At 46.6% G+C, this 144,179-nt stretch overlaps 1 protein-coding gene across 2 annotated transcripts; it reads right to left on the minus strand.

Annotated features, from left to right (window-relative positions):
- Positions 1–5,487: 5,487 nt before the first annotated feature.
- LOC139275723 (uncharacterized) lies at positions 5,488–84,281 on the minus strand. 2 transcript variants are annotated; one of them, XM_070892906.1, is made up of 4 exons: positions 84,204–84,281; positions 36,274–36,296; positions 9,562–9,587; positions 5,488–6,632 (listed from the first exon to the last, which is right to left on the minus strand). In XM_070892906.1, exons 1-4 carry the CDS (start codon positions 84,230–84,232, stop codon positions 6,456–6,458), a joined length of 255 nt encoding a protein of 84 aa, XP_070749007.1. In that variant the 5' UTR covers positions 84,233–84,281; the 3' UTR covers positions 5,488–6,455. The 2 variants fall into 2 exon arrangements, with proteins under 2 accessions (XP_070749007.1, XP_070749006.1); XM_070892905.1 differs by lacking the exons at positions 36,274–36,296; positions 84,204–84,281 and adding an exon at positions 34,307–34,414.
- Between the last annotated feature and the right edge of the window lie 59,898 nt (positions 84,282–144,179).

A 144,179-nucleotide genomic window follows, 5' to 3' on the forward strand; every position in this document is an offset into this window, starting at 1 on the left:
AGGAGGTTGAGAGGAGATCCCATCGAGGTGTACAAAATATTGAGGGGTCTGGACATATTGGATAGTAAGGGTCTATTTCCATTGGTGGAGGGGTCTATTATAAGGGGGCATAGTTTTAAGGTGGTTGGTGGAAGATTTAGAGGGAATTTGAGGGGGACTTCTTTACACAGAAGGTTGTGGGGATCTGGAACTCGCTGCCTGGAAAAGTGGTGGATGCAGAAACCCTCACCATTTTTAAGAGATAGTTGGATGGGCACTTAAAGTGCAATAACCTGCAGGGTTACGGACCTAGAGCTGGTAATTGTTATTAGACTGGATGACCTTTTGTTGGACGGTGCAGATATAATGGTAAGTACTGCAGGGAATAGAATACGGCCAGGATGATCTCCTGGACTAGTTTTCGATCACCTGGATAGGTCGGAGAGGAATTTTCCCAGATTTTTTCTCCTTAAATTGGCCTGGGTTTTTATCTGTTTTTTTTTGTCTCCCAGGAGATCACATGGCTCCGGTTGGGGTGGAGTGTAAAGGTTTTCAGTATAAGGGGTGTTGCAGTGGTGTGGGGAGAACTGGTTGGGCTGGGAGCTCTTTGCCTTTCCGTCATTGTTCATGGGTTTGTATGTAATCTTTAGGGCTGCTGACCAAAGGCCATGCAGCTCTTTGTCGGCCGGCGCAGACACAATGGACCGAAATGGCCTCCTTCTGCGCTGTAAATTTCTATGTTTCTATGTTTTGTCTCTTGTGAATAGTGGTGATCATTTGTCAAATCTATTCACCTGGTGCTATTGTGACAGAAGAACATAAGTGATGGAGGAACACTGAGAGAATATCTTATTTATTGAAGTAGACTTTATTTAGATAATATGGGCTCAGTATAATCATTGCAAATAAATAGTTGTTTAAATTAGTTGTGAGATTTAGGGCAATTTAATTCAACTATCTTTTACTTATTTTATTTTTGTAGTTTAAGCTTCCATGAATGTTTCTGTTGTATAGTAAATTAACTTTGCGAAGTTTGTCATATGATGTCTTGTATACCTGTTTGATCCTATTCACATTCTTTAGTCAAGTCATTAAGTTCTGCTGGCCTCCGATGTACCTACCTGCGCTGATTTCTTAACTCTCTGCAAGGGTTTTCACAAGCGGCCACATACGCTGGCCTAAGTAGATTCGGAGTAACTATTAACTGGCCAAAGTGGCCAAAACTGGCATAGGTTGCTGGTAACGCCCCCTTTTGAGAAAAACTAAACTAAAAAAATCGTAACTAACTCACTTACACTGGCGCAAATTGAATGTGCAAAATGGGGATTTTTAAGATACTCCAGAAAAATCAAGTTGCTCCAAAAAAACCGGAGCAACTCCTGGCCATTTTTGAGTCCATAGGCACTAGAGAAGAGCTGGAGGAAAACAGATAGGGGGAGTGTGGGATAAGGAGGTTAGAAAATGCCCTATAAAGATATACATTATTCAAACATGCTAGCTACTATAGAGTTCTGAGGGATGATTTTCTTCTGTGCACCTGGGGAACACTCCGTAAAGGAGATCAAAATAGGGAAGAGCTGCATGACTCTGTCTCGCAGCCCAAAACTAGGCACTAGATGCCACTAGAAGCAACAGAATTGCAATCTCATAGCCCAACACAGCCTTCATTCTTAATCAAACTGGGAGATGAACCCTGCTTCAATAGGGAGTGTAGAAGGACATATCAGGGAACTGTACCAGACATATCTTAGAAGGAGACATCAGCCTAGTTCAGCTCTAACACAAGATTACCTGCATGCTACACACAAAAAAACAGCTGGTTAGAAATAAAATGATCCCCCAACCAATGCATCAGAGCAAAACTCTGCAACCCTAACACATCATTGAGAACGGTAGTGGATAATCAGGAAACAAATGGGGCGGGGGGGGCGGGGGCAGGCGGAGACCTCCATAAACATTCCCATATTTAACAATTGCAGAGCCCAGCAGGTGAGCACAAGAGACAAGGCTGAAGTGTTTGCAATTGTTTTCAGACAAAAGTACCAACTGGACAGTCCAACTTGGCCTCCTACCTAGTTTCACAGATATCATGGCCTAGAATTTGCAGTCAGAAGCGAAGCAATGGCTGTTGATCTTGAAGAAAGCTGCCCATAAAGATCAAGCGATCTCTGTGGCAAAAACTTTAGAGTTCTCGACGTTAATTTGATTTTAGCGCTGTCTGTAAGGGAACTCCAGTGTCCAGCAGGAATGATATTAATGATATGAAGAATTCTCACAGACACCAAACCAGGAGATTAAAAGCAGCTTTTATCATTTGCTTTAAATTTTTTTTTTTACAGAGAGCACAATAAAGATTGTGACATACACATGGGGTTAAGGTAGAAGCTAAAATGTTATAAACAAACTTAAAAAAATATATATATTTTATTATTTTAGAAATCTAGTAATTTTTATCATAATTGAAAAATTTGACATTCCACAAATATAAAATTAGTTTTTCAGGGCCAGAATTGTTCAGCAGTAGTTATTACTCAGAATGACATTAAAAACCCAGTTACACCATATTGAACAAGACTTAGGGGTCGAAATTTATACCGCCACCCGTTACCGGGCGTGGGAGGCGGCTAACGGGTGGCAAAGGGCTACCTTCGACGCTAATTGCCGTCCACGTTCCGGCTGAAATTGAGTCAACTCTTTGGCAGAGGCGCCATGAGGCAACGCTGTGCTGGCTAATGCCACCTGTGAGGTGATGTCATCCAGCGTGCAATGCCTCTTTGATGCCTCTGTCGCGATATTTGCTTAGTAAGGCTGCTGTACCGGCTGGCGACCATACAGACAGGAAAAAGTGGTGATTAAACAGTGAAACCCGGGTGGAATCGACTGAGAGCAAGGTAAGTTTTTTTTCTTTATTTATTTCTTCATTTTTTCACTAATTGTAACATTGGCGAAGTTTGTGTGTGGGTTGGAGAAGTCTGAGGTTTTTTTCTTTCTTCCCGTTTCTTCCCATTTTCCAGCTAGCATGGCGGCAGGCTCCCAATGCAAAATTCAATAGGCCTCCTGAGCTCCCGCCCAAGGATGAGTGTGCAAAGCCACCTTTTAGCACTTTTCTCTCATCTTTGGGCGTAAAAACTGAATTTAGCAGTTTGAACCTGCACCTAACGCCTGGCGGTAAGATCAGCACTCAGGCAGTGACACCGCCTCACAAATGGCGGTACTGAATTTCGACTTCTTAACTTTTTGTGGGGTTTTTAACAGCGATATTAGAGTGGAAAAGGGGGAAGTTTTCTTCAGTTTAAATGATTTCACTGATTGCCAGCTATGGGGAATTCCACAGCGCAGCCTGTGGTAGAGCAGGAAATGACTGACTGCAACTTCAGGATTTCCGTGTTTATCTGCACATGTGCTAAATCCTGACGTTGCAATCAGTTTCAGAGGGATAATGACGGGTCCATATTTGTACTTGTAACAGAAGTAACTCTGGTGCAGCTCACTGTGGCTGCTGCTGACCAGAAAACATGAAAGCGGTTGGCATATTGCAAGTTGTCTTGGGTAGGTCTTTCTACCATACTGAAGGCAAATGTCAGTCATGTAGTTGAACCTGAGAGGTTGTTTCCCCTGGCTGGAGAACTAGGGGCATTGTCTCAGGATAAGGGGTCGGCCATTTAAGATTGAGATGAGGAGCAATTCCTTCACTCAGAGGGTTGTGAATCTTTGGACTTCTCGACCCCAAAGGACTATGGATGCTGAGTCATTAAGTATATTCAAGGCTGAGATAGTTAGATTTTTGGATTCTGGGGAATCAAGGTGTCACGTATTCAACTGTCATTGTAACACATGTATAAGCTGACCTAAGTTGTTTACCTTGAGAACACTGACCACAGGGGGCGAACTTGTGGGAGACACTCCTAACCTGGACTTTCTGGTATAAAAGGGGAAACTCCACCCACCGTCTGCCTCTTGAGGTCTTGGTAATAAAGGTAACTGGTCACAGAGTGATCTTTTCTCAAGTATGGGCCTCGTGTGCATTTATACTGTATAGTAAGGACATATTACAAGGGATATGGAGATCGGGCGGGAAAGTAGAGTTGAGGTCGAGAGGCTGTATGGCCTGCTCCTGGCTCCTAATTCTTATGTTCTTAAGAAGAAACTCTTACGACTTGGGATAACAGGAGCAGGAATGTGTCACCTGAAGATCAGGGGGTATGTGCATGTGTTTATATATTCAGCATTTAGTGCTTACCTTGGTTAGTTTGCAGAGAGGAAAGCAGTTTCTGCTGAAACTGCAACTCCAACTGTCGGAATCACTGTGTGTTCATGCTGTGCCCAAGAAGATGGTGACCATGCACTAGCACATTTTATGGTGAATATAAGAAAAATGTTTAAAAATACATTTTCAAAAACTATCTTCAGTCAGAAGGATGTGAAATGACAGGGAGTAAGAGCTGCATAAATTAGAAGGAACTACCATCCATGTAGAGTGGCATTTTCTTTTCCACTTTCTCCCTCGTCTCCTGAAGCTTCAGCATCATGCTGAGGTACAGTTTCATAGGCATTGGTCACTCTCTAATATATAGTCAAAATGTTGATTTTGCATCCATAAGCCAAGGCAGTGAATGTTGGAAGTACTGCACTACACAGCACATTTATTCACTGAGCCTTCAGGCAAGCCTGTAGAGTACAATATCGACTACATTAAAACATACTTAGCTAAAGAATATCTGCCTATATAAAAGTAACACATTTTCAAAAGCCTTCCATAAATTATCTATGTCATATTCTGTTAATGCTGTTAACTGATTTTTGTGGGGAGCCGTGCTCAAAAGCAGCATGAGTCAGGAATTGCTGCCACTTGGTTGCACTCCTTTCTTTAACCCACATTCCCTCAGGGTGTGGCCGAGACGAAGGGAATGCCATTAAAATAAAGTGCCCTATATGTTCAGAGCGGGCTTTCAAAAATGTTCCGCACAGCCACGTAAACTAGATATTGGAATAGTTTTATTTAACTTTGAAACCAGTTGATTTTATTTACAATTAGGTGTGAAGAATGGATCTTGGGTCGAAGGGCCTTTATCCAATCTACTGCAGCAAGTAAGACTATATGTCCGATAGAGCAGCAGACACTACAAAGTAAATTCACCAATTCTGCCCTTCCAGCAGGGAGCCATGCTCAAAAGGAATGTGAGTTCAGAATGAAGTGTGCAGGGAATAGAAGATGTAGTCTGTTATGATAAACACAGAAAGAAAAACATGATAGATAGGTTACAGTTACATCATTCTTTTATATTAGCTTAAAAATACTTCTAATTCAGTAATTAAAACATGAGAAGTCTGTGACTTAAAAAAATACATATCTCTGCATATTCAGTGTTTACGCACCCGCACATTAAACTCCCAACAATTGTTTCTGGTTTAAAAAGTTATTTCATGAACATTATCTCTCTGTATTTAGAGACTAGGATATCACTAGAAATCTGTGGTACAATTGTTTTAGAGAACTGCTCATGTTATTTTTAAATTTCAAACTTGAATGAAGGGCAACAGTTACTTTCTTCTTTAAAATGAGGAATACTTGAATCCTAATAAATTGTAGGAGGTGAAATCAGTTTTGGGTGGTGATGCAAAACGGGTGGCAGTGAATCGGCCCCTCGTTTTACACCTTGCTTCAATACTTCAATAGAAGAGAAAATCGGCTATCGCCCATTGTCTTCTACTCCCCCAGACCGATTTCACCCTCAGAATTTCCTGGCCAAGAACTATTATACTTAAGTCAGGATTTCTATAAACTTCAGGCAAAAAAAAAATCACTTTTACAAATCTTTGCATCTTACCCCATTTGAATCAAAATAAAAGCAGAGAACATTGAGGCAAACAAAGGTTTCACACTAAATTGTCTCCAGGTGAAATGCAGCTGGGGATGACTACATTTGGTGTGTTAAGCATTAAAAAGCAGATGATTGGATATATACTTGAAACAGGAATTCTATACAATATGAATAACTAGGAAGTGAATATATTGTCAAATAACTTTGGATCACTTATGCTTCTATCTGAAGTCCACTGTAAAAATTAAATTTGTTTTCAACATCCTAGATCCCTCCCAGTTTGGTTCAATTAAATATCATCTGGAATCAACTAACATGTCAGAATAGTGAACTTATTGTGTTGAATTATGTCTGCTTGCCATCAGAAATGGGAGGCAGAGGTGAGCGGGGGAAGAATGGGGAGCACTACTCCTCCCCTAAAATGCAACAATTGCAGTTCAAATCAACAAGAAAACAGCAGGAACAATTCTCATTTTTAACTCTTCCTCTCCCAACAAACCGTAACAATAAAACAATGTTTATATACCAATAATGGTAAAGTCACTACGCAGCATCTGTAGTTTCTATAAACACCAGCATAGCTGAGCAGACTGCACCATTAGTATACAGCTGATAAGCTGTAACTCTATGGGACTGTTTCTTTTTTACAATCCATTAGTTGGGTATCACTTCCTCATACTCTTGAGTGTCTTGTTCTGAAGTGGTGGTTTCTTGCTTGCAATTGTAGTTAATCACTGCATATTCACAAGTGTTATCACTCCTCGTATGCTCTTCATTAGAAGCACTTGGGTTAGTGTGGTCTATTGTGGCATACAAGATTTCTTCATTTTTCTGCAGTATAAAGATAACAAAAATGAATACTGTATGCAGTACATCACCACAGCCATAAAACCTGGGTATTTATTGGACACTTTTACCAGTGAATTTCAAGTGCAAGTTTGAATGTGGTTTTCCACATTTAAATCAGCCCTGTTGATCTGTTATCAGCTCTCAAGAGTCACTGCAATATTTTTCAGCATTCTCACCGACAGTATAAAACAGCTGATCCCAAGTGGACTTAGCATACACACAGTTACAAATCTAATCATTTTGCCTGTGTCAAAATAATTATAATTATTCTGCTCCTTCCCTTTGCAGCAACCTTGTGGGATGGAGAGTGACTCAACATAGCATCCAGGCAGAACCAAGGCAATTCTGCTTAATAAAAGCTGAAACAACTAAAAGTATGAGTGAAAGTGGATAAAGTCACAAAAAGACCAATAGCATTAATAAATAGAGGCATGATAAATTGGTTCACACATTTAGAGCAGTTTTGGGTGCCCCATTATAGAAAAGGTTAGATTCAGCAGGTCGACAGCAGAGATGGGAATCTGAGTAAAGAGGGCAGACTTTAGAGAGACAGTCTGTTTCTACAGAGAAAGAAAGCTAAGAAGAGATTTAGAAGAGGGTTTTAAAATTATGAAGGGTCAGTGACAAGTGGTTATCAATTTAAATTTAGTACTAAGACTGAGGAGAAGATTAATAAACATTCTTTACACAGATGGTTGTTGCAGTGTGGAATGCTTTGTCACAGGGAGGAGATAGGATAGAAACCATTGCATCTTTTGTGGAGAAATTGGATCAATATTTAAAGCAGTGGAAGATACAGGGGCTATGGACAGCAGGGAAATGGAATTAGTTTGTATTTGCTCTAACAAAGAGTCAACATAGGCACAATGGGCTGAATGGCCGCCTTCTATCTTGTGAACTTCTATGCTTCTGTCACAAAAACATTTTGCTGCTTCATGGAATATTGCCAGTGCATTAATCAAAGTGCCATTTAACAAAAGAATGGAACCTATAATTTTAAAGTTTAATTACAATATGTATCCAAGTAAATGTTTTTTTATTGCAATTGACAAAAAATTATAGTTTTACCACAGGAATGAAAAGGCTGCAACATTTGTGCTGCATAACACAGGTTATCCTGGCTAAAGTCCATCTGTAATGCTGGCTCGCTTACTTGCGAGGTATTGAATGTTTGTGCAGAATAAGCAAGTTATGCCTATATGGTGGTGCTTTATGCTAATCAGAGGAATTGCTCAGACAGTGTCTCATGGAAAACCATTAAGGGATTAATATAGTCCTTTACTGCTTGTGCATTAGTTTGTTGGGCTGCTTATTAAATAAAGTCACCACACTGGCAGCAGTTAGCTATTTTTTATTGAGAAGGCATTTGTACTATACATATTATTTTTGTTTCTCTTCTTTAGATCTCCCTATCTCAGATCATAACCTCCCATGCTCCCAAGCCTCCACCAATGCTGCTTTGCAGCCAGTAAATAGGGGATGGAGATAATTTGATTAGCACAATCCCAATGGAGATCAGTTTGCCTTTGCTTGACATCGCCCCATAGCAACAATATTGAGACTAAATACTCAATTTGCAGTAGGAGGGGGTGCACACATACACAATTTACTTCATGGCATAGGCTTTTAACCCCCCCTCACCACCACTCCTCAGCAAGCTAAAATACAGTGGTATTGAATTGTAGATTCATATTAGTCTCACTCTAGTGGCATATTTCTGCTCCTTTTATATCATGACATTTGTACAATCAGTAACTTCCTGTTTAGATGTAGTCCTTTAAATCTTTCTTCAGAGGAATTTACTTGACTGTGAGCAAAACATTTATGTGGAGCAGGGTGGCATGGTTGCCAAATGAATAAAATACATCTTTAATTATAATTTACTAAGTTCTAAGATAAAAGTACAACATTTAATCGTTTATTAAGAAACACACATGAGCAAGGAAGCAAGGTGAGCAGTGCACATAAAATAATCTATCGCTGTCACTATTTTACGACCTGGGTCTTGGGACTGGCTGATGTATATTCTAAATTTAAATGCTGCATTATTTTATGACATCAATAGAAAGCTATTATGTACAATTCTAGAATAAAATAATCTCATGAGAAGATCATGATCAAATTTCTTTAATTTTATTAGCTGCTGGTTGCTGAATATATTAAACATATCCAAATATAGCCTGATTTCCTGTCCATGTAAACACCTACATCACCAGAGAAGATGAAGATAAAAGTAAAATAAAAATCAATCATTTTATACTCAACTACCAGTTTACTGGTGGAATTTATCCTGACGAATATTTTGGAAGAATCTATTTACTTTGCTAGTTTGTTTTTCATTTTGATATTTTTATTAATGCTAATTGTATTTGTCAGAAACATTATGAAGTGGTTTTGTGTTTACCTGTTTTACTCTCCCTCCTTGAGTCAATTGAAGAACCACTGTCTTCATGAAAAAGCATTTGGCAAAACTTAATGTAAAATACTGCAGATACTGGAAATCTGAAATAAAACCCGAAAATGCTTGGACCTCTCAGCAGGTCAGGCAGCATCTGCAGAAAGAGGAAGGGTTCAGGTTGATGACCTTTCGTCAGAACACCCTACCTTCCTTTTTCCACAGATGTTGCCTCACCTGCTGGGTGTTTCCAGCATTTCCTGTTTTTATTTGGCTTATGGATGGAATCTTGCAATTATATAAGGTGCAAGAAATGCAATGGCGTGTTATGACATGGTCTGCTTCATTGAATCATACATTCCCAAGCAAATGAAATTGTTCATCAAGCTCTTTCACAAAGACAGTACCTGTTTAATCAACTGCACTTGAAGTGAAAAGGAATTGCATGCTGTAAATATGAGTCGACAAAAGAATTATAAATGGTAAAAAAGCACACAAAAATATGTTGATACTTACTTTTGGTTTGTTATCCTCCTGTTTACCTAGAATTGATAATATGTTTTATTAAACCACTGAACATTCATTTGCTTATGAAAAATATAAACACAAAATAACTACTGATAAAAATCAAAAACAGGTAGGCTAATGGCAAGCAAAGGCAATGCATGAAAGCCACAATATTCTACTGTGAATCACACTAGCTTTATTTAATTAAAAACATAGGAGTTGAAATTAATTATCACTCCGTAAGGGGCCGGTAACAGTGGGGAAATGTGAGACTTAGCACCAGGCGCTGAAGTCTCGACCCTCACAAATAATTTGGGTTACCACCGGGGAAGTGGAGTGCTAAATCAAGCGCCCCATGTGCTTCCTCGGCCGCTAACGGGGCGTAAGCATCAGCAGCGCTGCACACTGGGCTGTGCAGCCTTGCCATGTCCGAGGGGCTCTTCCCTCACTTAAAGGGCAGGTCCCACGCTGCCGACTCTGCAGAAGAAAAAGGGACCTACCTGGACCACCATGGAGCGGGGGCGCTGCGTGAAAAGCCTGGCACTCAGGCAGAGTGCTGGGCTGAGCGATCATGGCCAGGAACCCACGAAGAAACAGGATGAGGAGCGGCAACGTGAAGGCAAGGTTTTAAAAAAAAAAATTTCACTCGCCCACCTCGCCTTTAATTTTTGCCCTGGAAGTGACGGACTGCCTGAGACATGCCTCCTGCAGCTGACAGTGCTTTGGCCCAAGCTGCTGCATGGGGCAAAAGTGAATTTCGGGGCCGGGGTGCTAACGGGGCGATTCGCATGGTGGTGACGCCACGATCTCCAGGCACAGGAGTTCGGCGCGAAACCATAGTGCCACCACTAAACGCCCGCCCAACATGGCGTGAGTCGTTGCCTGCGCTGTGCCCAGGCAGTAAGGCATTTGCCTCTGCTAACGGGAAGTTCAAATGCACCAAATTTCTTATCCGTAATGTTTGAAAACAAAAAAAATGCATCATGCCACATAGAATTATTTTTATAACTTTAAATAGATTGAGCTGAGACGTAAACACCAAATTAGAGATATTGGAGGTCATTTTAAAGCCCTCAAAATGGGTGGGTTTGGTCTGGGTGGGAGGTTACAAGGCTAAAAATCTGAAACAGAAACCCAACCCACCTATTTCCGGTTTTAACTGAGGCGGGATGAAGGGCGGGTGGCCAATCCAATCTCAGGAGGTGGGGTGGGTCATTTAACTATTTTAATGATGCTGTCTGTCTTCATTTTAACAGTGATTTTATTTTCAACTACAGTCGGCCGGGTTTCCCAGGCCTCGGGAAACCCCACAGGTAAAAGGAAGTGAGAAGGGCTGAATCCATGAGGTAAGTGCCTTTATAGCTCTGCTTGTGGGCCAGGAGGAACGGGAGTGTTTCCTCCAGGCCCAACAAGCTTACCTGTGAACCTCCCCCCACCTTGATCTTTCAGCTCGCCACTCCCTACCCCACCCCCACAACGGGACACCACCACCATCATCTGCTGTCGCCACCCCATGATCGCAGCCCCACCACCACCACCTGTTCGCCCCTACCCGTGAACAGATAGTCCCCCCCCCTCACCATCTGCCCCACCCCACAATCAGACTCCCACATCCCAGATCATCACCATCCCCCACCTCCCCCCCCCCCACGATCTCTCCCACCCCCCACTAGACCTACCAGCTCTCAGCTCTGCTGCGGCCTTGTGCTGTCGGCTTTCCAGCCGACAGGCAGCCAGTCTGTCAATAAGGCTGGCTGTGGGTGGGAAACCTACAGAAAAAAGTTAGAAGACATCCTGCAGTTAAAAACTACAGGATGTTCGGGAAACCTGTACTTCCAGGTTTCCCGTGCCTAACTTCACAACCCCCCTCCCACCCTGCATGGAAAGTGCCTTAGAGGTAAGATCGGGGCCATCATGTCAACAGTTTGCCAGAAATGTTTGCTTATTCATAATTCTAAAGTCTGTTCTTCCATTAATAGGGCAGGTTAGATCATTTTCTTAATTTTCACTTTCATTTAGATGGTCACACCAACCCTCCCACATTCAGTGGGAATACTCGTACAAGATTCTGACCTCCTGCCCTCCAGCCTCGAGACCATGATCACATGGGTCTATGCCAATAAAATCCAAGAATTCACATGGACAGCAAGAGATAGCTATGGAGATAGGGCTCCCTCACTATTCATAGCAGTGGTGAAAGCTCTTGGCTAAAACTGCAGACACCAAAACTACCGCCTGAGCACCATCTACCGAAATATACATATAAGTTTTGCATCCAGCAAGTATCGCATTTTGAAGTGTCACACATGGAAGATACATGCGTCATGTTTGCATCTGTTCAGTTCAAATAGATTCATAAAACAAATCACTAGTTAACAGGTTAAAAACCTACCAGAAAATAAGCAACATCTTAAAATAAAGTTTTTTTTTTGTTTAATGACAACTTCCTGAGCTTTTGTTTGCTGTATGATCTCGAGATGTTCTTATTTAAGCACATCAGATTTCTGTTCTATTAGACTACATGGTCTGAAAGGGTCAGGCCAGATTAAACACAGCTTTGCTTTAGCAGCAGATACCTTCCTGAAGGCAGTCACTTTACTATCAGAATGCAAATATTTTGTTGCTTGCATAATATTGCATTGTGAACCACATGGTATAAATCTCTGTGATTATAAAAGACTGTATACTCTAAATTATTGTAAATGACATCATGGGAGATCTATTGGAAAAGACACTCTAGGAGGGGAAAGAACACCAAACAGAATTTAAAATGCAGAGTGACTTAAATAACATTTTGGATTTATTAGTGACTGCCTCATTATGTTCATTTCACTTTAGATCAGTTCTGAATTGCTATGGATACATAAGAACATAAGAAGATAAGAAATAGGAGCAAGATTAGGCCACCTGGCCCCTCGAGCCTGCAACGCCATTTAATAAGATCATGGCTGATCATACACTGCACAAAACCATCCATAATTGTGTTTTAATTGGCAATTCCAATTAAAGCAGTGGTTTAGGGAAGGGAAAAATATTACATTGATGTATGAAGGTTCTTCTGAGGTTAGGCAAGAGTACATAAGAACATAAGAACATAAGAATTAGGAACAGGAGTAGGCCATCTAGCCCCTCGAGCCTGCTCCGCCATTCAACAAGACCATGGCTGATCTGGCCGTGGACTCAGCTCCACTTACCCGCCCGCTCCCCATAACCCTTAATTCCATTATTGGTTAAAAATCTATCTATCTGTGACTTGAATACATTCAATGAGCTAGCCTCAACTGCTTCCTTGGGTAGAGAATTCCACAGATTCACAACCCTCTGGGAGAAGAAATTCCTTCTCAACTCGGTTTTAAATTGGCTTCCCCGTATTTTGAGGCTGTGCCCCCTAGTTCTAGTCTCCTCGACCAGTATAAACAACCTCTCTGCCTCTATCTTGTCTATCCCTTTCATTATTTTAAATGTTTCTATAAGATCACCCCTCATCCTTCTGAACTCCAACGAGTAAAGACCCAGTCTACTCAATCTATCATCATAAGGTAACCCCCTCATCTCCGGAATCAGCCTAGTGAATCGTCTCTGTACCCCCTCCAAAGCTAGTATATCCTTCCTTAAGTAAGGTGACCAAAACGGCACACAGTACTCCAGGTGCGGCCTCACCAATACCCTATACAGTTGCAGCAGGACCTCCCTGCTTTTGTACTCCATCCCTTTCGCAATGAAGGCCAACATTCCATTCGCCTTCCTGATTACCTGCTGCACCTGTAAACTAACTTTTTGGGATTCATGCACAAGGACCCCCAGGTCCCTCTGCACCACAGCATGTTGTAATTTCTCCCCATTCAAATAATATCCCTTTTACTGTGTTTTTCCCAAGGTGGATGACCTCACACTTTCCGACATTGTATTTCATCTGCCAAACCTTAGCCCATTCGCTTAACCTATCTAAATCTCTTTGCAGCCTCTCTGTGTCCTCTACACAACCCGCTTTCCCACTAATCTTTGTGTCATCTGCAAATTTTGTTACACTACACTCTGTCCCCTCTTCCAGGTCATCTATGTATATTGTAAACAGTTGTGGTCCCAGCACCGATCCCTGTGGCACATCACTAACCACCGATTTCCAACCCGAAAAAGGACCCATTTATCCCGACTCTCTGCTTTCTGTTAGCCAGCCAATTCTCTATCCATGCTAATACATTTCCTCTGACTCCGTGTACCTCTATCTTCTGCAGTAACCTTTTGTGTGGCACCTTATTGAATGCCTTTTGGAAATCTAAATACACCACATCCATCGGTACACCTCTATCCACCATGCTCGTTATATCCTCAAAGAATTCCAGTAAATTAGTTAAACATGATTTCCCCTTCATGAATCCATGCTGCGTCTGCTTGATTGCACTATTCCTATCTAGATGTCCCGCTATTTCTTCCTTAATGATAGTTTCAAGCATTTTCCCCACTACAGATGTTAAACTAACCGGCCTATAGTTACCTGCCTTTTGTCTGCCCCCTTTTTTAAACAGTAGAGGGAGCTTTAATCTTTACCTAACCCATACTATCCCTGACCCAGAAGTCCTTAATGCTGGCACTTTCTGCCAAAAGTGGATAAATGTCACGGGCATATAGAATTCTAAGGGATTCATGCATGTCCACTAGGCTGCAGAGGTGACCATTTAAGTAATCAAAATTCAACATGGGATATACTGAAACATATACAAAAATTGTTGCAACCTTTACAACAGCATTTTATAAGCCCATTCAGCCTTTAGAAAGGCTGCAGGGGGTAAACAGTGGGAGGGCAAAATTGCTCCTTTTTATAGCCCCATTAGTGCCTCTGGGAGGCGCTAATGGGGCACAATAGCATTTTCACCTTGAGGAGGGGGCACTACCTTCTCTGGGGAAATTGCCCCAGAGGTTTGGATGGCGCTATCCTGGCAGTGTTGGCTGTCATCGCCGTGTGTGCCACCCCCTCACCATCCTTTGTGCCCCGTGGCGGAAAGTGCCCAGCAGCCCACAAGGCTGGCATGGGCGGGCTCCCCTTAAAGGTGAGGTCTTTACCGCCCTGGGCTGCCATCTTTATTTGGGTGCCGGGCTGCTGGCCCGATCAACGGCATCCCTGGTGGCCCAGTGGTGGCCAGCAAAAGGCCTGCAGAGTGTGCAGCAACCCTGTCCTTTAATTGAAGGGGAGGAATGTTGTATCGCATTAGCGCTACGCGGAGTAGCGGTGGCTTTCTCTGCGCGGCACTGGACTCAGCGCTGCAATGCCACCCTGGGAGCACCCCTCAAATTGCTGCACTTAATTTGAGGGGCGCACGGCCCAATTCCCCGTAGATGATGGGACTTCCTGTACCCGGCCCGGAAGTCCTGGTCCCGGAAGGTTACCGCCCCCAATTGGGGCTCAGGGCAATTTCAGGACCTAAATATGGAGGCAGGAACTGAAATTTTTGAGCAGTGATGGAACAGTGAAACACCGAGTTTGATGGCTGAAGTGGAAGTGTTGCTGCATGACGTGGGGGAAAGGAGTGTTTGTCAGTCCACGTCACCCTTCCCAGAATATAGCAGTGCAGAATATCTGGCAGGAAGTGACAACATTTCACACATAAAATTTGTGCAGCAAAACTTGCCAGCGTGGTCACTTATTGATATGCAGGACAGGTTGCAGGGTAACCACATAGTTGGCATCAGTGACCCCTCTACTTTGGGAAATACAGCAGTTATATTGGGCAGCCATGTGATGCTGCTGTTGCTGTTCATTGAGAGTGCTAGCCTTGCTGACCATTTACTGGTTGGATACATGTGTGTGCAACACACTGGCAGATATTATGGGTAACCACCATGCTAGCCTGGAAGGCGACAGAGATAAAATGTTGAAGGCGTGGCATTGATGTCCACTAGCAGTGTTGTCCCTATGATGCAAGTTGGTTGAAGGTGCTCTTACAGAAGATGCCACAGGTCAGCAACTGGCACCATACTAATCCAGAGCTTGTGGAGCCAACTCCTCATGGTCATTGCCAAATAAGTGTGCCAGGGCTTGCAGATACAGTTAGTGACATAATCGCATGTCCAGTTCTCTTTACTACTAATCTTCCAAGCACATCTCATTCATCTTGTAGAATTTCAACCCTTACATCTGGATATAAAAGTGGTCAGAGGGTCTATTAAGGAGGAGGAACTGAGGGAAATCTTTATTAGTCGGGAAATTGTGTTGGGGAAATTGATGGGATTGAAGGCCGATAAATCCCCAGGGCCTGATGGACTGCATCCCAGAGTACTTAAGGAGGTGGCCTTGGAAATAGCGGATGCATTGACAGTCATTTTCCAACATTCCATTGACTCTGGATCAGTTCCTATCGAGTGGAGGGTAGCCAATGTAACCCCACTTTTTAAAAAAGGAGGGAGAGAGAAAGCAGGGAATTATAGACCGGTCAGCCTGACCTCAGTAGTGGGTAAAATGATGGAATCAATTATTAAGGATGTCATAGCAGCGCATTTGGAAAATGGTGACATGATAGGTCCAAGTCAGCATGGATTTGTGAAGGGGAGATCATGCTTGACAAATCTTCTGGAATTTTTTGAGGATGTTTCCAATAAAGTGGACAAAGGAGTACCAGTTGATGTGGTATATTTGGACTTTCAGAAGGCTTTCGACAAGGTCCCACACAGGAGATTAATGTGCAAAGTTAAAGCACATGGGATTGGGGGTAGTGTGCTGACGTGGATTGAGAACTGGTTGTCAGACAGGAAGCAAAGAGTAGGAGTAAATGGGTACTTTTCGGAATGGCAGGCAGTGACTAGTGGGGTACCGCAAGGTTCTGTGCTGGGGCCCCAGATGTTTACATTGTACATTAATGATTTAGATGAGGGGATTAAATGTAGTATCTCCAAATTTGCGGATGACACTAAGTTGGGTGGCAGTGTGAGCTGCGAGGAGGATGCTATGAGGCTACAGAGTGACTTGGATAGGTTAGGTGAGTGGACAAATGCGTGGCAGGTGAAGTATAATGTGGATAAAAGTGAGGTTATCCACTTTGGTGGTAAAAACAGAGAGACAGACTATTATCTGAATGGTGACAGATTAGGAAAAGGGAAGGTGCAACGAGACCTGGGTGTCATGGTACATCAGTCATTGAAGGTTGGCATGCAGGTACAGCAGGCGGTTAAGAAAGCAAATGGCATGTTGGCCTTCATAGCGAGGGGATTTGAGTACAGGGGCAGGGAGGTGTTGCTACAGTTGTACAGGGCCTTGGTGAGGCCACACCTGGAGTATTGTGTACAGTTTTGGTCTCCTAACTTGAGGAAGGACATTCTTGCTATTGAGGGAGTGCAGCGAAGATTCACCAGACTGATTCCCGGGATGGTGGGACTGACCTATCAAGAAAGACTGGATCAACTGGGCTTGTATTCACTGGAGTTCAGAAGAGTGAGAGGGGACCTCATAGAAACGTTTAAAATTCTGATGGGTTTGACAGGTTGGATGCAGGAAGAATGTTCCCAATGTTGGGGAAGTCCAGAACCAGGGGTCACAGTCTAAGGATAAGGGGTAAGCCATTTAGGACCGAGATAAGGAGAAACTTCTTCACCCAGAGAGTGGTGAACCTGTGGAATTCTCTACCACAGGAAGTCGTTGAGGCCAATTCACTAAATATATTCAAAAGGGTGTTAGATGAAGTCCTTACTACTCGGGGGATCAAGGGGTATGGCGTGAAAGCAGGAAGTGGGTACTGAAGTTTCATGTTCAGCCATGAACTCATTGAATGGCGGTGCAGGCTAGAAGGGCTGAATGGCCTGCTCCTGCACCTATTTTCTATGTTTCTATGTTTCTAAATCTTGTGCTTCAAAACCAACCCTAGTATTAATTTAAGCTTGATTTAGATGCCTGAGCTCCCATAAAGCTTACATTGTAAGACTCCTTGTTCATGTTCTCCTTTTTCAGCTCGTGATGTTCTGCTGATATCTTCCCAGTGAATTAGCAGGTGATATTTGACTATTTTAGTGTCCATATATGCATTATATACTGTTATGAGAATGAAAATACAACTCTCCAATATTTTATTAAAAAACATGAAAAATATACCAAAAATTAACATAAGTACTAAAATGTACAATAAAACTGGAAAGTAAATAAAGGCTAAAAGACCTTGGACCCTTAAAATGCTCCAAAACTTTACGAACCTTCCCTTTGTACACTTCAGACAGGCAAGCAGGAGCACCCAGCTCAACTCCAACCCACATAAATGGGATATCATATTAGGCTTCATTTCAATGCATTACAATATTTAGAAGGAGCTATGTCTAATTGAAAAGGAGCCTGCTTTAGACCAGTCTAAAAGATCTACCAGAAAATTACACTTCTGACTGAGGTTGCACAGATTTGTCTATATGAATTTAAGACAGGTTTCATGTGCACCCGTTTGTTTACAATCCTGTGTTCTAATCTGGGACACGAGAAGTATATACGCTGGTTCGTTCACACTCTGAGTGGCCTCAACTTCCCTTCATGAATTAATGTTGACATTCTCCCCAGCCAAAAGCAGAGATGCTAGTGGTTGGTGAGACAAAGGAGGTGAAATTTGGTGCATTTGCGGTGCTAAGTTTTATCTGTTTGACATTTAGTGCCCGGCGAGAAGGGCTGCAAAATTGTGGGAAATTGGGTGCTTTTCCCTCAGAAATGCAGGGAGGCGATATCTGAGGTGCTAATAGCCACAGTGGGGCACTATTACCGGGGCTGCACCCAATTTCAGCTGACCTCGATGGGGGAGGTATTCACACAAAGGGCGATGGCCATGAACCCGGACATGATAGGTCTAATGTCAAGGGTGCCAGAGAGCCTGTCGGAAGTGGTAAGATGCGTGGAGCCTATCATTGCCAGTGTGCAGACGATGGTGGACTCCCAGACAGACTGTGGATCCAGACCTCATGACGCACGTCACAGACGCTTTGGCAGCCTCCATTACGGCACAGATGGAAGCAACACCACATCTTGGTGCTGCAATAGAGTCAATGGTTGCTTGCATGGAAGCTCAGACTGCTCTCATGCAGTCTCAGCTTAATGCCACACAACATCTTAGTGATGTCATGCCATCTCAGCCGCATGCCACGCAAGTTGACTGGGGATCGCAAGGTGTCGCAGCAGCCCAGCAATCTGTGCTCCAGCAGATTGGAGGGGGATGCTGAGGTGTTGCTCCGGGGAGTGGCGTGGGTCAGTGGAGTAGGAACCTGCTGTCGTCTCTCAGGTTGACAGCATTCGTGATCCCACCACTGCCACTCCACCATTGCACTTGTCCGTGCTGGTCACCCAGCCAGCCAGACTGCCGCCGCCCAACCTGAGGTGGTGCAATCTGCAGCCGGGCCTTCCAGGCCCAGAGCTGGTTGAAGGTGTAGTCATCTGTAGTCTTTGGCCCTGACACAGTAGCCTTCCACCAGCAATGCTGCAGCCGTAGGGGACACACGGCGGAGGAATAGAAGAATAGAGGGACAATAAAGGGGCTATAAGGAAATGCACAAGGGTGATGAATAAATACAGAGTTATACATTTTATTGGTGTTTGATAAATGGTGATTGGAATGTTTAATGTTTGCTGGTGTCTCTCAATTCAGTGTTGGGGCTTTGGTATGCAGGAGCAAATTGATGTGGTGATGGGAACATCCACAGGAACCGGGAAGTGGGATGGAAATCAGTGGAAACGAGCTCTGCTGTGACAGTCAGACCTCGCGCTGGAGTTGCTGCCTCCTCCATTGTGGCTGTGCTGCTCCTCCTTGTCTTCCTTCTGTTGCTCCTCCTCCTTCTCTTCCTGATCCTCCTCCTAGTCCTCCTCCTCCTCCTGAGGCGGTGCAGCTATGCCTGGTGGCAATGGCTGAGCCCTCATGATAGCCAGCATGCAGCAGGTGACGACGAATATGGACACCTGTTAAGGCGAGTATTGGAGGACTCCTCCTGAGTGGTCAAGGCAGCGGTGTACTCAATGATGTTCCTGGTGGCGGAATGGCTCTTATTGTACGAGTGCTGGGCAGGAGTGGTGGGGTTGCAGGGGGGAGTCATGAGCCAGGTGGCTAGCGGATAGCCCTTGTCTCAGAGCAGCTTCATTTGGGGGCTGGAACAGAACTGGCACATTGGTCTGGCGCAGGATGAAGGCAGCGTGGCTGCTGCCAGGATAGCGGGCATTCACGGTCATTATTCTGCATGTGTGTTCGCACACGAACTGGACATTCAGCAAGTGGTAGCCTTTGTGGTTACGGAAGGTCTCAGGATTGTGATGTGGTGCCCTCAAAGCGACGTGGGTGCAGTCAATGGCACCCTGCACCATGAGGAAGCTACTATCCTGGCAAAGCCATATGCACGCTCATGCTGCTTCTCTCTGCTCAGGAAGGAAGTGAGGTTGCTCCTCCTTCTGTACAGAGCATCTGTGACCTCACGGATGGAGCAATGGATGGCAAACTAGGAGCTGTTCAAGATATCTCCTGTTGCAGCCTGGAAAGATCCATTGGCGAAGAAATTGAGAGCGATGCTGACCTTTACTGCCACTGAGAGAGCCGCCTTCATAGAAACATAGAAACATAGAAAATAGGTGCAGGAGTAGGCCATTCGGCCCTTCTAGCCTGCACCGCCATTCAATGAGTTCATGGCTGAACATTCAACTTCAGTACCCCATTCCTGCTTTCTCGCCATACCCCTTGATCCCCCTAGTAGTAAGGACCTCATCTAACTCCTTTTTGAATATATTTAGTGAATTGGCCTCAACAACTTTCTGTGGTAGAGAATTCCACAGGTTCACCACTCTCTGGGTGAAGAAGTTCCTCCTCATCTCGGTCCTAAATGGCTTACCCCTTATCCTTAGACTGTGACCTCTGGTTCTGGACTTCCCCAACATTGGGAACATTCTTCCTGCATCTAACTTGTCTAACCCCATCAGAATTTTAAATGTTTCTATGAGGTCCCCTCTCATTCTTCTGAACTCCAGTGAATACAAGCCCAGTTGATCCAGTCTTTCTTGATAGGTCAGTCCCGCCATCCCGGGAATCAGTCTGGTGAACCTTCGCTGCACTCCCTCAATAGCAAGAATGTCCTTCCTCAGGTTAGGAGACCAAAACTGTACACAATACTCCAGGTGTGGCCTCACCAATGTCCTGTACAACTGTAGCAACACCTCCCTGCCCCTGTACTCAAATCCCCTTGCTATGAAGGCCAACATGCCATTTGCTTTCTTAACCGCCTGCTGTACCTGCATGCCAACCTTCAATGACTGATGTACCATGACACCCAGGTCTCTTTGCACCTCCCCTTTTCCTAATCTGTCACCATTCAGATAATAGTCTGCCTCTCTGTTTTTACCACCAAAGTGGATAACCTCACATTTATCCACATTATACTTCATCTGCCATGCATTTGCCCACTCACCTAACCTATCCAAGTCGCTCTGCAGCCTCATAGCATCCTCCTCGCAGCTCACACTGCCACCCAATTTAGTGTCATCCGCAAATTTGGAGATACTACATTTAATCCCCTCGTCTAAATCATTAATGTACAGTGTAAACAGCTGGGGCCCCAGCACAGAACCTTGCGGTCCCCCACTAGTCACTGCCTGCCATTCTGAAAAGTACCCATTTACTCCTACTCTTTGCTTCCTGTCTGACAAACAGTTCTCAATCCATGTCAGCACACTACCCCCAATCCCATGTGCTCTAACTTTGCACATCAATCTCTTGTGTGGGACCTTGTCGAACGCCTTCTGAAAGTCCAAATATACCACATCAACTGGTTCTCCCTTGTCCACTCTACTGGAAACATCCCAAAAAATTCTAGAAGATTTGTCAAGCATGATTTCCCTTTCACAAATCCATGCTGACTTGGACCTATCATGTCACCTCTTTCCAAATGCACTGCTATGACATCCTTAATAATTGATTCCATCATTTTACCTACTACCGATGTCAGGCTGACCGGTCTATAATTCCCTGTTTTCTCTCTCCCTCCTTTTTTAAAAAGTGGGGTTACATTGGCTACCCTCCACTCTATAGGAACTGATCCAGAGTCAATGGAATGTTGGAAAATGACTCTCAATGCATCCACTATTTCCAAGGCCACCTCCTTAAGTACTCTGGGATGCAGTCCATCAGGCCCTGGGGATTTATCAGCCTTCAATCCCATCAATTTCCCCAACACAATTTCCCGGCTAATAAGGATTTCCCTCAGTTCCTCCTCCTTACTAGACCCCACGACCCCTTTTATAACCAGAAGGTTGTTTGTGTCCTCCTTCGTGAATACCGAACCAAAGTACTTGTTCAATTGGTCCGCCATTTCTTTGTTCCCCGTTATGACTTCCCCTGATTCTGACTGATTCATCCTAGTCTGAGGTTTGAGGTCTGGTTGGAGAAGACTGTGTTCACGTCCTTCCTCAAATGCAGCCTTCACATACACTGCTCCTCAGTGAAATTGATGTAGGAGAACTGCTGCTGGAATCCCTGGGGTGAGTATGGTCTCCTGTTGCTAGCCCTGTGGCGCCTTCTTCCTCGGGCAACATGTTGATGTGGTTCTCCCTGTACTGCTGCCCCTGGTTCTCCCTGTACTGCTGCCCCTGGTTCTCCCTGTACTGCTGCCCTGGTTCTCCCTGTACTGCTGCCCCTACTTCTCCCTGTGCTGCTGCCCCTGGTTCTCCCTGTGCTGCTGCCCCTGGATCTCCCTGTGCTGCTGCCCCTGGTTCTCCCTGTACTGCTGCCCTGGTTCTCCCTGTGCTGCTGCCCCTGCTTCTCCCTGTGCTGCTGCCCCTGGTTCTCCCTGTGCTGCTGCCCCTGGTTCTCCCTGTGCTGCTGCCCCTGGTTCTCCCTGTACTGCTGCCCCTGGTTCTCCCTGTACTGCTGCCCCTGGTTCTCCCTGTACTGCTGCCCCTGCTTCTCCCTGTGCTGCTGCCCCTGGTTCTCCCTGTGCTGCTGCCCCTGCTTCTCCCTGTGCTGCTGCCCCTGGTTCTCCCTGTGCTGCTGCCCCTGGTTCTCCCTGTGCTGCTGCCCCTGGTTCTCCCTGTGCTGCTGCCCCTGGTTCTCCCTGTACTGCTGCCCCTGGTTCTTCCTGTACTGCTGCCCCTGCTTCTCCCTGTACTGCTGCCCCTGCTTCTCCCTGTGCTGCTGCCCCTGGTTCTCCCTGTACTGCTGCCCTGGTTCTCCCTGTGCTGCTGCCCTTGGTTCTCCCTGTACTGCTGCCCCTGGTTCTCCCTGTACTGCTGCCCCTGGTTCTCCCTCTGCTACTGCCTGTGGTTGTATGTGCCTGTCCCTTTCTCCCTTTCCCTCTCCCTCTGCCTCTCCTTGTGGCATGCTCCATGGGCCTCTCAATGGGCCTCTCCCTCTGGTGCTCCTTCTCTTTGTCGTAGCCTTTCTCTCTTCCTCTCCCCCTCCCTCAATGAAAAAATATTCAACGTTGAAAGTGCCTTGAGTGATACAAGGGATGAGTTAGGAGGCAGAAGATTCTTTGAGCTAAAAATTGCTGCTATCGGTCCACCTGCCACTCTGCCTAACTGTTGGAAAGCAGAAAAAAGTAATGAGTTGAGGCAGGGGCGGAGACGGGCGATGTTAGTAGGTGATCTTGGTGGTAGAGCAGATATGCTCAAATAGGACGCAGAAGTCTGGTTCAGCCTCAGACAGTGGCTAGGGAGAGGCATGGTTTCAGTGGCTAGGGAACGGAGTTTGTGGCAGGGACCAAAGACAATGACTTCGGTCTTCCCGACATTTGGTTGGAGGAATTTTCTGCTCATCCAGTACTGGGTGTTGGACAAACAGCATGACAAATCAGAGACAGTGAAGGAGTCGAGAGAGGTGGTGGTGAAGTAGAGCTGTGCATCATCAGAGTACATGTGGAACCTGATGATGTGTTTTTGGATGATGTCACCAAAGGGCAGCATGTAGATGAGAAATAGGAGGGGAGCAAGGATAGATCTTTGGGGGAATCCAGAGATAACTGATGTGGGAGTGGACAGAGAAGATAATGCAGGTGATTCTCTGGCTGCAACTGGATAGATAAGAATGGAACCAGGCGAGTGCAGTCCCACCCTGCTAGACGATGGAGGAGAGGCGTTGGAGGTGGATGATGTGTTCAACCATATTAAAGGCTGCAGACAGGTTGAGGAGGATGAGGAGGGATAGTTTAACACAGTCACAGACACATTTGTGATTTTGATAAGCGCCATATCAGTGCTGTGGCAGGGGTGTAAACCTGATAGGTATTTTCAAAGCATTTTGAAATGGAATGTCATGATCCACTAGCAATTTTAAAATGTATTAGATGGTGTCACTACAGCCCTGATAACAATTGTGAAACATTACTGCAAGGAAAGCAGTGTGAGGCCTTGTAATTGTAGTATTAAGCATAGTCTTTCCTAGAAAGTTCAATTCCTCTAGTCATTTCCTGCAGATTTGTTTTACTAAAATTTTAAATTAACCGCATTACTTGCCCTGATTAACATATCTCAAATTTCAAGCAATTGTTCATGAAGATGTCACGTGGCTTTATCTTCAATAATTGTTTAAATCAGATCAAATTACACACATTGGGCTTAATTTTGGCCAAAGCTGTTTTTTGGCATATTGCCAGAGTAACGACAGTTTTTCGAGGTCAGAACTAAAATAAATGTGCCAAGTTTCCCCGCTCTATTTTCCAAAATTGGTGCCGCGCAGCCTGTCTGTAACCTCGGGGGTGGAATCTACTGTCTGCACCGAAAAAATTATGTTGCCCCTTCTGCGCATGCACAAAAACGTGATTTTGACGTGATTCCTATGGGCGCGCATGCGCAGTACAGCTCTCGGTCTGCAATCGGCCATTTTTAAAGAGCCAATTGTGTGTGTGAGAACTTTGAGTGCTGTGTGAGAACTTTAATTATCATTGGAAAAATTGGAACTGCAATACAAGATGCAATGCAGCACAAGGACCAAGAATTTCTTACAGGATGAAGTGGAGGCACTAGTTACTGTGATTGAGGGCAGATGGCAGGAACTGGATACCAGCAGAGGTCACATAAAAGTTCCACCTATAGAAGTGAAGAAACGCTGGAACCAACTTGCAGAAAGTTACTGTGCAATGGTGACCCACCCCAAGGTCTGGAGGTCAATGCAAAAAGAAGTGGCAGGACTCTGGTCAAGTAGTTAGTGTAAGTAATATTTTCATTTTTTTAATGGAATTGCAATTGTAAATGTGACCATCTGTATATGTCCCACCCAGCAGAAAGACACCCTCTCTAAAAAGTTATATTTTCAGCTTTGCAGAGGAAAGTGGCACACAACAAATGAGAAAGAACTCGAACAGGAGGAGGCCCCGCAAATATGCACCCACTAACACCCTTAGAAGAGAGTCGCTGCTTTGTTAGATCCTGCCTGGAGAAAAGCAACCACCACTGCACAAGCTGGGCCCACACTTGCAGGAAAGGGTAAGTCCTGCAAATTCCACAGTCTGGCTTTCCTAAATGTTAAGTACTACGCGAGCTAGCCATGTTTCAGTTCATGGGATGTCTCCCTCAGCTACACTTCGGTTGATGCAATGTGCTATCATTCATTGTGGTTCTTCAAATCAGTCTGCTGCCTGTGCTGTGTGAGCCTACTCATGCCACCCACCCTGCCCCCTCCTCTGCTGCTAACCATTTGTCTGTTCTGTTATATTTTGCAGAAATTGAGACCAATCCTGACAATGCAGAAGAATCAGACGAGGATGAGCTTAAAGAGAAGAACATCTTCCAATCCCACCTTCCAGACCATGGGGGCAAGCGGGAGGGGATGGATGAAGAACCCACTGTTGTACTCACTTTGGAGGAGCTGCAGGTGCCACACAATGAGGTGCCTGCCCCTTCTGTGACTAGTGGTTTGAGTGTAAGTGGGACATTCCATGGTTTCCCGCTGTCCGAGGCTGGGGGACACACCCAGGGCCCCACCGTCCGAGGCTGCGGGTCCCAGTAGGGTGCAGTGAGGCACACCCAGGGCCCCATCGTCCGAGGCCGTGGGTCCCAGTGGGATGCAGTGAAGCACACCCAGGGCCCCACCGTCCAAGGCTGCAGGTCCCAGTGCGATGCAGCAAGGCACACCCAGGGTGAGGAGGGGAAGGAGTGCTCGACAGCGCTCTCCTGAGGTGCAGTTCTACCAGATGTGGTTCAGATGATGATAATGAGTGCGGAGAGCATAGACATTACAGGATCACTGCTGCATCAGTGGGGTGGGTGATGAGGTATCGGGACTGTCAAGAGAAATAACAACACTCTCACGAGAAATGGGAACACTGTCCGGGGACATGAGGGAGGGAACATCTCAGTCAGCTGAAACAATGTCGGTGCACATGAGGGAGGGAATGCCGCAGGTAGCTGATACGCTGTCAGTGAACATGAGGGAGGGAAAGTTGCATGTAGTTGACACAGTGTTGCTCAACATGAGGGAGGGCATGTCACAGGCAGCTGAGACACTGTCGGCGAACATGAGGGAGGGAATGTTGGAGGTAGTTGCTGCAATAAGGGAACACGCCCAGATCCTGGGCCCATTGACAGAATCAACTGCCACTCCTACTCCAATCCCCAGACCCAGTCTCTGAAGAAGCCCAAGCCGGGCCTCTCACATTAACGCCTGTAACCTTCACTTCAACTGACAAAGCAGTCCTCCTGATGCTTCTTGGTTGCAGGTCTGCTTTTACGAACTCACAGACCTCAGTTACAACTTATTTGCGAAAACGCAGCCTTCTGACACAGTCTGCATCACTCAGGTGCAGGTACGAAGGTCTGTCTGGATATACCCAATGTGGGTAAGGCCTCCTGCCCATTACCCTACGGGCTCGGAGGTTCCTCATGCGATGACATTGAATCAATTGTCTCCTCCGCAGCACCATTGTGCAAAAGGCTTGCACAAGTTATGGCATTGTCAGTATTGCCCCCATGCTTAAATTTTACCTTCCACAGCCCCCCACCTCCCCCCCTCCCCCCAGGCATCTTTTGCAGCCGAGCTCCGAGCCCGTGTCCAGGCGCCAGACAGATTCTGCCGGCCGACGCTCCGACCCTCCAGCCCTGTGTGCAGGTGTTCGGCAATGTCAGTTGAAAAAATGGCTTGTCAGTTGAAAAAATGTGAAAACTTACAGAATTCATCTAACTTCCATTTACTGCATTATAAGGTAAAAAAATTTAATCTTTATTATGCATATTTAAGTCTTCTTGACTCCCTCCAAAACTTCACTGGCTGAAAAACAATGCCATCTTTCTGCGGGAACTTTTCAATGTGCGCTGCTTTTTCGTAACTCAGCAGAAGGTTTTTCGGGGGTGGTCACATATGTTGACCTAGGAGAAATGTTTTTGGACAAACTTCCATAATTGACAAAAACTGGTGCAAACATCAAATTACCTCCCCATGATGCAAAAAAAACTAACCTAAAAAATTCGTAACTAACTGAGTTACGTGGCGCACGTTCCTTGGGGAAACTTAAACTTAACTTGTGCCAAAAAAGGTGGCGCGCGCCAAAAAAAAATCACAAATCACTGGGGAAAATTGAGTCCATTACTACAATGAGTGAGATAGTGACTTGCACTGTACACATGAACTGAGACAATAATCTGCTGATTTTTTAAAAAGTTATTTTGTAAACAATCCTATCAGTTGATGGTAGAATTACTGGCCCAAAGTTTCCGGCCGCGCCGAAAACGGCGCACCTCCGAGCTGCACGTCTGTTCTTCGCGCCTAAAAGTGCGCAAGAAAAAATGTGTCACATTCTCCGGCTCCTCGGAGCTCGATCTGTGCTTGGCGCGGCGCGCTCTTCACAGCGGGGGGACGAGCCAAACACTCGCGTCGATTCTATAAGTAGTGGGGGGTGGGTCCAATTTAAATCAGCCAACGTGGTGCCGGCAACCCTGCGCGTGCCTCGGCCATTTTTAAAAGGACTGGAGAAAAAGTGAAGATTTGTCTCTTGGACCCCTGGAAAGGCTTGTAATTTAATTTTTGTGATATTTTTGTGTGTGATGGAGTGCTTTTAGCAGCACTGTTGAATAAATCACCTGCTGAAATCAGTGAGTTCAGCTTTTCACTGCTAAACTTGCAGAACCGGTGCTGCATTGGTGCATGCAAATTAAGGACTATATGTTTTGAGAAATAAGAGTGCCAATTCAACTTTGCAATGGATCAACGTCCACCAAGAACAAAGAATTTCTTGCATGAGGAAGTGGAGATATTAGTCAACGTAATTGAGCAGAGATGGCAGGAGCTAGATACCAGCAACAGAGGTCGCATAAAAGTGCCACCAAAAGAAATGAAGAAACGCTGGAACCAAGTTGCAGAAGATTACTGCGCAGTGGTGCATACCAGGAGATCTGGAAGTCAGTGTAAAAAGAAATGGCACGACCTTGGTCAAGTAGTTAGTGTAAGTAATATTTCCCATTTTTAATTTAATCGTAATTGTAACCTGGCTATCTGTATGTCCCACCTTGCAGACTGACACACTCTGTAAAAAGTTATATTTTACTCTTTGCAGAAGAAATTGGCCCACAACAAAAGGGAGGCAACTCGGACAGGAGGAGGCGTGCCCAATCTGCATCCACTGACACCCTTGGAACAAAGGGTAGCTGCTATGATGAGTCGTACATGAAGAAAAGCAATCGGTACAGCACAAGCTGGGCCCGCACGCGAGGAAGAGGGTAAGTCCTGAAAATGCATCATAGCCCTTTAAATTAACCTGCTGCCTAACCTGCTATGTGTGAGAGTACTCATGCCACCCATCCGGCCCCCTCCCTTGCTGTTAAGCATTTGGCTGTTCTGATGTATTTTGCAGGACATGATGTTGATGATGACGATGATGATGACGATAACGATGCTGCTGCTGCCAACCCTGAGGATCCTGAGGGTACAGAACAAGAACCAGTACAACCAGCTGCGGACGATCCAGACTGGATGATGGCAGTGATGACTGAAATGTCTGCAGGGGAGAGCTTCCAATTTAATGTTTATGAGCCCCCATCAAGGGGCATCAGAGTTTCAACCCCTAGAATAGGTCTTGGTTCCACCTTCTATGGTTTCGCTTCCGATGTTGCGGGTCCCAGTGGTGCTGCTGGTATAATGCAGCATTCTACAGTCAGTGCACTACCGTCCGAGCCTGCGCCTCCCACTCGCATAGGTTCTGGTTCCACCTACTATGGTTTTGATTCCGACGCTTCGGGTCCCAGTGTTGCTGCTGATATCATGGAGCAGTTTACACCCCTTCGTCCAACATCCTAGCCCACGGCTCGCACTGGAGTGCTGTGGTCTGGAACACCGAGCGTCCTACCGTTCCAGTCCGAGCCTCTCCCTCTAGTTCTGCCGTCTGCAACACAGAGCATCCCACCATTCCAGCCCGAGCCTCTCCCTCCAGTTCAGCCGTCTGGAACACAGAACGTCCCATAGTCCCAGCCCGCGCCTCCCTGTGTAGTGGTGCCACAAGGCAGACCCAGGCAGAGGAGAAGGAGATTGGAGACATGCTCTCCTGAGATGCAGCGTGCAACAGATGCGACTCAGGTTGTGGCATTGGGTATGGAGACCAATGAGCTTACCCGATCACTCATCGGTGGCGTCAGTGCAGTATGTGAAGAGTTGACGGTCCTGACGGGAGAAATAGCAGTAATGACACGGAAACTTAAGGAGAGAATGTCCGAGGGAGTGCAATTGACGGCACAGGCCGTCAGGGAGGGCATGCAAATGTCGGCACTGGCCGTCAGGGAGGGCCTGGTTGAGGTAGCTGCTGCTATAAGGGCACACAGCCCAGCCAATCAAATGACATCCCCATGAGGAAGTGAACATTCACTGAGATATGGATGAGACATGGTTGCAGCCTTTCTTTGCTGCTTTTGTTCTTGTTCTTGATGTAGCTGTAGTAGCGTTTTTCAAATTGAAATTGTTTTGTAAGTTTTGTAACTTTACAACTTATAAGGGATCTTATGGTTTTTCAGTGATCTTATAGTGTAAATGCTCTCACATTTTTTTGTATCTTTTGTATCTCCGACCTCGTGCTTCGGCATCAGGCACTTGCATGCTTTCCAGATCATCGCCATCATCCACATCCTGGTCTTCCGTAATACTATCATCATGCACTGGACCCTCACGTAGGTCTTCTGGTTCCACTACCAGCTCCTGCTGCCTCATGATGGCTAAGTTATGGAGCATGCAGCACACAACAGTGAAGTGACCGACAATCTGAGGAGAGTATAGCAACTGTCCTCCGGAATGGTCCAGGCATCGGAATCGCTGTTTCAATATGCCAATGGTCCTCTCAATGATGCTGCGCGTCGCAATGTGCGCCATGTTGTATTGACGGTCAGCTTCTGTCCGTGTCACGCGTAGCGGCGTCATGAGCCAGGTGGTCAGGCCGTACCCTTTGTCTCCCAGTAGCCAGCTCTGCACTTCTGGCTGCTGCTCAAACATGTCAGATATAACGCTATCGCGTAGGATGAACGCATCGTGGGTGCTGCCAGGGTATCTCGCATCGACTGACATGATGCGCTGCTTGTCGTCACACACGAGCTGCACATTGATAGAGTGGAAACCTTTCCTATTTCGGTACTGCTCAGAATCCTCCACAGGTGCTCGCAAGGCTATGTGGGTACAATCAATGCAGCCCTGTACCTTTGGGAAGCCGGCAATCCTGAAGAAGCCCACAGCCCTCTCATGGATCGCTTGTGCGGTCATTGGGAAATTGATTAAGTCATTCCTTCGCGCATACAGTGCAGCCGTAACCTGCTAAATGCACGCATGTATTGCACGTTGAGAGATGGCACACACATCTCCAGTTGTAGCCTGAAACGATCCCGAGGTATAGAAAGAAAGTGCAGCTGTTACCTTCACTGCAACAGACAGGGCAGTTGGCGTTCTGCTTCTGGGCTGCAAATCTGCTCTCACCATATCACAGATCTCAGTGACAACTTCTCTGCGAAAACGCAGCCTTTTCACACAATCAGCCTCACTCATGTCCAGGTACGAGCGCCTGACTCGATATTGTCGACGTGGGTAAGGTCTCCTGCCCATCAACCTACGGGCTACGACGTTCCTGATGCGGTGAGCTCTAATCAATTCTCTCCTATGCAATGAATTGATGGCGAACCATTGCATAATACGTGGTGTTGACAATGCAACACCCATTCTGCAAATTTAAATATAAAACTGTCGATGTGGCTGCCTCTCCCTGTCCAAATGGCCTCAGTCCCCCTCACAGCTCGAAGGCTGCTGCTGTATCTTCGGCTGCTGTCGAGCCACTGACGCCGCCCCTAAAGCGTGGCCGAATGGCCTCAAGCACCATAAAGAGCTGCGTGTGTCCGGTGTTGATTCTTCGGCTGCCGGCCAGCCACTGACGCCGCTGATATCCCATGGCCGAATGGCCTCACGTTGGTCCGGTGTTGATCCTTCGGCTGCCGGCCAGCCACTAAGAGAATGAAGGCCTGCCTGCAGCACAGCAGCTCAGCACGAAGGCTGCTTGCTGCCGCTGTTGGGGCTGCTGTCGAGACACTGAAGCCACACCCCTGCCTGTCTCCAACATGAAAGGCCTGCCTGAAGCACAGCAGCTCGAAGGCTGCTGCTGTTTCACACAGGTAGGAACATGGTTTATTTAATCTTTTCTTTGCTTATAAATTTTTATTCAGGTTGGATTTATTTGTATAATATTTGTATAAGTATAACTAAGGATTGATTGTAGAATTTAATGACTTCCCTTCCCCCCCCCCTCCCCCCACCACCTCGTTCCCGACGCCTAATTTGTAACCTACGCCTGATTTTTTAAAGTGTAGACAAGGTTTTTTCGAGCGTACAAAAATCTTCACTTACTCCATTCTAAGTTAGTTTGGAGTAAGTTTTCACTGCCTAAACTTTGAAAACAGGCATAAGTGGCCGGACACGCCCCCTTTTGAAAATAAAATTCTGTTCCAAAGTGAAACTGTTCTAACTGACTAGAACTGGAGGAAACTAAATGTCGAGAATTCAAATTTCTAAGATACTCCATTCTAAACCAGTTGCTCCAAAAAAACAGGAGCAACTCAGGCCGAAACTTGGCCCCACTGAGTTCTCGCACATGGTGATCAAGTGTCAAATTTCCTTCCATTTGGTCAGAACATTGTGGGCAGTTAGAATCATAGAACCATAGAATTGTGCAGCACAGAAGTGGGCCACTCGGACCATCGTGCCAGCTCTTTGGTAAAGCTATCCAATTAATCATCCCACTCTCCTGCTCTTTTCCCATAACCCTGTCATTTTTTTCTCTGCAAGTATTTATACAATTTTTTTTTGAATGTTCCTATTGAATCTGCTTCTACCACTCCTCTAGTTACCAACCCTTCTGCCACTGGACACAGTTTGGGGCCGAAATTGCCCACTGCCCGAAACGGGGCGCAGCTAACGATTTTTAAGTGTTCCGTCCGCCCCAATGCATGGGGCAGACAATCCGGTGAATTTCAGCAATTTGATTCTTGTTTCCAAGCAGAGCGGCGTTGGTGTCGGGAGAGGGGCGGAGGTGCAGGTGGGTCGGAGCGGCTCATCGTCTGCCCACGGTCAGTAAGGCATCTCTGCTCCATTACCACCTCTTAGAGGTGGTAATGGAGTTTATGGAGTGGGGAAATTTCGGCCCCTTTCTCTTTATTTACTCTATCAAAACCATTCATGGCTTTGAACATCTCTATCAAATCTCCTCTTAACCTTCTCTGCTCCAAGGAAAACAACCCAAAAAGTTAGTTTGCAGGTGCAGCAGGTAATCAGGAAGGCGAATGGAATGTTGGCCTTCATTGCGAGAGGGATGGAGTACAAAAGCAGGGAGGTCCTGCTGCAACTGTACAGGGTATTGGTGAGGCTGCACCTGGAGTACTGCGTGCAGTTTTGGTCACCTTACTTAAGGAAGGATATACTAGCTTTGGAGTGGGTACAGAGACGATTCACTAGGCTAATTCCAGAGATGAGGGGGTTACCTTATGATGATAGATTGAGCAGACTGGGTCTTTACTCGTTGGAGTTCAGAAGGATGAGGGGTGATCTTATAGAAACATTTAAAATAATGAAAGGGAAAGACAAGATAGAGGCAGAGAGATTGTTTTCACTGGTCGGGGAGACTAGAACTAGGGGGCACAGCCTCAAAATATAGGGGAAGCCAATTTAAAACCGAGTTGAGAAGGAATTTCTTCTCCCAGAGGGTTGTGAATCTGTGGAATTATCTGCCCAAGGAAGCAGTTCAGGCTAGCTCATTGAATGTATTCAAATCACAGATAGATAGATTTTTAACCAACAAGGGAATTAAGGGTTACGGGGAGCGGGCGGGTAAGTGGAGCTGAGTCCACGGCCAGATCAGCCATGATCTTGTTGAATGGCGGTGCAGGCTCGAGGGGCTAGATGGCCTACTCCTGTTCCTAATTCTTATGTTCTTATGTTCTTATAACCCCAGCTTCTCCAGTCTCTTCACAAAACTGAAGTCGCTTATCCCTGGTATCATTCTAATAAAACTCTTCTGCATCCTCTCTGAGGCCTTGATACCCTTCCTAAAATGTGGTGCACAAAATTTAACACAATACTCCAGTTGAGGTCTAACTAGTTTTTATAAAGGTTTAGCATAACTTCCTTGCTTTTGTACTCTATGCCTCTGTTAATAAAAAGGCATGTGGGATCCTTGACTTTAGCAGCTTTCTCAACTTGTCCTACCACCTTCAAAGATTAGTGTACATACACACCCAGGTCTCTCTGTTCCTGCACCCCTTTCATATTGTACCATTTAGTTCATATTTGTCTCCAATCATTCTTCCTACCAAAATGTATCACTTCACACTTCTCTGCATTAAGTTTCATTTGCCATGTGTCTCTCCAGTCTGTCTATGTCCTCCTGAAGTCTGTTACTTACTTCTCATTGTTTACTATATTTCTGAGTTTCGTGTCACCTGCAAACTTTGAAATTATGCCCTGTATACCTAATTTATTAATAAATATCAAAAAGAGCAGTGGTCCCAATACTGATCCCTGGGGAACATCACTGTATTCTTTCCTACAGTCTGAAAAACAACCGTTTACCACTATTCTTTGCTTTCTGTCCCTTAGACAATTTCGTAACCACACTGCCACTGTCCATCTAATCCCATGGGTTTTAATTTTGCTAACAAGTCCATTATGTGGTATGTTGTCAAATGCCTCGCAGAAGTCCATATACACAACATCAAACATACAACTCTCATCAACTCTCTCTGTTACTTCATCAAAGAACTTGATCAAGTTAGTCATACATGATTTGCCTTTAATAAATCCATGCTGATTTTCATTTATTAGCTCATACTCTTCCAAATACCAATTAATTTTGTTCCGAATTATTGTCTCTAAAAGTTTTCCCACCATCAATGTTAGGCTAACTGGCCTGTAGTTGCTGGGTTTATGCCTTACCACTTTTTTTAAACAGGGATCTAACATTTGCAATCCTCCAGTTCTCTGGCACCAAGCCCATATCCACAGAGGACTGAAAGATTGTGGCCAGAGCTTCTGCAATTTCCACCCTTATGTCCCTCAGTAACCTTGGATGCATCCCATTTGGAATGGGTGACTTTTCTAATTTTCTACTTTGAGGACTGCCAACCTTTTAAGTACATAAGGGGAAAAATTCATGTGGTTTGTGCCACACGTAAGCGCCGCAAAATGGTGCTAAAATGGCGTTGACAGCTGTAACGGCAGCTGATGCCGGTTCCAGCACCACACACCATATCAGTCTTACCAATAGTGCTGCCGGTAAACTCACTCACCAGGGACCTCACCATCATGGAGATAGTGACGTCAGCACAAACCTGTTTTCGCCCGGAATGGCGGGGGGGGGGGGCGGAGGGCTACCAGCTCCCGCAAAATTGTGACATCGCCGTGTGCAGCAATCCCGTAGTGCCCCATGGCGTCTCCTTTCAGTCCCATGGTGGAAATTGTCCATCGACCTGCGAGTGGTATCAGCACCAGCTTCGGGGTCATGAACCGGGTCAACATCCGCTTGCGGGGTGGAATTTAAAGGGGAGGTACGCTGCGCGCGCGTTGCCATTGTCTTATTTTGGCCAACTCACCAGTCGGTCCATCTTGAGGCTCTGTGGTGCAGCCTGACACTCTGGTGGCCATCAGAGGCCCTGCAGCATGTGCAGTGGCCCTCTCCTTAAATGGAAGAGCAGGGATTTTGGAGCGTGTCAGCGCGCCAGATATGGCCCCAAGAGGAAGTGGAGCATGCGACATTGATCTCTACTTCCTGTGAGAGGTGGTAACCCCAATTTCACGGCCAGGGCGGGACTTCTGCGCCGGGTGCAGGAAGTCGTTTCCCAACTGGGCTACCGCCCCCAAATGGGGTGCTGGGGAATTTCGCCCCTTTTAGTCTAAACACTGCCCATTCCTGGGCTATAATGAATTTCTAGCCCATTACTCTTTATCTACTTTTATTCTTTACACTATCACTACTACCTCCTCCTTTATACTACATTGGTGGCTTCCTATTCTCTAGTGAAGATAGGTGCAAAGTGTTCATTTAGTAACTCAGTCATGCCCTCTGCCTCCATAAGATCTGCTTTATCATCCCTAATTAGCCCCGCCCTTCGTTTAACTACCCTTTTAATATTTACATGACCATAAAAGACTTTTGGGTTTCCTTTTATGTTAGTTGGTAATTTATTCTCTCTTTCACCCTCTTATTCAATTTTTAAGATCTCCACTGTACTTTCTATATTCAGCTTGGATTTCTACTGTCAATTGTCATTATACTCCTTTTGCTGTCTCATTTTAACCTTTATATAGTTAATCATGTAGGGAGGTTTAGCTATTGGGTGCCCTTCCTTTCCCCCACATAGGAATGTGTCTCCTCTGTTCCAGAACCACCTGCTCTTTGACAGCCTCCCATTGATCAATTATGACCAATTTTTGATTCCAATCCACTTGGGCCAGATCTCTTTTCAACTCACTGAAGATAGCACTCCTCCAGTTAAGTATTTTTGCACTCGTTTGTACCTTTTCCTTTTCTATAACTATTCTAAACCTGATGATATTATGATCACTATTCCTCAAATGCTCTCCCACTGAAACATACTCGAGTTGCCCCATTTCATTCCCAAGAATTAGATCCAGCGCTGTTTCTTTCCTCATTGGGTTGGAAACACATTTAACAACAAAGTTCTCGCAATTTTCCAATAGTGCTTGCTGTGTGCGCAGTCACTCACCATGTGTGACAACTTAGAAAATCTACTGTTAATCATTATTTTCCCCAACTAACTTTCCTTCTCACAAACTTATTCTACAATATAGTTTCATATGCACTAGCAGCCTTTCAGTGCCTCACTCAGGTGGCCACTCTTCATTTGTGAGCCTAGACAATCAGAGAGTAGGTAATTTATTTGACTGTGAGAAGCATTGTAACCAAGTATCGTCCTCAAACATCAACACACCTGCACTTTCCAGCAGGATCCACTACTCGGGAGCAGGATCATGGCCAACTTATTCTATCATTAACCCAAATATATTTAGGCCATTTTTACCACCCCAACCACTGTCTTGGCTGAGGTCATTAAAATTAGCAAAGACCAGAGATCTAACTTGGGACCTTCCAGGTTATAAGGCTTAGTACCACACTATTTGGGTGTATCCACTGAGCCAGCAGGAGAATCCAATGTGATTTAAGCCGGGTAACATTGTGCATTCCATTTTCTTTATTCTTCAGTATAAATCTCTATTGTAAAACTATGGCACAGTATTTCTATGCTGTAATTCAACTACTATATTAAGTCAAACTTACCCATTTCTTCATTATTATCCTTTCTGAAAATAAATTTAAAAACATAATTAATATACCCTCACTTATGCAAGACTAACTTACATCTAAATGATTTCCCTTTTCTCGTTCACGACAATTTTAAATGGCTACATACTGTATTTGACAGAGAAACTAAATGGTTCCTTATGTAGTTTGGGACCACCAACAACAACAAAACAACAATTTCCATTTATATAGCTTTTTACTGCAGCAAAGTGAACCAATGTACTTCCCAGGTGGGTATCAGAGCAGGAGTAGGAGCTGGAGGAGAGGTGTTCGAAAGTGCAGTTGAAGAGGTGGATTTTAAAGAGACTTTTGATGATGAGGAAAGATGGAGCAAAATGGAAAGTTTTTATGAAACATAGAAAATAGGTGCAGGAGTAGGCCATTCGGCCCTTCGAGCCTGCACCACCATTCAGTATGATCATGGTTGATCGTTCAACTTCAGTACCCCATTCCTGCTTTCTCTCCATACCTCTTGATCCCTTTAGCTGTAAGGGCCACATCTAATTTCCCTTTTGAATATATCTAACGAACTGGCCTCAACAACTTTCTGCGGTAGAAAATTCCACAAGTTCACAATTCTCTGAGTGAAGAAGTTTCGCCTCATCTCGGTCCTAAGTGGCTTACCCCTTATCCTTAGACTGTGACCCCTGGTTCTGGACTTGCCCAACATCGGGAACATTCTTCCTGCATCTAACCTGTCCAATCCCGTCAGAATTTTATATGTTTCTATGAGATTCCCTCTCATTCTTCTAAATTCCAGTGAATATAAGCCTAGCCGATCCAGTCTTTCTTCATATGTCTGTCCTGCCATCCCAGGAATCAGCTCCATCGCTCCACTCCCTCAATAACAAGAATGTCCTTCCTCAGATTAGGAGACCAAAACTGAACACAATATTCAAGGTGTGGCCTCACAAGGCCCTGTACTACTGCAGTAAGACCTCCCTGCTCCTATACTCAATTCCTCTTGCTATGAAGGCCAACATGCCATTTGCCTTCTTCACCACCTGCTGTACCTGCATGCCAACTTTCAATGACTGATGTACCATGACACCCACATCTCGTTGCACCTCCCCTTTTCCTAATCTGTCACCTTTCAGATAATATTCTGCCTTCCTGTTTTTGCCACCAAAGTGAATAACCTCACATTTATCTACATTATACTGCATCTGCCATGCATTTGCCCACTCACCTAACCTGTTCAAGTCACCCTGTAGCCTCTTAGCATCCTCCTCACAGCTCACACTGCCACCCAGCTTAGTGTCATCTGCAAACTTGGAGATATTACATTCAATTCCTTTGTCTAAATCATTAATGTATATTGTAAGTAGCTGGGGTCCCAGCACTGAACCTTGCGGTACCCCACTAGTCACTGCCTGCCATTCTGAAAAGGACCCGTTTATTCCTACTCTTTGCTTCCTGTCTGCCAACCAGTTCTCTATCCACGTCAATACATTACCCCCAATACCATGTGCTTTAATTTTGCACACCAATCTCTTGTGTGGGACCTTGTCAAAAGCCTTTTGAAAGTCCATATACACCACATCTACTGGTTCTCCCTTGTCCACTCTACTAGTTACATCCTCAAAAAATTCTAGAAGATTTGTCAAGCATGATTTCCCTTTCATAAATCCATGCTGACTTGGACCGATCCTGTCACTGCTTTCCAAATGCGATTCTATTACATCTTTAATAATTGATTCCAACATTTTCCCCACTACCGGGCTAACCGGTCTATAATTCCCCGTTTTCTCTCCCTCCTTTCTTAAAAAGTGGGATTACATTAGCTACCCTCCAATCCATAGGAACTGATCCAAAATCTATAGAATGTTGGAAAATGACCACCAATGCATCCAGTATTTCTAGGGCCACTTCCTTAAGTACTCTGGGATGCAGACTATCAGGCACTGGGGACTTATCGGCCTTCAATCCCATCAATTTCCCTAACAGAATTTCCTGGTTAATAAGGATTTCCTTCAATTCCTCCTCCTTGCTAGACCCTTGGCCCCCTAATATTTCTGGAAGGTTATTTGTGTTTTCCTTCATGAAGACAGAACCAAAGTATTTTATGAAGCAAGCTCCAAAGTGTGGGAGTACATTAGCTGAAGGCTTTGCCATTGATGGTGGGTTGGTCAGAGGGATAAAGTGACGTAGAACAGAGTTGAAAGGATATGGATGGAAATGAAGGGCTGGAGAAGATGGTAAAGTCCAAAATCGGCAAAACCATGGAGAATTTGAAGACACAATCAAGATTTTGAAATTGATGAACTGAGGGTCAGGGAGCCAATGGAGGTCGGCAAGGATTGGAGGGATATGCAAGGAGAATTGTGTGTGGCACAGAATGCAGGTGGCAGAGTTTTGGGTGATTTGGAGTTTATGTAGGGTGGAGCTTGGGAGATTAGTGAGAAGGGTGTTAAAAAAAGATGAAGGAAGCATGAATGAAGGTTTCAGTGAGTGGAGGGATGAGCTAGGGGCAGAGATGGTTTTTTTTGATGGTGGAAGTAGGTAGCCGATAAACTGCGATTTGCAGCTCAGCTCAGCATTGGGCAGGATTCTGAGATTCCAAACCATCAAAGTGAGCTGCAGTAGGCATCCAAGAAAGTGGATGGGATCAGAAGCATAGATTCAAGTAGGAGCCAAACAGGAAGGATTTAATCTTGTATCAGACTACAATAAATTCTGGCTTATCCACAATTTAATATTAAACAAGCAGTTGGATAACAGAGTAACAGTTGTGGAATCAAGGGTGGTCGTGGAGACTCCCAAAGCAAACGCTCTACTGGGAACTCCTACACGGCAAGGGAGCCCCAGGTGAGCAGAGGAAACATTTCAAGGACACCCTCAAAGCTTCCCTGATAAAGTGCAATATTCCCACCTACACCTGGGAGTCCCTGGCCAAAGACCACCCTAAGTGGAGGAAGAGCATCCGGGAAGGCACTGAGCACCTCAAGTCTTGTCGCCGAGAGCATGTAGAAAACAAGTGCAGGCAGCGGAAGGAACGTGCAGCAAACCAGACTCCACACCCACCCTTTCCTCCAACGACTGTCTGTTCCACCTGTGAGAGACTGTAATTCTCATATTGGACTGTTCAGTCACCTGAGAACTCACTTTTGGAGTGGAAGCAAGGGACTCGATTTCGAGGGACTGCCTATGATGATGATGATGATGATGATAGTGGAACGGTGAAGTTGGGTATCATCAGCATACATGTGAAAGCTGATCACATGCTTATGAATAATGTCATCGAGAGACAACTTATCGATAGGGAATAGGATAGAAGCACAATGGAGCTAGCCATGTGGATTGAGGATGAGTAACCATTGCAGGAGATGTACTGGTGACATTGGGATAGGTAGGCTGGAATCATAAGACTGGAACCATGAGAGTGCAGTGTCATAGAGTTGGACCACAGAGAGGAGGCACCTGAGGAAGATGGTGTGATCGACAATGTTAAAGGCTGCAGAGATTTTGAGGCGTATGAAGAGGGATAACAATTCTGCAGTCTCAAATCTATGGATGATATGGAAGGGATTTGAAAAGGAATTGATGAGAGTTTGATTGAATTCTTTGATGAGATAACAGAGAAGGTTGATATGGACTTTAGGAAAGCTTTGACAAAGTGCCATACATGAGGTTTATTAAGAAGTTGGAAGCCCATGGAATTAAGGGGAAAATGGCATATGGGTGCGGGATTGGCTCAGTGACGGGAGGTGAGGGGTAGTGGTGGATATATGTTTGTCAGATTTGTAGTGGTGTTCCCCAAGGGTCAGTTTTGGGCCCATTGCTCCAATCAATTTTTGTGAATGGCCTAAACTCAGGAGTAGGAAGCAGCATTATGGATTTTGTGGATGGTGCGAGGATTGGAAGAGTAGAGGATGGTGATGGGGGTTGATGTGGGCTTCAGGGTGGCATGGACAGTATGATGAGGTGGGCAGAGGCATGGCAGGTGGAGTTTGGTGTGGAGGGGTGTGGGGTGATGCACTTTGGGGGAATAGTGTGGAAGGACAGTGCACTGTGGATGGCATGATTTTGAAAAGTGTAGATATACACAAATGCTTGAGTTTTTAAATGGAGGGATAGAATATAAAAGCAAAAATATCATGCTAGAATATTATGAATCACTGGTTAGGCCTCAACCGGAGTATCATGGACAATTTTGGGTACCACACTTCAAGAAAGATATAAAGGCCTTAGAAACGCTACAGAGGAGATTTACCAGGATGTTACCAGGGATGAGGGACTCCAGTTATGAGGAAAGGTTGGAAGTTAGGACTGTTCTCCTTGGAACAGGAAGGTTAAGAGATGACCTAATAGAGGCTTTCAAGATGAAGAGGGGTTTTGATAGAGTAGATCGAGAAAAATTATTCCCTCTGGTGAGTGGGTCAATAATTTTGGTCATAGATTCAAAATCATTGACAAAATATCTTGAGAGTTGTCGGAATCTGGAACACTGGAAAAGGTGGTGGAAGTTGATTCCATAAATAATTTAAAAAGGGAGTTAGACAGGTATATGAGAATGAGAAACATACAGGGTTACGGACAAAAAGCATGGAAGTGGGACTAAGCACGACTGCTCTTTCAAAGAGCTAGCACAGGCACAATGGACCAAATGGCCTCCTTCTCTGCTGTAAGATTCTATGGGGCCGAAATTGCCCTGCAGCACATTGGGCGCGGTAACCAAGTTGGGGCTGGACCACCTGTGCCCAGTGCGGAAGTACCACCCCAGCCACAAAATTCGGGATACCGCCCTCACAGGAAGCAATGTCGTGCGCTGCACTTCTTGTTGGGGCGGTGTCCAGGGCGCTATACGGGCAGGATTGGCAATGCCACGCAGCTTCTCTGTGTAACGCTGATGCATATCGATGCCCCTCCCCTTCCATTAAAGGGGAAGGCCGCTGCGCACACTGCAAGCCCTTTGATGGCCTTCACTAGGCCACCGGGACTGTGTGGTGCCATGGCCGCAACCCAGCACTCAAACGGAGTGCAGAACTGCCCACGATCACAGTCGGCATCGACATGAGTCGGCCGAAGAAATAAAATGGCGGCGTGTGGCACAGCACACCTCCCCTTGAACTTCCGCACCTGAAGCGGAGGTCGTGACCCGTGAGGCTTTCTCGGGCATCGCGCACGGCAGCCTCATGGGACGCTAGGCAATTTCCACCACGGGGTGCAAAGGGGTCACCATGCACAGTGATGACGTCGTCGCCGGAAGCGCGGCCGGCCAGAGCACTATTAGTGGGGCGCAGCATTATTGTGTTTGCGCTCCGCTAACATCCGTGCAATTTTGTGGGAGCCGGTAATCACTCCTCCCCCCCCCTCCCTCCAGGCAAAAACATGCTCGCTATCTGTTAGCACTTCCTGTACGCGCTAATGGGAGGCGCAGAGCAGGGCAATTTCACCCCCTATGATTCTATGAAGTTGGCTCCTGCCTCACACTATAGCTTCCTACTCAGATTATATTTCTACACTGAATAAATCCTTTTATTTCCACTAATTCTCCCTTCAAGCATTCCCTTTTATTCAATTAGTAGCACATGGTTGCTTCAAATTCATATCAGCTGGCTTAAACTAGCTATATAACAAGCTAGTGCTGTTGGGGAGGAGTTAAACTAATATTGCAGGGGGATGGGAACCTATACAGGGAGACAAAAATGAGGCAAAAGCAAAAGACAGAAAGGAGATGAGGAAAAGTGGAGGGCAGAGAAACCCAAGGCAAAGAACAAAAAGGGCCACTGTACAGCAAAATTCTAGAAGGACAAAGGGTGTTAAAAAAGCAAGCCTGAAGGCTTTGTGTCTTAATGCAACGAGTATCCGCAGTAAGGTGGATGAATTAACTGTGCAAATAGATGTTAACAAATATGATGTGATTGGGATTACGGAGACGTGGCTCCAGGATGATCAGGGCTGGGAACTCAACATCCAGGGGTATTCAACATTCAGGAAGGATAGAATAAAAGGAAAAGGAGGTGGGGTAGCATTGCTGGTTAAAGAGGAGATTAATGCAATAGTTAGGAAAGACATTAGCTTGGATGATGTGGAATCTATATGGGTAGAGCTGCAGAACACTAAAGGGCAAAAATTGTTCGTGGGAGTTGTGTACAGACCTCCAAACAGTAGTAGTGATGTTGGGGAGGGCATCAAACAGGAAATTAGGAGTGCATGCAATAAAGGTGCAGCAGTTATAATGGGTGACTTTAATAATGCACATAGATTGGGCTAGCCAAACTGGAAGCAATACGGTGGAGGAGGATTTCCTGGAATGCATAAGGGATGGTTTTCTAGACCAATATGTCGAGGAACCAACTAGGGGGGAGGCCATCTTAGACTGGGTGTTGTGTAATGAGAGAGGATTAATTAGCAATCTCATTGTGCGAGGCCCCTTGGGGAAGAGTGACCATAATATGGCGGAATTCTGCATTAGGATGGAGAATGAAACAGTTAATTCAGAGACCATGAACTTAAAGAAGGGTAACTTTGAAGGTATGAGGCATGAATTGGCTAAGATAGATTGGCTAATGATACTTAAGGGGTTGACTGTGGATGGGCAATGGCAGACATTTAGAGACTGCATGGATGAATTACAACAATTGTACATTCCTGTCTGGCGTAAAAATAAAAAAGGGAAGGTGGCTCAACCGTGGCTATCTAGGGAAATCAGGGATAGTATTAAAGCCAAGGAAATGGCATACAAATTGGCCAGAAATAGCAGTGAACCTGGGGACTGGGAGAAATTTAGAACTCAGCAGAGGAGGACACAGGGTTTGATTAGGGCAGGGAAAATGGAGTACAAGAAGAAGCTTGCAGGGAACATTAAGGCGGATTGCAAAAGTTTCTATAGGTATGTAAAGAGAAAAAGGTTAGTAAAGACAAACGTAGGTCCCCTGCAGTCAGAATCAGGGGAAGTCATAACAGGGAACAAAGAAATGGCAGACCAATTGAACAAGTACTTTGGTTCAGTATTCACTAAGGAGGACACAAACAACCTTCCGGATATAAAAGTGGTCAGAGGGTCTATTAAGGAGGAGGAACTGAGGGAAATCTTTATTAGTCGGGAAATTGTGTTGGGGAAATTGATGGGATTGAAGGCCGATAAATCCCCAGGGCCTGATGGACTGCATCCCAGAGTACTTAAGGAGGTGGCCTTGGAAATAACGGATGCATTGACAGTCATTTTCCAACATTCCATTGACTCTGGATCAGTTCCTATCGAGTGGAGGGTAGCCAATGTAACCCCACTTTTTAAAAAAGGAGGGAGAGAGAAAGCAGGGAATTATAGACCGGTCAGCCTGACCTCAGTAGTGGGTAAAATGATGGAATCAATTATTAAGGATGTCATAGCAGCGCATTTGGAAAATGGTGACATGATAGGTCCAAGTCAGCATGGATTTGTGAAGGGGAGATCATGCTTGACAAATCTTCTGGAATTTTTTGAGGATGTTTCCAATAAAGTGGACAAAGGAGTACCAGTTGATGTGGTATATTTGGACTTTCAGAAGGCTTTCGACAAGGTCCCACACAGGAGATTAATGTGCAAAGTTAAAGCACATGGGATTGGGGGTAGTGTGCTGACGTGGATTGAGAACTGGTTGTCAGACAGGAAGCAAAGAGTAGGAGTAAATGGGTACTTTTCGGAATGGCAGGCAGTGACTAGTGGGGTACCGCAGGGTTCTGTGCTGGGGCCCCAGCTGTTTACATTGTACATTAATGATTTAGACGAGGGGATTAAATGTAGTATCTCCAAATTTGCGGATGACACTAAGTTGGGTGGCAGTGTGAGCTGCGAGGAGGATGCTATGAGGCTACAGAGTGACTTGGATAGGTTAGGTGAGTGGGCAAATGCGTGGCAGATGAAGTATAATGTGGATAAATGTGAGGTTATCCACTTTGGTGGTAAAAACAGAGAGACAGACTATTATCTGAATGGTGACAGATTAGGAAAAGGGAAGGTGCAACGAGACCTGGGTGTCATGGTACATCAGTCATTGAAGGTTGGCATGCAGGTACAGCAGGCGGTTAAGAAAGCAAATGGCATGTTGGCCTTCATAGCGAGGGGATTTGAGTACAGGGGCAGGGAGGTGTTGCTACAGTTGTACAGGGCCTTGGTGAGGCCACACCTGGAGTATTGTGTACAGTTTTGGTCTCCTAACTTGAGGAAGGACATTCTTGCTATTGAGGGAGTGCAGCGAAGATTCACCAGACTGATTCCCGGGATGGTGGGACTGACCTATCAAGAAAGACTGGATCAACTAGGCTTGTATTCACTGGAGTTCAGAAGAGTGAGAGGGGACCTCATAGAAACGTTTAAAATTCTGACGGATTTGGACAGGTTGGATGCAGGAAGAATGTTCCCAATGTTGGGGAAGTCCAGAACCAGGGGTCACAGTCTAAGGATAAGGGGTAAGCCATTTAGGACCGAGATAAGGAGAAACTTCTTCACCCAGAGAGTGGTGAACCTGTGGAATTCTCTACCACAGGAAGTCGTTGAGGCCAATTCACTAAATATATTCAAAAGGGAGTTAGATGAAGTCCTTACTACTCGGGGGATCAAGGGGTATGGCGTGAAAGCAGGAAGTGGGTACTGAAGTTTCATGTTCAGCCATGAACTCATTGAATGGCGGTGCAGGCTAGAAGGGCTGAATGGCCTGCTCCTGCACCTATTTTCTATGTTTCTATGTTTCTAAATCTTGTGCTTCAAAACCAACCCTAGTATTAATTTAAGCTTGATTTAGATGCCTGAGCTCCCATAAAGCTTACAGTGTAAGACTCCTTGTTCATGTTCTCCTTTTTCAGCTCGTGATGTTCTGCTGATATCTTCCCAGTGAATTAGCAGGTGATATTTGACTATTTTAGTGTCCATATATGCATTATATACTGTTATGAGAATGAAAATACAACTCTCCAATATTTTATTAAAAAACATGAAAAATAGACCAAAAATTAACATAAGTACTAAAATGTACAATAAAACTGGAAAGTAAATAAAGGCTAAAAGACCTTGGACCCTTAAAATGCTCCAAAACTTTACGAACCTTCCCTTTGTACACTTCAGACAGGCAAGCAGGAGCACCCAGCTCAACTCCAACCCACATAAATGGGATATCATATTAGGCTTCATTTCAATGCATTACAATATTTAGAAGGAGCTATGTCTAATTGAAAAGGAGCCTGCTTTAGACCAGTCTAAAAGATCTACCAGAAAATTACACTTCTGACTGAGGTTGCACAGATTTGTCTATATGAATTTAAGACAGGTTTCATGTGCACCCGTTTGTTTACAATCCTGTGTTCTAATCTGGGACACGAGAAGTATATACGCTGGTTCGTTCACACTCTGAGTGGCCTCAACTTCCCTTCATGAATTAATGTTGACATTCTCCCCAGCCAAAAGCAGAGATGCTAGTGGTTGGTGAGACAAAGGAGGTGAAATTTGGTGCATTTGCGGTGCTAAGTTTTATCTGTTTGACATTTAGTGCCCGGCGAGAAGGGCTGCAAAATTGTGGGAAATTGGGTGCTTTTCCCTCAGAAATGCAGGGAGGCGATATCTGAGGCGCTAATAGCCACAGTGGGGCACTATTACCGGGGCTGCACCCAATTTCAGCTGACCTCGATGGGGGAGGTATTCACACAAAGGGCGATGGCCATGAACCCGGACATGATAGGTCTAATGTCAAGGGTGCCAGAGAGCCTGTCGGAAGTGGTAAGATGCGTGGAGCCTATCATTGCCAGTGTGCAGACGATGGTGGACTCCCAGACAGACTGTGGATCCAGACCTCATGACGCACGTCACAGACGCTTTGGCAGCCTCCATTACGGCACAGATGGAAGCAACACCACATCTTGGTGCTGCAATAGAGTCAATGGTTGCTTGCATGGAAGCTCAGACTGCTCTCATGCAGTCTCAGCTTAATGCCACACAACATCTTAGTGATGTCATGCCATCTCAGCCGCATGCCACGCAAGTTGACTGGGGATCGCAAGGTGTCGCAGCAGCCCAGCAATCTGTGCTCCAGCAGATTGGAGGGGGATGCTGAGGTGTTGCTCCGGGGAGTGGCGTGGGTCAGTGGAGTAGGAACCTGCTGCCGTCTCTCAGGTTGACAGCATTCGTGATCCCACCACTGCCACTCCACCATTGCACTTGTCCGTGCTGGTCACCCAGCCAGCCAGACTGCCGCCGCCCAACCTGAGGTGGTGCAATCTGCAGCCGGGCCTTCCAGGCCCAGAGCTGGTTGAAGGTGTAGTCATCTGTAGTCTTTGGCCCTGACACAGTAGCCTTCCACCAGCAATGCTGCAGCCGTAGGGGACACACGGCGGAGGAATAGAAGAATAGAGGGACAATAAAGGGGCTATAAGGAAATGCACAAGGGTGATGAATAAATACAGAGTTATATATTTTATTGGTGTTTGATAAATGGTGATTGGAATGTTTAATGTATGCTGGTGTCTCTCAATTCAGTGTTGGGGCTTTGGTATGCAGGAGCAAATTGATGTGGTGATGGGAACATCCACAGGAACCGGGAAGTGGGATGGAAATCAGTGGAAACGAGCTCTGCTGTGACAGTCAGACCTCGCGCTGGAGTTGCTGCCTCCTCCATTGTGGCTGTGCTGCTCCTCCTTGTCTTCCTTCTGTTGCTCCTCCTCCTTCTCTTCCTGATCCTCCTCCTAGTCCTCCTCCTCCTCCTGAGGCGGTGCGGCTATGCCTGGTGGCAATGGCTGAGCCCTCATGATAGCCAGCATGCAGCAGGTGACGACGAATATGGACACCTGTTAAGGCGAGTATTGGAGGACTCCTCCTGAGTGGTCAAGGCAGCGGTCTACTCAATGATGTTCCTGGTGGCGGAATGGCTCTCATTGTACGAGTGCTGGGCAGGAGTGGTGGGGTTGCAGGGGGGAGTCATGAGCCAGGTGGCTAGCGGATAGCCCTTGTCTCAGAGCAGCTTCATTTGGGGGCTGGAACAGAACTGGCACATTGGTCTGGCGCAGGATGAAGGCAGCGTGGCTGCTGCCAGGATAGCGGGCATTCACGGTCATTATTCTGCATGTGTGTTCGCACACGAACTGGACATTCAGCAAGTGGTAGCCTTTGTGGTTACGGAAGGTCTCAGGATTGTGATGTGGTGCCCTCAAAGCGACGTGGGTGCAGTCAATGGCACCCTGCACCATGAGGAAGCTGCTATCCTGGCAAAGCCACATGCACGCTCATGCACGGTATGGCGAGAAAGCAGGAAGTGGGTACTGAAGTTTCATGTTCAGCCATGAACTCATTGAATGGCGGTGCAGGCTAGAAGGGCTGAATGGCCTGCTCCTGCACCTATTTTCTATGTTTCTATGTTTCTAAAATCTCATATTTTTCAATTAAAAAAAAGTAAAAAATAGATAATCCAATTAACATTTCTTTTAATTTAAGTCTTTAAAAAAAATGCTTTTTATGTTTAATTTAAAAATGTTGGTCCTTCTGCCAAAAGGAAGCATTGGGATTCATAATCCTTGTTAAATCAAATTCCACTCATATCATGGGAGATTTTATGCCTACATGAGAGGGGAGATGGGCCTTAGTTTAGCAACTCATCCAAAAGACATCTATGGGGCCTAAATTGAGCCCCGCCCCAAACCGGACGCACCTTCCGTTTTTTAAAGGTTTTCTCCGCCCCACCAGAGAAGTTCACCTCTTTGATTTTTTTGTTCAGTCGGGCCAGATGTTGTGGCGGCTGCAGGGCAGAAGTGCCCTTGTAGCGGGTCAGCTAGCCTGACCAGTCATCAGTTAAAGGGGAGGGCCGCTGCGAACTTTGCAGAGTTTTGAGTTAGGCCCACTGGGCCACCAGGAAGGGTTTCGGCCGGACAGCGGCCTGGCACCCAAGAGGGGGTGCTGGGCCACCTGTTGGCGGCCCGGCTGAACCCGGGGGCATAATTATCGGGCAGTAGGCCGACAAAAAAAATAAAATGAGTCGCTGGCAGTGCAAACTCCCCTTTAAGGGCGGACGTGCCACCCAGCCACAGACAGCTCCCCGCTGGGGAACGCTGTCAGTGGCACCGACCGGCGGCAATTCAGCACAAGGCAATTTCCCGCTGGGCAATTTTCCACGAGGGTCAGAAAGAGGGTCGCCGCCGGCTGGTAAGGGGTCGGCGCATGCCAGATGCGGCGGAAAAACGGGCAGAGCGGAAATCCATTCCCGCCGCTTCCGGCCCGGGGGCAATGTCGGTCAGGTTGGCCCATCTGTCCGCCCCCGCTCGGCAAGGCCTTTCCACTCCATTCATGCTTCTTAGAGGCGGTAATGGAGCTTGTGGAGGGGAAAATTTTGGCCCTTGCATGTCTGACAGTGCAGCACTACTTCAGTACTACAGTAGAGCAACTGCTTAAATAAGTGCTCAAGTCTCTGGAGTGTCATCATCATAGGCAGTCCCTCGAAATCAAGGAAGACTTGCTTCCACTCTAAAGGTGAGTTCTCAGGCGACTGAACATTCCAATACGGGAATTACAGTCTCTGTCACAGGTGGGACAGACAGTGGTTGAAGGAAAGGGTGAGTGGGGAGTCTGGTTTGCCGCACGCTCCTTCCGCTGCCTGCGCTTGTTTTTTGCATGCTCTCGACAAGGAGACACGGGTGCTCAGCGCACTTTGGAGTGTCTCTCTGAACTCACAACCTTCTGACTTAGAGGTGTGAGTACTACCACTGAACCAAGACTATTACGTATTGTTAACTTGATTATTTTACTGATGATTCTATGCTTTTTCAACCAATGCAATGACAGCTATGCTGTGTTGACAATAGCTGAGAGAAGAGTGTGATTCAGGCTAATAGTATAATCTGAAAACACGACAAAGTATAACCTAGCTTTTCTTCATATTACAACTAAAATAACTTTAAATGTTTAAGTCAAGTTTTTTAGGATTTAAAACAAAAGTGACAGCAGCTGATTTTGTTGAAAGTATTATAGGACTCATCTGAACCTATTATTTATCACATACTGAAAATGCTCAATACGAAAGGTAATCCCATTCACTTCCAATCTCCAATATCTTTCTCTCTCCTGATCACAATCTTTTTTGTCTTTCTTTATTCTAACAATTCTATTATGTTCAGAGGAGCATTGACCTTTCCTCTCTCACTCTGCTCAAGTACCAAATATTCTCTTTGGCTCCTCTCAACATACTCACTTTAACCAGTCCCATAAATTAAAAAGAATATTTCATCCCCTTAGCTCCTCAGTCTTTCCTGCTTCCTGCTCTCTCCAGACAACAGCCAATCACCACTCTTCTCTTTACCTTTACCTTAATTTCTTGATTTAAATTTTTTTTTTAAATATTTTAAAATAGCACAGATAACTATTTTCTAACTCCACAACAACTATTACTGTTATAAAAACAGAAAATGCTAGAAATCTTGGTAGGTCAAGCAGCATCTGTGGAGAGAAACAGAATTAATGTTTCAGGTCTTGTGACCCTTCATCAGAGACCCGAGATGTTAACTCAGTGTGGGTCCACTCAGTGTGGGTCCAGGGGTAGGCGCTAGGCACTGAGGGAGTAGGTGAAATGGGAGGCAACGACAGAGTAAGTGGGAGCAAGGTGACCCGAGAGATTGCGCAAGAAGGTGAGAGGCAGGAGGGGCCAAGCTGGGTGCCTACAGTCATGACACATTTGAATAGAGCTGGTAAGTAAGCTTTTTTTTATGGCAGTCACCCTTTTTATATTTTTCTATGGCTGGCAGTGGAGACTAACGGTGATGCTGGCACAGAGCTATCAGATGTTTTTACATCTGATCAATAATACCATGTGGTTAGTGTGGACCAATCACATGGTCAGCAGTGACTAATTATGACGGCCTCTACAATCACACAATGATGCATTCTTAAACACAGACTTTTAATAATAGCTTTATCTCCATTATCTGTAAAACCAGTTGTGAACAGTTTTCTAAATGTTTGTATAAATGTTTACAAACCCTAGTCGATGCCATTCCCAATCTGGCCCTCAGCATTGGCAAGGTTCGAGTTAATAAAGGGGAAGTGTTTGATACCCCTGCAGTGCCCATACAAAATCCCACAATTTCTAAGAACATAAGAAATAGGCACAGGAGTAGGCCATAAGCTCCTTTGAGCCTGCTCTGCCATTCAATAAGATCATGACTAATCATTGTCCTCAACTTTCCCACCCGATTTCCATACCCCTTGATTCTCCTAGAATTCCATCTATCTCAGCCTTGAATATTCTTAGAGACTCAGCATCCACAGCCTTCTAAGGCAGAGAATTGCAAAGATTCACAACCCTCTGAGTGAAGAAATTCCTCCTCATCTCAGTCTTAAATGACCTACCCCTTTTCCTGAGACTATGCCCCCTAGTTCTTGACTCTCCAGCCAGGGGAAACACCCTCTCAGCATCTACACTGTCAATCACTTCAGAATCTTATATGTTTCAATGAGATCACCTCTCATTCTTCTAAACTCCAGAGAGTATAGGCCCATACTACGTAATCTCTCATCATAGGACAGCTCTCTCCTCCCAGCAATCAATCTAGTGAACCTTTGTTGCACCGCCTCCAAGAAAGTATATCCTTCCTTGGATAAGGAGACCAAAACTGTGCACAGGACTCCAGGTGTGGTCTCACCAAGGCCCTGTACAATTGTAACAAGACTTCATTACTCATACTCCAACCCCTTGCAATAAAGGCCAAATTGTCATTTTCCTTCCTTATTGCTTGCTGTACCTGCATGCTAGCGTCCTGTGTTTCTTGCTCGGGGACACCCAAAGCTCTCTGAACACCATTATTTAGAAGTTTCTCACCATTTAAAAAATATTCTGATTTTCTATTCTTCCTAGCAAAGTGAATAGCCTCAAATTTCCCTACATTATACCCCGTCTACCACCTTACTTGCCCATTCACTTAGTCTATCTCTGTCCCTTTGCAGACTCCTTGCAGCTTATTGTCCCACCTAGCTTTGCATCATCAGAAAACTTGGATACATTACACTCGGTCCCTTCTTCAAGGTCATTAATATCGATTGTTACCAGTGCTCTTCTTACAGCTTGCTCCCATTCTGAATGAAAGTAAACGACACAATTTTCTTTAATATACTTACAGAGAGAGCAGAAGGTTTGTTAAAACACAATTAATAAAACCCTTCAAAGTCATTAACAAGTCTTTAAAAACTTTCCTCGTACTCTCATTACAACCTTTTTAACAAAATTGAGGGCACCATTAATAAGAAAAGAAAATTATTTAACTGCTTTTCATCTTCAGCTGATACACACGCACACGCACGCACGGAAAAGTAATGTAACTGCTGATTCTAGCCCAATACCTAGCCTAGAAGAGTATAGAAAGTACAGGGGTGAAATTAAGAAGGAAATTAGAAAAGCAAAAAGAGGACATGAAAAAATACTGGCAAGTAGAATCAAAGAAAACCCAAAGATGTTTTACAATTACATAAAGAGCAAAAGGTTAACTAAGGAAAGAGTAGAGCCTATTAGGGAGCAAAATGGTGATCTATGTGTGGAGGCGGAGGATGTGGGTAAGGTACTAAATTAATACTTTGCAGCTGTCTTTACAAAAGAGGGGGATGATGCCGACGTTGAAGTTCAGAAGGAAGATATTGGATGGAATAAACATTATAAGAGAGGAGGTTTTAAGGGGTTTAGCATCCTTGAAAGTAGATAAATCACCAGGACCAGATGAAATATATCCGAGGCTACTAAAAGAAGCAAGGGAGGAAATTGCGGAGGCTCTGACCATCATTTTTCAATCCTCCCTGGCTACAGGAGTGGTGCCAAAGGATTGGAGAACTGCTAACGTTGTACAGTTAAGCATCCCGAATCCGGCAACCTCGGGACCAAGGCCGAGCTGGTTTTCGTGTTTTTCCAGACTTTGGAACATATTTCTGATGTCTGAAATCCAGAAACACCCAAGTCCAGGTTCAGGTATTTCCGTATTTCGGAATGTCAGAAAGGGTGGGGGGGATTTGCTCTCCGAGGAGCTGTTCAGATTGCTGGCCCCATCCAGGTCGTCGTCGGGCAGGGCCCAGCCGCCATGGAGTTGTTCGGGCGGGGTCCCACCACCGAGGTTGTCATCGGGCAGGATCCCATCAAGGAGGTCGTTGTTGTGCGGGGCCCTGCCAAGGTGTTGTTCAGGCTGGCCGGCGAGAAGGCCCCAAGGTAAGGGCGGCGAGGCGAGGCCCGAGGTCAGGCAGCGGCAAGGCCCTGAGGTCGGCAGGGTCGTCCAGTCCGGATTCCGGAACATTTTATAGATTCCGGACGATCCTGCCATGGATCGTCCCGGAGTCCGGATTGCGGAACATTCCCGAACTCTGGATTTTGGACGCTCAAACTGTACCATTGTTTAAAAATGGAGGAAAGGATAAACCAAGCAATTACAGGCCAGTTAGTTTAACCCTAGTGGTGGGCATTTACTGGAATCAATTATGAGGCACATTATAAACCTTCATTTAGAAAGGCATTGATTAATCAAGGACATTCAGCATAGATTTGTTCAGGGAAGGTCGTGTCTGACTAATTTGATTGAGTTCTTTGAGGAGGTGACAAGGAGGATTGATGAGGGCAGTGCATTTGATGTAGCTTACATGGATTTTAGCATGGCTTTGGACAAGGCCCACATGGTAGGCTGATCAAAAAAGTAAAAGCCCATAGGATCCAAGGGCGAGTGGCAAATTGGATCCAAAATCGGCTCAGTGGCAGGAAGCAGAAGGTAATGGTTGAGGGGAGTTTTTGTGACTGGAAAACTGCTTCCAGTGAGGTTCCACAGGGCTCAGTACTCAGACCCTTACTTTTTGTAATACATATTAATGATTTAGACTTAAATGTAGGGGGCATGATAAAGAAATTTGCAGATGATACAAAAATTGGCCGTGTGGTTGACAGTGAGGAGGAAAGCTCTAGACTGCAGGAAGATATCGATGAATTGGTCAGTTGGGCAGAAACGTGGGAAATGGAATTCAATCTGGAAAAGTGTGAGGTAATGCATTTGGGGAGGGGCAACAAGGCAAGGGAATACACAATAAATGAGAGAATACTGAGAGGTGTGGAGGAACAGAGAGACCTTGGAGTACATGTCCACAGATTCTTAAAGGTAGCAGGAGTGGTCGATATGGTATTTAAAAAGGCATACGGAATGCTCTCCTTTATTAGCCGAGGCATAGAATACAAGAGCAGGGAAGTTATGCTAGAACTGTATATATCGCCAGTTAGGCCACAGCTTGAGTATACTGCGTGCAATTCTGGTCACCACATTACAGGAAAGATGTGAATGCACTAGAAAGTGTGCAGAGGAGATTTATGAGGATGTTGCCAGGACTGGAAAACTTTAGCTATGAGGAAAGATTGGATAGGCTGGGGTTGTTTTCCTTGGAACAGAGGAGACTGAGGGGAGATTTAATTGATGTGTATAAAATTATGAGTGGCCTAGATAGAGTGGATAGGAAGGATCTATTTCCCTTAGCAGAGGGATCAATAATTAGGGAGCATAGATTTAAAGCAGTTGGTAGAAGGATTAGAGTGGAGATGAGGAAACATTTCTTCACCCAAAGGATGATGGGAGCCTGGAACTCACTGCCTGAAAAGCGGTAGAAGCAAAAACCTTCATCACATTTAAAAAGTACTTGGATGTGCACTTAAAGAGTTGTAACCTACCGGGCTACGGACCTAGTGCTGGAAGGTGGGATTAGGCTGGGTAGCTCTTTTTCGATCGGCACGAACATGATGGGCCGAATGGCCTCCTTCTGTGTCATAATTTTTCTATGATTCTATGACATTAGGTTCAAGGCGCATAGTGTTGCTCCAAGAGTGGAGGGAGTTTACACTTGCATCTGCCCTATGCTGAATGTAGCGTTGGATACTGAGGGGCCGGAATTCGGCTCCCGAATAAAGCCCGTTACTGCCCTTTTGCAGCGGAGTTGAGTGACCGCCGATTTCTGGTCGAATGGCCGCTGCCAGCTAAATTCAGTTCGGGGTTTTTTCTGGCGGACCCCAATTCCGCCCCGCCGCTGTCGACCATCCATGCGTGCGTCATCAGTGCGCACACCACCGGAACCCCCCCACTTCCCGCAAAATTTAGCAAGCAAAATGTTATTGTCACTGAGCGGTGCTCCCAACAGCTTGGTGCACCTTGTATGCTCTCTCTCTCTCTCTGCCCAGGCTGTGCGGCGGCCATTAAAAGGTGAGGACCCAATGCCGTGGCCACCATTTAATTTTTAATTTTTTTTGCTCGCCGACTTCCATGTCGGCTCAACTATTATGCCCCGGGTTTGGCCGGGCCGCCAACAGGCAGCCTGGCACCCCCTCTTCAATGCCAGGCTGCTGGCTCGGCCGAAACCCTCCCTGGTGGTCCAGTGTCCAATCGCGACTGATGGCCGATTCTCTCCCCTTTAACAGAGGCAAGATACGTGGTGACGTAGACGCGCAATGGCGTCCCCACCGCTCCACTGCTGAGTGACAGCGGCAGAGAATCCATCCCGCCTCCACTTCCGCTCCTCACCAGCACTTACCACCGCACTTTCACCCCCATTATGACTGGCTTCCTGGCCAATTGGGAAAAAAAAGACAAAGAGCTGAATTTCTAAAAAGAGGTCAATTGCGGTAAAAACTCTTATTTAAAAAAAAAAGGATGGTGTGCCTGCTTTCCGGCAGGACTGAAGTTCAGTCCCTGAGACTCAATAAGTACATGTTGATGTCAAAATAATTTTTTAAACATTTAAATGAAGCCAGCAATTACTATACTGCATCTATTCCTGTCAACTTCAACAACACATATTTTTAGAAACAGCATCCTGGAACTGCACTAAAATTGATGTTGAAATATTGAGCAGAAAAACCTCTTAGATTTACAAATATGACCTTTTTCTCACAATGCCCAACTCAGACCAGTAAATGATGCAGTTGAACCACCTCCTATTGTGTTGCTAAACTTATCTGAAAGAAGATGAATATGCTGCACCTGATAACATCAGCAACACATACAGCTGCAGGACTACCATTTCTGCAGAATCTCCTCGGTGAAATACTTTGGTTAAACTGCAAGCAAACTAAAACCACAACCCTAACCAGGTGACACAATGCTAGTACAGTACTTAGCAATTTTTGCACCAGCAGAAATTTAGACCAATTAATTTTTCTTGTTTAAAAAATGCTTTGAGGAGTTTCCCATCTCTCCCCTATTAACCCACTCTAATCTTTCTTGGTTTTCAAACTTTGTGAGCTTATTGGGATTTATTTTGAACTCGGTACAATCTCCACATCAACAATTTTCAAATTACTCAATTAAATATCACAAATACAGTCAAATGTTGCGATGTAAAAAACGCTTTGCCATGCCAATGTGTCCATGCGTGTGCTTATTTTGACTGCTGCTCTGGACCCGAGCCCATTACTTCTATTTCCCTTTTTGACCCTCTCAAGCCTTTCACTCCTGTCTTCTCCCCTTCCTGTCACCCAGTCAAGCCACCTTTCATTTAATTTCCTCTCTCATCTCTTCCCTATTCCTCTGCCTTCCCACTCTCCTGCTACCGTCCCAGGCTTGACTCCCTCCTGGATATGACTACTGCTTCTCTCTGTGTCTGTCTCGGCATTCTCCAAAGAGCCCATCGAGTCACCCATCACTGCCTCCTTACGAGCAGCAATCCCAAATTCCCCATCCTCCCTCCTCTCACCAACCTCATTCTCATCCTGCGCATCCCATCCACTTCTGCCCCTTTATACTCTGCCAATGATTATCGCTCCTCTCTGCATTTCCTTCCAGAATGTCCATTCACTTACGAATAGGGCCCTTGCTATTCACAATCTTATTGTGGATAATTGCATTGACATCTTGGCTTTTAAAGAAGTTTGGCTCATGGATGGCAACACCTTGCCCCTTACTGAAGCCTCCCTGCCTGGTTATAATTTCCACCAACTGCTCCACCCAAACTGCCGTGGTGATGGTGTGGCCCTTTTCAAACCACGCCTTGGCCTTTCCTCCAACTCCTCTGGCATATTCTCCTCCTTTGAACACTTCAACTTGTTCCACACCTCTCACCTCTCCTTTAAAATCTTTGCTCTCTCTCATCCTCTCATTCTCCACCCTGATTTCCACAGAGCTATCCGCAGTTCCCTCTAAGCTGTGCGGCCATGTGACCATGCAGCTCTCTGATGGTCCCCCGTGCAGCCCGGGACCGACTTTTCCAAAGTTAAATTTCACACAGGCACGAAACTGTGAATGGGCCCGCAGCCCCTTAAAGGGGCCACACACCCCCCAGAAACTTAACATTGATCCTCACTTCTTTTTTTCTCTTTGCTGTTGCACTGAGTGTCCCCTCATCATCTGTAATTTTAATCTCCATCTCCACTCACCTTGCTCTGTTTCCTCTGATTTCACTGTCTTCTTGTTCACCTTTAATCTCTCACTCCATAAAAACTCTCCTACCAATATGCACAGCCGTTCCCTTAACTTTGCTATCTCACATGGCATCTGTTGTACCATCATCTCAAGCACAGACTAGGCCATCTCTAATTCTTCATTTTTCTAAAATTTCTCTGCTATCTCCTGTCATGCCCTCCCTGAGCTCATTTCATCCAGCTTGACCCCATTCCTACATAACTGCTGATGACCAAACCTCCCTCCCTCCCTGACCCCATGCTTGCTGACATTTGAAATAGTTCCCTCTCCTCAGGTACTGTCCACCTCCCTTTGAAGATTGTAATTTTCACCCACTCTTCAAAAAAAAACATGCTTGACCCTTCTGTCCTTGTTCACTACTACCCAATCTCCAACCTCCCTTTCTCTCCAAAGTACTTGGAGAGACGATATGGAGGGCGAGGTTTAAGGAGAACAAAATAACTATGAATTCCTGTTGTTTCCCCCTGCCTGACCCACTATTCTGTTCAGATAGGCTTTTATATGTACTTCTCCAAGGCCATGTTCTTAGGTAAGGAAAGGAAAAAATAATTGCTACAATTAGAATGACTGTTTTGAGACTAACCACATGCTGCAGAACTTTCTACAGCTTAAAAGCAGACACAAGAACAGGGTCTATAGTGGTTACTAAATATTTAAGCCGAAACCATCACACATCCTGTACTTGTAGTCTGCAGATTCCTGCAACGTTGTCTGCACATTTTAGTTGGAAATATTTCTCGAAGACCAACCCAAAATACATAACGCCGCCATAGACAAAGGAGCAACCAGGACCTCTGAAAGGAGGCAGTATTTACTTAACTGGCTTATAAATATTGACAAGTATTGTACACTGTACGCACTGTAGATACGTGACTATGCTGGCACTCAGGCAGTCGATGTTTCTGTGTCACAGTTATACAGTCAGCCCAATGCCGGTACTGCTTTCACAGTGGAGTTTGGGGGCTAGAAATTCGATTCCTTAGCGGCCAGATTGTGTTTTGAAAATGGCGTCCGCACCGTGCGTGCACATTTCTGGGGGAAGCTGCGCTGGACACCATTTTGGTGAGGGTTGTTGGGCAGACGTTAGGAGCATGTGCCAGAAGGGTGTTAAGTAGGCAAATCGTGATGTCAATCAGTGTGCAATGCTGATTTGACGCCAAGCTTTGCCATTTTCGGCCTCAACACTGGAGCTAACGCCCTGTCTTAACCTCGCACAGCCGAACATATGTTCAGCAACAGCAAGGACCCCCCACCAGCAATATTTAAAGGGATCAGCAACGACTCTCAGGTTAGTTGCTGATTAATTTCTACTGCCTCTGTGTAAGTTTGTGGAAGTGTTTGGAGTTTTCTAGAGTTGTTTAAAGTTGATGAGGTGACAGGGAGTGGTGCTGTAAGTGGAGAAGGCCTTGGTTCTGACTTCAAGGCTCCTGGTCAGACCACTTACCCCCAGTCATGGGTGCTCTAACTGTCATCCCACTTGTCCTGCAGCATGATTGGGAGTTGGAGCAGAGGCAGCAAAGAAGAGGACAAGCTGCTCACTGAGGGAGGAGGAGAGGGAGAAGGGCTCTCAACAGGAGGCCTGATCCATCTCTTGCAATCAGACCTGCAGCCTCATACCAGGGCAAGGACAGCGCTGCCAGTCACTGTGAAGTTGACCGTGACCCTGAATTTGTTTGCGCACGATCCTTCCAGGCTGGAGCAAGCGACATCTGTAACAGCTCCCAGTTCGCCATCCATTGCTGCAGAAGAGTGACAGACAGACATTGTCCTCTCCCTGACCAGAGAGAAGCAGGTAGAGCATGTATGTGGCTTTGCCAGGATAGTGGGCTTCCCCATGCTTTGCAGACACCACATCCAAATGCTGATTTATACCGCAATCGCAAAGGTTAGCTCTTGCTCAATGTGCAATTGTTGTGGGACCATGCTCAGCACATCATAATGGTGAATGCACAGAATCCTGGCAGTAGTCCTGCTCCTTTTATTCTGCGCCACTCCACTGCTCCTTCAGTCTGTGAACCACCACGACAAACCAGAGGGTGGCTACTGGGCAACAAGGGCTATCTGCTGCCCACCTGGCTCATGGCTCCACTGCGCAATCCATGCACATGTGGGCAGCATGCATATGACGAAAGCAACGCATGCATATGATGACATGGAATCTGATAAGCAGATCATTGGCATCCTTAAACAATGCTTCTGTTGCCTGGACTGCTCTGAAGGAGCCCTGTGGTACTCACCGGAACGCGTCTCAAGATTCGTCATGGTCTGCTGCATGCTCCATTACCTCGTCATCATGAGGGCACAGCCCTTGTCACCAGGCACACGGTGACCAGCTGAGGTGGAAGAGAAAGAGGAGGAAGATGAGGACGAGAAGAAAGCAGACAGGAGGAGGAGGAAGTGGCAGAGGAGGAAGCAAAAAGTAGGAGGCAACTCAGACAGCCCCTTTCTACCTGGGCTGTATATAATTGACTCAGCCGACTGTGGTACCAGTAATCACAACCCCAATTTACCATTCAACATTAGTCCCACACTTTACCTTTCCTCTGTTACTGACCATCACGGTATCCTCTTGGCCACCATGCAAAAATAAAAGCCACCACAAAAGAAACATTCCAATCCAACTTTATACATCAATCTATCCAATATAACCTAACAAAGTCAACTAATTACGCTTGTGCATTCGCTTAGTCCTGTCTTTGTTGTGTCTTTGCCTGTCCTAGTGCTCCTACGAAGTGCTACCCCAGTGGCTGCTGCATGGCTGGTGGAAGGTTGTTGACTTTCAGTGGGGGTGACTGCAGATGGCCTGCAAGATGACCTCGAGCAGCTCTGGGCCTATAAGGCCCAGCTTTGGACTGCACCACCTGGGCAGTCTGGGCTGGCTGGCTGACAGGCTACAGCAAGAGTAATAGCGGTGTGGCAGTGGTGGGAGGATGAATGCTGTCCTTCTGAGAGAGGACAGCAGGTTCACGCTCCACAAAGCCATTGCCACTCCCCGGGGTGGAATCTCAGCATTCCTAGTAATCTATTGAAGGATATTGCTGGACAGCTGTGACAGCCTGCAAGCTCCTTTCCACACTGGTAAACGCAGACACGATGGCAGCAGTCTGAGCTTGTGTGCCAGAAGTCTGAGCTTCCACTGCAGCACTCGGACATTGGGTGGTTTCTGCTTGTGCTGCAATGGAAGCTGAGACATTAGCCATCAGACCCTGCACCAGAGTTAAGTCCACAAGTGCATTAGTGGTGTTGCCCATCCCTTTCATGTTGGAAATTATGGGCTCCAAGCTTTGTGCAAAGCCCTGTGCAAGGTTGGTGTCCGACTCCTCTATGCTCCCTGACATTGCAAGCAAGCTTTCTGGCAGGCCTGCCAATGCACCAAACATTTCATTGTGCACACCCATCAGCATTCTTCTGTAGCTTGCTCCATCAAAGTCCTCATCTGAGTCGTCATCAGCAGAACTCGTGTGCAACCTCGATCTCCGGGGAGCTGGTACCTGCACTACTCTCTCTGCTCTGGCTGCAGGTCACTCATGCCCAGTGTCTCCCCATGTGCAGATCCCACTTCTAACCTATCCTCGAAAGTATGGGGAATGTCAGTATCTGAGTTGGTGCCCGTGAGTGTGAAATCGAGTGACGATGCTGTGTCTTCATCATCAATGCCTTGGTATTTTTCTATTCTGTGCTCCTCCACCTGTGTCTGGTGAGGTAGCAGGTCTTGGGTATCTGAAATGAGGAAGGCATAAGGATAAGGTTGTGGTGAGAGAAGGGGGGGGGGGGGGAAAGAAGAGGTGAATGATTGCACCATGTGCAACTTGTAAATGAGAAGAGATTGTGGATGAGGGGGAAGTGACCTTGGGCTCAGCAATGGCCCTCCCAAGAATGGCAAGCACTGTTTTCTCCATCCTGGTCAGGATATGCAGGCACCCCTGTTCCCTGCCGGTTAAGTCCTGCTGGAGGCTGGTATAAGCCATTTTTTCCTGCAAGAGAAAGGGAAGTGTGTCAGTGAGTGTGGCGCAATGTATTTGGGTGATCTGCCTATCATAGTTTAAGAGTTGACATTGTGTGCAAAATGTCAGATGTGCGTCTGAAGCTTGAAGCAATGGTAAGTGTGTGAGGGTGAGGTGAAGCTATGAATGTGAGGTATGAGTTGTGTTTAGTAGAGATTGTTGGTAGGTGAGTGAGGGGGGTGTGTACATTAAGGAGTGTGTGAGGCTAGTGGTGCAGATGGTGGGATATGGCACTTGAGGATGAATTCACTGGCCTTGTCCACTCGTGTGAGGTTATTAAACTTCTTCCTGCACTGAGTTCAGGTCTTCGGTGTTAACTGCTAGCATTCACTATGACAGCTATCTGCTTCCAATGCCTTTTATGCATTTGCCTGGAGGGCCTCCTGGCCCTCTGCGGAAAGCGGACCTTTCTCCTCCTGTTGACCTCCTGTACCAAGACCTCCAGTGCTACATTGGGGTACCTTGGAACACGCGCTCTCTCCCCTGTTGTGATATTACTGTTTTTTGCTGCTCTGACTGCCTTACCCAGCTAGTTGAATGATCTGTTCCAGGCAGAATGCACCTCCCCTTTAAGAGGTGCAGACTGCCTTTAAGAAGTGCAGGCTAGCTTTAATTAATGCTAGCCTTGTACGAATGTGGGCTACCTGCTGAGTGTTTAGCCACTCAGCAGTGCACTCAGCACTGGGCTGAATGTCACAATAATGTTATTCCGTGGGCAGTACAAAGTGAATGTGGTGCCTGCATTACTTTGAACGGGTGCGGGTTAATCGCACATCTCGATCCTCACGCCCGCTTTCAGGGCAAACAATTTTTTAGCCCATACTGTCCATTTGCAACATTTGAATATTGCTAGCCTAGGAATCCCAAGCATACACGATTGGTTTATACCTGGGACACTGGTAATACCATATATGACACTAACATGCAATGTACAGTCCAATATAGGCTGACAGTCTCTTGATCTCACATCAGTTGTATTCTTATTTCAGTTAATGTGCAGACAGTGCTAATGGTTCCAAACCACCCTCTTCACATTGGTATTTTTGCACAGTCTATTAGATCTTGAATCTCCTGATCATTCTCATCAAACCAGTCCTGGTGTTTCCTGGTTGAGTGACCGAGCGTCTCCTTGCAGACACTGGTTATGGAGGCCTGGAGGGCAGACCAACGCTGTGGGCATTCTGCGTCTCTGGGTCATCAAAGCACGCCAGGTTAGCTGTGAGGCGCTGACTGTAAAGGGCTCTCTTAGCTGGGTCCTTAAGTGCCCTGGCATTGACTTTTTTGCGACACTGCTTCTGCTGCCCCCTTCGCTTTGGGGCTATGTTGATGTCAATGATGGATCTGATTAGACGGTGTTCCGTCCAGCAGTCGTCAGCTCCTGTCATGGCGCGAGTGATGCGCACATCCTTGCAATTCCTGGCTTGGATGATGGTATAGTCGAGCAGGTGCCAGTGCTTGGAGCGAGGGTGTTGCCACGATGCCTTGTATTTGTCTCTCTGGTGGAACAGGGTGTTGGTGATGACAAGTTCATGCTCTAGACATTTTGTCAGGAGTAGGGTACCGCTGGAGTTGGCTTTCCCGATACCCTCTCTGCCAATCACGCCTCCCCAGAGGTCTGTGTCCCTGCCAATCCTGGCATTGAAGTCGCCGAGGAGGATCAGTTTGTCGCCCGTGGGGACGCAGGACAGGGATTTTTCGAGGTTGGAGTAAAAACCCTCTTTGGCTTCATCAATTGCATCAAGTGTTGGGGCATAAGCACTGATGACTGTGGCACACTGGTTCCTGGATAGGGTGAATCAAAGCGACATGAGGCATTCGTTAGTCCTGTAGGGGGAGTCTTAGAGGTGGTCAACCAGCTCGTTTTTGATGGCGAAGCCGACTCCGTGGAGGCGGCATTCTGCCTCTGGTTTCTTTTCCAGAAGAAGGTGAAACCTCCATCTTGTTCCTTGAGCTGGCCTTCCCCTGCCCTGCCGGGTCTCGCTGAGGGCTGCAATGTCGATATCAAAACGTCTAAGTTCCCGGGCAATTATGGCGGTGCAGCATTCCAGTCTGTCGCTGTTGGGGTTGTCCATGAGGGTCCTGACGTTCCAGGTCCTGAACTTCATGTTAGAGGAGTGGAAGATGTCTGTGCGTGAGTTCTTTTAACGTGGGGTGGTCGTTGCACACCGGCTACCACACTGGCTTAGCTGAGCGAGGTCTTGGTCCAGTGGCAAGGGGGTCCAGGACAACTGGAGGCCAGGCACTGCTATACGGCAAGGTGTTGGCCGCAGGCTCGGTGCTGGGTAGCGTCCTTGGTGGTAGGTGGTCCAAGGCTTGGCTGGGGGCAGGCATTGGGGGGGCCAGCGGTGCACTGGGGTTCAGAATGGGGGGGGCAGAGGGGGTCACAGCCATTGTACTCACCACGTGCTGGAGGAGGAGAGGAGGCCTGGCCATCAGTGGGGAAGGAGAGGTCCAGCAGGAGGAGGTGGAGGCCCGATAGCCAGGTCCAGCCACCCAGTCGCCACAGGAGGTCCAGCTGGGAGGTCCAGGTCATGTCGAGTCATCCAGCTGGGCGACCCAGGTCGGCGTCAATTCGTCCAGTCCTGCAGGAGATCCAGCCGGGAGGCCCAGGTCGCGTCGAGTCAGCAGGAGGTCCAGCCGAGAAACGCCGATGTGCGGTGTGGCGGAAGGCCTGAGGTCGGCCCGAACTTTTGGGAATCGCGGGGTTGGGGTTAGGGGTTAGGGTGGGGATTTAAGTCTTTAAGACCCCCTATTGGGATCTATTAGGGCTAGGGCTAGGGCTTGGGGAAGTTTAGGCAGTGGGAGGGGGCAGGTTGAGGGCCGAGGAGCTGTCTAGCAGGGGAGCTCCTGAGGGAGCTGCTGCTATCCCGCCGTACATCTGCTGACATTTTTGAGCCTTAAACAGCAACCGGAGCAGCAAAGCAACATTACAGACGGCTAAAGGCTAAGGTCCAACAAAAAACCTGGGGCCGAAAGAACAGGTGGTGGATGGAGAAAGCACAGGAGATACATTAGCTGGCAGACAGCAATGATGTGCGAGGACTCTTCACCGCAGTCAAGGCCACATACGGACCAAACTCCCAAGGCCCCACTCCACTCCTGGCCAAGAACAGGGAAACACTCATCAAGGACACCGAGGCAGTCTGGGGCCGCTAGAAGGAACACTTCGAAGATCTCCTCAATCGAGACTCTGCCTTTGATTCGAGTGTTCTCGACTCCATCCTGCAGCATGCTACCCGCCACCACCTCAGTAAGACCCCAACACTGCATGAGGTAGAAAAGGCCATAAGACAGCTAAAAAACAACAAGGCTACGAGAGTGGATGGAATCCCTGCTGAGGCACTGAAGTATGGCGGAGAGGCACTACTGGCGCGAATACACGACCTCATCTCTCTCATCTGGAGGGAGGAGAGCATGTCGGGAGATCTTAGAGATGCAGTGATCGTGACCATCTTTAAAAAAGGGGACAAGTCCGACTGCGGCAACGACAGAGGAACCTCCCTGCTATCAACCACTGGGAAAGTCGTCGCTAGAGTCCTCCTCAATCGTCTTCTCCCCGTGGCCGAGGAGCTCCTCCCAGAGTCGCAGTGAGGATTTCGTCCCCTCCGAGGCACAACAGACATGATTTTTGCAGCGTGACAGCTGCAGGAAAAATGCAGGGAACAGCGGCAGCCCTTATACATGGCCTTCTTCAACCTTACAAAGGCCTTTGACACTGTCAACCGCAAGGGTTTATGGAGCGTCCTCCTCCGTTTCGGATGCCCCCAAAAGTACGTCACCATACTCCGCCTGCTCCACGACGACATGCAGGCTGTGATCTTTACCAATGGATCCATCACAGATCCAATTCATGTCCGGACCGGGGTCAAGCAGGGCTGCGTCATTGCCCCAACTCTCTTCTCAATTTTCCTCGCTGCAATGCTCCGCCTCACAGTTGATAAGCTCCCCGCTGGAGTGGAGCTAAACTACCGAGCCAGTGGTAAGCTGTTCAACCTTCGCCGTCTCCAGGCCATTTCCAAAACCACTCCAACCTCTGTCGTCGAGCTACAGTACGCGGACGACGCCTCCGTTTGTTCACACACAGAGGCTGAATTCCAGGACTTAGTTGACTTATTTACCGAGGCGTATGAAAGCATGGGCCTTATGCTAAACATTAGTGAGACAAAGGTCCTACACCAGCCTGTCCTCGCCACACAGCACTGCCCCCCAAACTGTTATGTATTGTTCAGGTACATTAAATATATACGTACAATGGTGCGCCACAGAGGGCGCTGTGGTGGGAGACCTGAAAGTACCTGCAAGACAGAGTATAAAAGGCTGCCCACCACACCTGAAAGGCACTCTGGAGTTGCACAATAAAGGACTAAGGTCACAGCAGTTACTACAACACCAGACCGTGTGGAGTCAGTGATTTGAGTGCTACATACACCACATTGGCGACAAGGACACAGACGAACTTCACGCAACCATGGCTACTCTGGGCTCGCTAAAGGATTTTATGGTGGGCAATGATTGGGAGGCCTTTACGGAAAGGCTCGAGTACTACTTCACAGCAAACGACCTGACGGGGAACACGGACGCACTGAGAGAGAAGCGTAAGGCGATATTGCTTTCCAGTTGTGGTGATGAGGTTTACTGTCTCGTCAGGGATTTGCTGGCACCCGCGAGCGCCAGGGATAAGTCATATGAGGAGCTGATCGCACTCATTCATGATCAACTGAAACCGAAGGAGAGCATCCTCACGGCCCGGCACAAATTCTACCACCACTGCAGACCTGAGGGCCAGGATGTCACCAAATATGCTGCGGACCTCAGGAGACTCGCGGCGCCATGTGATTTTGGCACACACCTTGACGACGCGTTCCGAGATGTCTTTGTTATGGGGATTGGCCATGAGGGTCTCCTTCACAAGCTGCTATCCACTGAACCTACAGTCACCCTGAAGCAAGCTATCACCATCAGCAGGGCATTTATGACCTCGACTTGCAGCACCAAGCAAATGATCCACACGGTCTCGAACCCGGCAGACACTGTCCACAGGATAGCGCCCGCCACGGACAAAACTGCAGAACGTGGCTCTGCCCAGGGCAGGGAGCACGGACCTCGGGGTCTTGGAACTCAGAGTCCGCCGAGGGGGACTAATCAAGTAGCACCATGCTGGCGCTGTGGAGGAAGCCACGGGGCCCACCGGTGCAGGTTTGCGGAGTATACGTGCAATACCTGCCACACAAAAGGCTACCCTCAGCGTATGTGCAAAAGAAATCTGACTCACTGTCTGGCTGAGGAGATGGTAGAGGATCCACCATCCAGCGAGGAGCACATTTTGGCACACACCTTGACGACGCGTTCCGAGACGTCTTTGTTATGGGGAGTGGCCATGAGGGTCTCCTTCACAAGCTGCTATCCACTGAACCCACAGTCACCCTGAAGCAAGCCATCACCATCAGCAGGGCATTTATGACCTCGACTTGCAGCACCAAGCAAATGATCCACACAGTCTCGAACCCGGCAGGCACTGTCCACAGGATGGAGTACAAAAGCAGGGAGGTCCTGCTGTAACTGTACAGGGTATTGGTAAGGCCGCACCTGGAGTACTGCATGCAATTTTGGTCATCTTACTTAAGGAAGGATATACTGGCTTTGGAGGGGGTACAGAGACGATTCACTAGACTGATTCCAGAGATGAGGGGGTTACCTTATGATGATAGATTGAGTAGACTGGGTCTTTACTCATTGGAGTTCAGAAGGATGAGGGGTGATCTTATAGAAACATTTAAAATAATGAAAGGGATAGACAAGATAGAGGCAGAGAGGTTGTTTCCACTGATAGGGGAGACTAGAACTAGGGGGCACAGCCTCAAAATACGGGGGAGCCAATTTAAAACCGAGTTGAGAAGGAATTTCTTCTCCCAGAGGGTTGTGAATCTGTGGAATTCTCTGCCCAAGGAAGCAGATGAGGCTAGCTCATTGAATGTATTCAAGTCACAGATAGGTAGATTTTTAACCAATAAGGGAATTAAGGGTTCCGGGGAGTGGACAGGTAAGTGGAGCTGAGTCCACGGCCAGATCAGCCATGATCTTGTTGAATGGCGGAGCAGGCTAGAGGGGCTAGATGGCCTACTCCTGTTCCTAATTCTTATGTTCTTATGTTCTTATGAGTAGGCAGAAGAAGATGAGGCGGTGTTTGGACTGTATACGTGTACTGATGATTCGGCCCTAGTGATTCTGGAAGTCAAGATCAACGGAGTACCAGTGAGTATCGAAGTGGACACTGGATCGGGCCCATCGTTGATGAGTCAGAGAACTTTTGATAAACTGTGGGTCAACCCAGCTGCATGACCCAAGCTGGTCCCCATCACGGTGAAGCTGCATACCTACACCAAGGAACTGATACCTGTTCTTGGCAGAGCGGATGTGCAGGTATCTCACGGGGGCGAGACGCACGGTTTATCTTTGTGGGTCATTGTAGGTGATGGGCCGACGTTTCTCGGCAGGAGGTGGATGGGGAAGGTCCGTGAGAGCTGGAAAGACTTCATTCCTCCACAGACTGCTGTTCCCTGGGTTCCCAAAGAGCAGCGCTGACCGAGCTGGAGGAGAAAGAAGCCATTCATCGGCAGGCTAAAGCCCCACACAGACGACAACAGCCCAGAACTCCTGACCTCAAGTAATCCTGCAGCCTCAGCCTCCACAGACGAGCAGACCCTGGAAGAGCAGGCGTTGATCGGGAAATCCATCGACGGACGACAAATCGGGGGGGGCCCACGCGGAAAGTCGGGCAGCAGTCGCGGCTACGGTGGAGGCTGGGACAGCGGCGGCCGGAACGGCAGGAGAGGAGGCTACAGCGGTGGCGGAGGCTACAGCGGTGGCTGGAACGGCAGGAGAGGAGGCTATAGCGGCGGCGGAGACTACGGCGGTGGCTGGAACGGCAGGAGAGGAGGCTATAGCGGCGGCGGAGACTACGGCGGTGGCAGGTATGACCCGGGAGAACGCGACAGCTACTCGGATGGGCACAAGAGCCAGAGCGGCGGATTAGGCAGCAGTAACGGCAGTTACGGAGGCCACAGGAACTAGACTGATTGAATCCACAGAACCATTTCTGCCACGATTCAAGTTTCAATCATTCTTGGACATTTTTCTTCTTTCATCCTTCGTTACCCCTTCTAGTTCTTCCTAAAACGCCATGCCAGTGAGCTCATGAGCAGCAGAGTTCAGCAGAACAAAGGCAAGCAGAGCAACTAAAATGGCGGCGCTCAGTGGCAGCCTTGTGGGAACCACTAGATGGCGTCTTAAAAGGGAAATGCACCCTGGAGCCTTAAAAGGGCCTTACACCAGTGGCAGTCCCCACAAAGAGACTTTTGTAAGGCAAGAGCGAGTCTAATTGAGTAATGTGATTTGTATGATGATGTGATTTAGGATAAGAGTTAATATTTTGATGCTATATGGGTACTGTGTTTAAAATGATGGATATGAATGATTTACGAAAAGAGTTAATACCACGAGGTACAAGTAAAAGGGTTAAGGGGTCCATGACTAACGGACCAAGGCGATTTTCGATTTTACGTGATTTATGCAATGGTTCAGCGGCTGCAGATGAGCCGCTAAGGCGACTACCGAGTACAGAGGCAACGCACTAGTTGCGATACCCTGTCTCAGTGCAGCCCATTACCTCGGGCAAAAAGGGGCAGCATACCGCCACCGTACCTCACCCAGTGAGCTGGGATTAAATAACTGTTCAGTGTACCTGCAACCTTTTGACATAACATCTGTACCATACAATATATGTAAGGATAAGGATAAGGAGTAAGCCATTTAGGACCGAGATGAGGAGAAACTTCTTCACCCAGAGAGTGGTGAAGCTGTGGAATTCTCGACCACAGAAAGTTGTTGAGGCCAATTCACTAAATATATTCAAGAAGGAGTTAGATGTAGTCCTTACTACTAGGAGGATCAAGGGGTATGGCGAGAAAGCAGGAATGGGGTACTGAAGTTGTATGTTCAGCCATGAACTCATTGAATGGCAGTGCAGGCTCCTGCACCTATTTTCTATGTTTCTATGTACCATACAAATGTACTGTCCATGTATACCTGCTTTCTGTTGGAGGTTATACTTGTGACTTCATCACCCATGTAAGGACTGCTAATACCACATGCTTGCACATGTGGGGGAAGAGGGAAGTGGATGGTCGTGGACTCACACTCACAAATCAACCAGGATGAACAAGGCCGAGGTTACTGGCAATGGCTCTTGGAACTGGGGTGGGGGGGAGTGAGATGTTATGTATTGTCCAGGTACATTAAATGTATAAGTACAATGGTGCGCCACAGAGAGTGCTGTGGTGGGAGACATGAAAGTACCTGCAAGACAGAGTATAAAATGTGCCCACCACACCTGAAAGGCACTCTGGAGTTACACAATAAAGGACCAAGGTCACAGCAGTTACTAAAATACCAGACCGTGCGGAGTCAGTGATTTGAGTGCTATATACACCACACAAACATCAAGATCCACGGCATGGCCCTGGACAATGTGAACCACTTCCTCTATCTCAGGAGCCTCCTATCAACAAGAGCAGGTATTGATGATGAGATCCAACACCGCCTCCAGTGCGCCAGTGCAGAAAAGAGTGTTTGAAGATCAGTCCCTCAAAACTTTCACCAAGCTCATGGTCTACAGGGCCGTAGTAATACCCGCCCTCCTGTATGGCTCAGAGACGTGGACCATGTACAGTAAACACCTCAAGTCGCTGGAGAAATACCACCAGCGATGTCTCCGCAAGATCCTGCAAATTCCCTGGGAGGATAGACACACAAACATTAGCGTCCTCGTCCAGGCCAACATCCCCAGCATTGAAGCACTGACCACACTTGATCAGCTCCGCTGGGCAGGCCACGTAGTTTGCATGTCACACACGAGACACCCAAAGCAAGCGCTCTACTCTGAACTCGTCCACGGCAAACGAGCCAAAGGCGGGCAGAGGAAACATTACAAGGACACCCTCAAAGCCTCCCTGATAAAGTGCGACATCCCCACTGACACCTGGGAGTCCTTGGCCATAGACGGCCCTAAGTAGAGGAAGTGCATTCGGGAGGGCGCTGAGCTCCTCGAGTATCGTCGCCAAGAGCATGCAGAAATCAAGCGCAGGCAGCGGAAGGAGCTTGCGGTAAACTAAACTCCCTGCCCACCCTTTCCTTCAACGACTATCTGTCCCACCCGTGACAGAACCTGTGGTTTGGACTGTACAGCCACCTAAGAACTCATGCTAAGAGTGGAAGCCAGATAATGATGATTTTTGCACATCAATGCATAGGGCAACATGAACCGTTGCCAAACATGTCATATAACTGCAGCTTTAATGGTCTGAAATGAATCAATACTAAAATTCTCCCTGGGTAACAGTCCCTTTCACTGTTTTTTTAAAAAACTTGAACATTAAATAAAGAATGGCCTTGAAAACTTTCCACCATGCACCTTAGTTTAGATAATACAGCGTCACTGTTGATCTTTGGTGATTTTCAGTTATTTCCGACAGAGTAAAATGAAGGCTAAGCTTAAGTGTAAAATAATATAGTAATGCCAGGAGTAGAAGCAGCTGCTGATTTGAGTTGAAGCCTCTAGATCACAATAATTAAGAGAATGTGAAGGATAGGGCAGGAAATTTGGAGCGTGCAGACCACTCAGAGAGAATGAGAAGATAAAGGAATTTTGTTAGTTTTAATTGAATTGTTACATTTTCATTACAGAGACAGAGAAATAATGCTAATCCAGTTTGTCTTATAAACCATTTCTCTACATCACAACTCTGACAACACTTTAAAAGTACTTCATTCGCTTTGAAATGTTTTGGGACATCCCGAGGTCATGAAAGATGCTGTATAAATGTAGGTTTTTTCCTTTCCTTATATTTTGAACTTCCTACATATTATTCCCTTTATCGTTGCTGGTTCTGTCTATTGCTGTGCACATTTGGCTGATAGCAGAAGAGCAGAATGTTACTTCTGTCACATCGTTATATTCATACAAATACACGGATTAGTCATGCGGAACTTAGCGCATTTGCTTCACGTTTGTGTATTGTATTTGAATTCTAACAGCAGCCATTGTGTATTTTGATGCAAGATCTGCACTCTCTTTAAACTGGATTAAAAGGCTATTGTTTTAATGGAAAATGTTTGACTAATGCATTTTCTTTTGGGAGAGGCTGGAAAGGAAACAAAATATTTTCATCATTGGCATGTAACACAATGATGTGTTCCAACTCAATGGCAACAATTTACATAACTGTGTCATGTGTTTGCAAATAAATGAAAATGCAAATTGCCAAATGCATATCCCTCTGAGGTCAATTTTACTGTAAGTAGATCAGCCCAATACAAAGCAATCCAACTTAATATGCAGGTGAAAAATGAAGCAGTTTTAAAATAAAGATTTACATTTATTAAAGGGAGTCAAGTCACCGTTCCAGACTTGACTCCCTTTTAGATAAGCCTGCAGCTACTCTCTGTGCCTCTCTTGGCATTCTCCGAAGGGCTCATCGTGGCACTCGTCACTGTCTCCTTGCAAGCAGCAACCCCAACTGTCCCATCCTAATCTCTCACTGACCTTACCGCCTAGCTCACGCAGGGAGGACTGACCTTGCAAATCTCCCTGTCCAACTCATCCCACCAAGCAATGACCATGTGTATGCTAGAAGCAGATCGGCCATCATGGACCCTCTCAAAATCTTCTTGCAGAATGTCCGTTCACTTACAAACAAGGCCCTTGCCATCCATAAGCTTATCGTGGATGACTGCATCGACATCATGCCACTAATGGAAACTTGGCTGAGGATAATGACACACTACCTTTAACCAAAGCCTCCCCTCCCGGCTATATCTTCCAGCACTTGCCCAGCCCAGACCGCCGTGGTGGCAGTATAGCTCTCATCACCAAATCGTACCTTGGTCTGTCCCCCTACTCATCCAGCTTTCTCATCTTTTGGCCATCTCACCTTATTCCATCCCTCTCAACTCTCATTCAAAATGTTCATTCTCTACTGCCCACCCAAGTATAATAAAAACTTTATTACTGATATATCCTCACTGCTTTCTTCCCTCAGCCTATGCACCGAGCGACTTCTCATCCTTGGTGGCTTCAACCTCCATCTCAATTCGTCATGCTCTCTCTCCTCTGAGTTCATTACCCTCCTGTCCTCCCTTAATCTCTCCCTCTATGTAAATTCTTCAACCCATATTAATGGCCACCCCATTGACCTTGCAATCTCTCGTGGCCTTGCTATTCCAACCGTCTCAATTAAAGATAAAGCCATCTCTGACTATTTCCTTTTATCACTCTTGACCCACATCCCCCTTCCCCAATACAAACCTACTTCCATCTGCATCCGCCCCTGGAAAAAAACTCTCTCCAAACTGCATTTATCAATTCAAAACTGTTCAACCATTGACCCTCTTTTAACAATTATATTTCTGCAACCACTGATCTGCTCAACCACACCCTCACCACCACCTTTGATGCCCTAGTCCCTATTAAAAAGATTACTCCCTCCCACGCTGGCCATTCCCCCTGGTACAGCCCTCATCTTCGTTCCCTCAAGTCAAAAGGGCACAGACTTGAACGGATGTAGAGGACAACTGGTTTAGCCACTCACTGCCTGATCTGACTCGAAGACATAAAACATTATTGGTTCCTACTCTCGTCTACTAAAACTGCTCACTGTACCAAGAATCATTCTAGATTGCAAAAATAACCCTCAGCTACTATTCTCTACTGCTAACCATCTCCTTAAACCCCTCTGTCCTGTCTCTACCACACTCACCTCCAACAACAAGTGTGAGGAGCTCATGGACTTCTTTGTCTCAAAGATTGGGACCATCTGATCAGCTGCCTCTGCGAGTTTCCTTCTTTCACCTAGCCCACAGGGCCAAACTTCATCTGAGGCTCCCACCTGCCCTAGCCCTAAACTCACATCTTTCTCTAGTTTCTCTTTGATCTCCCCAAGCTCATCTTGTCCACGAGACCCACTTCCTGCTGTCTTGACCCTATTCCCACTAAACTGCTGACCACCCAATTTCCTTTTCTGGCTCCCATGTTAGCCAACATTGTTAATGATTCTCTCCCCTCAGGTACTGTTCCCCTCTCCTTCAAATCTGCTGTCATCACCCCTCTCCTCAAAAAAAAACAATCCTTGACCCCACTTTGCTTGCTGGCTATCGCCCCATCTCCAACCTCCCTTTCCTGTCCAAAGTACTTGTACACGTTGTCGCTTCCCAAATCTGGGAAAACCTTTCCATGAATTCAATGTTTGAATCCCTTCAATCTGGTTTTCACCCCTGCCATATTACCGAAATGGCTCTCATCAAAATCACAAATGACATCCTTTGTGAATGTGAAAAAGGTAAACTATCCCTCCTTGTCCTTCTGGGCCTGTCTGCAACCTTTGACACAGTTGACCATTCCTCCAACACCTCTCCACTGTCATCCAGCTAGGTGGGACTGCACTCGCCTGGTTCCTTTCTTATCTCTCTAATAGTAATCAGAAAATCTCCTGCAATGGCTTCTCTTCCCACTCCCGCATTGTTACCTCTGGTGTTCCCCAAGGATCTGTCCTTGGCCCACTCTTAATTCTCATCTATACACTGCCCCTTGGCGATATCATCCAAAAACACGGAGTCAGTTTCCACATGTACCCAGCGATACCCAACTCTACCTCTCCACCACTTCGCTTGACCCCTGTCAAATTGTCAGATTGCTTGTCCGACATCCCGTAATTAAGGAGCAGAAATTTTCTCCAATTAAATATCGGGAAGACCATTATCTTTGGCCCAAGCAATAAACTGCGTTCCCTAACCACTGACTCCGTCCCTCTCCTTAGCATCAATTTGAGGGTGAACAAGACAGTTCACAACCTAGGTGTCATATTTGACCCTGAAATGAGTTTCCAGCCACATATCCACGGCATTTTCCACACTCCTGCCTCAACTCTTCTGTTGCTGAAACCCTCATTCATGCCTTTTTTACCTCTAGACTTGACTATTCTAACTCACTCCTGGCTGGCCTCCCACATTCTATGTTATATAAACTTGAGGTCAGCCAAAACTCAGCAGCCCGTGTCTTAACTTGCACCAAGTCATGATCACTAATCACCCCTGTGCTTTCTGACTTACATTGGCTCCCGGTTAAACAACACCTCGATTTCAAAATTCTCATCATTGTTTACAAATCACTCCATGGCCTTGCCCCTCCCTATCTCTGTAATCTTTTTCAGCCTCACAACCCCACAAGATATCTGCACTCCTGAAATTCTGCTCTCTTGAACATCCCACATTATAACTGCTCACCCATTGGTGGCTGTGCCTTCCTTCAGCTATTTGGACACTAAGCTCTGGACCTCCCTCCTTAAACCACTCTACCTCTTTACCTGTCTTTCTTTCTTTAAGACGCTCCTTAAAACCTACCTCTTTAAATCAAGCTATTGGTCATCTGCCTTAGTTTCTTCTTTTGTGGCTTGGTATCAAATGTATCTGTTTTATCTTGTTACACTGCTGTGAAGTGCCTTGGGACCTTTTACTATGTTAAAGGCGCTATATAAGTAGCACAAGACATGAACGTGCTGTGATGTGCAGGGAGAGGAGACCTCCAACCGGAATCGCTGGAGGGCGCAGCAAGAAAAAATAGATGCGGATCTTTTTAACTATTTTCTGGTCAGCGCCCGCAGGAAACCCAACAGCAGGATTTCAGGCCCAATTTATATTTGGAATATCTCTAAAACTGAAGAAAACATGCAAGGGACTGAAAAGGCACTAAATTGCAAGCATGATGCATAATGCAACTCCACTGCAGCATATCTTAAATACACTGCTAAACTCAAACTTATCACTTGCGCAGCCCAAACACAATGGTGTTGCTGAAAGTAATCAGAAACTGCTTGTGATTATTTGGGAGCTGAGTTGTGTTCTGTAATTTGATTCATATCACAACTTCCCATTTGTGATGTCAGCACATGCATTACATGTTGTATGTGCCATGCTAAATTTACACATATGACTTCTGGGATTTCCTGTCAAAAATTATGTCCAAAGATGCACGTATATCATATGTGTAATTTTAACATGGCACATACAACATGTAATGCATGTGCTGACATCACAAATTAACCTTAAGTATATACAGTATTTCCAGATCCAAGGGAATGTCTACATTTAATGGGAATCCTTTTGTAATTATGAACACCTGCAGAAAAACTGAAAGCCTTGATAATAATAGAATTTTGCACTACAAATGTTGCCATCTGATTTGTAAATGGCTGCTGAAGCCCTCTAACTGCTTCACACTGATGCTGACCAAGCCTTTAGACACCCGTCCTAATATTTCCTTCTTTGGCTCGTTGTCAATTTTTGTCTTATTGCGCTCCTGTGAAGCGCCTTGGGATATTTCCCTATGTTAAAGGTGCTATATAAATGCAAGTTGTTTTTCTAGAGTAAAAGCATCGTAAGAATATATTCTTAAAGATTCTCAGCAACCATTTTAAAAGCGGAGATGTGTAGATGCAGTTGGTGGAATCAGGACAACAGATAATTTATTTGTAGAGTTAGCTTTCTTTATGACCATCTTCTGGCACAGTACTACTGAGATGTTATTCTCTTGTGTTTTATTTTTCTAGTTTCTGGACAGCATAAGACACCAAAGATTAATTGCAGAACCTGGTATATTAAAGATGAATGCAATCAAAATGTTTCCATGCAAAATGTTATACTGTGGTGTAATCTAATATTTAGTCTCTCACAGTACACCAATATATTAATATAATTAGGTTAACTTGAGGGGGCAAGGCAGAGAAGCACACTGGATAGAGACTGAACAAGAAAAACAGAGAGCAGGAAAAACAAAGGCATAAAGAGAGAAATCAATAAGGGTAAAACACAAGTTATAATTGCTATATTCTAACTTTGGATCAAAATATTTGAACAGTTTCACTGTTTCTATATGTGTTTCCTGGTATGCTATTATCCATCTATGTACACAGACAAAACCATCAAGAAAATACAGGGGAAACGTGATGATGACTTTGGATCACTGCATCAACCTGCTTAATCTGGTGAGAACTGTATATCAACTACTTATCTCTGCTAACATTTTAAGTACCTAAAGACTTTTCCAGCTTTCAAAATACACAATTTAATTTTGTCTGATGGCAGACAAACATTTTCCTTTGTGTAACATCTGTAAAAACAATTTGCTCTGAGTTTCCGATGCTGAATGCTACAAAGTAAAATTAGAGGAAAGCACAACATTAAAGAGCATTTTGATACATTGTACTCTTAAAATTGGTTTCAAAATGTAATTTAGTTATATTTTTAATAGAGTACAACAACATTAGTTCTGGAAAAAAAATGTTAAACATTGCACTCCTTGTGCATTAGTTTCCCCTAGAGTTAATTTCATATTCTTAAATTCACACAAGATATAATATGGGTCTATAATTTATTCTCTTTGCTATTCTCCTAAGTCATCAGATGATTCTTGATGAGCAATCTAATTTTAATTTTATGAACTAATTTGAAATAAAAGTAAGCAAGCTGGAGAGTACAACATTTTCAACAAGCATGGTGGTTTGGGAATGAAAGAATTGGTGTGCTTTCATGAGTCATTCATTTCATTAACCTGAAATTTGCATACTTGCATATTGTCTAAAATCATTGTGTTCACTTCCTTGCTATTGTCCTAACTCGCACCAAGTCCCGCTCACCCATCACCCCTGTGCTCGCTGACCTACATTGGCTTCCGGTTAAGCAACGCCTCAATTTCAAAATTCTCATCCTTGTTTTCAAATCCCTCCATGACCTTGCACCTCCCTATCTCTGTAATCTCCTCCAGCCCCACAACTGCCCCCCCATCCCCGCCGCCCCGTCCCGAGATGCCTGCGCTTCCACTAATTCTGCCCTCTTGAGTATCCCTGATTATAATCACTCAACCATTGGTGACCATGCCTTCTGTAGCTCGGGCCCAAGCTCTGGAACTCCCTGCCTAAACCTATCCGCCTCTCTTTACTCCTTCAAGATGCTCCTTAAAATATACCTTTTTGACCAAGCTTTTAGTCACCTGCGCTAATTTCTAATTATGCGGCTCGGTGCCAAATTTTTAACTCATGATATTGCTGTGAAGTGCCTGGGGATGATTCACTATGTTAAAGGCGCTTTATAGATACAAATTCTTATTGTTGCAAATTGGAACAGCGTTTGGCAAGAGCCCTGGAATCTGGCAAGCATTGTCTCGGGCAGCCGTTGAATAATGGCAGCCATAAGACCCACAATTCTTTGCTCCCCAGCAACCGCTCTATCCACAGCGCTGATTTCTCCGGTTAGAATGAACATGCTCCCCAGGGCCACGGTGCAGTCTTGAAAAAGTCAAACTCGGTGGAAGAAACCAGGAAGGGGCAGGTAGGATGGTGGAGTTGATGGAACAGTGATTTAATGTTGCCGGGGTCCGACAGCTCTGATTCGGGGTCTGAGACGCATGCTTGGTGTTGCTGAGGCCTGCGCTGTGCTCACACCCGTCGTTTCCTGGAGCCGCACCATGCATGGTCCGCACAGATAGGCACTCTCCGGCCGCGCTTTGGAACACACCCCGGGAGCCGATCGGAGTAAGTTGAGGACCTCAATGTGCGCAGCAGCATGTAAAGTGAATAGTTACATTTTTATTATCTTTTATTTGGAATATAGTTATTTTACGTTAACATTTTTTTGAAGTAATTTATCCTGATCTCTAGACAGTGAGTGTCTTGGTGAACCTCTTCAGGCAAAACTTTTTTTTTAATGTTTCAATTCACGCAGTGTATTGAAGACAAAGGTGAGATGTCGATGTATAACCCAAGAAGACGGTCCTGAACTGGAAATGTTGATGTGAATGAGTGTCTGATTAAAGGTGAACAATACCAAGGTGGGAGAGGGAGGGAAGCACTTTTTTATTTTAAATTAGGCCACAGTTCGACAAGCGCTTTTTCTCGTGCGGAATGTGGTTTTTGGTCCACTTCAATGAAAATGTGATGCGATAACCCAAGAGATAATTGTGGGCGCTAAAGGCGTGAGGCATGAGTCTCGGACAGGTCTATGTTTCCACTGAGTGCACGGTAACTCCAGCTTTAGTTTCTCACCACCTTCGAACAAACAGTGGAAACAAAGATATTGCTATTGTCTGGTGTAATAAGAAGAAAACTTAACAGAACAAGTCATTGGTTCCATCAAGCGTTTTTCTTTCACCAACAATCACCAGTCTATTTGTTATTGGGATAAGACACTAAATCTGCTCCTGTGGTTCAGATGGATTGATAAAGTAGAGCCAGCATGGATTTTTTAACGGAGTGACGATTTGTCTGAACTCTCGCTTCTGTGCATGCATCTCCTGATGCATGCGCATAAGCGAGAGTTAGGGCAATAAGTCACCGACTTCATCCCTCTCCCTCAGCGCAATTTCCACTAACCCTTTTCTGTGCATGCATCCTCCCTTCGTTCCCCCACCCCCCAAGCCCAGAACCGGAACCGGCCTCAAATACTTAGCCTCCACTGTGTAGACTGAGCCTGCGATCATCCGCAGCGCCGATCCGTCAATCCATCAGGCCAGCCCCGAGCCGCCGAATGCATCCCTGACTGTGTCAAGAGGGGCGGCGGGGAGAGAAGCGGCGGGCAGCCGAGGCGGGGGGGGGGGGGGGCTGGAGAAGTGGCGGGAGGCTGAGGGGATGGGGGGAATGGCTGGAGATGTGGCAGGAGGCCGAAAAGGGGGGGGGGGAAGGGAAAGAGAGAGGGAGGGACCCTGGGGGTGAGAGAGAGAGACAGCCTTGGGGGGGAGAGCGGGAACTGGCGGGGAGAAAAAGAGAGCTTGGGGGATGGGGGAGGGGGAAGAGGTGGGTGGGAAATCGGAGGAAAGAGAGGGAACTCAGGGAAGACGGATCACGTTCTTCCAACCCCCTTGGTGTGTGCAAGCTCGGTGCGTGTGTACAAGGGACATCATTGGGGTGGTTGAAATCCAAAAGTCATGATACTGTCACTATTCACTTCATACCGAATAAACCAGTTAACATTCCGCACACAATGCCTTATCTATGATCTTGGCTGGGTGAGGCAGCACGTGTGCTGATGTAAGGGACTTCAGCTGGCGGAGGCAGCATTTGTGCTGGGGTAAGGGAGGGGGAGGGGAGAAAAGAGGGGGGGTGGAGAGAGAGAGGCTGGGGGGATGGGGTGGAGAGAGAGAGGCTGGGGGGATGGGGTGGAGAGAGAGAGGCTGGGGGGATGGGGTGGAGAGAGAGAGGCTGGGGGGGTGGAGAGAGAGAGGCTGGGGGGATGGGGTGGAGAGAGAGAGGCTGGGGGGGTGGAGAGAGAGAGGCTGGGGGGGATGGAGAGAGAGAGGCTGGGGGGGGGGCGTGGAGAGAGAGAGGCTGGGGGGGTGGAGAGAGAGAGGCTGGGGGGTGGAGAGAGAGAGGCTGGGGGGATGGAGAGAGAGAGAGAGAGAGGCTGGGTGGGGGGGTTGGGAAAGAGAGGCTGGGGGGTGGGGAGAGAAAGGCTGGGGGGTGGGGAGAAAAAGGCTGGGGGGGTTGGAGGGAGAAAGGCTGGGGGGGGTGGTTGGGGAGAGACACGGGTGGGTGGTGGTGGGGAGAGACATGGTTGGGGGGGGTTGGAGAGAGACACGGGTGGGGGTTGCTGGAGAGAGACACGGGTGGTGGGGCGAAGAGGTTCACGGGTGGGGGAGGGGAGAGAGACACGGGTGGGGGAGGGGAGAGAGACACGGGTGGGGGTGGAGAGAGACACAGATGGGGGTGGAGAGAGACACGGGTGGGGGGGGAAGAGAGAGACATGGGTGGGAGGGAGAGAGACACGGGTGGGGGGGAGAGAGAGACACGGGTGGGGGGGGAGAGAGACACGGGTGGGGGGGTAGAGAGACACGGGTGGGGGGGAGAGAGACACGGGTGGGGGGGGGGGGAGAGACACACAGGTGGGGGGGGGGGGTACGTTTCACGTTCTTCCAATCCCCTACAAGGGACATCGTTGGAGTGGATGATATCCAGAATCACGGCACTGTCACTATTCACTTCATACACAATAAACCTGCTAACGATCCATACACAATGCCCCATCTCTGTTGGGGGGGGGGGGGAGGCTGGGGGCGGAGGGATGCATTTGGACTGGGGTAAGGCACTTTGACCGGGGAGGGATGTACTTGGACTGGAGTAAGACACTTTGGCTGGCCCTTGCTGTCTTCTGGGGGACTCTGCCCTCTGTCGCTTCAGGAAATCAAAGTAGATCGGGTTACAATTTGCAAACTCAGTGAGACCTTGGCATGGGCTGTTCCAATTAGACATTCCTGTGGAACTTCAGTGTGTGGCTCATCATCCAAGGGAACCAATTAGAAACAAAGGGTGGAGCATGTTGGCCATTTTTGCAGTACAAATAAGCATGTCCTTTCTTAAAGGCAAATCGTGTCTGAGGCAGCATGGGATGGGTGAGACTTTGCCCACAATGTATATTGAACCAATGTTCCTTTTCTCCAGGCCTTGACATAATTGCCATCTTTAGTTTAACTGCTAATCAATTTAACCTGATATGTCCTGTTACAATATGGTAGAATTCTTTATTAAGATGGAGAGTGACACTGTTAATTCAGAGACTAGGGTCCTGAACTTAAGGAAAGGTAACTTCGATGGTATGAGACGTGAATTGGCTAGAATAGAGTGACAAATGATACTTAAAGGGTTGACGGCGGATAGGCAATGAGAAACATTTAAAGATAATGAACTTCAACAATTGTACATCTCTGTCTGGAGTAAAAATAAAACGGGGAAGGTGGCTCAACTGTGGCAAACAAGGGAAATTAAGGATAGTATTAGATCCAAGGAAGAGGCATATAAATTGGCCAGAAAATGCAGCAAACCTGAGGACTGGGAGAAATTTAGAATTCAGCAGAGGAGGACAAAAGGTTTAATTAGGAGGGGGAAAATAGAGTATGAGAGGAAGCTTACTGGGAACTTAAAAACTGACTGCAAAAGCTTCTACAGATACACGAAGAGAAAAAGATTAATGAAGACAAACGTAGGTCCCTTGCAGTCAGAATCAGGTGAATTTATAATGGGGAACAAAGAAATGACAGGCCAGTTGAACAAATACTTTGGTTCTGTCTTCACAAAGGAAGATACAAATAATCTTCCGGAAATACTAGGGGAACTGAGGGTCTAGTGAGAAGGAGGAACTGAAGGAAATCCTTATTAGGCAGGAAATTATATTAGGGAAATTGATGGGATTGAAGGCAGATAAATCCCCGGGGCCTGATAGTTTGCATTCAAGCGTACTTAAGGAAGTGGCCCTAGAAATAGTGGATGCATTGGTGATCATATTTCAACAGTCTATCGACTCTGGATTAGTTCCTATGGACTGGAGGGTAGCTAATGTCAACCCACTTTTTAAAAAAGGAGGGAGAGAGAAAACGGGTAATTATAGACCGGTTAGCCTGACATCAGTAGTGGGGAAAATGTTGGAATCAATTATTAAAGATGAAATCGCAGCACATTTGGAAAGCAGTGACAGGATCGGTCCAAGTCAGCATGGATTTATGAAAGGGAAATCATGCTTGACAAATCTTCTGGAATTTTTTGAGGATGTAACTCGTAGAATGGACAAGGGAGAATCAATGGATGTGGTGAATTTGGACTTTCAAAAGGCTTTTGACTAGGTCCCACACAAGAGATTGGCGTGCAAAATTAAAGCACATGGTATTGGGGGTAATGTACTGACGTGGATAGAGAACTGGTTGGCAGACAGGAAGCAGAGAGTCGGGATAAACGGGTCCTTTTCAGAATCGTAGGCAATGACTAGTGGCATGCCGCAGGGCTCAGTGCTGGGACCCCAGCTATTTACAATCTACATTAATGATTTAGATGAAGGAATTGAGTGTAATATCTCCAAGTTTGTGGATGACACTAAGTTGGGTGGTGGTGTGAGCTGTGAGGAGGATGCTAAGAGGCTGCAGGCTAACTTGGACAGGTTAGGTGAGTGGGCAAATGCATGGCAGATGCAGTATAATGTGGATAAATGTGAGGTTATCCACTTTGGTGGCAAAAACACGAAGGCAGAATATTATCTGAATGGTGGCAGATTAGGAAAAGGGAGGTGCAACGAGACCTGGGTGTCATGGTACATCAGTCATTGAAAGTTAGCATGCAGGTACAGCAGGCGGTGAAGAAGGAAAATGGTATGTTGGCCTTCATAGCTAGAGGATTTGAGTATAGAGCAGGGAGGTCTTACTGCAGTTGTACAGGGCCTTGGTGAGGCCTCACCTGGAATATTATGTTCAGTTTTGGTCTCCTAACCTGAGGAAGGACATTCTTGCTATTGAGGGAGTGCAGCAAAGGTTCACCAGACTGATTCCCGGGATGGCAGGACTGACATATGAGGAGAGACTGAATCGACTGGGCCTGTATTCACTGGAGTTTAGAAGGATGAGAGGCGATCTCATAGAAACTTATAAAATTCTGACGGGGCTGGACAGGTTAGATGCTGGAAAAATTTTCCCGATGTTGGGGAAGTCCAAAACCAGGGGACACAGTCTAAGGATAAGGGGTAAGCCATTTAGGACTGAGATGAGGAGAAACATCTTCACTCAGAGAGTTGTTAACCTGTGGAAATTCCTACTGCAGAAAGTTGTTGATGCCAGTTCATTGGATATATTCATGAGGGAGTTAGATATGGCCCTTACGACTGAAGGGATCAAGGGGTATGGAGAGAAAGCAGGAAAGGGGTACTGAGGTGAATGATCAGCCATGATCTTATTGAATGATGGTGCAGGCTCGAAGGGCCGAATGGCCTACTGCTGCACCTATTTTCGATGTTTCTATGTTTACAAAGGAACAGGAGCTGACCTGGACAATCTTAGATAATTAATGTGATCTTGCTAATAAGAATATAAGAACATAAGTAATAGGAGCAGGAGTAGGCCATAAGGCCCCTTGAGCCTCCTCCGCCATTTAAAACGATCATGGCTAATCCAATGGACAGGTCCACTTCCCTGCCCGCTCCCCATAACCCGTTAATAGTTGCTAGTATATTAGTTTCATTGCCTCTATTGTTCTGAGCAATTTGGCATCAACATGGGATGAATCCCGACCCATCTGTTTTCATCCTACCCCACCACTGTACCGACTAATCTCCAATATTAGCATAACCTAATCATACAATTACCCAGAGATGTTAGGATTAACTTTGATGGAACACCTGACGGAGTAACGTCTAACACGATACACGTGTAATGTAGTTTTTTTGTAAGACTATGACCTGTTATTTAGATTAAATAAAGTCACTGATGACATTTATCAACCAAAATTAAAACAACTCATTTCATTTTTTTTACGAGTTGGTCTGACTGTCTCATGGTTTGAGATGGTGGGGTGGCAATATGGCATTACTGTGTGTATGCTTTTAAATGATTGCTGTTGTTGTTTTAAAGTTTGCCAATGGACAAAAAAGGTTGTGCTCAATAGAGTTTGTGGCCTGCTCAGTACAAAAGAAAATGAGAGAGAATATTGACTGGAGCCCTAAAGAAGCCCGTGTGCTCGGGGCTGGGGCGGGTGCGGGTGATCTTGCCGGTGCCACAAGGGAGCTCTCTCCAAGTTGGATTGCCAGCCTAGTTTCCAAGGGAAAATAGTGCTAGAGCTCACCTGTCCCACACAAATTGAGCGCCCTCTCACTGACTCCGCAAGTTCCAGCAGGATCAATGCTGGAGGGCACCCATCGGGTACAAGCCTGGCATAACCACATCTGTATTGCATCCCAAAGAATTTTAGGGCAAGTGCTATATTCTTTAATGGCATTTTTTTCGGCCATTTATAATTGGAAGATGGTCAATAAAAACGATACGACTGTGTTGACCAATCTGTCTGCAAGGTAGATGAAGCTTAAAGTGCTGTTTTCTGAAGGGCTGTCATCGAAGCCAGATGTGTAATACTCCTGTCAATGGCACGCTTAGGAATCCAACCTCAGCCCAGTGGCATCAGAGATCTACACTTACATGGAGCACTCGAATTGCCATTCCGTTTTCACTTATAACTACACGCAGGGAGCCAAATCCCCTGCCTTTGAGCTGTAGGAATCTCAGGTTTCCAACCTCCAATAGCCTTTGATTGGAGTGGCATCAGGAACAAGATTAACAGGGGAGTGGTGCCTGCAGGTTGCTGTTCGGTACCAGGATAACCCATTGTCCATGGGCAAATTTTAAAACCCAGCTGTTCTCCCTCTCTGTCAGTGAAGGCACCGCCTCTTCAGAGCAACTTTTCAAAGCATTATTCGTGCTCATGTTTTAAGAATCCGTTCTGCGCCGATCAATCAGCATCAACTGTGGGGCAGCACTGATGTTTTCTTATTAGGTTCATATTTTAAAAAACATTGCTCCAAGTATCAAAGGGATGAAACATACAATCAAAATTTCATTTAAAAAATACAAACAAGATACCTGTATCTAATGAGCTTTTAGCTTTTGTTGTTGACACTTATTGTACTTACTTGTCTGTTTTCTTGCAGCAGTTGCCCATAACGCCTTTCAGTCGGGTGTGTCGAGCAACACAAGGCTGCAGCTGAACACTGAGCCTCACAAAGTGCACCGGCAGCAACTACCAGCATTCGTTAGACGGAAGTCAGAGACGTGTCTGGGGGAAAAAATGCGTTATATGTTTAAGTAAGATAACAGCATCATTTCCTCTCATCTGCCAGTTTGGAACGGCTGTAACTCGAGGACGCTATTATTTGGGACAGTTTGGTGTCTGCTCTGAAGTGAATCCATAATACATCTTTTCTCATACTTCAAACTGTTCTTTCAAATTTTTTTCAAGTGAGAACATAGTGTTGAAACAAGATCATTAAACACTGGGAATACGCTGATCAGTCAGAATATGCGGACAGAAAGGAGATTTCTGGTTGGGAAAGTAACCCTTGGTGCTTCAACTTTTCTTTTCTTCTCTTTTCTCCTTACAAGTACCAAGTAAATGCTGAGTATTATCAGCATTTTCTGTTTCAGATTCTCAGCATTTTTTTAAATTAATAATACATAAATGTGCAAATTAGAAGAAATAATTCATTATTGTAAATATGACAGTGAGATTTCTACCAATCTGAGTTTTCTTAATTTGATGAATTTAAAATTGCAGATTAAGATGATATTGGCACCACTAAGAGTTTGTGAAGCATTTCAGAATGTTTATTGGACAAAGTGGGCAAAGGTCCTTCTCACACCACAGAAAGAAGCTAATTTAATTTCTGAAACCTCTATTCTTGATTGGGCATATCTTGCTGTGAATTTGCTGAAGTTAATAAATCTTTAAGGAGAACTGTCAATATTGGAAGATCCTAACTGAGATATTCAATAATGAGCCATCATCTTGAAGCTTCCACTCAAGTCAAAAAAATAAGCAAAATGCAAAGCTGTTGCCACATGGACCATAAGGGATAGCAAGGATGTAGTTCGGGACCTGGAATATTAGGGCCTTCATTGAAACACCTGTGAACTCATCCTTTTTTGGCGTGGAAGCAAGTCATCCTCGTTTCAAGGGACTGCCTATGATGATGAGGGGGTAGCCAATATAGACCAATACATTCTTACATATAATCGACAGTACAGAAAATGGCCATTCAGCCCAACTGGTCTATGCCAGTGTTTATACTCCATACAAGCCTCCTTCCGCTCTAATTACCCCTTCCCACCCTTCCTTCATATCCCTCTATTCCCTCAAACCTCCCGTTCAATGCTTCCACAGTCACACCACTCTGTGTAAAGTAATTGCTCCTAAATTCTTTATTTCATCTGTTAGTGATTATCTTATATGTATGCCCCCTTGTTCTGGACTCTACCAAGTCTGCTCTTATCAAAAGAGTCCCAGCCTACTCAATCTCTACTTAAGCTGCATCCTCTCAGTTCTGGTAACATCCTTGTAAATCTTTTCTGCATTTTCTCCAGTGCTTCAATATCCTTTTTTTATAGTATGGTGACCAGAACTGCACACAATACTCCAAGTGCGGTCAAATCAAATTTAATATTATTTCCCTGTTTTCGTATTCTTATTAATGCCCTTCTGAAAGTTCATGTATACCACGTCCATTGCACTGCTGTCTACCGTCTCTGTTACCTCTTCAAAGAATTCAATAAGGTTAGTTAAACTTGACCATTCTTTTAGAAATCCAGGCTGACTATTTTTTTATTATATTCACTGGGACCAAAATTCAGGCACACAAGAAAACTGACGCTCCTATGATTTCTTACCTGTTTTATGGCCTGGAGCATGGAGGCGGCTGTCTGATCCATTTTCAGGCCTCTGAAGTTTTTTTTACGTTGGACCAGAAGCCAGTCATAAAGGTGGCGGAAGTGCGGCGGTAAGTGAGGCTGAGGAACGGAAGTTGAGGCGGGATCGGGACTCAGCGACGGAGTGGTGGTAATGTCACTGCGCGGCGCGTCACCACACTCTCTCCCCTCCGTTAAAGGGGAGAGAATCGGGCATTTTTTAACTTCAGCCACTGGGTCACCAGGGAGAGTTTGGCCGAACCCAAGGGCACAATACTCCAACTGACATGGAAGTCGGCTGGCAAAAAAAATTGCATGCAGCCGCGGCATTCGGCCCTCCCCTTTAATTTCCAGTGCAATGCCAGGGCCGAGAGAGAGGAGGCAAAGTGCACCAACAGAAAAAGTTGTCGGGGGCACTGCCCCGGGGCAGCGATTTTTTTTTGCTGAACTTGGGTCGGGATAAAATGGAGGTGAGGGATAGCTGGCGGTGCGCGGTTTTATGACGCGCTTGCGGCGGTCAGCAGCAGCGGGGCAGAATTGGGGAAAGGCCGAATAATCCCTGACCTGAATTTGGGTCGGGGCGGTCAGTTGACCACAAACGGCAGCCACGGGATTCCGCCGCATGGCTGCTGCAAACAGGCAGTACCGGGTCTTACCGAGACCCTGAATTTCAGCCCCTCTGTCTCTTTCATGTCTTTCTTCTCAACCTCCCTTATACTATATTTCTCTTTTTCTCTTCACATCTTATCTATCTGTGGGATTTATATGTGTTTCATTTTCCTTTTTGACTGTGGAAAGCAAGAAATTACAATCCCAGCCTGTAGAGCATTATTAAAAACTCCGTTAAAATAATTAGGCCTATCATTTTAATAGAAGGCTTTCATCATTGTTATGAATTCTGGTATAGTTCCACCTACAAAAATCTCTTCAGCAAAAGAAATACAACAACAGCAACAACTTGTATTTATATAGCGCCTTTAACATAGTAAAACATCCCAAGGCGCTTCACAGGAGTGTTATAAAACAAAATTTGACACCGAGCCACATAAGGAGAAATTAGGGCAGGTGACCAAAAGCTTGGTCAAAGAGGTGGGTTTTAAGGAATGTCTTAAAGGAGGAATGAGAGGTAGAGAGGCAGAGAGGTTTAGGGAGGGAATTCCACAGCTTAGGCCCCAGGCAACCAATGGTTGAGCAATTAAAATTAGGGAAGCTCAAGAGGCCAGAATTAGAGGAGCGCCGATATCGCGAGGGGATGTGGGGCTGGAGGACACTACAGAGATTGGGAGGAGCGAGGCCATGGAGGGATTTTAAAACAAGGATGAGATTTTTTAAATCGAGGCATTGCTTAACTGGGAGCCAATGTAGGTCGGCGAGCACAGGGGTGATGGGTGAACGGGACTTGGTGCGAGCTAGGACACTGGCAGCAGAGTTTTGGATCACCTCAAGTTTACATAGGGTAGAATATGGGAAGCAAGCCAGGAATGTGTTGCAATACTTGAAATACTGTCTACATAATAGTGAAGTTGTAATCCTTAGCCAGGAGACTTCTGCTGAGTATGGGAGAATTGGTGGGCTTACACCAAACATAGTATAGAATATACAGTTATAACACAAAGCTTCACATTTAAAAAAGAAGTTACATTTATACGCTGACTCGTCACATCTCAAAAACTTCCCAAAGTACTTCACATAGAATGAATTCACTTTGGTTAGTTAGAGTCTTCATATGGGTAACGGAACTTTAGAACAAAATTGTGCATAATTTGGGGAATTTTTAAAAAAGGCAAGATGTTTGATATTTCCAGTGAGGTTATGCAAACAGTCTTAAAACAACAACATTCATCAAAAGCTAGTGAAACCATATTTACTTTTCTGGCACAATTTATAATTTTCCCGATTTGTTGATTTTTTTTTGTATAATAGCAGATCTCTGGGAGGTCAGACTATATGTTGCTTTAAATTGACAGGAGCATTATTCTATATAAGGAACAATGTATTCTTCTGTGGCTAAGGAGACCATATTATGTAGTCTGTTCCTTTAACGCTACAAAGTCTAATTGCTGTAAATAGGCATATCCTGAGATGGATTTGAGGCTAATTATTGTCACTGATGAAAGCTTGTAGATTGACAGCTGCTTGTAAAGCCTTGCCTCCTAGTCAGAAGTGATCAGCAGGAAACTAGTGGCTTTTTTCTCTATCTTTATACATTTTTTACATTTTACGAGTGTAATTCGGCGCAACAATCCACAAGCAAATACTATTGTTTAATAACACTACCTACTGTATTAACAACAAGAAGAACTTGTATTTATATAGCGCCTTTAATGTAGTGAAACGTCCCAAGGCACTTCACAGGAGTATTATGAGATCAAAATTTGACACCGAGCTGCATAAGTAGAAATTAGCGCAGGTGACTAAAAGCTTGGTCAAGAAATATGTTTTAAGGAGCGTCTTGAAGGAGGAAAGAGAGGTAGAGAGGCGGAGCGGTTTAGGCAGGGATTCCAGAGCTTGAAGCCTAGACAACAGAAGGCACGGCCACCAATGGTTGAGCGATTATAATCAGGGATGCTCAAGAGGGCAGAATTAGAGGGGTGCAGACATCTCGGAGGGTTGTGGGGCTGGAGGAGATTACAGAGACAGGGAGGGACTAGGCCATGGTTGCATTTGAAAATGAGGATGAGAATTTTGAAATCGAGGTGTTGCGTAACCGGAAGCCAATGTAGGCCAGCGTGTAAAAGGGTGATGGGTGAGCGTGACCTGGTGCAAGTCAGGACATGGGTGGCTGAGTTTTGGATCACTTCTAGTTTACGTAGGGTAGAATGTGGGAGGCCAGCCAGGAGTGCATTGGAATAGTCAAGTCTAGAGGTAACAAAGGCATGGATGAGGGCTTCAGCAGCGGATGAGCTGAAGCAAGGGCAGAGGCGGGCAATATTACAGAGGTGGAAATAGGCGGTCTTAGTTATGCTGCAGATATGTGGTCGAAAGCTCATTTTAGGGTCAAATATGGCAGCAAATTTGGAAACAGTCTGGTTCAGCCTCAGACAGGAGTTGGGGAGAGGGATGGAGTCAATGGCTAGGGAACGGAATTTGTGGCGGGGATCGAAAACAATGGCTTCAGTCTTCCAAATATTCAATGAGAAAATTTCTGCTCATCCAGAACTGGATATTGGACAAGCAGTCTGACAAGTTAGAGACCATGGAGGGGTCGAGAGAGGTGGTGGTGAGATAGAACTGGGTGTCATCAGTGTACATCTGGAAGCTGATGCTGTGTTTTCGGATGATGTTTTCAAAGGGCAACATGTAGATGAGAAATAAGAACGGGCCAAGGATAGAAACTTGGGCGACATCAGAGGTAACGATGCAGGGGCGCGAAAGAAGCCGTTGCAGATGATTTTCTGGCTACGATTAGATAGCTAAGAATGGAACCAGGCGAGTGCAGTCCCACCCAGCTGGATGATGGTGGAGAGGCATTGGAGAAGGATAGAGTGGTCAACTGTGTCAAAGGCTGCAGACAATTCAAGAAGGACAAGGAGAGATAGTTTGCCTTTGTCACAGTCACAAACGATATAATTTGTGACTTTGATGAGAGCCATTTCGGTACTGTGGCTGGCACAGAAACCAGATTGGAGGGATTCAAACATGCAATTGCAGGAAGGATGGACACGAATTTGGGAGGAGACAGCATGTTCAAGGACTTTGGAGAGGAAAGGGAGGTTGGAGATGAGACAGTAGTTTATAAGAACGGAGGGATTGAGGGTTGGTTTTTTGAGGAGCGGGATGATGACGGCAGATTTGAGGGAGAGGGGGACAGTACCTGAGGAGAACCATTAACAATGTCAGCTAACATGTGAGCCAGAAAAAGAAGTTGTGTGGTCAGCAATTTGGTGCGAATAGGATCAAGGGAGCAGCAAGTGGGTCTCATGGAGAGGATGAGTTCGGAAAGGTCATGAGGGGAGAACAGAGAGACACTGGAGAAGGATGTGAAGTCAGGGCTAGGCCAGGAACTTCCTTGGAGGAAGTTAGGCCCGGTGGGCTAGGGAAAGGATGGGAAGAAACACAGGCGGCCGAACGGATGGTCTCAATCTTAGAGACAAAGAAGTCCATGAGCTCCTCACACTTATTGTCTTATTACTAGCGTCATCACAGGAATTTAAAAAGGCAACCAAAGATTAAAAGTAGATGAAAGGTATAATCTCATGAAAGAAGTAAACCGTCTACTAATATTTCATGTCTACTTTAAGGCTCCTATGCTTTCGATCATGAGGGGTCATTTCATCTTCAGTTATCATTCACTATTAGTAACATTATCTGCTAGCCCCTGGTTCATTATCCTAACATACTATGAGGGAATCTCCTAAAGACCACACACTACTTAGGGCCAAAGAGGAGTATGATATCTTTTTATTACTGACATAAATAACTGTTTCAATGTTTATGTGCTTTTTTATTTGTTGACGAGGTGTGGGTGGTGTTGATAAGGCCAATATTTATTGTCCATCCCTAGTAACCCTAAGAAGGTGATTGGGAGCCTTCTTCTTGAGTCATTGAAGTCCTTGTGGTGATGGTGTCACTATGACGATGTTAGTTAGTGAATTCCTGATCGTGACCCAACAACAATGAAGGAACAGCAATATATGTCCAAGTCACATATATGTTCGTGACTTGGAGAGGAACTTGAAGGTAATGGTGTTCTCAAAAAAAAATCTAGGCTGACACTCCAGTGCAGTGCAGTGAAAGTCGGAGATGCCGTCTTTCGGCTGAGACGTTAAACCGAGGCCCCGTCTGCTCTCTCAGGTGGATGTAAAAGATTCCATGGCACTATTTCGAAGAAGAGCAGGGGAGTTATCCCCCTACCCTGGCCAATATTTATTCCTCAATCAACATAACAAAAAAAAAACATTATCTGGTCAATATCACATTGCTGTTTGTGGGAGTTGTGCGCAAATTAGCTAATGCGTTTCCCATATTACAACAATGACTACACACTCAAATTTCCCCAGGAGTTGTCGCGTTTTTTTGGAGTAAGTAGCTTTTTTTGTAGTAACTTAAAAATCACAAATTTCCCCATTTAAATTGCTCCAGTGTAATTCAGTTAGTTAGGTTTTATCCTAGTTTAGTTTGTTCTCTCTAAAAGGGAGCGTGACAAGCCACTTAAGCCTCTTCTAGCCATAGAAGCAAATTTGACCAGCTGAAAGTTACTCTGAACTAACTTAGGCCAGTGTATGTGGCCACTTTTGTAGGCAGGTAGCCAGAGATAGGGGTGGGGAGAGGGGGGTGGCGATGGGGAGGTGAGTTAGAGGATTCTAAAGCACTAAAGATGTTCACAACATCATCACAACATCGCAACATCTTCAGCACAACAACTGCACAACATCATCAAAAATAAATGAGAGATAATTCAGCTACTAAAAACAGAGTAGTCCTACCTTGCCGACTGTAGAACGCACTGGCTAGCCCTCCCACCAGGACTAGGGGCGGCAGGCATGCATGATTGTAGGGGTGAGAGAACTTTACTTTTTACAGTTGTCCCTAAATGTTGTGTGTTCCTAATGGAACAAGATTCAGTTTTAATGCAAAATATATTTTATTGGATATTTTACAGTGCACTTCAATGACAACAACAGCAAAGAAAGGCTCCACTCATCCCTCACCCACATCTCAGGGAAAGTGCACTTCCTCATAGGGTCGGTGATGGGGGGGGGGGGGGTTCGGGGCCCGACTTAGGTCTCACCGGTGGCTGGTGCGTGGATTGAAGTGGGAGTGGCATTTGAGTATCCGGCCTTTGTGCACTTATTGCAGAAGCTAGCTCCCTCATGGCATCTGCCATCGTTTGCACACCCTCTGAAATGCCCTCCCTCACTTCCTGTCTCAGTGCTGAGATTTTACCCGACAGTGTCGCTACCTCATCACGCACCCCACTGACGGTCGCCACAAGTGATCTTGTGAGGGTATTGGTCTCCTCACCCAATGACAGAACCTGATTAACCTCTGCTGAGGGCTGCATCTCAGGAGAGACTGGTTGGCTTCTCCTTTCCCTTGTCGTGGGTCTGCCGAGTGGCACCCCTCCAGTGCGAGGCGCAGGCTGGGACGGTGGGGCACTGGGTGTCCCAACATGCATTTCACGACCGCTACTGGAACCTGCGACCTCGGATGGTGTGAAACCATGGAATGTCGCCGAGGAGCTCATGGAGGTTTCTGGCAGTGTGATGCCCTGTACTATGGACTGATCCATATCGCGATCAGCATTCCCCCGTGAACACATTTCCATGGACCCCTCCTCCCCCCACCCGCCTTGGTCTGAAGCGCATGCATCTGGATCTTCTGGTGGATCTTCAGGATGTTGAGGAGTGTCTTCTTCTTCTGCAAAATAAAACAGAACAGTCAAATGGTCAGCAGCACAGGAGGGGGCAGGATGGGTGGCATGAGTAGTCTGACGCATAGCAGGCCAGTCAGCAGGTTGATTTGAAGGGTGACTATGCATTTTAATGACTCACCCTCACCCTCGCATGTGGGTCTAGCTTGTGTAGAGCTGATTCTTTTTCTGCCAGTGCGCCTCAGCAAGGCAGCAACCCTTTGTTCCAGGGATGATGTTTGGTGCAGATTTGGCGGCCCTCCTCCTGTTCCAAGTCTTTCCCTCTTGTTGTGGGCCAATATCTTCTGCAAAGATGAAAATATAAATTTTCACACATAGTGTGCTTCTGATGAGTGAGACACATACAGATGGTCACATTTTCAATTGCAATTCAATTTAAAGATGAAGATATTACTTCCACTCACTATTTGACCAACGTCCTGCCATTTCTTCTTGCACTGGCTTCCAGATCTTGTGGTATTGACTCCTACAAACTAGGTTCCATCTTCTTCTCATTTCCTTGGGTGAAATTTTTGACGGACCACTCTTGCTGATATCCAGCTCCAGGCATTTCTCCTCAATGTCACTGTCTAGTTTCTCCACTTCCTCATGGAGGAAATTCTTTGTTCGTGTTGCATGCTCTTGCGTCATCCGTGTATTGGACTTACACTCAGGTAATGTTCAAAAAGCACACTTCTCACCTTTCTTCCACCTATCCAGCACTCCTTTCCACTCCCTCAGCCACACAAAAATCAATATTTAAACCTTACCTTTACATATGGTCCATTACCAATGATACTGAGGACGCTTTCCCTTTAATTGGCCGATTGCCAAGCTTCCTGCTCCACTGCGCATGCGCGCACGCTGAAACGCTCATTGCAAATGCGCGCACGTTCAAACAGACATGCGTCCCCCTGCCGGCACTCCACAAGACGCTGGGCCCAAACCCCGCCCCCCTGCTGGCCGCGCTGAGCAAGCGCGGCTGAAGCTCCGCCCCCGCAGGTTCTGCAGCGCCACGCCGATGGATCTGGACGACGAGGAAATGGCCAAAGTGGAAGTAAGCTTTTGCCGCTTTTCTTGGCTTAGAAAGTCGGCGTGCCACCCCTAACTGCGCTGCTCTAGGTGGCTGGGGAAATTTGGGCCCCATACTCCAAAAGTACTTCATTGGCTATAAAGTGCTTTGAGACATCCGGTGGTCATGAAAGGGCGCTATATAAATCCAAGTCTTTCTATCTTCTTTTTTCTTGTCCTTCTGGATGGTAGAGCTCATGGACATTGGTGGTGCTGTTAATGCAAGCTTGATGAGTTGCTGCAGTGCATCTTGTAGGTAGTACAAATTTCAGCCACAGTGTGCTGGTTGTGGAGGGTGTGGATGTTGAGTTTCGTAGCAGAGGTGCTGACCAGTCATAGTTTCATGTTCTAAAAACAGGAAAATGAAGAATTGGCAGTATGATGACTAGAAATAGACTGTTTACTCTTTTTCCTAGAAGGGTAGTAAATGTAGCACTGGGATTACCACTAGTGGTTTTTGAAACCACAAGGCTAGCACTACTCCAAATTATTATCCTACTCTGCAGAAGCTGTTCATTTTTACTGAGGTTCCTTTAGTGAAGCAGGAAGGATGTAGTCACACATTTCTCTATAATGTTGTCAGTTGAGACTGATGACCAGTGGCCATGAGTTGCACTGAAAACACTATGAGCTAATTCCTCCGTGTTTCTTTCCTCAAAATCAGATTTGCCATTACAAAGTAGCAATGACATCTCAGCAGCTATAGCTGTCACAGTGGTAGGAGAAACATACATACAACCAGTTCAAGGCTTATTTGCAGTTCCAATCATGATAAGGTAGGCTCTAAGCATTGACAGTTTCGGGACATCAAACAACAGTGTAACTGGACAGATATTTTAACAGCTGTAATCCTTGACCACTCAAAATTATTATGTTTTGCATCTTTCATCCCCTTGTTTCTGTTTACTATGTCCAATGAACAGTTCAAAGTGGTAATCCAGCAGAAGATAAGTTACCGTGGAATTATGTAAATGATAAGAACATTTCTGTAGTATAATGATAATGGAAGAAGATAATTAACCCATTTACCATGCACCAGATTGTGCAAAACCTATTCAAACATTTTCTATTTCCATCCCAACTTCCCCCCCCGCCCTCGGAAGTACTGAATTCTTAAACGTCTACTCCCTGTTGAGTCAGAATTATCTATTTCATTTTTTTCCGAGTTTCACATTCACTGTGCGAGGTAGCAATCTATTTCGAAAAGACTACTGCTTAGAAATTTGTTAGAGCTCAACAATAGGCACGGGGATCAGAATCCACGAAAGACCTAAGCCCATTCAGAGGAATGCAGGTATCATACGAACTTTGTGCTGCCTGCTCATTAGCATGATTGCGGCATTCAGCTGCCAACTTGCTGAACACTCAGGAGGGGGCCCAAGTTTGTGCGAGGCTAGCATCAATTAAAGCCGGCCTGCATTACTTAAAGGCAGTTTGCACCTCTTAAAGTGGAGGTGCATTCTGACTGCAGCAGGTCATTCAACTGGCTGGGGTACACAGTGGGAGGAGAAGAAAGGAACAATTATGTCACTACAGAGGAGAGAGAGTGTGCTTCAAGATTCTCTGATTCAGCATTGGTGGCCTTGGTGCAGGAGGTCCACTCTAGGAGAGAGATGCTGTTTCCACAGGGCCCAGGAGGCGTTCCAGGCAACAGTTTAAATTCCAATGGGAGCAGATAGCCGCTGTGGTGAATGCCAGCAGTTTAGCCCTGAGGACGTGGATGCAGTGCAGGAAGATGTTTAAGGGCCTCACATGAGTGGGCAAGGTTGTAAATTCATCTTCAAATGCCATATCTCACCCATCTGTACCATTGGCTCACACACTGCTCAATGCACCACACCCCCATCATTCACCTACCAACAATCTCTACCAAACAAGATTCTTACCCCACATTCATAGCTTCACTACACCCTCACACACTTACCACTGCTGCAAGCCTCACACCCATATCTAACACTTGTACATACTGTTAGCTATTCAACTATGACAGGCATATCACCCAAACACTGACACACTTCCCTTTCTCTTGCAGGAAAAGGTGGCACACAACCGGCACCAGCAGGACCTAACTGGTGGGGGACAGGCACGCCTGCATAAGCTGACCTCCAAGGAGGAGACTGCTGGCCATTATTGGGAGGGCCATGGCTGAGCCCGTGGCAGCGATGGGCCTGAAAGAATACAAGATGCCGGTATCCTCATACCTAATCCCCCTTCTCACATCCCACTTCCCCTCTCATCCCACAATCTCTTCTGATTTGTAAGCTGCACGTAGTGTAAGCATGCACCTCTTGCTTTCCCCACCTCCCCGCACCATTACCCTACCCTTGGACCTTTCCCATTTCAGAGACCCAAGAAATCCAACCTGCCCGGCCAGTGCTGCAACAAGAGGGAGGGGAGTATGATGAAGAAGACACAGCACCATCACTCGATCTGATGTTCGCAGTCATCAGTTCAGATACTGGCACTGCACAGACTTTAGAGGGTAGTATAGAGGCAGTATCTGCACGTGGTGAGTCACTGGGCTCAAGTGGGCTGCAGCCAGGGCAGTGGCAAAAAGTAGTGCCGGTGCCAGATCCCTGAAAGGTGAGGTTGCACACAGGTTTTGCTGCAGAGGACTTCGATGGGGCAGCCTGCAGAATAACGCTGATGGGTATGCACAACAAAATGCATTGGCAGACCTGCCAGAAAGCCTGCGTGCAATGCCAAGGAGCATGGAGGAGTCCAGCAGCAACCTTGCACAGGGCTTTGCACAGAGCTTGGAGCCAATGATTTCCAGCATGGAAGTGATGGCCAACTCGATTAGTGCACTTGTGGACCATGATACAGAGTCTGATGGCTAATATCTCAGCTTCCATTACAGCACAAGGAGAAGCCACCCAATGTCTGAGTGCTGCAGTGGAAACTCAGACTTCTGTCAGGCAAGTTCAATCTGCTCTCATGAAGGCTCAACTTGCTGCCACGCAAGTTCAGACTGCTGTCATCGTAGCTATGTTTAGCTGTATGGAAAGGAGCTTGAAGGGTGTCACAGTAGTCCAGCAATCTGTTCGCCAACAGATTACTAGAAATGCTGAGGGACTGCCCTGGAGGATTGGCAGCGGATCCGTGGAGCTCGAACCTGCTGTCCTCTCTCAGGATGACGGCATTCATTCTCCCACCACTGCCACTCGCTAGTGTCTTTGCTATTGCCTGTCAGCCAGCTAGCCCAGACTGCTGAGGTGATGCAGACTACAGCCGGAGTTTTCTAGGCCCAGAGCTGCTCAAGGCCATCCTGCAAGGCCATCTGCATTCTCCTCATCTGAAACTCAGCAGCCTTCCACCAGCCATGCTGCAGCCACTGGGGTAGCACTTTGTAGGAGCACTAGGAGAGGCAAAGGCACACTGAACATAGGCACTAAGGGAATGCACAGGGATGATTAGTTAACTTTCTTATGTACTTTTGGATGGGCTGATGTATAATTGGACTGTTCCTTTTGTGGTGGCTTTTATTTCAGCATTGTGGCCAAAAGGACACAGTGATGGTCGGTGACAGAGGGAAGGTCAAGTGTGGCACTAATGTTGATTGAGGTATTGGGGTTGCGTTCACTAGTACCGCAGCCAGATGAGTCGATCATGGGCAGCCCGGGCTGAACAGGGCTGTCTGGGTTGCCTCCTTCTTTCTGCTTGCTCTTCCTCTCAGTTGGTCGCTGTAAGCCAGGTGACAAGGTCTGTGCCCTCATGATGGCAAGGCTGTGGAGCATGCAGCAAACCACGACGAACCTTGAGACATGCTCTGGTGAGTACTGCAGGGCTCCTCCAGAGTGGTCCAGGCAGCGGAAGTATTGTTTAAAGACGCCAATGGTCTGTTCTATCAGATTCTGTGTGGCAGCATGGCTCTCATTGGACACATGCTGCCCACGTGTGGTTGGGTTGTGGAGCGGATCCATGAACCAGATGGTCGGCAGATAGCCCTTGTCACCCAGACATCCTCTGGATTGTCGTGGTGGCTCAAAGACTGTTGGAACAGTGGACTGGCGCAGCATAAAAGCGTCATGACTGCTGCTAGGATAGCAGGCATCCACTATCATGATGTGCTAAGCATGGTCGCACACCAACTGCACATTCAGTGAGTAGTAACCTTTGCGACTGCAGTGTATTTAGATTTGGCACCCGCAAAGCCACGTGCATGCAGTCAATGGAGTCCTGCACCAGGGGGAAGCCCGCTATCCTGGCAAAGCCACGTGCACGCTCTGCCTGCTTCTCTCTGGTCAGAGCGAAGACAATGAACTCCCCTTTCCTGGCATAAAGAGCATCTGTCACGTCTATTATGCAGCAATGGACGACGAATTGGGAGATGTTACAGATGTCACCTGCTCCAGCCTGGAAGGATCTCGACACGAGGAAATTCAAGGACACGGTCACCTTCAAAGCCACTGGCAGCGCTGTTCTTGCCCTGGTATAAGGCTGCAAGAAGTGACAGAGTTCTGTGAGCACCTCCTTCGTAAAGTGCAGACACCTCACACACCACTCCCAGCCCAGGCTGAGGTCAGAGAATTGCTCTCGGAAGACCTTAGAGGTGGGTAAAGCTTCCTGAAGAGAACCCTTCTCCCCCTCCTTTTCCTCCCTCTGAGGTAGCTTGTCCTCTTCTTTGCTGACTTTCCTACATCTCCCTGTCATGCTGTAGGCCAAGGAGAATGACAGCTACAGCACCCATGACTGGGAACAAGTGGCCTGACCAGAATCCTTGAAGTCAGAACCAAGGCCTCCTCCACTTACAGCACCACTCACTGTCACCTTACCAACTTTAAACAACTCTAGAAAACTCCAAACACTTCCACAAACTTACACAGAGCCAGCAGAAATTAATCAGCAACTCACCTGATCCCTTTAAATATCACTGGTGCTGCTGGTGAACGTATGTTCAGCAGTGCAAGGCTAAGACAGGGCATTAAGCTCCAGCGTTGAGGACGAAAATGGCAGCGCTGGCATCAATCAGCATGGCACGCTGCTTGATGTCGTGATCTGCTGACTCTACGTATTTCTGATGCCAGTTCCCATGCCCGCCGTACCACCCTCACCAAGATGGCGTTCGATGCGGCCCTCACCAGAAGTGTGCATGCATGGCGTGGACGCCATTTTGCAACAAAACAGCACCCGTAGCGCTGAATAATTGGGCACTATGGAGCTGAATTTCTAGCCATACAACTCAGGAGCTGAAGCAATGGATAACTAAATTGCATTTACTTGCTGTTTCCTTAGTATAATAATGCTTTCATTCTATTCTTTTTTTACATTTAATCTTTCATAATTTTAAAAACTTAGCTCAAGCAGTGAAAATGAAAATTACCCCTTGACGGAGGCAAAGGGCCCAAACTTGGTGGCCTTACTGCCCACTGCCGCTGGCTGGCGCAGAGTTTTTTGGGCGGTCTCCCCTCGGCGCTATTTTCCACTGGGCCTCCTGCCAGTGGGAGGGGAGGACCGCTGGGAACCGGCCGCTCGTGGCTGCTAGCGCGCAAGGCGGGTAAGTGACCTCTTGCCCGCCGAGCTGCCATTTTGGTGCGGGCGGGAGTCGGCGGCAGCAGAGGGAAGGACCGTTGCATGGAGGCAGCTCTAACCCAAACAGTAAGTAACAAGACCTGCAAAAAAAGGTGAGTGAACTTTTTGTTTCAGCGGTTTATGTGGATGGGGTCCCCTGAAGGTTTTCCAGTGGGGGTTTTTTTTGTGCGTAAATTTTTATTTTTAGCTGTTCCCCCCCGCCCCCCACGCCCCCCCTCCTGGGCCCGACTCAATCCTCGGTGGCGTTTTGGCGAGGATCGCATTTGCCGTCGAGATTGGGAGCTCCCATCTGCTGCCGTCCAGATTCACGGCGTAAGTCATTTTTTTGCCGTCGGGCGGTACTGCCATATCATTCAGAGGAATCTTCCGACAAAGTACCGGCAGGTCTCTCGGCAGTCCTTTGGGCAGCAGTTGTGCCGACCTTAGCTATCACCAAGTTCGGGCCCCAAGAGTTTCATAGTTTTGAGATCTCCTTAGAACAGAGAATGTTAAGAGGAATTGCTTAAAATCTGTTACATCTCTAACTTTTTCCAGTTCTGACTAAAGGTTATCGACCTGAAACGTTAACTCTGTTTCTCTCTCCACAGATGCTGCCTGACCTGCTGACTATTTCCAGCATTTTCTGCTTTTATTTAAGGTTAAGAGGAGATTTGATAGAGGTGTTCAGAATCATGAAAGGTTTTGATAGAGTAAGCAAGTAGCAGAAACCAGAGGATACAAAGTTAAGGTGATTGGCACAAGAAGCAGAGGCGATATTAGGAGAATTTATTTTTACGCGGCGAGTTGTTGTGATCTGCAATGCACTGCCTGAAAAGGTGGTGGACGCAGATTCAAAAGTAGCTTTCAAAAGGGAATTGGATAAATATTTTGAAGGGAAAACATTTGCAAGGCTATGGGGAAAGGGCTGGGGAATAGAACTACTTCGATAGTTCTACCAAAGAACCGGCACAGGCACGATGGGCCGAATGGCCTTCTGCGTTGTATCATTCTATAATTCTGTTTCCGCAGAAAAGAATTAATTGAAGCAGAGATGCCGCAATAAATCTGGGATTTCCTAAAAACATCAGTTCAAGGTAAAGCATGACAGCGTGAACTTAAGATGAGGTGACTATTGGCAGGAAGTTATGAAGTTATGTTCAAGATGTGGTTTATTTATGTAACTACAAAGGTAATAAGTGGTAGAAGGACCAAAGCAAGGCAGGCAGCAAAGGAGACGGAGGCACAGAAAGATATGGAGAGAGAGAGAGAGACAGAGAGACTGTAGGCCTGATTTTAACGGGCAGGCTCAGGTCGACACCCATTTTGCACTCCATCCGATTTTATGTAAACCCAACCTGTTCCCACCAGGTGAGAAAAACTAAAATTGGGACTAGTTAGCCATAAAGAGCGAGGCGCTCAGAGAGAGGAACAGAAACAGACAGAGAGGCAAAGGCTGAATGACAGATATAGAGCGAGCAAAACAGGCAAACTGAAAGACAGAGAGACCAAGTGATACAGGAAGACAGACAGAGGGAAAGGGAGACATAGGCCGGAATTTTCTGGGGTCCATGCAGGTGCAATTGGAGGAAGGCTGGGTGGTAAAATTGAAATATCTTGCAGCGGGTCAGGAACCCACTGTCATCCTGTCTCCACAGGATTTTCCCTCTGGTGCGTTTGTCGGTGTGGCCGCGACCTGAATGGTAGACGTAGGCAAACTAATTTAAATAGTTAAGTATCTTTTTCACCCAAGCTTTCAAATTTCCCTGGGTGACCACGGGAATCACGCAGCTCGGGAACTACGACCATGAACCTGAGGCAGATGTTCAGTGGCCATTGATCCAGCTCATTAGTGCATAGCATGAAAAGTACAATAAATAGTCTCACCTGACAGCTGATCACTTTTCTAAAGCTGTTGCTGTTGCTGAGTACATTGTCAGTACAGAGTTAGCTTTCTAGAGGTCTTCGCAGACATTTGCAGATTGCTAGAGCAAGACCTGCAGCCCAGAGGAGCGGGTGGACACGCCTTACCAGTGGCTGTCAAAGTCACCAGCGCACTCAACTTCTTTGCCTCAGGCTCCATCAGCAGCAGACATTTGCAGCATCTTACAGTTGGCCATCCATAAGTGCATTACACAGGTCACTGATGGCCTGTTTGACAAGTCAGCCAATTAAATCAACTTTGCCACCGATGAAACCAGTGCTACAGAGTGGGCGCTCGGCTTTGCCACTCTGGCTGGCTTCTCACGGGTGCAGGGCATCATCGACTGCACATATGTGGCCATCAGGACACCCATCATAACCCAAAAGTCTTTGTCGACCACAAAGGCTTCCACTCCCTCAATGTGCAGCTGGTCTCCAACCATTGGAAGATCACCATGCATGTGTGCACCAAATTCACTGGCAGTTGCCATGATTCTTTTGTCTTTCACCAGTCCACCCTTCCTCAGCTCTTCGCTCCTCCAAACAGGCTTTCCTGCTTGGCTGCTTGGAGACAAGGGTTATCCACTGAAATCATGGATCATGACACCCTTGAGGAAGCCAAATACTGAGGCCGAGGAAAAAGACAGATTGCCACCTGATATATCATTGAGCAGACAATAGGCATGATGAAAATGCACTTCAAATGCCTTGACAGATTTGGAGGACCTCCAGAATCGTCGTAGTCTGCTGCGTGCTGCACAAAACACTGCAACAGCGAGGGTTGGCACTGCATGAGGAGCAAGACATTGAGCATGCAGCCTCTTGAGAGTAGGAGGAGCAGGAGGAACCTACCATCCAGATCTCACCAGCACCCGAGCACAGTGCTGCCCGGAGACCAGGGATGGCCTCATCAAGGCCAGATTTACTTAACTTTCCGCAGTAACATAGAAAATAGGTGAAGGAGCAGGCTATTCGGCCCTTCGAGCCTGCACCACCATTCAATATGATCATGGCTGATTATGCAACTTCAGTACCCCATTCCTGCCTTCTCTCCATACCCCCTGATCCCTTTAGCTGTAAGGGCCACATCTAACTCCCTTTTCAATATGTCCAACGAACTGGACTCCACAACTTTCTGTGGCAAAGAATTCCATAGAGTCACAATTCTCTGAGTGAAAAAGTTTATCCTCATCTCGGTCCTAAATGGCTTACCCCTTATCTTTAGAATGTGATCCCAGGTTCTGGACTTCCCCAACATCGGGAACATTCTTTCTGCATCTAACCTGTCCAGTCCCGTCAGAATTTTAAAAGTTACTATGAGATCCCCTCTCATTCTTCTAAATTCCAGTGAGTATAAGCCTAGCCGATCCAGTCTTTCCTCATATGTCAGTCCTGCCATCCCAGGAATCAGTCTGGTGAACCTTCGCTGTACTCCCTCAATAGCAAGTACGTCCTTCCTCAGATTAGAAGACCAAAAATGCACACAATACTCAAGGTGTGGTCTCACCAAGGCCCTGTATAACTGCAGTAAGACCTCCCTGCTCCTATACTAAAATCCCCTCACTATGAAGGCCAGCATGTCATTTGCTTTCTTTACTGCCTGCTGTACCTGCATGCCTATCTTCAATAACTGATGTACCATGACACCCAGGTCTCGTTGCACCTCCCCTTTTACTAATCTGTCACCATTCAGAAAATAAACTGCCTTCCTGTTTTTGCCACCAAAGTGGATAACCTCACATTTATCCACACTATGCTGCTTCTGCCATGTATTTGCCCATTCACCTAACCTGTCCAAGTCCTCCTGCAGCCTCTTAGCATCCTCCTCACAGCTCACATTGCCACCCAGCTTAGTGTCATCTGCAAACTTGGAGATATCACATTCAATTTCTTTGTCTAAATCATTAATGTATATTGTAAATAGCTGGGGTCCCAGCACTGAACCCTGTGGCATCCCACTCGTCATTGCTTGCCATTCTGAAAAGGACCCGTTTATTCCCACTCTTTGCTTCCTGTTTGCCAACCAGTTCTCTATCCACGTCAATACATTACCCCCAATACCATGTGCCTTAATTTTGCACACTAAACTCTTGTGTGGGACCTTGTCAAAAGCCTTTTGAAAGTCCAAATACACCACATCCACTGGTTCTCCCTTATCCACTCTACTAGTTACACCCTCAAAAAACTCTGGAAGATTTGTCAAGCATGATTTCCCTTTCATAAATCCATGCTGACTTGGACCGATCCTGTCACTGCTTTCCAAATGCGCTGCTATTACATCTTTAATAATTGATTCCAATATTTTCCCTACCACTGATGTTAGCTTAACCGGTCTATAATTCCCTGTTTTCTCTCCCTCCTTTTTTAAAAAGTGGGGTTACATTAGCTACCCTCCAATCCATAGGAACTGAACCAGATTCCATGGAATGTTGGAAAATGACCACCAATGCATCTACTATTTCTAGGGCCAATTCCTTAAGTACTCTGGGATGCAGACTATCAGGCCCTGGAGATTTATCGGCCTTCGGTCCCTTCCATTTCCCCAGCGCCATTTCATGACTAATAAGGATTTCCCTCAGTTCCCCCTTCTCGCTAGACCCTCAGTCCCCTAGTATTTTCAGGAGGTTATTCGTATCTTCCTTAGTGAAGACAGAACCAAAGTATTTGTTCAGTTGGTCTGCCATTTCCTTGTTCCCCATTATGAATTCACCTGATTCTGACTGCAAGGGACCTACATTAGTCTTCACTAATCTTTTTCTCTTCACATATCTATTGAAGCTTTTGCAGTCAGTTTTTATGGTCCCTGCAAGCTTCCTCTCATACTCTATTTTCCCCCTCCTAATTAAACCCTTAGTCCTCCTCTGCTGAATTCTAAATTTCTCCCAATCCTCAGGTTTGCTGCTTTTTCTGGCCAATTTATATGCCTCTTCCTTGGATTTAACATTTTCCCTAATTTCCCTTGTTAGTCATGGTTGAGCCACCTTCCCTTTTTTATTCTTACACCACACAGGGATGTACAATTGTTGTAGTTCATCCATGTGATAGTTAAATGCCTGCCATTGCCTATCCACTGTCAACTCTTGAAGTATCATTCGCCAGTCTATCCTAGCCAATTCACGTCTCATACCGTCAAAGTTTCCCTTCTTTAAGTCTCTGAATTAACTGTGTCACTCTCCATCTTAATGAAGAATTCTACCATATTGTGGTCACTCTTCCCCAAGGGGCCTCGCATGACCAGATTGCTAATTAATCCCCTCTCGTTACACAAGACCCAGTCTAGGATGGCCTGCTCTCTAGTTGGTTCCTCGACATATTGGTCTCAAAAACCATCCCTTATACACTCCAGGAAATCCTCCTCCACAGTATTGCTACCAGTTTGGTTAGCCCAATGTAGATTAAAGTCACCCATGATAACTGCTTTACGCTTATTGCATGTGTCCCTAATTTCCTGTTTGATGCCATCCCCAACCTCCCTACTGTTTGGTGGTCTGTACATAACTCCCACTAACGTTTTCTGCCCTTTGGTGTTTCGCAGCTCTACCCATATAGACTCCACATCATCCATGCTAATGTCTTTCCTTACTATTGCATTAATCTTCTCTTTAACCAGTAATGCTACTCCACCTCCTTTTCCTTCCTGTCTGTCCTTCCTGAATATTGAATACCCCTGGATGTTGAGTTTCCAGCCTGGGTTACCCTGGAGCCATGTCTCCGTAATCCCAGTTACATCATATCCATTAATAGCTATCTGCACAGTCAATTCATCCACCTTATTACGAATGCTCCTCGCATTGAGATTCAAAGCCCTCAGGCTTGTTTTTTTAACACTCTTTGTCCTTTTAGAATTATGTTATAATGTGGCCCTTTTTGATTTTCGCATTTGATTTCTCTGCCCTCCACTCTTGCTTTTCTCCTTCCTACCTTTTGCTTCTGCCCCCTTTTTACTTCCCTCTGCCTCCCTGCATAGATTCCCATCCCCCTGACATTTTAGCTTAAACCTTCCCCAACAGCACTCGCAAACACTCCGCCTAGTACATCGGTTCTGGTCCTGCCCAGGTTGTACTGGTTCCACCTCCCCCAGAACCAGTTCCAATGTCCCAGGAATTTGAATCCCTCCCCCTTGCACCATTCCTCAAGCCACGTATTCATCTGAGCTATCCTGCAATTCCTACTCTGACTAACACGTGGCAGTGGTAGCAATCCTGAGATTACTACCTTTGAGGTCCTATTTTTTAATTTAACTCCTAACTCCCTAAATTCAGCTTGTAGGACCTCATCCCGTTTTTTACCTATATCGTTGGTACCTATATGTACCATGACAGCTGGCTGTTCACCATCCCCCTCCAGAATGCACTGCAGCCGTTCGAAGACATCCTTGATCCTTGCACCAGGGAGGCAACATACAATCCTGGAGTCACGTTTGCGGCCACAGAAATGCCTATCTATTCCCCTTACAATAGAATCCCCTGTCACTATAGCTCTCCCACTCTTTTTCCTGCCCTCCTGTGCAGTAGAGCCACTCATGGTGCCATGATCTTGGTTGCTACTGCCTTGCCCTGATGAGTCATCTCCCCCAAAAGTACCCAAAACGGTATATTTGTTTTGGAGGAAGGTGACCGCAGGGAACCCCTGCACTAACTTCCTTCCACTACTCTTCCTGATGGTCACGCATTCCCTATCTGCCTGATGGTCACCCATTCCCTATACACCCATATGGCTGCCACATGCTGCGCCAGGTTGGCATCACCCCACAGCAACACCATAAAACATCCCCACAATGACCAAGCCATTCCTTTCACACTGACCACCATTGCTGAAGAAAACGTTGTGTCTCACCATTCACTCCAACTCACTAAGCCATTTCCAATGGTGCACACAAATTTTTCCATGACTGCAAAGTGGTGAAAATAAAGATTTGTATCTGTGACATCACAGTAATAAAAACATAGAAAATAGTTGCAGGAGTAGGCCATTCGGCCCTTCAAGCCTGCACCACCATTCAATAAGATCAAGGTTGATCATTCACCTCAGTACCCCTTTCCTGCTTTCTCTCCATACCGCTTGATCCCTTTAGCCATGAGAGCCATATCTAACTCCCTCTTGAATATATCTAATGAACTGGCATCAACAACTCTCTGCGGTATTTTACAGTAACATTTAATAAAACACCTAAGTAGCTACCCTTGTGAATCTACTTGTGTTTTATCTTTCTCTTACACATGCTTCTACGAGGTGATACCCCTGTGGTTTCAGCAGATGCAAAGGCAGCCTGCTCACTTCCCTGATGTGACAACATCGACACTTTTGGCGGAGGTCCTCTGGGTTTTTGACCCGCCAAAGTCTGCACCTCCTGTGACTGTGCAGGGACAGACTCGGCCATCGCTGCCAAGGAGGCATCTGATGCTCTGACTGGGTGGGTCAATGGGGGAGAAGTGTAAGTGCTTTGAGAGGAGCCGCCACTTCCATGTTCCCTCTCACCATTATCCCTCTCATGGGCCACCCGCACTCTGATAACAACGAGCTGGAGAGCACTTTGCTGTACAGCAGTGTGGCCATGAGGACCCAGGTCTATACTGACATCCTTCCCAGAGGCTCCTAGAGCCTCTGCCATCTAATCTCCAGAGCGATTGATACGTCCTTACTATACAGTATAAATGCACACGAGGCCCATGCTTGAGAGAAGGTCAGTCTGTGACCTGTCCTTTATTTCATAGCACTCAAGTGATGGAAGTGGTTGGAGCTTCCCCTTTTATACCTGAAGGTCCAGGTTAGGAGTGTCTCCCACAAGTTCACCACCTAGTGGTCAGTGTTCTCACAATGTACAACTTAGGTCAGATTATACAGGGGTTACAATGCTGGTTGAATACATGACATCACCTCCCCCCAGAAAGTCTTATTGGGATCACAGGTTGAGTCTCTCTGGTGGTTTACGCTCCCTTGTAGAGCGCCTGAGTTGGGGCTCCAGTTGTTGGGCGTTGACCTGAGTGTCTGCTGTTTGCGGTGCCTCAGGCCTATCCGGACTGCCCACAGTGACTGGGCTCTCCTCCACTTGGTTCCTGTGTTCGGTCACCTGTGGTGGAGTGAACTCTACATCGTGTTCTTCCTCTGCTTCTTCTATGGGGTTGCTGAACCTCCTTTTTGTTTGATCCACATGTTTGCGGCAGATTTGTCCATTGGTAAGTTGAACTACCAGAATCCTATTCCCCTCTTTGGCAACCACAGTGCCTGCAAGCCATTTGGTCCCTGCAGCGTAGTTGAGGACAAAAACAGGGTCATTTACATCAATACATCGCGCCCTTGCATTCCTGTCATGGTAGTCATATTGTGACTGGCGCCTGCTCGCGACAATTTCTTTCATGGTGGGGTGTATAAGGGATAACCTAGTTTTGAGCGTCCTTTTCATTAGCAGCTCTGCGGGTGGAGCCCCTGTGAGCGAGTGTGGTCGGGATCTGTAGGCCAACAGGAGGCATGATAAGCGGCATTGTAGGGAACCCCCTTGGATTCTGAGCATCCCCTGTTTGATTATCTGTACTGCTCGTTCTGCCTGGCCGTTTGAGGCCGGCTTGAACGGTGCCGTTCTAACATGGTTAATTCCATTGCCTGCCATGAAGTCCTGGAATTCAGTGCTTGTGAAGCACGGGCCACTGTCGTTGACCAAGACATCCGGTAGACCATGGGCGGCGAACATTGCCCGTAGACTTTCTACTGTGGCAGAGGATGTGCTTGAATTTAAAATGTCACACTCGATCCATTTGGAGTAGGCGTCTACTACAACCAAAAACATTTTCCCCATGAAAGGACCTGCGTAGTCCATATGGATGCGTGACCAAGGCTTGGCGGGCCATGGCCAGGGGCTAAGGGGGACTTCCCTGGGCGTATTGCCCAGCTGGGCACACATGTTGCACCTGTGAACAGAAAGTTCCAGATCTGCGTCCATCCCTAGCCACCAAACGTGTGACCGGCAATTGCCTTCATTGTGACAATGCCCGGGTGCCCATTGTGAAGTTCTCTGATGAACACCTTTCTGCCCATCTGGGGCATGACTACGCGGTTTCCCCACAGTAGACAATCGGCCTGAATCGAGACTTTATCCTTGCGCCTGTGAAATGGTTTAAGTTTCTCAGGGCATGCCCTGTACGTGGCTGTCCAGTCCCCATTCAGGACACATTTCTTGGCTAGAGATAATAGCGGGTCTCTATTTGTCCAGACTTTAATCTGATGGGCTGTCACGGGTGAGCCTTTGCTTGCGAAAGCTTCAACAGCCATGACCATCTCAGCAGCATGCTTGGTAGCCCCCCCAGTGGTGGCTAGTGGGAGCCTGTTGAGTGCATCGGCGTAGTTTTCGGTGCCCGGTCTGTACCGAATTGTGTAGTCATAGGCGGCTAACATGAGTGCCCACCTCTGTATGCTGGCCGATGCGTTTGCATTTATGGCCTTGTTGTCGGCCAAAAGGGACGTTAGGGGTTTGTGATCTGTCTCCAGCTCAAATTTCCTGCCAAACAGGTACTGGTGCATTTTCTTTACCACATATACACATGCGAGCGCCTCCTTTTCTACCATCCCGTAGCCCCTTTCTGCCTGGGACAGACTTCTGGAGGCATAAGCTACCGGCTGTAACTGACCCTTGGCATTGACATGCTGCAACACATACCCGACACCAAGGATGACGCATCGCACGTTAACACAAGTTTCTTACATGGGTCATATAGCGTTAACAGATTGTTGGAACATAACAAATTGCGTGCTCTATTAAAAGTCCTTTCCTGGCTGTCCCCCCAGACCCATTCATGACCTTTGCGTAGGAGCACGTGTAACGGCTCTAGCAGCGTGCTCAATTTGGGAAGAAAGTTACCAAAATAGTTCAGGAGCCCCAGGAATGAACGCAGCTCCGTCGTGTTACAGGGTCTGGGTGCTCTCTGGACCGCTTCCGTCTTGGACACAGTAGGGCTGATCCCGTCTGCTGCTACCCTCATCCCCAGGAATTCTACCTCTGGAGCTAGGAAGACGCACTTCGCCTTTTTCAGTCACAGCCCTACCCGGTCCAGTATGCGTAGCACCTCCTCCAGGTTGCGGAGGTGTTCTTCAGTATCACAACCCGTGATGAGGATGTCGTCCTGAAAAGCCACCGTCCCTGGAATCGACTTGAGGAGGCTTTCCATATTTCGTGGGAAGATCGTGGCGGCAGGGCGAATCCCGAACGGACATCTGTTGTACTCAAACAATTCCTTGTGTGTCGTGATGGTGGTCAGCTTCTTTGACTCACTCGCCAGCTCCTGGGTCATGTAAGCTGAGGTCAGGTCCAATTTTGAAAAAGGTTTGCCACCGGATAGCGTCGCAGAGTTCCTCCGCTCTCGGTAGCGGGTACTGGTCTTGGAGTGACACCCGATTGATGGTGGCCTTGTAATCGCCACATATCCTGACCGACCCATCCGCCTTGAGCACCGGCACAATCGGGCTCGCCCAGTCACTGAATTCGACTGGCGAGATGATGCCTTCCCTCAGCAGGCGGTCCAATTCACCTTCTATCTTTTCCCGCATCACATACGGCACTGCTCTGGCCTTGTGGTGTACTGGCCTGGCGTCCGGGTTTATGTGAATCACTACCTTGGCCCCCATGAACGTGCCAATGCCGGGTTGAAATCATGAGTCAAATTTGTCCAGGATCTGTGAGCATGATACTCGCTCCACAGAGGAAATTGCATTGACATCGCTCCATTTCCAGTTCATGACAGCAAGCCAACTCCTCCCCAGTAGTGCGGGACCGTCCCCTGGGACAATCCAGAGTGGCAGTCTGTTCTCCGAATCTTTTTGGGTCATGACTACCGTGGCGCTGCCTAGCACCGGAATGATCTCCTTTGTGTAAGTCCGTAGCTGTGCGTCAATCGCCAATAATTTTGGCCTCCTGGCCTTGGACGCCCACAACTTTTCAAACTGTTTGATACCCATCAGTGACTGGCTGGCCCCCGTGTCTAGCTCCATTGATACTGGGATGCCATTGAGGAGCACTTTCATCATTATCGGTGGCATCCTGGTGTATGAACTGTATACGTGCTCCACATGAACTCGCTGAACTTCAGCTTCCAGCGATTTCCCCAGCATTTATTTCTGCAATTTCTGCAGGTATTTTGCTCACCTCTGCAAACTCTGGCTGAGTGTGTGCCTCCACACCTCCACCATGAGCTGCTGTTTGAAACAAAAGGTCCCTTGCCAGTCGATCGTCCCTGACTGCCCCTGTGACTGTCCTTGAATGCGCCATTAACAGGTGTTGATGGCCCCATTACTGGCTGCATTGTCCCTTGCAATGGTGTGAATTGCCGTTCAGCTTGCCATTATCTCTGTCGAACTCCCCCTCTGGGTTCGACTACATGTTTGGGCATGCCCAACTGCCCTTGTCTGCCTGGAGAACTGCGTGCTGCTTTCACAATGTTGAATCTCTGTCCCAACCATTCCTTAACACAGTACCTCTCGTCTGTTCTGCTAGTGACCATGCTCGCATGGTTTAAATCCCAGTTTCTTGTCGCCATTGATATGTCCTTACTATACAGTATAAATGCACACGAGGCTCATGCTTGAGAGGTCAGTCTGTGACCTGTCCTTTATTTCATAGCACTCAAGTGCTGGAAGTGGGTGGAGCTTCCCCTTTTATACCTGAAGGTCCAGGTTAGGAGTGTCTCCCACAAGTTCACCATCTAGTGGTCAGTGTTCTCATTGTGTACAACTTAGCTCAGATTATACATGGGTTACAATGCTGGTTGAATACATGACAGCGACCATGTGCTCCTGTGAGTGGCGCATTAGCTGCTCCATGCAGGTGGCCATCCTATTCATGGAAGAGCCTATTGTTGCCATTGTCTGCGACATGGTGGTGCTCATGTTGGAGATTTGCAGACATCGGGGTCACAAAACCTGCACTCCTTCCTGCACCTCCAGGAACACCCTCTTTCTGGATTGCCCATGAGGCTCAGTGTCTGCATGCAGCTGGGCAGAGCTGGGAGCGTCCTGCACCCTCTGGCGAGGAGTCTCCACTGCTGTCCCTGTCTCCACCAGCTGCTCTTGCTCACTTGTGACTTGAGACACTAGGTGACAACGTTACTACTCTATCTCGAATGGGACTCACCGAGATGGGCACCTCTATGCTGGTGCTGGCTGCGCTTATGGCTGAGGATACTGCGCCCTCAGAGGTTGGAGGTTGCTCTGAGGAGTCATCTTCCCCTTCCTCCTGGGCAGTGGATGGGGGTCGGGGGGGGGTGGTGGTCTCTTGATGGACCTGTGGGAGAGTAAAGTGATGAGTAAGATATGCCATATGAAGAATGGGTACAGATGCCTTTATGCACATGTTGAACATTCACTGGTTGCTGACATCAGTCCCCATGTGGCTGTATGAGGTGTAATTCTGTCACCAGGTTGCTGAGATGTCCCGCTCTCAGTTTCCCATCTCCAGCTGCTCTGTGACTCCAGGTACTTCCAAGGCAGCCTCCTCTGCTGTTGTGAGAGTCGCAAATGATGGAGGGCCACCTAAGGTTCTCTCCCTCTCCCTCTTATTATGGTCTCACTTTTCCTACAAGGAGCAAAAGAAGAGAAGGTTGAGTGAGAGTGATGGAATGAGTGTAAGGAATGTGTGGGTTACATCTGTAGAGGGAGACTGTGATGGAGTGGGGTGGCAATGCCAAGTGGCCTACTTGTGTGTTGTTAGTATGATTGCATTAGGGTGAGTGTGAGGGGTGGCTAGTCAGATGGGGATGTGATAATGTAGAGAGAGAGGGATGGGTGGAGGTGCAAGGTATGTTGGTATGAGTAATGATGTGCAGGAGTAGGGTTGGGAAGGCAGAGTGATGGGGATGTGATGAGAGGCGCAGCAGGATGAAGTTGAGTGTGGCTTTGCACTCATCTTTCCTGATCTGATGAGATCATTGAAATGTTTCCAACACTGCACCCAGGTCCTCCTGAACATCCCTGCTGTTCATCTCCTCTGCTAATTGAAGCCAGGCTTGTTTTGTTACCTAGGGAGGTCTCTTCAGCCCATTGGAAAGGAAGAGGACCTCCCTGCGTGCTCTCACTCCCTCCACAAGCATATGGAGGGAGTCATCGGAGAACCTGGGTGCAGCCCTCTGTCTCCGTGCAGTCATATTTGGCACACTTTGTAGCAGTCCAATTGTAAGAATAAAAGTGATTATTAATGATTAAAATTGATTGTGTGTATGTATGAATGTTAAAAGTGTAGATTAACAGAAAGGCCCGTTTGTGTTGAGATAAAATGGAAGCCCACAGATTGCCAGCATGGGCTAAGTTTTGTAAGAAACAAAATGAAAGCCCACAGAGATGCCGCATGGCTTTTGTGTATTGGCCTCCAGACAGCCACAATGTGAGGAGAACTGATAAGAAGCTGCCTAGAACCAGAGGACAATGGCCTTGAGGAATATAAAAAAACGCAAGCCAGGAACTTTTCTCTCTCTTCTCTCTCTGCTGGACACACGGCAAAAGACCTCCTGTTGAAGACCAGCCAAATCAATAGGCCGTGTGTTCAAACCAGCCAGCAAAAAGGGCGTAATGTATATTGCTTTTTGTTATAACCTCATTGTATCTCTGTTGTAACTAAGGTAAATCTATAGGCTATTTCACGACTGCTGTTAAATGCATGTGTGTGTTTTTAATACACTGTGCCAATTGTTCTGAAAGAATCATCTCACTGTCAAATGTAAGCCCAGAGAGATTCAGAAATCCTACACAATTGTACAGTGTGCTGCCTGCACACTCCTAGATGAACCTTCAAATGCAATGTGACCATGGCTCCAGCTGAAAACATGTCATCGATGACATCATCGGACCTGCACCATTTAATAGGCCCCATTGGCGGAAATTTGATCTCAGGGATGAAGAACGCAGTCATGACCCACCACGGTGACCGCCTGCACCCGACGAGGTGCAGAAAATTCCGTCCATAGGGAGAGACAGATAGAAAGGGAGAGACAGATAGAAAGGGAGTCAAAGAGAGAGACAAATAAGGAAAATGAGAAAGACTGACATTTATTTATGTAACTGTAGTATATGATGGGAACAAATGTATTTATTTATGTACCTGCAGTGGGTAAGAAAGACACTATTGGTCGAGGCTCCCTGAAAGATGATATTGGATTATACAAGATATCAAACGACGAATTGTATTTATATAGTGCCTTTAATGTAGTAAAATGTTCCATGGCAGTACAAAAAGGTAGATAGGAGTGGACACCGAGGGGACAAAATTCGGTAGTGCCCAGTTTGGGATGTTAACTTTTAACATTTTGAAAATTTAATGCCCAGTGAAATGGCTGATGAAATTGTGGGAAATTGGGCATTTTCACCCCGAGTGAAGGGGGATGGTAAATGAGGCACTAATGGCCTCAGCTGGGCGCTGCAGAGGCGCTATTGACAGAGAGTTAAATTAAGTTGGTCAAAATTTAATTTGTTTATTTGTCGGTTTTATTGTCCCCCTAAGGGGGTATTTGATTTTTGATTGATGGTTTCAACTAAAATAGTTGTAGACCTGTTGATTGTGCCCTTAAAAAAGGGGCACTTGATTTAAAAGTTTTATAAAAATAGGTGACAGAGATACCCAATTTCAGCTGACTTGCATTCATCAATCAGCCTTTAATCCTTGCCTCCAGCTCAATCCAGCTCTTAAAGGGGAGGTAATTTCAAATTCTGTTGCTCATTTTCAGCATTGCTGCACTTGAGTTAGACATCTCAGCAACTGGCACACCTTTGTTCAATGGTTGTTGTAAATCCTGCTTCAATGGAGAGGGCCACACGTTTAATGGTGTGGTGCTGGTGACATTGGTGGGGTCAGTGGAGAGAAGGAGGGAGTCGCTATTCCCTCCATCCGGAAGGAGGCCAGCTCCACAGGTTTTCAGGGTCATGTGGTGGACGTGGCCGAGGAGATGTTGGCCAGCACCATGGTAGACAGAACCCTCACATAATGCCGAAAGAGATTCAATGACCTCAGTCGGGTGGTGAAGGTGAGTACATTACTTCCAGACCTCCTCCACACCAGCCTCTGAACTTCTGTCTGTGCACACTGTGCAAACCACCACTTCTCCACCACTCAACCACCAAGCACCTGCAGCTCCTCACACGCACATTCTCATCTTGCGTCTTGCCTACATTCAAAGCTATTCAACTACGGCAGGCATATCTTCTACATAGATAGCTGGACTCTTACTCACACAAGTTCCTTTCTTTTTCAGGCCAAGATGGCACATAATAGAAGGGAGTAGCAGCAGACTGGAGGAGAGGAACCTGACCTGTGCAAACTGAGTGACCTGGAGGAGCGAGTACTGCGACTCATTGGCCCGCAGGTGGTGGGCGCCATTGCTGGTGGAGGTATCGACCCCGCTGGGAGCTACAATGGTATCTTTATCCCATCTCCTTTTCTCATCCCACTTCTCCATCAAACCAGAAGGCTTTATCACTTTCCAACTCCTGATAATGTCTGCCCCCTGCCCACACCTTAAGGTGAATCGTGCCATTTATGCTTTCAGATAACCAGCCAGCAGATGTGGAGCCTGCAGCTTCACAGTCAGGAAGAAGAGGGGAAGGAGCTGAGCACTGCGTCATTGTTTCTGTTGCCCACAGGCACCAGCTCAGATACTGGCACTACGCATTGGTTAGACGTTAGGTTAGTGGAGAGGTCTGCACTAGGTGACCAGGGCCTAGTGGGCTGCAGCAAGGCCAAGGGGAACCTCTGGAGCCATTTCACCGGAGGGCAAGTTTGCGCATGAGTTCTGCTGCACAGGACTCCGATGAGGGCCTTGATGGGGTGGCCTTCACACAAAGGGTGATGGCCATTCATTCCAACATGATAGTTGCAATGGCCAGGGTGCCCGAGAGCCTCTCGGCAATGGTAAGGAGCGTGGAGGAGTCCACCTCCAACATTGCACAGAGCTCTGCGCACACCATGGAGCTTGTCGTTGCCAGTCTGCAGAGGATAGTGGTTCCCAGAGAGAACGTGCGAATCTAGACCTCCTGATGCATGTCATGCAGCTTCTATTGCAGCACAGGCCGAAGCAATGCAACGTCTTGGTGCTGTGATACAAACAATGGTTGCTGGCATCAAGTCTCAGACTGCTCTCATGCAGTCTCAGCTGCATGCCACGCATCTATTATTGTTATTATTATTCCTTTGTCCTCTGTCTTCCGTTCTAAAAGTCCAGAAGCATAGGATGAGAACGAGGATTTTAAGTTCCATATACTAGGGGACAGGGGATCAGAGTGATTCAATAAAGTCGGGTGTAATGGCTAGTGGGATTTACTGAGGGACAGCTTATGGGTAGCAGAGTTTTAGACAAGTTAGAGTTTGTGGAGGTTGGGAGGCCAGTGAGTAGGCCACTGGTGAATCTGAATCTAAACTTTAACAAGATGATAGATAAGGATTTCAGTAGCAGCGGGGATGAGGTGAGATAGAAGCAGGCGATGTTGGAAAGGTGGAAGTTACCATTCTTAATAATGAATAAGATTTAGGGCTGGATTTTCAGGTCATTTGCAACCCAGTTTTCGCCGGGTTTTGACCCTCCGCGGCAAAAACGGAGGCGGTGAGCTCTTTTGCATCTGGGCGCGATCCTCCGGTCAGTTTTTGCCGCAGTGCTTAGAAGCAGCGCCGGGGAGAGCTGCTCCGAGTGTACAATGGCTCTTTGTGACACCGGCAGAAGTTGTGACAAACACCCGACCCATACGCCGTGAAACGCCCCACGATAACCACCAGGGAAAACAGAAAGGTGCAGCCGTACTGGCAGCAGTGAGGTAGATAAACAGCAAAGGTGGTAAGTTCCAGTTTATTCTTTTATATTTTTGTAGCGATCTGTATTGTAAGGGTGTGGGCAATGTTTTTTGAATGTATTTGTGATTTTTTTTATTCCCCTCCCAAAGCCTCTCTCGGAGCGCTCCCGGACCCGGACTTTAGTTGGCGTGGTTCCCGTTTTTGTGCTGCGAAAGTCGTACAATGCCTCCCTTTGCACTGTGCCCCGGCGCAGGAGCCCAATGACAAAAGTTGCTCCACAATGCGCAAACGTTAATCGGGCGGTAATTTTCCTGCCCCACCTCCGTTTTCGCCCTGGAAACGGCAAAGCCGAAAATCCAGCCCCTGATGTTTGAAATTCAGCTTTGGTCAAATGGGAATTTGAGCTTTTGCAGAGTCTAGTTCAGCCAGAGTGGGCAACCAGGGAAAGGGCCGGAGTCAAAAACAAAAGCTTCAGTTTTTCATTGAAGAAACACAACAACTGCTGGAGGAAAAAAGCCCAAAGTCCATCTAGTCCACCTTCTACCATCCTGATAATCATGTGATACAACAATGACGTCGTTGTTGAATAATTTGGGCCCAAAGCCCTTCTGATCTGTAGTTATCTTGTAAACTGGTATAAATAAATAGGACTGATACAGGCAGACTATACCTGTGCACCATCTTGTGGCCATTTTGTGCAATTACATCTTCAGTAATACCACAATTTCTCTTCCGTCCAATGTTGTGCTGCTGTACTGGCTTTTCTGTCTGCCCAATGTTGAACCAATGCTGTAAGCCACAGGATCAGTTTACTTGCATACCAAGTGGTGTTGGCTGAGCATCACTTCGATATAACACCGGGATACAGTGCTGGGCAGGACAGCTAAAAATATAAAGTGCACTCTTTAAAGAGCCTGGAATGGTTGAAGATTGCAGCAGCAGGTTAGGGGAGCAGCAGCAGGTAAGTATTCAACTTTCTGAGAGGTAGAATTGACTGTCGGATAGCTGCCATTGTTTGCTCATGTGAGATTTTAGGGCACTTTTACAAACTGTCGACAAGTGGAGTAACAGGTAGTGCAGCCCAAAGAAAAGAGCAGAGCGCTGGAAGGACACAAAAAAAAAATAGAATGACTTTGAAACACTCTTGGAGAAATTGCAGCAAAAGAGAGAACTACTGCTGGGTGCCCATGGGAGAAAACTTCAGAAAAGTATCTTGTGTGCCATGTGGAAGGAGCTGGCAGTGACACTGAGATCCACCTCTCTCACCGGCAGCACTGCGGACGATGCTGGGAAAAACTCCAATGATTTGGCGAGGCAAGGCAAGGTAGCATAGTTGCCGCTGTCCCTTAACTTCCATGGGCATCAACATTCTAATTTTAATGGCTACACAAGTCCCCTTTCACACTGTACTGTTGTTAAACAGTTCAATAGCCCAGTCTCAGTAATCACAAATACCTTGCACTAAAGGGGCCCGAATTTAATCAAAGCCAAGTTCCTCCCATTTACAGTTGAAAAGACCGCTAAGATCCTGACGGTACTTTGGACAGAAGTTTGGTGAAAAAAATGGGGAAAAAAAATGTCCGGTGGAAAAAATAGGTGTTACATGGCGATTCTGGGTGGTAGTGGGCAGTCGGTCAGATTCTGGGCGGCAAATGCAATCCTCGACAAAGTAACGCCAAGGCTGGAGTCGGGCCCAAGGAGGGGGGAATGCAAAAAAACATTTCAACAAATAAAAAACAAAACATGACAAAACCTTCAGAGGACCCTCTCAAACAAAATCACTGCAAAAGAATTAAAGAAAAACATCTCACTCACCTTTTCTTGCAGGCCTTCCACGCAGCGATCTTTTCTCCTGCAGGAGCGGAGGACCGCTCGGATGAATCTCGGGTGGATGCGGGCGGGAGGACTTTTTTTGGCGTTGCACACCAGCGGGCGCTCCCCAGTGGTCCTTGCAAACCGCCGGCGTGAGGGCCTCATCAATCTCGCACGGAGGGGAGAGCGCCGAGAAAACTCGGCGGCAGCCGATGGTGGGTTGATCAAATTCGGGCCCATTGTGTTGGGAAAATACTGGTCCTGGGTGCTTGGCAGGGATTATCTGACTGAGGCCCACCCTCTGTTCCTGAACATGGAGTTAAAATTAGGGCAAAATCACACGCTGACAGTTAGGTTTTTAAACACAAAGCTGCTGGGGCACACTTTAGCCCAAACACAGAAGATTAGGATGCAGAGTTATAGTTAGAAGTAACTTTGTTCAAGTCAAGCAATACAACCTACTGATGTGGGAAGGGTGGAGTGTTTATTACTTAAAAGGGGTGCAGGAAGAGAGACCTGGGGGTGTATGTACACAAGTCTTTGAAGGTAGCAAGACAAGTTGAGAAAACCATTAAAAAAGCATTTGGGATTTTTGGCTCTATAAACAGAGGCATAGAGTACAAAAACAAGGAAGTTATGCTAATCCTTTATAATACACTAATTAGGCCTCAGCTGGAACATTGTGGCAAATTCTGAGCACCACACTTTAGGGACTATGTCAAGGCTTTCAAGACAGTGCAGAGGAGAAACATAGAAACATAGAAAATAGGTGCAGGAGTAGGCCATTCGGCCCTTCGAGCCTGCACCGCCATTCAATGAGTTCATGGCTGAACATGCAACTTCAGTAGCCCATTCCTGCTTTCTTGCCATACCCCTTGATCCCCCTAGTAGTAAGGGCGACATCTAACTCATTTTTGAATATATTTAGTGAATTGGCCTCAACAACTTTCTGTGGTAGAGAATTCCACAGGTTCACCACTCTCTGGGTGAAGAAGTTTCTCCTCATCTCGGTCCTAAATGGCTTACCCCTTATCCTTAGACTGTGACCCCTGGTTCTGGACTTCCCCAACATTGGGAACATTCTTCCTGCATCTAACCTGTCTAAACCCGTCAGAATTTTAAACGTTTCTATGAGATCCCCTCTCATTCTTCTGAACTCCAGTGAATACAAGCCCAGTTGATCCAGTCTTTCTTGATATGTCAGTCCCGCCATCCCAGGAATCAGTCTGGTGAACCTTCGCTGCACTCCCTCAATAGCAAGAATGTCCTTCCTCAAGTTAGGAGACCAAAACTGTACACAATACTCCAGGTGTGGCCTCATCAAGGCCCTGTACAACTGTAGTAACACCTCCCTGCCCCTGTACTCAAATCTCCTCGCTATGAAGGCCAACATGCCATCTGCTTTCTTAACCGCCTGCTGTACCTGCATGCCAACCTTCAATGACTGATGTACCATGACACCCAGGTCTCGTTGCACCTCCCCTTTTCCTTATCTGTCACCATTCAGATAATTGTCTCTCTGTTTTTACCACCAAAGTGGATAACCTCACATTTATCCACATTATACTTCACCTGCCATGCATTTGCCCACTCACCTAACCTATCCAAGTCACTCTGCAGCCTCATAGCATCCTCCTCGCAGCTCACACTGCCACCCAACTTAGTGTCATCCGCAAATTTGGTGATACTACATTTAATCCCCTCGTCTAAATCATTAATGTACAATGTAAACAGCACAGCACAAAACCTTGCGGTACCCCACTAGTCACTGCCTGCCATTCTGAAAAGTACCCATTTACTCCTACTCTTTGCTTCCTGTCTGCCAACCAGTTCTCAATCCACGTCAGCACATTACCCCCAATCCCATGTGCTTTAACTTTGCACATTAATCTCTTGTGTGGGACCTTGTCGAAAGCCTTCTGAAAGTCCGAATACACCACATCAACTGGTTCTCCCTTGTCCACTCTACTGGAAACATCCCAAAAAATTCTAGAAGATTTGTCAAGCATGATTTCCCTTTCACAAATCCATGCTGACTTGGACCTATCATGTCACCTCTTTCCAAATGCGCTGCTATGACATCCTTAATAATTAATTCCATCATTTTACCCACTACCGATGTCAGGCTGACCGGTCTAAAATTCCCTGTTTTCTCTCTCCCTCCTTTTTTTAAAGTGGGGTTACATTGGCTACCCTCCACTCCATAGGAATCGAGAAGGTTAAGGGGAGATTTGATAGAGGTGTTCAAAATTGTGAAGGGTTTTAATAGAGTAAATTTAATAGTGAATTGTTTCCAGTGGCATGTCGTAACCAGAGGACACAGATTTAAGGTAATTGGCAAAAGGCCAGAGGTGACATGAGGAAATAAAATAAGCAGCGAGTTATGATCTTGAGTGTACTGCCTGAAAGGGTGGTGGAAGCAGATTCAATATTAACTTTCAAAAGGAAATTGGGTAAATATTTGAAGGGGAAACATTTGCAGAGATATGGAGAAAGAGCTGGGAAGTGGGCCTAACTGGTTAGCTCTTTCAAAGAGCTGGCATAAGCATGATGGGTGAATGGCCTCCTTCTGTGTAGTAACAGTCTATGATTCTATATATTATTATGAGAAGACAACTTGTACTGATTCAAATAAGTGAGTCTAACCAGAACAGTTTTGATTTGTATGTTCTCTTCCATTCTGTGAAATAAAATAGTTTAGCAACTTGTACCTGGCCTTCAAAAAGATTGGAAAAGTGCACATTGGGTTGCATGTGAAAGACATGACATCCAGTTCAGATCACAAGGAGGCCCGATTGTTACACTATTGTATAGCTTGATATCGGGCAGTTGGTGGTATTTCTCCAGTGATTTGAGGTGTCTGCTGTGTATGGTCCACGTTTCTGAGCCATACGGGAGGGTGGGTATCACTACAGCCCTGTCGACCATGAGCTTGGTGGCAGATTTGAGGGCCTGATGTTCGAACACTCTTTTCCTCAAGCGGGCGACGATTGATCCTGCAAATTGATCTCCGCCAGATCCTGCAAATCCCCTGGAAGGCCTGAAGCACCAACATTAGCGTCCTCGATCAGGCCAATATCCTCAGCATCGAAGCACTGACCGCACTCGACCAACTCCGTTGGGCGGGCCACATTGTTCGCATGCCTGTCACAAGACTCCGAAAGCAAGCACTTTACTTGGAACTCCTACACGGCAAGCGAGCCCAAGGTGGACAGAGGAAACGTTTCAAGGACACCCTCAAAGCCTCCTTGATAAAAATGCAACATCCCCACCGACACCTGGGAGTCCCTGGCCAAAGACCGTCCTAAGTGGAGGTGTGTCCGGGAGGGCGCTGAGCACCTCAAGTCTCGTTGCCAAGAGCATGCGGAAAACAAGCGCAGGCAGCGGAAGGAGCATGCGGCAAACCAGTCCCATCCCCACTTTTCTTCAACGCCTGTCTGTCCCACCTGTGACAGAGACTGTAATTCCCGTATTGGACTATTCAGTCACCTAGGAACTTGAGGGACTGCCTATGATGATGATGATGATTTGGCAGTATAGTCCCTCCCTTAAATGCAAGATGCTCAGTCTGCTTACAACAGTGACTTGCGCTGCTGTAACTGAGAGAATATCTAAAGTAAAACCCAACTGGTAACATTGCAATTTGTCAGGATAGTAACGAATGACAGACTTTGACCTATCTCATCAGATCATCATGCAAGTGGAATGTACGATGGGATAGCAGGCTGCCCAGGCAAAAGCTTGAGAGATGCAGTTCTCGCCAGGGACCAAGCAGCCATGACTGGAAGGCCACCTCAGTCCCAAAGCTTTTTGTACAGCAAGAGCACCAATGATCACATGTAAGTCTGGCCCTCTGGTTTCATCTCGGAGAAGCACGAGAATGGGATTAGGAAAAGTATGTTTAGGCACCCAGGGAAAGCATGGTGTGATGAAAAAGTAGAATGGTTAGTGTGTACTCTACAACTGATTGCAAGGTCGTGTGCTCATTTATTCATGGAGATGAAAACATAAGAGTGAGGGGGCACTTATTTAATCTTTATTTATTCAGATAAAGACTCACAGGGTCAGGTAGAGGCAAAACGGTCTGAGGTTCTAGGATGTATACTGTATTTAAGAATTTGTGATTTACGTGAAGACAGGGCATAAAAGAAAAAAGACTTGCATTTATATAGCGCCTTTCACGACCACCGGACGTCTCAAAGCACTTTACAGCCAATGAAGTACTTTTGGAGTGTAGTCACTGTTGTAATGTGGGAAAAGGAGAAATGGCAGTGGTGACTATGCGAGACTATTAAACAGATGAAAACACTTCATTGATAAGTTGAGTTCGGATGCCCCCTGCAGCAGTTATTGAGGAGTCTTTTCAGTGACCGTCCTCCTGATGTTCCATTCTATGCCCCTCTGTCTCTAAAGCAGCTAGGGTCTCATCCCCAGCAATATCTAAAGTATTTTTGGATGGAAAAGTTGTGCAGGGCACAGAGAGTTATGAGGGATATATTCTTTGAAGTATATTGCAGAGCCCCTCCTGATCTATCAAGGCAGCAGTAGCACCCTGTTAAAGAGCCCTATGAGCCAGCAGCTTACAAATTTAGTGAGCTGGGTACCTTTCACAGCAAATGATCTTCACAGTCCTCATATCTCCTAAAGCCTCTTTGGTGAAATATACTCCTCTTGCACAGAGATCCTCACTGCATGGCCTGCATATTCTTGGGGAGGGAAAGGGGTGGGGGGCAGCATTGTCCTGTATGCTGCTAACACCACAAATGCTACTTCAATCTCCTTTCCCCCAATCTCTATTGCTGCTCCTCTTCCATTAAGATAAAGAATAAGCAAATGCCCATTGAGATTCCCATGACTTTCCAGACTACAGGCTCCAAAGTAAAACACTTCTGCTATTACCAACTGATGAGAACAATTGCTGAGTTAGCTTTGGTCCATTGGGGCACAGGTCATGGGTTTCAGTCACTCCTTTGCTGATCATCCTCATTTGCATTTATTGCAATAAGCTTCAGACAGCATCATCATGCACATGGCAGGAAGGCACAGGACTCGGAAAAGGCAGTGCAGCCATTACTGGGTAGAAAAATGGTGTAAATGGGATCTGTCCCAATAAAATCACCATTCCAGCAATGATGTGCTGTAAATAGTGTGTAAATTGAAGGCCATTGATTTATTCCATGTTTTTTGCTTTGATTCGATCCTTCTTCCAAGCAACTCACTTTGTTCCCAACTTAAAATGCAGACAGATCACTTGTTTCCCAATCTTGAGCTAACTGCTGTGTGTAAATGGTCTAGGTAACTCATTCTCCAACATCCTTGATCAGGAATTGGCCATATGAGCAAAACTCACGTTTTTTGATTGTATATCACAATGGATTGGAATATTATACTGTGCCAACGTGTTAGAGTCTCTTACAATTATAAATTTTAATCCCTTTTTTTTTAAATAGCTTGTCTAATTGTGACAAACAAGGATAATGTTATCAGCCAAAATAATACTGAATTCCCAAATTCAAAAGAATAAATCAGAAAAAAATCTTTAAAGTCCTATAGAAACTTTATAAGACTACATAAAGGCCCGGATTTTGCAGTCAGCAGCAAACAAATGGCATTAGCCATTCGTTATATGTACACTTGCCCAGACTTTCTATGGGCTAGCTTTTCCACTTTTGTGCATATCGCCAAAAAATGGCCGTTATTTCCGGCGTGGATGGTAAAAAAGGGTTTTCAGATCGCCGGCTTCTCACCCATTCTCAAAGCACCTATCTCCAGTTTGTAAAATGGGCGTTACCGCAAGCGATATGAAATGGGCGGTACCGTTAAAACTCGCTGACCTTCTGCCATAAAGTGTCGCCGTCCTTAGCAACGGCATGGCAACGCTCGATTCCCGCAATTCAGGAGGTGAAGGGTCATCATGACATGTGCAGAAGAGGAGACAGAGACAGAGAGAGAGAGAGAGAGAGAGAGAGGGAGCTCAGAGGGACTGAACGCGTGTCTGGGTGTGGTGTGGCTGCTTTGGGAGGAAGAGGGGAGACTTTAGAGCTTCACAGCAAGTAGGGAAAGAAAAATTAGCTGTTACCAGCCATATATTTGCCCGAATTTAGCCTATAATGGAGGGAGCGGAGGAGGCATCACAGCACGCTGTGGAGACTGGCGCTGGAGAGACAGTGAGGTGGGAGAGGAGCAATTGGAGGGCGCAAAAGAGCCAGGAGGTTTTCAGACGAGGCAAGTGCCTCCCTCCTACAGGAGGTTGAGTTAGACTGGGGTGATTTGACACGGAAGGCATGGGAAGCCCACCCCAAAGGCTTACCAGAAGATATGGACCGAGATAGCAGAGCCGACCAACGAGGTTCATGAGGGTAACCAATGTCGCAAACGACGGAACAACCTTGTGGGATCCACAAGAGTAAGTATTACATTGATTTACATGTACTTATGTATTTATATAATTTGATTTGTAACAGTCATGAGTGACTATCAGCAGATGTGAGGTCTTTCACTTTTACCGGGAATGTTTTACTCACAGCCTGTGTTGACAGTGTACGTCTTTAGGTAAAGAATGATAATTTTCATAATAATCATGATTACATCCGTCGGTTATGTGTTGTATCAGTCTCTGTGACAGTCATCATCATAGGCGGTCCCTCGAAACGAGGATGACTTGCTTCCACACCAAAAAAAGGACGAGTTCACAGGAGTTTCAATGAAGGACCTGAACTACATCCTGAAGGATGGAAGATGCCTGTGCGTGAATTTTTTTAATGTGGGGTGGCCGTTGCACACCAGCCACCACATGGGATTGACAGAGCTAGGTCTTGGTCCAGTGACTAGGATTGCCCAAGACAACTGGAGACCAGCTCTGCGGAACAGACCGCAGTGTGGGCAGTATCTAGCAAGGATATCATTCAATGATCTCATGCCATGTAGCCCTGTCACCTTTTACAGAAGAAGCTATCGACGATGAGGTCCGTGCGGAGGCAAATGGGTGGGGGGGCCACCAGTCCCCAGCGACATCATTGAGATGGAGGAGCAGGTGCTCGCACTCGTGGGGAAGCACCCCCGGACAGCCACGGAAGCATCTGCAGACCCTGAAGTAAAGCTTACACCATTGTGTCATGTAAAGTCAATAGATGCCACACCCACTCATATATTTGAACAATCATTTATGATATGATTTCTAAAATTGTCCTAGAAATAATGCTGGCCTGATGAAAATCATTGCAATGCAAATGTGTTGATGGTCATGAAATGTGATGTCTGTGATGATTTTGATAGCGATGGTGCTTTTGTCGTGCAGATGCTGTGTGTAGCGCTGGACTCACCTTGTGACCCTGGTATCCCCTTCTCCTCTAATAACCTCATTCGTGGTTTGCAGCTCCGTCAGCAGTGCGGCCCCAGGCAAGACCACAGAGGCCAGAAGGTGGGGCGCGGGGCCCGACTCTCCGGACGATCCTACATCTGCCGCTGAGGAGCTCCGATTCTCGCCCGTCAATCCGTTGGGTCTGTTCTCCACGGATGACGGCGTGGATTTTGAGGAACCTGCATCACCATGCTCCAGAAGTCATTCCACCCCAAGGCCATCCAGTGGTCCTCCGGTCATTCCTGCCTCCACTCTGGAGATAATGGCCCCAAGCACCTCGCCACAGGGCAGCCCATTTGTTCCCAGGGCGGCGCCGACCCCGCGGACGCCTTGTGAACACGGCAGGTATGTTCCACGAGCGCCACATGAGAGCGGAGAGATGGTACAGTTGTCCAGGAGGACTGTAGACATTCGTGACCAGATCATCGAAGCATTGGGGGGCATATCCCGACAGCTGAGTATACCATGACTGAGTATATTCTGTGGATTGCGGAGGCCCTGGATGCGATAGCCAGGAACACTGCTGGCACAGGCCTCCCAGTGGTCCCAGAGCACTCCACCCCAAGGTTCTGCACCACCACTGCGAACAACACATGAGAACAAGGACCAAGATCCTGCTTCTGCATCAAAGAATGTTGCCCACTTGGCAGCCCCCGCTCCCGTATCCGTGCAACCACCGCATCTGCCTTCATCCCCCGCAATGAGGCACTGCCTGAGGAGCTCCTCGGCCAGGCGCCGAGGAGGGGAAGGGATAGAGGTGGGGAGAAGAAGGGGAGGAGTGGGGGGGGGGGAAGGAAAATGAGGTGCATGTCTGCTGTGTTATATTTCCATCTGGGTGTATGCAGTTTGTTGTAATATATGGGGGGGGGGGAAGGGGACCACCTCCTGCTTTGCCTTTGTATTCTGTATTGTTGGACATGTTGAACATTTGATTGATGTCAATGGTGGAAAAAGTGGGGTGTGGGCGGGGTTTCGATGTTATTGTCTGTGATACTTATGATTTCAGACCAATGTTGGTATAAATTTTTTTTTGTTGAACATAACCTTGTTGTGCATTGTTTCAGATAGCTGGACCATTACACACTGGTGATTCCTTAACATGAAAGGGTTAAATACAATTTAACTTCAATCAACGTAAGCATTAACTGGCACCAAGGTGATGGGCACCATTGATGTCTGAGCTGCACACACACAGCCGTGTGTCAGCATTGTCACTCACATCAACGTTTTTCAGGCAAATCGTTCAGATATCAGCTCCTCACGTAAGAATCTTGCAGCTATGTAGCCACCACGGGCCCTTTCCTGCGGCCTTCTGGCAATTCTTGGCCCCTCCTGATGGCCAGATTGTGCAGCATCGAGCACACGAACACGAATTTACCTACTTGCTCAAGATTGTATTGTAGCTCCTCTCCTGAGTGGTGCAGACATCTGAAGCACTGCTCACGCACAGTTATTGTTTTCTAGACGACATTGTAAGAATAAAAGTGTTTATTTCTCTCAGGAACACACAGCACGAGATATTCCTTCTAAGACCAGCTGAAACGGAAGGCCGTGTGTTCAAACCAGCCAGCCAAAGGGAAGTAATTGCTTGTTATTATAACAGAGCTACAATGAGGTTATAAGATAACTGATCACTGTTGATAATGTGCATGTGTGTATGGTTTTAATAAATTGTGCCAATTGTTTTGAAAGAATCGTCTCACTGTCAAATGTAAGCCTAGAGAGATTTAGAAATTTTATAAATTGGTGGAGAATGCGGGCAACTGGCAAGACAGCTTTTTGATGATTCTTTTGAACAATTGGAAATCTCGGGAGTTGCAATTCTAACCTGTGTTGCGACTATAATTGAAACGATTAAACGGATCGGGAGTGATTGCGTCTTAAAAAATAGAATGGTCGTCTCGATAGTTGTAACTGTTTAAGAGGTGGGTTGCAATTGTTTATGTGGGGACCCACCAGTAGTTATATTCAAAAGACACAGGATGAAGGGATCGGTCATGGACAGAAAGCCAACAATAAAAAGTAATGTTGAGCTCGTTTATCAGGAGAGGTTGTCCAAAAAGCTCCCGATTCAAGACGCAGAAGAGTTAAGGGCACAGGCACAGCATGAGAGTAAACCTGTGTCATTTGGGGAGATGGTGAAAATTATACTGGAGAGGGTAGATAGGGGAGAGTTGAGATCAAAACGGGCAAACAGTCTCGTGGCATTTAGCGCTTTTTATTGTGCCAGGAGAGATGAGGAATTAATGAGGCAAGACGCCAAAGTGATACAAGATTTGAAAGAATTGCAAGGAAAAGAGATTCAGTTAAAAGAAAGAGTGAAGGTATAAAACAACAAAAGGAAGAAGGCCTCCAACTTGTGAAGCAGTTAAAAGAGGGAGAAATACAGCATGTAAGACAAGAAATTGGTCAATTAAACCACAGTATTAAGCAATTAGAAAGAGGGGCCAAACGGGCAGCTTCACTGCGACAGCAACAAAGCCTTTCAAACTTAAATGCCACCGCAGCCGTTGTTGAAGCAAATGAAAACATATTCGAGTTTAAAAAATATAAATTGGACAACTTGAGGCTCCAGCAAGAGGTAGAAGATGCTAGGGGTGCATTAAGAGAAGTCATTAAGAAGCCACATAGGGAGGTAGATCACTCCCAGTGTCAACTAGAAATAGTGAGGCTAAAAAGTAAGTTAGGGGAGCTGCAAGCCCTGGTATCCGCAATAACATGGGGAGCCATAACAGAGACAGCAGACGGGGAAAAGAGGGAAACAGATTGGGAAGAGGAAGGAAGTCAGTATAATCCCCAAGAGAGTGGTGTAGAATGGGATACCTTGGAGACACAAGTGCCAATTGAAGCCATAGTAACCATTTCTTCACGACATAAGGCGCACGGCAACATCATCAGTAACCATACCGATTCACGGCCCATATCTGGCGCTGACGTCACGGCAGGTAGCCATGAGTTGGGGTCCATTAATGATGTGGACGACCCACTGGAAGTTAATAGGAGGTGGGCAAATTTCAGGAGGGGTCACACCGAGTTGGAAGAGAGAGACTTAACACGAGTCCTCCTCTTGGCCTGTTCCACTTCCCTAAAAGATAATCTGCCAGAAGCAGTCCTCCAGCCTGACACAGTGGCCAATGCACTCATGACCAGGATTCTAAACCATTTAGGAATCCGAAACTTGAACCTAGTGGCTCTGCTTAATCAGACCAAGCAACACCCAGAACAGACCCCGGGAGCCTTCAGTAATCGCCTGTATGATATCTAACAACGTATGCAGAACCCGGCACCCGCAAATGCTACAGTAGGAAAGAATCAGGAACAATTTAAATCGATGTTCCTGACCCAACTCCACCTTTTAGTTAAAACCACCCTGGGAATATCCATGAGGTCCACCAATCAGTGGACAGATATAGAGACCAACGCTCAAATAGCCTGAGAGATGGTAAAAGACAAGTTAAAGGGGAAGTCACCACCCACTGCAAATAAACCAGTATCAATGGTGGAGGGATCTCAAAACTACCCCTTTAAGGGACAGTGCTTTAATTTTATGAAGGTAGGCCACCTAGCAAAAGACTGCACAAGACCCAGACCAGGACCGAACCATGATGCAATGTATAGATACCCCCCCGAGGGACAAATCCAAGCCCTCTGGGACAGATCAACGATTGGATAAATTGATAACCTTTAGACAAACTCAAATTGCCACTGGGAGGATGCAAAATTATTTACCGGTGCACGTAATCGACAATGCACACTCATTAGAGAGGCCCATCAAGGATCGATCCTATGACAGAGTTCGGCCCCCAAAGATTGATCGGAAGTGGGGTTCCGACATGATGGTAGTGGGAGACTCGTAGTTCTTGTTGTCTTAAAAGGGGGCAGACAGCTTATCGATACTGGCTCAGTCGTTACCATCATCCACACCCCATACCCTGAATGCCATGCAGCGGCGGGCAAGGGTTGTGTGGTGTATGTAGCACACAAATCACTGACTCCACACGGTCTGGTGTAAGTCTAACTGCTGTGACCTTCGTCCTTTATTGTTCAGCTCCAGAGTGCCTCCCAGGTGTGGTGGTCACCCTTATATAGTCCTTGTTACAGGCACTACCAGGGTTTCCCACCGCAGTGCCCTCTGTGGTGTGGCATAGTACTTACATTACATTTAAGGTACTGGGATGATACACACATCATTACATAACATCACCTTCCCCCCCCCCCACCTGGACGCAGGACAACGATACACACATCATTACATAACATCACACTTGTCCAACGGAAGGCGGGTGGGCATAGACAGTGCGTTAGTATGGTACATATTATCTGGTACATTAACTGGTTATTGACTGGGAGCGGAACCTTGATTTCCTTGTACTTCATCCATTATTTTACACAAATACAGTGGCCATTCAGCATAAAAAAGGTAATTCTTATTATAAATTCACTATCTCACGTTAACATTGCTCAGTTTAGACTCGCTCTGCCTAACAGAAGTCCTTTGTGGGGACCACCTCTTTGTAAGGCCCTTTTAAGACTCCCGGGTGCATTTCCTCTTTAAGGCACCATCTTTGATGCAGGAGGATTCCACGAGGCTTCTCCTTGGGCGCCGCCATCTTTGATGCTCTGCAGCTCCGACACAATGCCGCCGCCATCTTCTTCTCCGCCGCTTCGAATGGCCTCCGCCGTCACAGCCTCCGCTCCCCTCCGCTGCCACCTGACTTGCCGCCTCTCCTGCAGCCGTCGTGGCCTCTCCAGCGGCCGCACTTGCCGCCTCCCCCGCGGCCTCCGTAGCGGCCTCCCCCGCGGCTGCCATGGCCACCCGACGCTACCAGCTCCTCTGCGGGGCCCGCCCAACGGCCTCTTCCTCTGCGGGGCTCTTCCGAACCGCCGGCCCCTGGATCCCTCAGCACCCCGCCGGCTCACCCCCCCCCCCACTAGGCCCCTCTGTGCAGGGCTGCTTGCTTGTGGGGGCTGGGGCTGCAGGGTCTCTGTGTGAGATCCGGGCCTGGGACTTGCCTGTGGGGATTAAGGCTGCAGGGTCTCTGTGTGAGGTCCGGGCCTGGGACGGCAGCAGCCTGTGGGGTGATGAAGTCTTCCCAGCTCCCACGGACCTTCCCCATCCACCTCCGGCCGAGGAGTGTTGGACCATCGCCTGCAACGACCCAGAGAGGTAAAGCGTGCGTCTCATCCGCGTGGGATACCTGCACCATCGCTCTGCCGAGAACAGGTATCAGTTCCCTGGTGTAGGTACGCAGCTTCACCGTGACTGGGACCAGCTTGGGTCGTGCAGCTGGGTTAATCCACAGTTTATCAAAAGTTCTCCGACTCATCAACGATGGACCCGAGCCTGTGTCCACTTCCATACTCACAGTGACTCCGTTGATTCTTACTTCCCTTATCACTGGGGGCGAATCGTCGGTGCACGTATACAGTCCAAGCACCTCATCTTCTTCTACCTGCTCCTCGCTGAACAGTGGATCATCCCCCATCTCCTCAGCCACATGGTGAGTCTGATTTCTTTTACACATACGCTGAAGGTGGCCTTTAACGTGGCAGGTATTGCACGTGTACTCTGCAAACCTGCACCGGTGAGCCCCATGGCTTCCTCCACAACGCCAGCATAGTGCTGCTTGATTGGCCCCCCTCAGCGGACTCTGAGCTCCAGGATCCCGAGGTCCATGCTCTCTGCCCCGGGCAGAGCCACGTTCTGCAGTTTTGTCCGTGGTGGGCGCTATCCTGTGGACAGTGCCTGCCGGGTTCGAGACTGTGTGGATTATTTGCTTGGTGTTGCAAGTGGAGGTCATATATGCCCGGCTGATGGTGATGGCCTTTGTCAGAGTGACTGTGGGTTCCGTGGCCAGCAGCTTGTGAAGGAGGCCCTCGTGGCCAATCCCCATAACGAAAACGTCCCGTAACGCCTCGTCAAGGTGTGCGCCAAAATCACACGGCGCCGCGAGTCTCCTGAGGTCCGCAGCATATTTGGTGACATCCTGGCCCTCGGGTCTGCAGTGATGGTAAAATTTGTATCTGGCCGTGAGGATGCTCTCCTTCGGTTTCAACTGGTCACGAATGAGTTCAGTCAGCTCCTCGTATGACTTGTCCCTGGCGCTCCCAGGTGCCAGCAAATCCCTGACGAGACAGTAAACCTCATCTCCACAACTGGAGAGCAATATCGCCTTACGCTTCTCTCTCATTGCGTATGTGTCCTCCGTCAGGTCGTTTGCTGTGAAGTAGTACTCTAGCCTTTCCGTAAAGGCCTCCCAATCATTGCCCACGGTAAAATCCTTTAGCGAGCCCAGAGTAGCCATGGTTGCGTGGAGTTCGTCCGCTTCCTCATTGCCAATGTGGTGTATGTAGCACACAAATCACTGACTCCACACGGTCTAGTGTAAGTCTAACTGCTGTGACCGTCGTCCTTTATTGTTCAGCTCCAGAGTGCCTCCCAGGTGTGGTGGTCAGCCTTATATAGTCCTTGTTACAGGCACTACCAGGGTTTCCCACCGCAGCGCCCTCTGTGGTGTGGCATAGTACTTACATTACATTTAAGGTACTGAGATGATACAAACATCATTACATAACAGGTTGTATGACCCTTAAAGGGTTTAACGGTGATACAACCACTGCGTATACATGGAAGGCCACTGAACTTCAGTTGGGAGGCCTCACCTGTAAGATTCCAGCGCCGATGCTGATGACCACCCCTGATGGAAGGGGAATTTTAGGGAATGATGTGTTGGATCAGTATGGCGCGGTGATAGATTATAATCAGGACTGTGTTTGGATGGAATTGAGAGTTAAGGCAGGAGTGATAGAAATTTCAGATACTCACTCAGTTTTTGCTATTAAAAAGCCATCTGAGTATGACGCTCCAGGAACACCTACCGGTGTTTGCCACATGCAAGCATGAGTGTGGAAAAATAGCAGGCAAGGAATCTATTGAGGGACCCCCCCAGTTTCACTAAACAGTACCCCATCCCAAGGGAGAGTCAACCTTACATCTGAGACACCAAAAAATCCCTAGTCGAGCAGGGTGTTCTTAGGACAGGCACTTTCGCGACCAATACACCCGCATGGTCGGTTAAAAAGCCTGATAGCAGCTGGCGACTGACTATTGATTACAGAAAGTTAAATTCTGTAACACTAGCCTGCTCACCGGTAGTAAGATTATCTCAAATTCCTGCTGGTTCCAAGTACTTCTCGACCCTCGACATCGGCAATGGATTCTGGAATATCCCTGTTAAAGGGGAAGACCAGTACAAATTTGCATTCACATTCGAGGACCAGAGCTACACCTGGACATGCTTGCCTCAGGGGTTCCACAATGCCCCCACGATATTCCACAAAAGAATGGCTGCAATTTTAAAAGTCTTTTCCCGCCCTACCTGCTGGCTGCAGTACGTAGACGACCTACTGCTGGTAATCGACAGCATGGAGGAGCATCTGTCCCTTTTGCATGAACTTTTGACATTGTTGGCTCAGGCTGGACTAAAGGTGAATCCCCGTAAGGCTCAATTAGTAAAAGAACGGGTCATCTTTCTAGGAGTGTCCATTTCTCCAGAGGGAGCGTACCCCGAATCTCACAAGGTGGAGATTGTTGTGTATCTGTAAAGCATGCACTCCCATGTTCCGCCACCAGGGCGCTCATCCCCTGAAGTCCCAAGGGATCCCAGCATCCCTTGGGAGCATTGTATATAAACCGGCCCCTAAGGCCTGTTCCTCACTCTGGAGTGTCTTATTAAATACTGAGGTCACTGTTACTTAATGCTCCCTTTGTGCAGCCTCATCTGTGTTAGGAACACAATAACTGGCGACGAGAATACGAATCCAACGCAAAGATGCAGCAAACTGTGGGCATCCAGGAGAAGTTCTCGGAGGGTGAGGACTGGGAAGCCTATGTCGAATGGCTAGACCAGTACTTTGTAGCCAACGAGCTGGATGGAGAAGGAAGCGCTGCAAAAAGGAGATCCTCCTCACAATCTGCGGGGCACCGACCTACAGCCTCATGAAGAATCTTCTGGCTCCGGTGAAACCCACAGATAAGTCGTATGAGGAGCTGTGTACACTGGTTTGGGAGCATCTTAACCCAAGGGAGAGTGTGCTGATGGCAAGGTATCGGTTCTACACGTGCCAGCGATCTGAAGGTCAGGAAGTGGCGAGCTATGTCGCCGAGCTAAGGCGACTTGCAGGACAATGTGAGTTTGATGGCTACCTAGAGCAAATGCTCCGAGACTTTTTTGTACTGGGCATTGGCCACGAGACCATCCTATGAAAACTTTTGACTGTAGAGACACCGACCCTCAGTAAGGCCATTGCGATAGCGCAGGTGTTTATGTCCGCCAGTGATAACACCAAACAAATCTCTCAGCACACAAGTGCGAACAATGTTCATAAATTAACTGGAACTGTGTTTGCGAGCAGAAATGTCCAGGGCAGAACCCACGAGTTTGCAACTGCCAGCAGGCCTCAGGTGACCCAGATGACTCAGAGTCCCCAACACAGGATGAATGCAAGGCAATTCACACCTTGTTGGCGTTGTGGAGGCTTCCATTCAGCCTATTCATGCCGCTTCAAAGGGTATGTTTGCAAGAGCTGTGGAACAATGGGGCACCTCCAACAAGCTGCAAGCTCTGCAAAACCTGCTAACCACCACGTGGCAGAGGAAGATCGGTCCATGGTGGATCAACGCAATTTCGAGTCTGAGAGAGGAGGCAGATGCTGAAGTACACGGGGTGCACATATTTCCGATGAAATGTCCACCTATAATGCTAAACATAAAATTGAATGGCTTACCCGTAGCCATGGAACTGGACACTGGCGCTAGCTAATCCATCATGAGTAAAAAGAGGTTTGAGACGGTGGTGCAACAAGGCATTCAGACCAACCCTGAGCCCCATCCGCACAAAACTGAGAACGTACTCCAAAGACCTTATCACTATCCTGGGCAGCGCCATGGTCAAGGTCACCTATGAGGGCATGGTGCACGAACTGCCACTCTGAATTATCCCGGGCAATGGCCCCACACTGCTTGGAAGGAGCTGGCTGGGCAAAATCTGCTGGAACTGGGATGACATCCGAGCGCTATCACATGTCGCTGAGGCCTCATCTACCCAGGTTCTGAACAAATTTTCTTCCTTTTTTGAGCCAGGCATTGGAAACTTTTCCGGGGCGAAGGTGCAGATCCATTTGGTCCCAGAGGCACGATCCATTCACCACAAGTCGCAAGCGGTACCTCATGATGAGGGAGAGAGTGGAAATCGAGCTGGACAGGCTGCAACGCGAGGGCATCATCTCCCCAGTGGAATTCAGCGAGTGGGCCAGCCCAATTGTTCCAGTACTCGAAAGTGATGGCACGGTCAGGATTTGCGGCGATTATAAAGTAATTATTAATCGTTTCTCGCGACAGGACCAATACCCGCTACCTAAGGCAGACGCTGGCAGGAGGCAAGACATTCACCAAGCTCTACCTGACTTCGACCTACATGACGCAGGAGCTGGAGGAGTCTTCGAAGGGCCTCACCTGCATCAACACGCACAAGGGACTGTTCATCTACAACAGATGCCCGTTTGGAATTCGGTCGGCTGCAGCGATCTGCCAGAGAAACATGGAGAGCCTACTCAAGTCGGCACCACACACGGTGGTCTTTCAGGATGACATATTGGTCATGGATCGGGACACCGCCAAGCACCTACAAAACCTGGAGGAGGTCCTCCAGCGACTGGATCGCGTAGGGCTGCAGCTGAAGAGGTCGAAATGTGTCTTCATGGCAACAGAAGTGGAGTTTTTGGAGAGAAAGGTCCCGGCGGACGCCATTCAGCCTACAGACGGGGTTACAGGCTACAATCGGAGGTGTGTACATGGCGGACACACATCTCTGAAACTACTGATGAAACCTGGAGATTCATTAGTTTCGTCGCAGCGCCTCAGGAAATGGATATTGGAATTTAGGAAAGATACATTGATACCATTTCCAAACCCACCACATTGCTGCCACAATTTCTGATCTGAGGGAGACCCGCATGAATGTCCGTTACCCCGATTAACTTTGAGACCCATCTTATGCAGAAAGAGCCCATACAGGATGCCCCAGATGTCTACAACGATGGGTCCTCATATCACATTGAAGGATCCCCTCACACCGGATATGTTGTGGTATTGCCAGAAAGAATCATCCAGCGAAGATGCAACAGACAGTCTTCACAATATGCAGAAATCGCCGCACTTCTAACTGCTGTGAAGGAAACCTCATAGACCCGTGAATATTTGGTCCGATAATGCCTATGGTATAAACACCATACTCTTCTTGCCCCCATACCACAAAAATGACAATTGTACGATAGACGGTAAGGCCCTGGTCTATGAGCCCTGGTTACGCCTGCTCTGGTCATATCTTAACAGCGATCCCAGCCCTGCTTCATAGGAAAGGTAGCAGCCCATAGAAAAGGGAGTACACAAAGTAAAACATAGAAACATAAAAAATAGGTGCAGGAGTAGGCCAGTCGGCCCTTCGAGCCTGCACCACCATTCAATAAGATCATGGCTGATCATTCCCTCAGTACCCCTTTCCTGCTTTCTCTCCATACCCCTTGATTCCTTTAGTCGTAAGGGCCATATTTAACTCCCTCTTAAACATATCGAATGAACTGGCATCAACAATTCTCAACGGCAGGGAATTCCACAGGTTAACAACTCTCTGAGTGAAGAAGTTTCTCCTCATCTCAGTCCTAAATGGCCTACCCCTTATCCTGAGACTGTGTCCCCTGGTTCTGGACATCCCAAACATCGGGAACAATCTACCCGCATCTAACCTGTCCAGTCCCATCAGAATCTTTTATGTTTCTATGAGATCCCCTCTCATCCTTCTAAACTCCAGTGTACAAACGCCCAGTTGATCCAGTCTCTCCTCATATGTCAGTCCTGCTATCCCCTGGAATCAGTCTGATGAACCTTCGCTGCACTCCCTCAATAGCAAGAACGTCCTTCCTCAGATTAGGTGACCAAAACTGAACACAATATTCTGGGTGAGGTCTCACCAAGGCCCTGTACAACTGCAGTAAGACCTCCCTGCTCCTATACTCAAATCCCCTAGCTATGAAGGTCAACATATCATTTGCCTCCTTCACTGCCTGCTGTACCTGTATGCCAACTTTCAATGACTGATGAACCAACACCCAGGTCTCGTTGCACCTCCCCTTTTCCTAATCTGCCGCCATTCAGATAATATTCTGCCTTCGTGTTTTTGCCCCCAAAGTGGATAATCTCACATTTATCCACATTATACTGCATCTGCCATGCATTTGCCCACTCACCTAACCTGTCCAAGTCACCCTGCAGCCTCTTAGCGGCCTCCTCACAGCTCACACCAACACCCAGCTTTGTGTCATCTGCAAACGTGGAGATATTACACTCAATTCCTTCATCTAAATCATTAATGTATATTGTAAAGAGCTGGGGTCCCAGCACTGAGCCCTGCGGCACGCCACTAGTCACTGCCTGCCATTCTGAAAAGGACCCGTTTATCCCGACTCTCTGCTTCCTGTCTGCCAACCAGTTCTCTATCCACGTCAGTTCATTAACCCCAATACCATGTGCTTTGATTTTGCACACCAATCTCTTGTGTGGGACCTTGTCAAAAGCCTTTTGAAAGTCCAAATACACCACATTCGCTGGTTCTCCCTTGTCCACTCTGCTAGTTACATCTTCAAAAAATTCCAAAAGATTCGTCAAGCATGATTTCCCTTTCATAAATCCATGCTGACTTGGAGCGATCCTGTCACTGCTTTCCAAATGCACAGCTATTTTATCCTTAATGATTGATTCCAACATTTTCCCCACTACTGATGTCAGGCTAACCGGTCTATAATTACCCGTTTTCTCTCTTCCTCCTTTTTCAAAAAGTGGTGTTACATTAGCTACCCTCCAGTCCATAGGAACTGATCCCGAGTCGATAGACTGTTGGAAAATGATCACCAATGCACTTCCTTAAGTACTCTGGGATGCAGACTATCAGGCCCTGGGGATTTATCGGCCTTCAATCCCATCAATTTCCCTAACACAATATCCCACCTAATAAGGATTTTCTTCAGTTCCTCTGTCTCACTAGACCCTCGGTCCCCTAGTACTTCGGGAAGATTATTTGTGTCTTCCTTTGTGAAGACAAAACCAAAGTATTTGTTCAATTGGTCTGCCATTTCTTTATTCCCCATTATAAATTCACCTGAATCCGTCTGCAAGGCAACTACGTTTGTCTTCACTAATCTTTTTCTCTTCACATATCTATAAAAGCTTTTGCAGTCAGTTTTTATGTTCCCGGCAAGCTTCCTCTCATACTCTATTTTTCCCCTCTTAATTAAACCCCTTGTCCTCCTCTGCTGAATTCTAAATTTCTCCCAGTCCTCAGGTTTGCTGCTTTTTCTGGCCAATTTATATGCCTCTTCCTTGGATTTAACACTATCCTTAATTTCCCTTGTTAGCCACGGTTGAGCCACCTTCCTCGTTTTATTTTTACCCCAGACAGGGATGAAATTGTTGAAGTTCATCCATGTGATCTTTAAATGTTTGCCATTGCCTATCTACCGTCAACTCTAAGTATCATTTGCCAGTCAATTCTAGCCAATTCACACCTCATATTATCGAAGTTACCTTTCCTTAAATTCAGGACCCTAGTTTCTGAATTATCTGTGTCACTCTCCATCTTAATGAAGAATTCTACCATATTATGGTCACTCTTCCCCAAGGGGCCTCGCACAACAAAATTGCTAATTAGTCCCTTCTCATTACACATCACCCAGGCTAGGATGGCCAGCTCTCCAGTTGGTTCCTCCACATATTGGTCCAGAAAACCATCCCTAATACACTCCAGGAAATCCTCCTCCACCACATTGCTTCCAGTTTGGTTAGCCCAATCAATATGTAGATTAAAGTCACCCATGATGACTGCTGTACCCTTATTGCATGCATCCCTTATTTCTTGTTTGATGCTGTCCCCAACCTCACTACTGCTGTTTGGTGGTCTGTACACAACTCCCACTAGCCCTTTGTTATTCTGTAGCTCCACCCATAGCAATTCCACATCATCCAAGCTAATGCCCTTTCTTACTATTGCATTAATTTCCTCTTTAACCAGCAATGCCACGCTGCCTCCTTTTCCTTTCTCCCTATCCTTCCTAAATGTTGAATACCCCTGGATGTTGAGTTCCCAGCCTTGGTCACCCTGGAACCATGTCTCCGTGATGCCAATTACATCTTAACCGTTAACTGCTATCTGCGCAGTTAATTCGTCCACCTTATTCCGAATCCTCCTCGTATTGAGGCACAGAGCCTTCAGGCTTGTCTTTTTAACACACTTTGCCCCTTTAGAATTGTGCTGTAATGTGGCCCTTTTTACTTTTTGCCTTAGGTTTCTCTGCCCTCCACTTTTACTTTGCTTCTATCTTTTGCTTCTGTCCCCATTCTACTTCACTCTGTCTCCCTGCATAGGTTCCCATCCCCCTGCCATATTAGTTTAACTCCTCCCCAACAGCACTAGCAAACACTCCCCCTAGGACATTGGTTCCGGTCCTGCCCAGGTGCAGACCGTCCGGTTTGTACTGGTCCTACCTCCCCCAGAATCATTTCCAATGTCCCAGGAATTTGAATCCCTCCCTTCTGCACCACTCAAGCCACGTATTCATCTCAGCTATCCTGCGATTCCTACTCTGACTAGCACGTGACACTGGTAGCAATCCTGAGATTACTACTTTTGAGGTCCTACTTTTTAATTTAGCTCCTAGCTCCCTAAATTCGCCGTGTAGGACCTCATCCTGTTTTTTACCGATATCATTGGTACCTATATGCACCACAACAACTGGCTGTTCACCCTCCCTTTTCAAAATGTCCTGTACTCACTCCGAGACATCCTTGACCCTTGCACCAGGGAGGCAACATACCATCCTGGAGTCTCGATTGCGGCCGCAGAAACATCTATCTATTCCCCTTACAATAGAATCCCCTACCACTATAGCTCTCCCACTCTTTTTCCTGCCCTCCTGTGCAGCAGAGCCACCCACGGTGCCCTGAACTTGGCTGCTGCTGCCCTCCCCTGATGAGTCATCCCCTCAACAGTACCCAAAGCGGTGCATCTGTTTTGCAGGGGGATGACCACAGGGGACCCCTGCAGTACCTTCCTTGCACTGCTCTTCCTGTTGGTCACCCATTCCCTATCTGGCTGTGTACCCTTTACCTGCGGTAAGACCAACTTGCTAAACGTGCACTTCACGTTATTCTCAACTTCGTGGATGCTCCAGATTAAATCCACCCGCAGCTCTAGTGCCACAATGCAGTCTGTCAGGAGCTGCAGGCGGATGCACTTCCTGCACATGGAAGCATCCCTGACTTCCCACATATTACAGGAGCATAACACGTGTCCGAGCTCTCCTGCCATGACTTAATCCTTAGATTAGCTTAATTTGGCAACAACAATGCTAAAAGGTTACTTACTGATAAAGGAAAAGAAAAAGAAAACTACTCACCAATCACTTACCCCCTTGGCTGTGACGTCGCCTTTCGATTTCTTTCTACTACTTATTTTCCTCCCTGCTGCAGCTGCACCAGCTGGCCTCCCAACGACGCTCTAACTCCCGCCGACTGATGGGCCTTTTGTAGGCCTCCCTGGACACCTGTTCCACCTCCCGACGACGCTCGAACTCCCGCCAACTGATGGGCCTTTCCCTAGTGAGGGAAATTCCAGAGCAGACAGAGCAGCCAAGGACACTGCGATTAATGGGGAGATATAGGATATAGTTGTTGAGCCCTGCAATGCTGTTAGCAAGGCCTCCCCAACAGATCACCTAGATTTAAAATCCCTGCAGCTGCAATACTGGTCATATGCTGTTGTAAGCGCCTGGCACGAGGAAGGCAGACCCCTTCCTCAACCAACAGCCTGGGCTCCCAATACCATACTAGCCACTGCCCCTGACTCAGATGAGCATTTACTGATGTTCAAAAGAAAGCCAAACGCCTGCCCGGTGGTGTGTGTTCCACCAGAGATGGGTCAGGAACTGCTTTCCCTCCTTCACTCCCACCCCACTGCAGACCACTATTCGTCCCTGGTAACCTTGTACAAGGTAGCATCCACAGCCTGGTGGCCTTCCATGATGGAAACAATTGACCAATACGTGGCACGATGCCTACCGTGCCTGCAACACAATCCTCCCGCATGCACTAACCGAGCCTTGCTTCAAAGCGCACCCCCACCTCAAGGGCCATGGACTCACCTCCAGATAGACTTCATTGGGCCACTTCCACAGGCGCAAGGCAATTTTCAACATGCCCTAGTGGTGGTGGATCAATTCACTAAATGGATCGAAGCATTCCCCTGCCACTCCAACACCGCAATCACAGCAGCCAAAACACTATTGAATCATGTGTTTTGTAGGTGGGGAGTACCAGTACAAGTGGACAGCGTTCAAGGTTCACACTTTACCGCTAAAATTTTGACCCACCTGCAGGAAATGTTGGGGATAAAACACAAATTACATATTGCTCACCACCCCAGTCGTCTGGAGGGGTTGAAAGGGGGATCAGGACCCTCAAGTTAACGTTAAAAAAATTGTGCGTGGACCACCCCATTCAATGGGCTAACATGCTGCCAATGTGCTTAATGGCAATGAGGTCCACACCTCATAGAACAACAGGGGTCTCCCCACATTAGACCATGACGGGGAGGCTCATGAGAACACCAGGCTAGTTAACACTAACAGGGATGAGACCCCTGACAATGAAAACATGTAGTTCCAAGTGGCTGGAACAAGTGGTAGATCACACCGATCAGATCAATCAATTTGTGGCCACCAAATTGGGAAAGTCAAAAAGACAAATTAAAAGGTACTTTGACAAGAAAGTACGTCCCTTTGAATACGAGGTAGGAGACTCAGTAATGATTCCAAATTATGGGAAAAAGAAGCTGCCTTTCAGCCTGGGTGGTGGGGACCGCATAAGATTATAGACTGATTGAACCCCGCGGTTTATTTGATTCAGTTACCGGGGAAAAAGAAGTGGTTTCACATTAATCAATTACAAACTGCCAAAGAGTAAATACTGCACTGATCCTGTTTCCCACAGACCATGTTCCAGATCCTCACGATTGTCAGGACGATACTGGTCATGACCAAAGCCGAGGGAAGATGGAGAAGCGGGAACTGCAGCATGACTCACGAACATCATCAATCATCAATGTGCTTTGAGAAGCGATGGTTCACTGAAGACACGGGAAGGGGAGAGTCTCTGCTGGAGATGTTATTGGACTGTTATTAAATCCTCTACATCTTACGAGGTGGGGACCAAGTCAGGCCACCCACTTTTCTTTCTCTCCCCCTCAATGTTTACGATATACGAGAGGTCAATAAGGATATTTCCCCCTCAAGGTGGGGAGTCTGTAAGAATAAAAGTATTTATTAATTGATTCTGTGTATGTATAAATGTTAAAAGTGTAGATTATACGGAAAGGCCTGTTTGTGTTGAAACAAAAGAAACAAAATGGAAGCCCACATAGATGCCGCATGGCCTTTATCCTTTGTCTTAATTGGAAAGCAATTATCATAATCTAATCAAGAGGTGGGTGAGCTAGTCCAAACAGTCACAGGTGTGAGGAGAGCCAATATGGAAGTGCACTGGAACCAAGGCCCAATCGTGAGGCTCTCTGAGGAACAATGAACTTTAGGAGTATAAAGCACCCTGCAGCAACTTTTCGCTCTCTCTCTTGGGAACACACGGCACGAGATATTCCTTCTAAGACCAGCTGAAACGGCAAGCTGTGTGTTCAAACCAGCCAGCCAAAGGGAAGTAATTGCTTGTTATTATAATCTCATTGTAGCTCTGTTATAAGATAACTGATCACTGTTGATAATGTGCATGTGTGTATGTTTTTAATAAATTTTGCCAATTGTTTTGAAAGAATTGTCTCACTGTCAGATGTGAGCCCAGAGAGATTTAGAAATCTTATAGCATTGCGTGTGTCTCTGTGGCTCCAGTTGTATCACTCCTCGGCCTCGGTGTGGGCGTCATGCAGGAGGGGTCATCAGCCAGGTGGCTCGGCTATATCGGTTATCGCCAAACATCCAGCATTGTCCTTGTGGCTGATGTCAGAGACAGCACTCTCATGCAGGATGTGAGCCTCATCGAAGGTGCCCGGACATTTGGCATTCACTGCCAGTATGATCTGGCTGAGGTCGACAACTAGTTGGACCTTCAGGGAGTGAAAACCTTTTCTGTTACGAAAAGCTCCGGGTCCTGAAAAGGTGCCTGCATGGCGATGTGAGTGCACAGTATAGCACCCTGCACCCTGGGGAACTTAGCAATGTGGTAGAATGCTCCAGCCCGGTCAGTCTGAGCCTCCATGATCATGGGGAAGCTGATAAAGTCCATCCTTCTCGTGTACAGGGCCTCCATGACCTGAATAATGCAGCGATGGGTGGCATGGTGAGACAGAGGGCAAATCTCGACCGCGGAGGCCCGAAAGAAACCGGACAAGTAGAAAGACAGTGCCGCAGTGACCTTGACCTCGACCGACACTGATGTCCTGATGGCAGGCTGCATATGTGACCTGATGAGCTCACATATTTCATTGATCACCACCTTGTAGAAGCGCAGTCTCTGAAGGCAGGTGTGGTTGGAGAAGTCAAGGTAAGACCTCTTTACCTTGTACGTGCGGGGTGTGTATGGTCTGGCCCACCTCCTCATTCTTGCATGTCTTAAATTGGGGACATAATGATGTGCATCACACATTGAGCCATCTGCACTCTGCAGCATCTGCGTATTAATCGATGCAGGCTGAGAAATGACTGGCCCCATTGCAATGAAAGTATAATAGCGATTGATCAGAAGCAATACTTTCTTCATTAAAATATACCTAGAGTAAACCCCCAATAGTCCAGAGTCTGAAAATATGTCTGTTGAGATGGTCACTTCACCTGAGAAGAACTCCAGAGTCAAAGCAAACTCCTCCAAAGTTGAAGCAGCCTTTTGAATGAAGCGACCTGCGATTTTAAAAATGGCAGCCACACCGCTGGCATTAGTTCAGAACAGTTCCATTTTTTATGTTGTTTTTTTGGGTGAGCGATATTGTGGGTGATGTGTGCGAGGTGGTGAAAGTAATGGTGGGCGATCTCCTGGGCATTAGTTTTGCCAAATGTGCTCTTTACAACAAAAAAAAGTGGGCGGGTGGTATTATTGAATCTCGGTGTTAAGCACGTGGGGAAAGTAACGCTGGGCGATATTATGGGCGTTGATTTCATCCAATCTGATGATTCCACACAAAAAAAGTGGGTGATATTATATTTTCCCGGCGTTAAGCACACGGGGAAAGTAACGCTCGCCGATAAGTTCCCGAAAAATGCCCGTCAGTTTCCATTTTGTGGCTAAATGGGTGATATATGGACATTGTATGTCATTTCAGCAGTAAAATGGATGTTAAGTGGGCGTTAAGCATGCAAAAAATGTGGAAAATCTCGTCCTATGGGTTTTTGTACTGGAAGTTGCAGTGATTAGAAATCCATTTCAGTGCAGCACCCTCTACAGGGGATCTAGGACCTATATGAACAGGTAAGTAACTGTATCTCAACCAATCAGATTGAAGAATTCTTAATGAGGCACCAGGAAGTGTAAGTTCGAATATTTAATGCAATGCCAAATCATGCACAGAAAGCAAAATAGAGAGGGAAAGAAAGATTGATTCAGAGAAAGAGATAAGATAGATAGAAAATAGTTTTTAAAAAGTATTTTAGTTTTTTATTCTATGAAATCTCCAATAAGAATTACATTCTGAAGGAATGAGACTCCACACTAGTAAAAGTTAATTTTCAGTGCCAAAGAGGTTGTTTAGCAGGAATTAAAACTTATCATGCCGTTAAAAGTTTATACACTGGAATGGACAAACCCATAATTTTCCTAGTGAGTTTAGTTGGTATATATCATATAAGTACAGCAACTTCACGCCATTCCATGTGTTTCAATGCTGAGTCTCTTGGCGAGATACCGATAGAGCACAGTTTCTGGAGAAGCAGGGCAAATCGGATTGCTTTCCGTGTTTAACTGCGCACGTTCGGACATTGGAAATTGTTGTCCGATTTACTCTTTAATAACATTGAGCGCTGATATTCTCACATTTTTTTTTAACCACAAAATCCGAGGCTTTGTTACTTTAGAAAAACTACAAGAGAAAATTGCTAGGTATTGTAATGACATAACTAGTAAGTCTTTGCTGAATTTGTGCTACATTCTGCCAATGCTGCCTTCAAACATGTGGTAAAGATGCCACTATAGGCCATAATTCAGATGTGGAATCTCAGACACTCCAAAGCTGTATGTAAGTCCGAATGTTCATCCATATTTATCAGGTAAACTTCCTCCTTAAATAAATAGAAGCAACTATTTGGGAAGAAATATAATAGCCCTGATC

The sequence above is a fragment of the Pristiophorus japonicus genome, chromosome 11 (assembly GCF_044704955.1).
Source record: "Pristiophorus japonicus isolate sPriJap1 chromosome 11, sPriJap1.hap1, whole genome shotgun sequence".
NCBI classification, from domain to species: domain Eukaryota; kingdom Metazoa; phylum Chordata; class Chondrichthyes; family Pristiophoridae; genus Pristiophorus; species Pristiophorus japonicus.

Excerpts from the sequence above, each read along its gene's own strand:
- LOC139275723 (XM_070892905.1), bottom strand. The coding sequence starts at position 34,403 with ATGGGGCACTACGGGATTGCTGCACACGGCGATGTCACAATTTTGCGG. Across the intron at positions 9,588-34,306 it reads GCCATTCCGGGCGAAAACAG|GTAAACAGGAGGATAACAAA; the intron begins GTTTGTGCTGAC and ends TATCAATTCTAG. Across the intron at positions 6,633-9,561 it reads AGGAGGATAACAAACCAAAA|AAAAATGAAGAAATCTTGTA; the intron begins GTAAGTATCAAC and ends TTTATACTGCAG.